This window comes from Pteropus medius, unplaced genomic scaffold (genome assembly GCF_902729225.1).
Source record: "Pteropus medius unplaced genomic scaffold, Ma_sr-lr_union100, whole genome shotgun sequence".
Classification (NCBI taxonomy): Eukaryota; Metazoa; Chordata; class Mammalia; order Chiroptera; family Pteropodidae; genus Pteropus; species Pteropus medius.
Genome location: NW_024342474.1, coordinates 11,907,370 through 12,039,008, shown reverse-complemented (window position 1 = coordinate 12,039,008; position 131,639 = coordinate 11,907,370). Strand labels below are relative to the sequence as shown.

General features: G+C 38.7%; 1 protein-coding gene and 1 pseudogene across 1 annotated transcript; one reads left to right on the top strand and one right to left on the bottom strand.

Moving 5' to 3' along the window:
- Positions 1-31,154: 31,154 nt before the first annotated feature.
- Positions 31,155-122,481, bottom strand: TPH2 (tryptophan hydroxylase 2). The gene is made up of 11 exons (XM_039866031.1): positions 121,425-122,481; positions 118,827-118,979; positions 116,081-116,264; positions 115,870-115,970; positions 111,060-111,127; positions 89,191-89,387; positions 85,607-85,742; positions 68,244-68,370; positions 43,035-43,130; positions 34,718-34,851; positions 31,155-34,589 (listed from the first exon to the last, which is right to left on the bottom strand). Exons 1-11 carry the CDS (start codon positions 121,527-121,529, stop codon positions 34,415-34,417), a joined length of 1,476 nt encoding a protein of 491 aa, XP_039721965.1. The 5' UTR covers positions 121,530-122,481; the 3' UTR covers positions 31,155-34,414.
- A 4,325-nt stretch (positions 122,482-126,806) lies between these two features.
- LOC120605078 (60S ribosomal protein L7-like) lies at positions 126,807-127,560 on the top strand (annotated as a pseudogene).
- Positions 127,561-131,639: the final 4,079 nt, after the last annotated feature.

The window sequence follows — 131,639 nt, the reverse complement described above, 5'->3', positions numbered from 1 at the left end:
GAAGGAAGGAGAAGGAAGGAAGGAAAAAAGGGAGGGAGGCAGGAGCATAGACAGAAAGGGGAAAGGGGACAAAGTATATATATAGCATGACAGAGATAACAAGAAAACTCATATGACTAATGCAAGAGTGCTTAACACAATATAACAATACAATGACATCTCTAGATAGCATATACATATTGATATGTATTCATTTGCATTTCTATCCGTAGGTGCTGAGGAGAAAATGGTCTTCCCTCTACAGATTTCAACCTCCTGGAGGGTGAGGAATGTATTATCCTGGACCCACCCAATCCATTGTAGCATCTTTCAAAAGCTCCCTAGACACAAAGCAGAAAGAAATGATAATAACAATACATTGTCTTTAGATAGGATTCTTTGTAAAGAACCTTACAAGAAAAATTACACATATTCTTATGTCACTATAGGGTAGGTAGATTAAAAGCAAGCTTTTATCAGCAATTCAGACAGGATGAATTAAGGTGTTAGGTGACTTGTCCATGCTATGTTTCTGGCTAAATTTCAGATGACTCTCTATAATTATTTCGCTTTTCAGGTGGCTTTGGAAATTTTTTCTCCTCTATCCCAGCAGAGTGCTTCCATTGTCTTCCCCACTCCTGCCACAGGGCTAATAGGTCTGTGATAGTAGGCTGTAAGGATGTCATTAGCCTCTCCCCAGTCCATCAGCTCACCTCTCATCCAAAAAGAGCTTCAGAACAGTTGGCTAGAAGTTTCCTATTTAATTTTTTTCCTTATTTTTTTTTGGGGGGGGGGGGTTGGTTTACTTTGCATGCTCTGGTTTTTCTGAACTAAGGCTGTACATAGGAAAATTCGACTGGAACCCAAAGATACAATTTGATCCATTTAAGTATCCCTTTGTATTTGAGGCCATTTCAAGCACAAATCAGATTTTCAACAACCCTCAAATACAGGAAGCCAATGCTTCCAGTGAAAATTATCAGTCAATTCATGTTTTCAGCTCAAGTGAGAGAAGAGAAGTACTAAATTTTATGTCATCTCCTTTTCAGTCAATCCATGTAAATAAAATTACAGTTTTTTTCTGTCATATTGAAAATAGAATAAACCTAGAAGTCAAAAGGGCTGAATTTTAGACTCAGTTCTGCCATAAATTGCTATTTGATGAAGTGGAAATAGCACTGTCAGTATTGTCTGAAACAGAGGAAGTTACTTAATTTCTCTGACCCATCTGTAAAATAAAGATCATATCATTTAAGTCACAGGGTGGTTACAAGGATCAGATGGGTTTTTTTATAAAGAGCAATTAACAGGTGGTATTTAATATTATTAGTCAACTTCCCTAAAAAATGAAGGCGTTGAGATCCCTTCTGGTGCTAACATTTTCTGTGCTAACATTACCAGTGATGCAGGACAAGGCAAATTTCCCCAAGTTACGGGGAGCTCAAGCCCTGTACCGAAAGAGAGAGAGAGAGAAAGAAATTGAAAGAGGATTCTTGACTGCACCTAGGAAAAAATTTAAGCGCATGCCAAAGTTAGAGTCAAAAGGAAAGTTTATTAGAGAAGGGGTAATGCTCCATAGACAGAGCGTGGTCTCCTCTCAGAGATAAAGAATGAGAGAGCCAAAAGGAACAGAGAAACAGAAAGGACAATGAGAGGGACAGAAACAAAGACAATGAGAGGAACCCTAGGGAATTTGGTTTATATATTTCTTAGTTTTTGTGAGTTACAGTTTAAAGAATTTGTTTACCTATAATCCTTTGATAGTATTGATATACAGTGTGAAAGATAAGAGTAAGTAGCAAGAAGGCCTGCCAGCAATTCCTAGCCTTTGATCCGTAAGACCCCCATGGTTTTAGCCACAGGGAATAAAAGATTGTTTATTTTGTGTAGCCCCTCCCACCCTCACCTCCCCAGTTTAAAGACTCTCTTTTCCTGTTTTCTCTGTAAAAGGTTTGTTTGTAATCCTAGCAGAAACCTTCCTTTGTTCTGTGTAGGGCTGATTAGCACATTGCAGTCTCAGAATATAGCTTGATTTAACATTTAGTTCTCTTGCCCCTTCCCTGCATTACTAGAAATTGTTTACCAGTCTGGTTCCTTCTCCTAGCCTTCAACCTTTATAGCTGCAAATATTGAACTCCCACCTGTAGCCTCAAAAGAGCTCCAGGCTCTGACATTTTATGACCAAACCTCATCATTGTATCCTATTTTCATGAACTAAGTTTCTGCCTAATTTTCTGCCTTATATCATGTTCATCTGGGATTCGAATCCCATCTTTTTCCGCCCGTTTCTTTTAAGACATTGAGGCCAGTTCCTGAGCCCTATTGCATGCATGGTCGATACTACCTTCTGTAAGTTCTCCCTGCACCCACCGCCTGCCTGCCTGGACACTGGCTGCCTGCTGCCAGTTTGAAAGCCCTAACCCATCAGCCAGGACATCTGCCTGCAGACCACTGCCAGGCCTCCCAGACATCAGCTCTTCACTTTTCAGCCTGCCTTACAGTGTTTGTTGTGTGGAAGCCAGCTCTGGACTCTCTTACCCAGCTGAGTTAACCCATTTGTGGGTCCTGCACTATCAGCCAAAACCTGGATCTAACATGGACATGGACACTGACATTAATGTAAGAATATAATATTGTTTCTTATTTCTGAAAAGAATGCACGTTCCTTGCACATTTAAGATGAACTATCTTAATCTCTATATTTCATTTATTTTGCAGGCTACTTTTTATCATCTAACTTGTTCTTTTTGTTAATTTGCATTTTTATGGAAGTAAAATACATATTCAGAAAAATGCACAAAATATAAATGCATAGTTCAAAGTATTAGAAAAAGCAAACATACTCCTGCAACCAACAACTAGGTCAAGAAACAAAACCCTTGAAGGCTCCCTCATGCCTCCTTTCAATCACTACTCTTCATCCATCAACCAAGACAACTACTATGCCAAGTTCTAAACCCACAGTTCAGTTTTGCCTGTTTTTAAAATATTTTATAAATGAAATAAGACATTATCTATTATTTTCAGTCTGCCTTCTTTTGTGCAACTTTTTAAAATTAGTCCATGTTTATTTGTGTGGCTATAATTCACTTATTTTCATTATTATAAAAAAAATTTCATTCTAAAAAAAATTCCATTATATTAACCTACTATAATTCATACATTTATTCTAGTCATGATGGTTATTTGAGTTTTTTCTTGGTTTGGGCTATAACTAATAATAACTGCTATGAGTACTCTTAGGCATATTATCTAGAGCACATGTCCTTGTGTTTCTGTCTGGAAAATACTTATTGAGTTATAGAGTATAAAGGTCTCAACTTTAGGAGACAGTACCAAACTGTTTTTTCAAAGTGGTTGAGCTAACTTACATGCTTACTATCAAGGTGTGAAAATTCCTGTTGCTCCACATTATTATCAACCCTTGGTATTCTTTGAGTGTTTTGAATTTTAATACTCTGAAAAAGGAGTTTTAATTTGCATTTATCTGATTGTTAATCATGTTGAGCAGCTTTCCACATGTTCATTGGTTATTTATATGCTCTCCTTTTAAAATGCCAATGCGAGTCTCTTGCAAGTCTCTTGCAAATATTTCTAATATTTTCTCCTTTTTTCTTACCTTCCTCTTCTTTATATATTTTGAAAAGGAGTTCTTTATATATTTTGAAAAGGAGTTCTTTATATATTTTGAAAAGACTGTCAATTTTTTTTTAAAAAAAAACCTTCTCCCACTTTGTGTCTTAACTTTTGGTAAACAGAAATTATTAATTTTAACGTAATCCAGTTTATTATCTTTTCCTTTTTAGTTGCTAATTTTGCTGTCCTGTTTAAAAATTTTTTTCTTACCTCAAAGTTATAAAGGCAGTCTCTTATAATACACTTAAGAACTGCACTATGCATTACTAGAGCCACTAGCTACAAATAGCTATTTAAATTTAAATTTATAGCAACTAAAATTTTTAAGAAATAAAAATTTAGTTTCTCTTTCATGTTAAAAAACATTTCAAGGCTCAATAAGCACATGGTCTAGTGGCTACCATAATTAATAAAACAGTTATATTTCTGTCACCAGAAAAAGCTCTAATGAATAGCCCTCTTTTAGAAACTTTACTATTTATTATTTTGTTTTTTCATATATAGGCCTATAACTCATCCGGAATGGATTTCTGTGAGATACAAGATATGGTTTTCCATATAGACAAACAATTGACTCGGCTTTACACTTTCCACTAAATAATAAAATTAAAGCTTAATTGATATTCTATTGAATCTATAAATCAATTTAGAAAGAGTTTTCATATTTATTATATTGACTATTCTAATCCATGACTATGGCACATCCATCAAAATATTTAGATCTTCTTTAATTTCTCTCAATAATTTTATAGTTAGCAAAAAATCTTTTGTGAAGAGTTTTCACACATTTGTTAGATTTACTCTAGGGTCCTTAATACTATTTGATGCTACTGTATTTTTCAATACTCTGTTGCTATTATAATGAAACATAGTCAATTTGAAAAAATGTGATGCCATACCTAGCAACATTACTAAACTTATTTTTAAATTCTACATACATGATCATGTCATATGCAAATAATCCTTATGCCTTTTATTACTTTTTCATGACATATTGAATTAGTTAATACCTACAGTCATGAGTCTGTTGTGGTCCCCAAGACCACCTCTAGGTTTTATGACTCATTAGAAGGATACAGGATTCAGCATTTAGTCGTACTGAATTATTACAGCAAAAGGATACAAAGCAAATTCTGCAAAGGGAAAAGGCACAAAAAGGGAAGTATGGAGGAAACCAGGAGCAAGTTTCCAAGAGTCCTCTCCCAGGAGAGTCAGACAAGACATGCTGATTCATTTAGCATTGAATTGTGACAATACATGTGAAGTACTGTCTACCAAGGAAGCTCACTAGATACTCAGTGTCAAGTTTTTGTTGGGGGCTGGACACATAGGCACTCTGCCTGGCACATACTAAAGTTCCATATTTCTAGAAGGAAAGGAGGTGATCAGCATAAACCATGTTGTTTATACAAACAACTTGGGTTCAGTGAGCCACTCTTATCAGTTAAAGAATGGTGGAAATATTCCTGGAATTTAAGTTTCCAGATGCTGACAAGGACCAACCTTGCAAGCAAGCCTTTCTTTTAAAGGATAGCAGTCTCAGGCCTGCCATGTTAACTCTTTTGCATAATGGCTAAGACTGAACAATAATATCTCTTTGTTTGTTATATCCTAATCAGGATCTATTATTGTTATGCTAGCTTGATAAAACAATAGAAAGTATTCTCTCCATTTCTTTTATTTGAGTTTGTGTAAGATTGACCGTATTTCTTATTTTCTGGAATAAACTAGTGAAGTCATCTGAGCTAGAATTTTATTTGTGGTGCAGTTTTTAATTACGGATTCAATTTATTTAATAGTTATAAGACTAGTCAGATTTCGTATTCCATTTTATGTTGGTTTTAGTAAGATCTGTTCTAGGATTTGGGGCATTATCATCATCTCATTTATAGATAAGTAAAATGAGGTAAATATTTTGCCCAAAACTGCACAGCTTGTAAGTAGTGTCACTGGGATTTCAGTCTACAAATTCTAAGTTCAGAGCACATATGCAAAACCATCATACCGCATAGCTTCTTAAAAGGATGTTGTATATAGAGGAACTTCATTGAAAACTTATAAACTTTAAATAATCAGAATCTCCTAGGGCCTGGTATTCTCCAGATAAAAGTCTGATGTATTTGAACATCATTATCACATCATTTCAGGTCACTAGGAAATATTCTAAAACCAGTACATTCCAAACTTGGCAGAGCATTTGAAGTATTTTGCCAAAAATAGATTGCAGGGCTCCATCACTGAACTACTAAATCAAAATATCTGAAGGTTAAATCCAGGAATCTATAAATTTTAAAATTCTCCCAGTTGTTATTATATGCAGCCAGACTTGTAAATCATTACTCCAGAATTAATGAACCTAGAAGTCATGACTGCTTAGTTCATGTGCTCGGAGTATTAACTAAAATAAACTTTGTTCCTGTTTCATGTTGATGGGCAATATGTTTATCGCTGGCCAGCATGTCTCCTCAAATGCTTGCTGCTCCTCACAAAGAAACCATATGAGAGTAGAGATTACTCCATCCAAACTCAACACCACTACAGGTCTGTGTCTCTTCCTATTCTTACAGAGGCATCAGCTCTATCAGATCAAAGTTCCACCTATAACCTCCTTTAAACTTAATTATCTCTTAAAGCCCTTTTCTACAATACAGTCACTATGAGAGTCAGGGCTTCGATCTATAAATGGAGTGGAGGGTGGGCATGACTCAGTCCAAAGCAGCTGTAATAAAAACATCAGTTACACAAAAATAATAAAAGCTATTGTTTATTTTGTGATTATATATGCCAGTGCCAAGTGCTTTATTTGCAATATTTCAGTTAGTCCTCTGGCACCCAACAAGTAACCACCATTATTGTTCACTTTTTACATGTAAGAAACAGATCCTCCAAAACGGTAAATGATAAAAATCAGAACATGTCTTTCTACCGATTAGAATTTTCCAATGGCTCCCCATTATTCTTAAAATTGTATCCAAACCCTTTACCATCATGTACAAGACCTTTCTCAACAGGCGCCTGCCGCTCTCCCTTTGCTCACTGTACCTCATCCATACTAGGCCTCTTTCTGTCCCTCAACCCCACCAAGAGTCCCTCCTCAAGGATTTTACACCTACAGGTCTCACTACCTAGGCCGATCTTCTCACAGATTCCTGCATGTTTGGCTGCTTCGTGATTTAAGTCTTAAATGAAACACATCTTTTCAGATTTGGCCGTGCCCTCCAGTGCTGCCCCTCCCAATTACCCACCAACACAATGACCTGTTTTTATTTTCTTTATAAAAACCATTTCAAGTTATTTTCTTATTTTATTTTCTTATTTATTTTGCTATATTTTTGGTTGTCCAACATGTCTTATTAGGATGTAAGCAATATATGGATAAAGACCTTGTCTTTCTTCATCTCTTTATCCCCACTGCCTAGAACCTGGCACATAGTGACACCAACTACATTGAATAAATGCATGAGTAGATGAATGTATGAATGAATAAACAACTTGTCCAAGATCATACAGCTAAGTAAATGGCAAAACTTGGAATAGAGTCTAAACTATTCATTCTCATTTTAAACGCTTTCAAATAATATCTCAAAGAATTTATTCCAAAATTATACATCAAACTTAAAAACAAGAAATAGATTAATTCCTAGAAGAACTTGATTCAATGATAATTATACCTACCATTTGTTAAGGGCTGATCCTGTGCCATGCACTCCACTAAATACTTTCCAAGCACTGTATGTTCAATCACCAAAAACACTCTATAAAGGTGCTGTTATTATCCTCATTTTGCACTGAGGAAATTGAGGGTCATGGAGGTTAAATAATTTACCCAAGTCACAACTAATAGATGAACCCAGGTCCATCTGTCTCTAGAATTTAAACTATCTCCATGCCATAAAATTTGAGTTGTTTTAAAATAATGTGACACCTTAAATATATTTCCTGATCTAAATATATATTTGCTTGATACTTTAAAAATGAATTTAAAACAATTTGTATCAAAAAATAATGTGTAAATTTTATTATTACTCCTGATATTGTTCTTATATTCAATTCTTTCCCGTGCTGGAGAAATAAGATGTTACTTGATGAAGAAATTTTCCCAGCAATAAAATCTAATATGCTATATAGAAGGGCAGTGGCACTAGATAGAAATTATAGATGGCAGATGTCCGGGGCTAATTCATCGCCTTTTAAATGAAATAGCAAGAATGTCTTTGAAGGGACATTTATATCACCTGATAAGTAATATTCCAAAGTGTAGTGTGTTGGACATTATTAACCAGCACAAACTGCTGAGGTTAATGAATAATGCTAATCTAAATCCATCTGCATAAACTCCTAGTCAAGACTTTTTTTCTAGTTTTCTCTTGAGATGGTTATTTACAAACTGAAATAGGAATTAGAGACTTGCAAAAAGATATCAGACACCAACATTCTTTAAACAACTCCGGATATAGACTGCTGGCCCAAACATGGGAAAAACAGATCATAGAACAATCTCTTTACTATTTCTTATACAAGAGCCTATCGCTAGCAAGCCTGGAAAAACAGCTTTCAACAGAAGCAGACGAGTTATGATCTGTTAGATAAAAGATTCTACAGGGGAAAGAAAAAAATTTAAACATACATAGCTAAAACGACCTGCCTAGGCAACTCAGAAATGATGACAAAATAAGTAGATATAAGTTGCTAAACTGAATAATATTATGAAGCAAGTGAATAAAGCAAAGACTAATTATTGCCACTAAAAAGGAGGGAAGGGAGTTTAAGAGTTTCCATCAATAGCCTAGAATAATTAATAGATGATAGATTAGATAGATAGATAGATAGATAGATAGATAGATAGATAGATAGATAGTTGATAGATGATAGATAGATAGATAGATAGATAGATAGATATAGATAGATAGACAGACAGATAGATAGACAGACAACTTAGAATAGCATGTCATTGCAGAGCCAGCACATAAATCCAACACGCCCATTTTCAAGAACATCAGAACATCAAGTGGTACCACCGAAATGGATTTTTCTTCACGTAGTTAAATTTTTCTAAATAAAAACTAATGTTTATCATTCCGTCCAGAGCTTTCACTTTTCTCCTCTAAATGGCTGGTGACAGAAGAATCAAATTCAGTAATGCAAAAGTCCTTCAGCTTCTTTGACAGAAATCTACATCTAGATCCAAATATCTCATTATTTTTCTTTAATATACAAGCAACATAAAATGCACCTTTATTAAAAACAGGAGAAAGATTATGGAAACCTTTTCTCAACCTTACCCTTCATTTGCATTTGTCGGGTATCTTCTTAGACAAGCAAACCAGCTTCCCAGCCTCAGTTCACGTCCTCAGAGCTATCCTTCATGCCCACCACTGTTACGGGAGTTTTTTTTCTCTCCTTAAACTCAAATATAAGCATATCTCTTGCCTCTGATGACACTTATTTCCTACAGAATCAAGTTCAAATTCTCCAGCATGGCTCATCAGGCCCTCTCCAATTTGGCAATATCCTTCCTCTTCAAACGTGTGTCCAGTCAACCCAATTATGTTTCAGTCACACAGTTATACTCAGTTCTCTAAATGAACACTAGAGCTACATATTTCTAGGCCAACATTTCTCAATGCCAGTGCTCCCAGAAACATTTAAGAAATGATACTTTGGCCTTTGCCCAGGCAGTTTCTTCTGCCCAAGAGGCCGTCATCCACATCTCCAAAGCCCCAGCCTTCTGTGAAGGTCCACACCAAAGTCTATCTTTGCCAAGAGAATAAGACTCTCTCTTTTCTCAACACTTACCGAGAATATTGAAGCTTTTTTTTTTATCGCTTTACAAACAAATATCTATATCATGCATTATAGTTTACAAAAGAAAAAAAACCTTTTGCAAATATTCTTTTTAAATTTTCAGGACTATTTTCTTAGGGAAAGAGAACACTTTTCAGAATCTCAGACAAGTTACTTCTGTCTGAACCTCATTCTTATCTGTAAAATAGGAATAATAAAAACATAATTAAAGACATTATTATTATTATTATTATTATTATTATTACAATAAAGTACTTATTCTCAAGTACCTTACACAGTTCTCACACAGAGAACACAAACTGATAGACTATAAACAAACCTTGACTGGCATATATATTGAGAGTAGTCTGTAACAAATTTTTTTAGTTGAGCCATCATTTAAAGATTAGGAGTCCGCAGAAAATCCACATCAGCTATCCAGCTTCTCTCCTTCAAAGAAGGAGGAGGAAGAGGGAAGGTTAGCATTCCTGTATGACAATAATGCCCTGGAGTTAAGTGGCAGGTATTTTCTTCAAAGGAGGTATTCATCTCCAGTGTGTCACAGTCTTCATCAGTCCCTACTGCCTCTCTGACACGGAAGCCAAATGTTAGTCCTTGTTTATCACCATACACTGTGGCTTCTCTCATAGCAGAGAAATATATCTCAAATGTGTCTCTATCAAAATTGGAAAAGTGAAGGATAATCCAAGAGGAACTTATGTTTCAAGAAAACCAGGAAACAGCACAACTCTGTAGAAGTGAAAACTATTTTTACACAACAAATAGTCAAAGAAAGTGAGTCTGTGTCTTAACCTGGTGTGATGGTCTGAATGTTTGTGTATCCCCAAAATTCATATGTTGAAATCCTAACCCCAAAGGTGATGATACTAGGAAGTGGGGCCTTTGGGAGGTGATTAGGTCATGAAGGCGGAGGCTTCACGCAGGGGAATTAATGCCTTTAGAAGTGGCCTCAGAGAGCCTACTTGCCCCTTCTACCATGTGAGGTTACAGTGAAAAGATGGTTGTAAATGAGGAAGCTGGCGCTCACCAGACACCGAATCTGCCAGCACCATGATCTTGGACTTTCTGGCCTCCAGAACTGTGAGAAATAAATGTTTTTGGTTTATAAGCCACCCTGATTATGATATTTTGTTATAGCATCCTAAACGGACTAAGACACCTGAGTTACTTTACTCATTTATGTTATCAGCCTGGTCCCTGAAGTCATTTGGGTTTGCAATCCCAGATCTAGATTGTAAACTCCATGGGGAGAGACAGAGAGAGACAGAGAGACAGAGAGACAGAGAGAGAAACATTTTGTTATTGTTATTGTTTAGTGTCCTATCTTCCATGCCTAGAACAATGCCTGGCACAATGTAGATCCTCAATATGTGTTTGTTGAACAAACAGTAACAGTCAGGGAGACAGCTATTTAAAAAAAATAGCTGCAATTACACAGTGACAAGTGCTATAAAAATGGTATATACAGGATACAGTGGAAACACAATAGGCTTTGCCTCTTCATCCAGCATAACACATAACAAAGGTGAGCCAAAAGGGGCAGATGCCTCCTTGTCTGCTCTCCACACCGTTTCCCATATTAAATGTTAGCTTTGATAGTAGGAGTCAGTAAACATTTTCAACAAAGGGCCAGATAGTAAATATTTTAGGCTTTTCAAACCACGCTGTCTCTGTAACAGCTATCAAACCCTGCCATTGTAGCACGAAAGCAGCCATAGGCAATGTGGACACCAACGAGCAGGGCTGTGTCCCAAGAGAACTTTATTTACAGGCAGTGAGCCATATTGAGCCCACGGGACAGAGTTTGCTGAATCTTGATTTAGAGGATAGGAACTATTTTTATCATCTTTGTAGTCTGTTGGATTAAACTGAACTATTTGGATGACTTTACTCTTTTGATTTTGGACTCTGATCTTTGCTGATAAATATATATATATTCACTTGAAGCAATGGTAACTTATACTAACCACCTCCAGAAAAATGCTGCTACACAAATGGAAACAAAATGAGACTTTTTTTTTTTTATGGCTTCTCAATGTAAACAAAAATCTCTGGACTTCATCAATTAAAGTCCTGACCTCAATACTACTGCTTGGTCTTAGAGAGATCCAAGAGAGTAGCAGTTTAAAACCCTAAATACTTGTTCTGGTGTAGAGAAAGCTGATCTTATTTTCTCTGATGAGAACTCTGGGAATGATATTTACTGAGGTTATATTGCTTCCCTAAATTATAGTTTAGATTTCTAGGATAGAAAAAAAGGATAACAAATGGACACCGTATTATACATATGTGATAGTCTCATAGTGTGAGAAAATAAAGCATCTCTTCAGATTAAAAGAAAGAAAACACCTCCATGTAGAAATTAATAGTCTTTTTAGTGCTGACTGTCCTCAGTAGGGCTGGAGAATAACTATTCCGTAATAGAAAATTAGAGAAAGCACAGAGAAAGAGAACAGAGAAAATGGAGAGATAGAGTAAATAGTGAGGAAGAGAATAGAATAGGAGAGAAAGAAATAGTAAGAAAAAAGGGAAGGGAAGGGAAAGGAAGGGAAGGGAAGAGATCAATGAGCCTGTGGTAGGGAATGGCAGGTTGTCAAGGATTCCTTCAAGGTCACATAAATATTTCAGGGTCATGGATGACCAAAGACTAGTTCGCTGTATTTTTTTTAAATCTAGTACATAGTATATAATAATTGGCTTAATTCAATTCTCCGTGTTGGCTTGCAAACAGGCCCCCAGACCAGAGAGCAAGAAGAGACCAAAGGAAAGAGGCAGACCACTCCAGATCGGTAAGTGCCAGTTTTAATAAGCAAAGAAATTTACTTACAAGGCTTATATTGGGTGGCCGCAAGGCAAGTAGATCTTCTGCATTTGCCTGTCAGAATCTTAGAAATTTATAGAGAGACCGTAACTGGGTTCAGTCCTGTATTCGGTCCAGATAGTATTAACAACACCTTACTCTCTAAAGGCTATGTTGTTAAACTGGCTCCTGCTATGGGAACGGTGGATTAAGACATACATCCCAAGGACAGGGGACTGGGCGAGGAGCAGCCAATTGTCCAGGTCCAACTTGTGGGTCAACCAGCAGTCACCAGTCATGTCTCTCAAGGACTTCCTCCAACTATATAAAACAAAACATCTATTTTAAAATTCAGACTAAGTATAACTGATTCAGTGTTACTTTGGTGTGTTCGAGTCCCTCAGATCTGCTCTGGTATGCATTGCCCTTCCACCATTTGAGATCTCTGTTGTGTGATGAATCATGCTGCATTTTCCAAGGAAAGAAAATATATGGGCCATATGATAGATAGACCAGGAATTACTAAAATTGCATTGACTGCCATTTAACTTGACTGTTGATTTCAGTGAGTGACTGAGAAGATGACTCTTACAAGTATATAAAGAACTCTAGAGAAAATTAACTCCCATGTCCCACACTCTGAAAATAATGTTAAAACCAAAATGGTGAGATTAATATGTGTCTTCTTTTTCCTATAAGTTTACCTCCTTGTTCCAAATGGCCACCAAGTCTTTGTGTTTTTTTCTTAGGGGAGTTCACATTGCCAACCCTAAGTACAAGTTGCCTAAAGATTATGCATTCTTCTGGATTTATTTATTTATTTATTTATTTTATTTTTTGTCTCTAAAAGTCTAAACTTCTTTAGGAGGGAGAGTTTCTCCCAAGACTAGAGAAGGGATTGAGATCTGCCAGTTCTACAATGAGGAGGTGCCACAAAGTGAAGAAATGGCAGGCCCCCTGAAAGGAATGGCTGCTGGGTGCATGTAGGGTGCCTGGACAGTAGATGCCTAGGCCACCAGCCTCACAAAGACCCAGGCTCAGCTCGTAACAAAGTCAGCAGACAGAGAAGATCAATAACTGTATGGTATCACTTTTTGTGAACTCTGAAAAAAAAAAAAAAGTTAAGTTGTAGAAACAGAGAGTAGAATGGTGGTTGCCAAAGGCTGGGGGTAGGAAAAATGGAAAGATGTTAGTCAAAGGGTACAAACTTCTAGTTATAAGACGAATGAGTTCTGAAGATCTAATGTACAGCATCGTGACTGTTGTTAAGAATACTGTATTATGTACTTGAAATTTGTTAAGAGAGTAGATCCTAAGTTTCTTACCACAGGGGAAAAAAAAGTAACTATGTGAGGTGATGAATGTGTTAATTTACTTGATAGTGGTACTCATTTCACGACATATATGTATATTAAATCATCATGTTGTACACTTTAAATACATACAATTTTATTTGCCAGTTATACCTCAATAAAACTCAGGGGTGGGGAGAGAGGGGGAGGGGAGCATCAGAGCCTCTCCCCATCCAAGATAGATGTGAGCGTGGGCAGAGATCCATTTGAACCAAAGGCATGAGAATCATCCCCAAATATGCTCACTACAGGATTCACATTCTTCCCTCCCACCCCCAATTCATTCTCGCCTTTGCCCAATTTGGAGACACAGGAAACTCCAATAATTCCTGAGATTGAATTTCCAGGCAACATAATGAGGTGAAGGCTTAGATCAGATTAAATTTGATTTAGAGAAGTAAAAGAAGTGTCTCACACCTAAATGTTGGGGCGGAATAAAATGTATTGCTGTTGTCACACTTTTTAATGAGTCATTTTAATTTTGTAGAATTCAATCACATTTCACATTCAATGCAAAGTAGAATCATTCTTATTCTCAGCCTCCTCCGTTCCCAGCTCATGATACAGTGTGTCAGACACTGTTCTCAGTAATTTACTGCCCCATATTATAGATGAGAAAACTGATCACAGAGAGATTAGATAAATTACTAAGGTCCCACACCTTGTGAGTATAAGAACTGGGACTCCAAGGCAGGCAATCTGGCTATAGAGACCAGGGTCTCCATCAGCCAGCTGCTATCCTGGCCCTTCAGGCTGTGGGGGGCCTCATGCCTACAGACGAGAGCAGTCTAAATCATGTGGAACAAGAAATACCATGTGCCCTCAATGTCCTGGCATAGACATATGATAGCAGATGTGAAACTCTGAACACTAAAACAAAATAAGCCTCAGTGAATAGCTGTTGATGAACTGAGTGTTTTCTTTGACAATCTCCAAAAGCAGGAACTTAGTCTTCTTCCACAATAGTGCCTATTATAGTGCTTTTAAGTTTCAAAAACAGTGTCCTGAGGTCCAACCAGTACCTTTTTTGAGTTTTCCGTAGAAATAGAGAAAGCCTTATCAATCCCTCTCTCATTAAAGCCTTCACACAAGGAAAATGCCATTTCCTTCCAGCGCCTGTGGGCCTGGATCCAACAAGAAGTAAAGCTTATGGGGAGTAGCTGGGCCAGGAGACTGTGACAAGGTGGGAAATAGGAAGGGGAAGCAGGTAATCACTACCTCTCTGAAGGTTCACCCTCCCGCCACTCCAGACCCAACAGGAAGACCAGAGCTTGACTGATATTTGGGGGAGGAGGGTGGAAGAGAGTGAATATAAAGGAGTGAAGATCTGATTAAAATCCAACAGCGTGTTCTCAGTCTAATCTCCTTTTTTTTTCCAACACGATTTCGGCAATTATGTTTACCACTTAAATGCCTCCTCTTGTTCATAACTTTGATGATTCTCACATGGGCTGTAGATTGTTTACTCTAATTGTGTTCTTATTAACATTCCCATTTTAAATGGCTAAAAATAAGACTTTGACCTTCTAAAGTGAATGCATGTTTATCGCCCTTCCTTGGGGAGGAATTAACTTTGGAAATATCTGCAAAGTATGTCCAGGGTGATATGTCCATTCATTTTTCTTCTTATTTGTTTCTTTAAAGCAGAGTCTCACATATTTTTTTTTTTTTCTGGAAGAGACATGGGGGCTCAGGATCACTGGGCCACAATGAAAATATTACAAGATACTAATGACAAATGGAAAAGGTTTCTGTAAGAGAATGCTAAAGAGACTACCCTTTCTCACAGACCCATTTATCTGTTGTTCTTGGTTTTAGGAAAGAGATCAAATAATGACCATAAAGTATTTTTCTTAATATATGCCAGGCATTAAAAATGATGCCATTTAAATTCAATTTTTTCCCGTAAAGAAAAGCTAGCTTTTGATCATTTGGCAGGGGAGGGGGGGTGGATAAGATTATACATTCCTACCAAAAAAAAAACTTCCTTTGAAATATGAAACTCAAAGAAGCTAGATAGTGAGAATTTTATTTTCCCTATACAAAATTAAAATATAAGTATAAAAAATTAAATACGAATTAAGCTATCAAAGATCAAAAGATTTATTTGTAAAAACTTAGAAAACCTAACCCAACATATCGCCTGTGCCTTTGTAAGTGTGTGTGATAAGTGGTGAGTGTCAGTGCCAAATAATAATTCTATACATTTTATTGATAATTGTCTTCAGCCTGACATATGGAAGGAAACATAATAGTTGCAGGGAATTGCAGCAATATATTTAGTTCCTTTAAACCTCTACTTCAATCACCTTTCATAAAGTAAAAGAAATGAAAGAAACTTTTTAAGATATACAAAGGAAACTAAACTTATTGATATATGCTAGGAGACCCAAACCAATTTCCTTTATCCAGATACACATAATTCTTACTGAAGATCAAGCTTTTTTGGATGAGCAGTCACTCCCCCACCATTAGAGCAGGGGAAGAAAGACTATCTCTGATCATGTATCACTATCATTAAAACTAAGGAAATATCCCCACCCTCCCCCTTGCATATGAAAGGGAAGAAAAGTAAAAAATAATCATCATCTGCTTCCAAGCACTGACTTTTTATGTCTTTTACAGGCATCCATGAATTTTCCAAAATTAATGACAATGGATAAGCTTCATCAAAGATTTTGCAGGATGCTGCTGGCACGTTTCTGCAAGGTAAAGCTATTTACTTTGCCCTCAGAGGAGGGGGGAAAAGGGAGGGCTTAGAAAAATAAACTAGCTTGAACATAAAATTTAAAGCTGAAGAAATAACATGTGAAAGAAACATCTCACCTATTCTCAATTTTAATCATCTCAAAACCTAAAGGAGAATTAAACTTATTTATTTCCCCAACTGAGGCCATTTTGCTGAGATTGCAAAGCCAGTCATTCCGCAAAATAAAAGGAACAAATAACAAAGATTTGTTTGCTGTCCAGAGTAAGTACTATGGATTAAAAAAGGAAGAAAGATGAAAATGAAGCTCAGTTGAGAAGAGGTAATTTCAATGACTATATTCTCTACTATATACTTTAATAAGTAATCAACATCGAAATTATAAAAATTTTCCGATGAAACAATCCTAAATCCATAGCCAGCTTCAGAGAACTAGATTAATAAACAATATTTAGAAAGTTAAACATTTCTAAGGTAATTATTTTTAACTACCATGAAATAAATACTGGCAAAATAGTAAAATTCACTCAATTATTCTTCCATTCAAAAAAATAGTTATTGAAGGTTCTCTATTTGTTAAATGTTTATTGAAGGTCTAGACTATTTTTCTAGACACTGGAGGTATAGCCGTGAACAAGAGAGGGGAAAATCTCAGGGAGAAGGATTGAGAAGAGAGCTTTCATTTTAGTTAAGAAAGATGAAAAATAAATAAAATATATGTCTGATAGTTATAAGTACTATGGGAAAACAAAGCAGGAAATGATGATGGGGAATGCTGGGAGTGGCAAGATTTGGGGGAGAAAACTGAATAATGAAGGCCTTTCTGAGAAGGTAGAATTTGTGCAAAGACCTGAAGGAAGTAAAGAGAGCAAGACATGTTGATATCTAGGGCAAAAACATTTTGGGAAAAGGGAATAGTGAGTGCAAAGGCCCTGAGACAGAGGTATGGTTGACATTTTCAAGAAACATCAAGGAGTGCAGTATTTCTGTGAGGCAGAAGAAAGTAAAAATGATATCACAGAGGTAAGGGGATGGACTAAGATTATGTGCATTCTTTTAGGCCATTGTGAAGAATTTGGCTTCTTCTCTAAGTTGAGAGGCTTTTAGAAGAATTTGAAAACTATGACATGATCTGACCTGTATTTTAACAGGATCACTCTGGTTGCCGTGTTAAGGAAGACCATCAAGAGAAAGGGGCAACATCCAGGAAACTGGACAGAAGCCTTTATGGTTATCCAAATAAGACGTGGTGGTAGGTGGGGCCTGAGTAAAGGTGGTACGACGTGATCATATTTTGCATGTACTTTGAAGGTAGAGTCAATAGGATTTATTAATTAGATGTTGAGGGCTAGTAGGAGAAAGAGGAGTCAAGTATGACACTGAGGATTTGGGCTGAGTATGGTCAATTGAATTATTGACCCGGAGTCTTCATGTTTCACAGCATGGGTGTCCTTCTCATGTGCTCAATGTGAGCATTGTCTGTCTTCCCTCTCAACTGTGAGATTCAACCCACACTTAACTTTGGCCAATGACATGTGTGTGAAAGTGACTGCTGAAGATTCTGAGCCTAAGCCTTACGAGATCTTGTACATTGCTTCTTTCTCTCTTAGACCTCTGCCATCAGCCTGAGAAGACTATGTCCTAACCAGCCTGCTTTTTCCAGGAAGATAAAAAACAAGGAGAGTAGAGCAGCTCAGGTGACCAACAGACCTGCAGTGGGAAGCAGAACCTTAAGCTTTGAAGCCTGAGCGAAAGTGCCTAGCCAAGGCCAGTCTATATTAGCCAACTCCAAATCAATCTTTAGACATGCGACTAATAATAAATGAGTGTTGTTTTAAGCCTTTGAGAGTGGGTGGTTTGTTTGAAGCAATAGCTAACTGATACACTGAACAACTTAATGGATAGAGTTGTAGTCACTAAGGAAACCTGCAGGAGAAGTGAGTTTGAGAAAGAAAATCAGAATCTTGGACATCTTAAGTTTGAATTTCCCATTAGACTTCAAAGTGGAGATTGAATAGGAATTGTACATACCAAGGATGAGGTCTAAGCTAAAATGTAAATGTAAGAGTCATAGGAGTTTGGATGGCATTTAAACCCATAAGATTAGTTAGGATCTCCAAGAAGTGAGTGTAGGTAAAGAATGGAACAAATATAAGCTTTGGGACATTTCAATGTGAAGAAGTTGAGGAAATGAGGAAGAACCAGCAAAGGATACTAAGTAGAAGCAGACAGAGGTATAGGCGAAGGCCCAAAAGGGGATGGTGCCTGGAAGCCTAGTGAATGAAGTGCCATGCAGAGTACGTGGTCTGTTGGCCCACATGTTATACTGATACATGAAGTAAGGATGAAGCCTGAAACATTGGGTCCTGCAATGTGAAGGTCCAGTGGTTTTACTAAGTTTTAGTAGAGTGGTAGAAGTAGAAGCTTGATTGAAATAAGTTTGAGAGTAGGAAGAGAAGAACAGGATCGGTATGTACAGATTGCTTTATTATTATTATTATTAATTATTATTATTTATGCCTACGGCACCTAGGTGGTCTCCCATCCAAGTACTAACCAGGTCCGACCCTGCTTAGCTTCCAAGATCAGACACAGACATCAGGCTTGTTCAGGGTGGCATGGTGGTGGACCGTGGACCATGGCTCCACTGGTGCACGAACCCAGGACCTTCAGTGTGTAAAGCAGACGTGCTAACCACTACACTATGGAATCACGTCCCAGACTACTCTTTAAAAGGTTTTGCTCTATAGAGAGGAGCAGAGAAAGGGGGAAGTAGCTAGAGGGATAAATGAGAATTTTAAAAGGAGTTTGTTTTTTCAATGGGAAAGAGAATGGCATCTTTATTTTCAGATACCGATGGGAATGATCCAGCAGAAGAGGAAAACTTGATGAGAGAGGTGGACAATTGATATGCAGGAGAAAAGATAGAATACATGGGAACCAATGCCAAAGGGCAAATCGTTTTGGATGGGAACTTTCGTAAAGTCTTTTTTGATTGCTTATATTTTCTCAACAGAATAGAAAGCGAGATTAGCTGAGAGAAGGGATGGGACAGGAGATAGGAGAGTTCAAAGGGAGAGGAGAAAGTATGAAATAATTGTCTAGAAGAATGGGAAACTCAATGGACTACGTAAGGCCAGGCTGTGTTAGGTCCACCTGAGGTGAGTGATCATGAATTTAAAGTGAGACCGATCACACGGTCGTGTGTTTGTTTACAAACAACCACTTTCTGTTACACTCATAGAGTAGGAAGATAATTAGATGTTTCCAAGATTGGGATTTTCTCAAACAAAACTTAGAAAGCAAAAGAGTGCATCAAGGGAATTGAGGATATATGCGGGGAAATGATAATGTTTGACCATGGAATTTAAGCAGGGTAAAAAGAGAAATGAGTTTGAGCAGGGGTGAAAGAAAGTGAAAAAATTGGGTCCAAGGACTTTGAGAGTGAGGTTACTGAAAGGAGCTGCAAAGTTGGAGTGGAGGTGGCAGGAAGTAGTGTTTTGAACAGAACTTATGGAGAGGTTGCATTATTGACTACAACAAAGTTAGGACATGCCTGAGAATGAAGAGCTGCAGGAGGGTGAAGGACAAGATGTGTGGAAGAGAGGAGGTGAAGGAAATGAAAAGTCAAAGTATCGGAAGATTCATCGAGGCTCAGATATTGAAACTGCCAAGAATTATATCAAGACGAGTGTTCGAGCATTAGAGTGAACTAAAAGATAAAATCTTTCAGAATTTCAAATTTGGATTTTTGCGCAAGACTTACTTCACACCTTAACTGAAATCAAAGTAAGTAGCATTCAAATTTCCCTATAAAACATTTAGTAGGAATCTCAGAAGTACAGTAGAATGTGCTTGACCAACCCTACTTAACCGACTTGCCAGACTTCCCATAGCTCCTATCTCCCTGTAAAGCTTTTCTGTGAAACCCAGAGCAATGAGAAAACCACTAGCAGAGACCACTCTCTAGTTCTGCTCCCATCAGTTGAGTTGGGTGCTTGCCAAAAGTCAGCTATGTTTGTTCCCAACCCTGTTTATGCCTCTTAAACTTGTTTTTGTAATTGCATAATTGCATAATTTAATGAAATAACATGTATCAATGAAACACGAATGCAAAAGATTTTCTTCTTTGAAAACCATATTGAATGCTTCAGAAAGATTTTTTAAAGACGACTCACTGAAAATTATGTTGTCAGATTAGATGTGAGTGAGATGATCGTGTTTTTTAAAGAATCATAAAAATATAGAAGGCATCAGCACTCAGGTTGCCATGCTCGTGTCCTTAGGTTATTGCTCCACTTGAAGAAGCCAAACCAGAACTCACAGACAATGTGAGTTGTGGTTGATGCAAGAAAGATGACACTGAACTCCGATCAGGGGACACGTCCTCATAATGAAGAAAGTGGGTCTACAACGATATATTGGTGAATGAATATAAATTTATATGTTAAGGTAAGTAAAATCTTTAAGATGTCTTTTAAAAATAACTTTCTGCTTTAACCAACTTCTTCAGTTAACCCTTTTAACTATTGCCCTGATTGCATTAGATTAAAGGGCTTCTGAAGTTACTTTAAACTAGACCGGAATGTAGACAAGCAAATCACAAAGATCAAATGATTCAATCCTGAAGTTAGTCCTTTATAAATGTGGAAAAACATTAGCTGGTTGAACTGGGCAGTGACTTTGATTTTCACTGTTATTTGTGTAAAGTCTTGCCATTACTGGGATGGAGACTATGCTGTAAGTACATCAAGGCAGCAGCTGCCTTGAAGAAAGGCTGTTCCCGAATTCCTAAATAAATGAGAATTTCTGCATTGAAGTTTCCCTTTGATTCCTTTTATATCAGAATAAGAGTTTTGATGTAAAATTGTTGTAACTTTTCATTCATCATTCACTAGTGTAGGCTGCATGAATGTGGTTGTGAAGTAGGTTAAATAATTAAACTCACCTGCTCTAATCCAAAAGGATATGTAACAGTGTGACACAGGAAATATAACAGCGATTATGCTATGGTACAATGTGACCCAAATCCAGAATATTAGTTTGAAACCACCACAACCGGGCGGTGCATCAAACAAAGAGAGAACCTGCAGGACTCTAAAAACAGGGCGAACATTGCTGCTAGTGTAGTAAGGAACAGATGAGAAGCAATTTAGCATCATAGAAGGGGAAAGCAGTCTTTTTTGAACACTGTGATGAACTCTGTATTTTAAGAAGCAAAAGGAAAATAATAGTAAGCTAATTGCTGCAAATAGTAAGAAATGTCCTGTTCAAAGGAAGTAACTTTCTAAAGTGGAACAAGAACACCATAGATACACAGAAAAGGATAAAAAAACTTGGACGGTACAAGAGAGAAAATTGGAACCAGTTTGCTAAGCCACATTTAGCTAAGGTTTATATTCATTCTTTAGTGAGGATGAATTGAAATTCTGGTCTCATGATCCTCACTTAAAGTTTTTCATATATGATTAGACTTAGGTTAACCAAATGCTAAACTCTATATATTTTCATCTCACAGTGTGAGATGAAAGTTCAAAGTTAAAGACCCGGTTCCAGGTATTGTAGAAGCTGTGATTCAAGACTGAGCTGTAACTCTATTAACTACTGCAGGCAAAATTCTGGTGCTGATATCATCTCTTTCAGAAAAATTTCATGATATGTTTCGGGTACTATAAATTCTTCACACCTATTCACCAAGTGATACTACAGCTAGGAATTTGGTCTATAGAATAAAGTGAACAGACATTTATACACAAAGACTTAGAGAAATGGTTAAATTAATGGTACATTTATATGTCACTACTGGGACCAAAGAAGTCACTAATGGACAATGTGTATGTGTACAGGATAGAGTATTTGTCATTTGGAGAGTTGGATACTGAGTTCTTACCAAGATAGAAATTGTTTTTCATTTGGGAGAGAAGTAGTAGCAAGCTCAGATACCTAGTGTTATCCCCATTTTACACACAAGAATACTGAGGCAAAGGAAGGTTAAGCAACTTGTCAAAAGTCACTCAGCTACTAAGTTGTAGAGCTAGAATCTGAACCAAGAATGTCTGATTCCAGAGCTAGGCTACGGCCAGATTTTGCCTTAGCTCTGTTTAGACAATAAACCTCAGGGGCAAGAATCAGGCCTGAATCTATGCATTTCCTGTGCCTGGCATAGTTTCAGCACAAATAAGGCTGTATAGCACTGAAGTTCAGAGACTGGGCGATAGGGTCAAACATTATGGGTTTTTTAAAAATGATGCCAGGCCTCAGCATGAACTTAGGTAAGTTATTTACTTTCTCTGAATTTCAGATTATTTGTCTGAAAGAAAAAAAAAGTATAATAAAGATATCTACCTCATAAGGTTGTTGTGAAGATTAATGAGATAACACATTTAAAGGGCTTCGCACAGCACCGGTCTTTGATAAATAATAAACAAAACTCTACACAACTGGGAGTCATTTTTATCTTTCTTTGCCTTTCGAATTATCTTTAAATGTTCCAAAAAACTGAATGTCTTCCAAATCTTCTCCCAAGTATGGTGAAAAGTTCATTTAAAGAAGAATGGAAAAAAAAAAGAAGAAGAAGAACCTTATTTATTTATTCATTAAGTCAAAAAAACCACCATTTCAAGAAGTCTGACTCCCTTAAAGCTCAGCAGGGGAGCCAGGCCAGGCTATAATTTGGCAAAGCTGGCAGTGGCAGTAGAAAAGAACTCACAAAATACAGGTTTCTTGAATGCACGTAGGAGTGTAGTAAGGTCAGCAATCCAGAGGAATCACTCAGGTGGCTGAAAGCAGTTCTCCTACCCACCAGTAGGTATTCTTTCCCATAAATCAGGTACTTCTCAGATGACACTAGTTTCCAGAAACTGCTTTATCCTGGCCTTCCGTCAGAAAATATTACAGAGCTCCAAGTTGTGTTTGCTTGGAACTTTGCATAGTTAGAAAGTGTCACTGTCAAAATATGGTGTGGGACAACTGATAGAGATTATGAGAGGACCAAAATCTCCCTAAACCAAAAGTTTACAATTGAGTTTGTGGAGGGCAGTGGTGGGGGTGGAGAATAAAGGAGAATGTTCATGTTTTGTTCTCCTCTCTTTTGAATTCTTGACTCTTGCTCAATTGAAAAAAAGAAATGTACAAATATATTAATTGCATAATAAAAGCTGGGAAGATAGAACCGTATGATTAACAAAGAACAATGGGTAGAATAAAAATAGCCTATATTTACTGCATGTTTGCAAGTGTCGTGTGGGCAGGCATTGGGCCAAACGCTTTTCACATATTTTTCTATTCATAAGAAATTTTGTGAGCTAGGTGATATATGCTATTCTGGGTGTTTTAAATATATCATCTCATTTAATGTTCACAGCCATGCTGTGAGATCACTATTATTAGTTCCCATTTCACGGGTAAAATAGAGTGATTAAGCCAATTATCCTAGTTAGTAGCAGAAATGGGTACTCAACTAGGTTATCTAATCCCAGCATCTGACTTCGTAGCCACTGCAACGTAGAGGAAAGAAAAACTACACATCTGCTAGGCCTAAGAAAACCCATTTTTTCATCCACACTTGAAGAACACTGACTGCTTATAATCTTTGAACCTGACTCAGAAAGAAGAACCAGAAAAATTACTCTACAAGATAAAAGAGACATTTTTAATGGTGTATACCTCTAAAAAATAGGGCAATGTGATGTCGTGTGCAGACAAATCCACCATTATGTTCTCTTTGACTTCATTTTATGTATAACAATCATACTAAAAATAATGGATATTAAACTAATCCTGACAAAACAAGCTAATTAATATTAGCACACAGCTATCTAATTTTCCCTGAACTGAGATAGGTAATTCTAAATGAGAAACTATGATTAGCTAGTGAAACGCTTCATTTTTAAGAAATAGTACACATCTCAAAAAGAAAAAGGAAAGCTATAAATATCTTTAAAAATCAAGTGTGTTCATTCAAAGATGATGTTTTTAGCATATGTAGAGACTTCCACTGTGAAGCTAATAAACAACTTCTTTCTAAGATTAAAGGAAGCATTTGACACTACACAGACCTCTTAGGTTTGAGCTTCTGCCTTTATTTTTCTAGGTTATACAGCCCAAATCATCACAGCCCCAAGGTCACAGTATACCAATGGGAAAAAATCCTGGAAAAATTTGAGACAGAAAAAAAGGAAGCAGAACCAAATTTTCCCACAGTAGGTACCACAAAGCTCTTACATACATCGCATTTCGGTAGTCAAGTGGGAGTCAATCTGCTGTGTCATCCTGCCTTTCAGGTACCGCCTGGATTGAAACTCGGCCACAATAAAATTAACCTCACTTTCTAAAGAAAGGGAAATACCACTCTCAAAATGAGACAAGAATCCCAGTAGGACCATACAGTCCATATGCATGAAATGTGCCTGGCCGAGTTCGCAATTATGTCCAGCGCACAGGTGCCCTATCGATACCCTTGGGGGCTAGAGGCTCAGTTCTGTGGAGTCCATAGCTCCTTAACCCTTAAAGCTCTTCTCCTTCAGCTTCCAGGACCACACATTCCTGACTCTCTTACCTTTCTTGATGCTCTTCCTCTTTTTGCACTTTCTCTCCTCTCTGTCCATCACTGTGAAAGCCCCCCAAGCCAGCTTTCCTGCCTGTATGTGAGATGACATCAGATACAAAGCTAGTAGGGAGTGGAGAGAGGTGAGAATGGACTGGCCAGAGTTGGTGTTTACCACTGATATGAGCTCACTTCACCCACTTCAAAAACTAGGACATTTGAATGAGAAGCCAGCAAGTCCAGAATGGAGTGATAAATATGAAAAAAATGGGAGGTAAAGTCCCACCCTAAATCTGATCATTTGGGACATAAGGTCAATCTCCATTAAGCATGATGATTTTCAAAATGGGACAATAGTTGTAGTCTGGACTGTAAAAACCTATTCGGGTTTTTGCCCCACTGTCTTCTCCCAGAACTGCCTCTCGACCTGCAGAAAAGGGTCTCTGCAGTCCTATTTAAACCCTCTCACTTTTCCACTCTGACCACAGCCAACTGGACCAGGAATGGACAGCTGACCCATACTGGATCAATCAGATTCTCTTTCCCAAGAATTTGAAATTTGAAATCAGAGGTGACAAAACTGTCTTTGGCTAAAACTATAACATGTAAAACTCAGAAGTTTTAGAGTCATCATATTCCAGCATGCAGATGGGTAAGTAGAAAAATTCCATCTACAGAGAAAAAAAAAAGAAAAGAGTTCTAGAAAGTGGAATGAAACAGATGTGCCGAGAAGGCAAAGGTAAAGGCGGGGGAAAAGTTTGAGGGCTTTCCATTTGCCAGCTCTAGTCCCTTTTAGAGGCCCACTATGTCCCTGCTCTTGGATTCCATGAGTTTTATGTAATAAACCTCCCACTGCTTGCCAAGCTAACCCAAATTGTACAAATAATACAAAAATAAAAGTCGACAAAGTAAATGCTTAGGAATGGAAAATAAAGCTAACAGTTGATCTATCTGATTATAATTCTTACTGAAATGAGGATTCAATTCAGTTCACATGTCAAATGTCAGTTCTCTTCATACCTAACCTAGGTCCTCATGTAAATGCAAGCCACGAGGATAATTGCTCTGTGTCTGGCCTGGGGGTTAGAACGAGCACCCCATTCAAAATTGTTTCATTTACAACCAAGATAAAAAGGAGGTAAGAATAAAGCTCAAAGTAAAATTGAATCCAGCTCCTATTTCTCTTCTCATATTAGAACATTTTTCTAAAAGTGAGTTCTTCAAAGAGGACATCACAATGGAAACAGATGGTTATTTTAGTAGGAGCAAGTAGGAGACACTCTATATTGCTTTTAACAGGAAGGATTTAAGCATCTCTGGTTATTCCTCACATACATTTCAGCCATCCTGTTTATGCAATGCAATAGATAGACAGATAATTGTACTATTTCACTACAAAACAAGCAGCCAAATGTGGAACAGGATTCAGAAATGGAAACCTTGTTAGTTAGCGTTAGTGAATCATCACATGAAACAAATTGTTCACTTTCTGTTTGGTCCATTAGCTGCAAGGATGAAAGGAATTGCTCTCCCAACACATAATATTCCAATTTCCTATTTTCACTTAGCACTTCCCTTTTCTGCTTTGCAAATAAAATGCATTTATATTCTGGCCTTAATTTGTTCCTTTTGACCAGGACTTTATTTTCCCAGAGACAACTCTAAGCAATTGCCTTCTGAATTGGAGCCTTGGGAACACAGTACCTCCGACTTAGAGGCTGGTTGGGTCTATGTTTTGGTAGAGGGACTGTTGACTGGAACATATACCCGCCAACCACTCTGCTCTCTATTTCAGTTTTTCTGAGATAGACAGTTATGGAATGGCTCAGCGCCATCTTGCCACAATTCAATGAACTATGAATAATAGTTTGATTTGCTTATTGTTCTTTCTTCCAGAAAGTTCCAACCTTTATATTGTTTCATTAATTAGAATAGGTTTTTATTCCCATTTCATAGATATAAATTTTGATGTCCAGAGAAAAATGCAAAACATCTCTGAGGTCACTGAATCGGTGAGTATCCACTGCTTTTGAATTTCTAGGTAGTGATTTAAGGCCATCATGCAAATGACCACAAGCCTACAGATTTACATCTGAATGAGATTCAGTCAGTTCTATCAAAATTGTCAAATAAAAGTATGAAAGGTCACAGAAATAAAAACAATGACCCATGACACTGCTTTAGTACTTCTTTGGGCCATTAAATTACAATGATTTCATCATCTAAGAGTGTGGGGAAAGCTGGAGATATGTAAGAGCTGATAGATTTAAAAACAAGAGAAGGGAAAAGTAAAAATAAAAAAATAAAAACAAGAGAAGGAAATTAATATTTGTTAACTAATTTTTAAAGTTAGACATATATATAAAATTTTCATGATAATTCTGTAGATGAGGTATTCTTACCATTTATAGAAAACAAAACTGAAGCTCAGAAAGTATCAATAAGACTGTAGAGCTCTTTGTACCAATAAGATCTAGCAAGTAAAAAACAAGAATTTGTACCTCTGTTAACTGATTCCAAAGTCCATGGTCTTTATTAAACTCTGGAGGAGGATTTTTCCTCAAAGGTGCCCAATCCTAATGAAAACCAGATCCTCCTAAGAATTACAGTAGAAGAAGAAGAAGAAGAAGAAGAAGAAGAAGAAGAAGAAGAAGAAGAAGAGGAGGAGGAGGAGGAGGAGGAGGAGGAGGAGGAGGAGGAGGAGGAGGAGGAGAGGAGGAGGAGAAAGATTGAAAGAGAAAAAATTCTTATTCAGTTATCTAAAGTTTAATTTCCCTTAATATTTTTTCCATGAATCAAATTGGTGGCCTACAGATTGAATCTCAAATAGCCACCTTGAATCCAATTAAACACCTCTATTGAACAATTTTGCAAGCCACATCTCACCAGAAGTCATCAGTTCCCAGCATTAGAGGAAGCTAAACAGATTAGGCATCCCATATTTCATATATGGTACAGACTATGCCAAAAAAAAACACAAATAGTACTTCTTCAGGAAGTCGTGATTTCCTAAACCAAAAAAGAAAAATGTGAAGAAAGCAAATGGAAAAATCCCCTGCCTTTCCACTTCTGCTTTCGTTCTGGATATTAGCACACTTTTGGTGTCACTGACAGCAGCAGGAAAATGAGAGTGGGGAAGAGGGGCCATTTATTAGCTCACAAGTCCAAAACTATATCTAGCTTCAGGCAAAGCTAAATCCATGGGCTTGACAATGTCACTAAGACGTTGCCCCTGCCTCTTACTCTAGGCCCTGCATTCCCTACGTTGTGGCCCCCAGAAACTCCAGACTCACACACCACCACCCACTAGTCAAAAAAGAAGCAGCACACCTCTCGCCCAATGGTTCCAGAAAAGTCCAGGGTTTGCCCTTAATTGGCCCTCCGTGGGGCATGGCCCACCCCTGTACCAGTCGTTGTGGACAGGGGCATATAATATCTCATTGACCAAGCCTCGGTCACAAGCCCACCCCTGCCACTGGCAAGTGGAGTCAGCCTCAGCCAAAGTATGAACATAGAACGGGGCTGATCCACAAAGAGAAAAGTATGGTGCAGTTACTGGACAAAGTGGATATGGTTGCTGGGTAAACAACAGCTACGAATTTAAGCGGAGCGACAACCAACCTCAAAGGAAAAAAAAAAAACAAAAACACCTCTGTCCAGGTTAGGTAGGAGTCATGGGGATTTTTCCCCTCTTCCCATCTTCCCAAGCAGAAGCTCAAGAGGCAGACTTGGTCTGGCAATTAGCTGTCAGCTGATCACCAATTCAAATGTGCTGGAGTGGGCCGTGCTGATGATCTGTACTCGCAGTAATCATTTGGCTGGGTGAATCAAATTATACTTTCCAATGCCACTTCAAATCAGGATTGCTATGTCTGCACTCATGTTCAGCAGTATTACCCTGCAAGTTATTTTCTTTGATATTGACTACATGTAGGCTAGGGAGAAATTTAGGCTTTTTTTTTTTTTTTTTAAATAGGTTTCTTTTAAGTTCTGCTTAACGGGAAAGACCAAAAAGTTTTAGAGATTTGTGAAGAGGCTAATTAGGATCCATTCCAACTTAATGGCTAGGCTTTCACACTGAAATGGATAAGGGAACATGTTCCGCCCTTGCAAGGTGAAGATTTTTCATCCAAGTAACAGTCTGATTTGGGAACCTCATTCTTTCATAATGCCATGTGCAGTGATCAATCAGATGTAATGATCAAAAGGAAGTTTGCCTCAGTCAATCCTGATAAACAAATAACTGCTGTAGTGGCAAACCTAATGTGTTCTTGACTTCAAATTCACTTGCCAATAATTGGCCTCATTAACGTCTGTGAAGTTAGCTGTTCACTAAAATTGGACAAGCTGTACATTAGATGTGTTCAGTGGTTTGCAAACCTTTGGGAATAATAGACCTACTGAATCAGCATCTTGCTAGCTCCATGGAAATAAACAAGCAAGGGATCTGGAAGGAGTGAAGGAAGAATCAGCAAAGTCCTACCATCTTCTCGTGATTAATATTATCTTTCTCTACCTATAAAAATGAGAGCTAGCTTTGAGTCTTTTTTTAAAGATCTGATTTTGACAGAAAATGAACTTGATTTCTTTGTGCCATCTAGCTTTCAAATTACCCTCCCGCATCTGTCAGATGTTTTTGTTGTTCAATTATAAAAACTGTATCCAGAATGGATTATGAGAATGCTGTTCACAGGCACCATAACCACAGATGCCCTTGGGTTGAACATCAGGCTCACGCTGATCTTCCCAAAGAAGGAAATATACTTCCAGCTGCTGTACCAGACCTACCTTTATTGGAGAGAAGAAGAAATCACAGCAAGTGAACCTTTCTGGGTATCTGAAATTTCTATTTGGGTAGATGAGAGGCAGGGAGAAGAGTAGAAATAGACTTAACTAATTCACTTACATTTCCATGGGCTATTCCTACAGAAATAGCCAGAGTGGACAGTGAATACAACTATTTAGTTTGCCTAGAGGTAAAGGAGTTTTTTTGTCCTGAATTACCCTATATGTCAGCACCACCAATAGTCACAAAGAACGCCTATTCTCTACTTCATTTTTGTTTACGGTGTCATTATCTGTGAGTCATGAAAAAAAATTGCATTTGCTTTCTAGTCTGGCTTTTTGTCCTTAAAAGCTTGCCAGAACAGTTTTAATGTGATATTGTTTTGTCAAAGGAAGCTTTAAGTATTTGAAAAAGACACCGGATATCATTGGATATCTGCTTCTCTATCAAAATAACCAACCTAGGTACCAGTTATTTCGGTTTCCCCCGTTTCATCTGAGAGTTCTGACCCACTCGTTTAACTTTGTGACCTATTTCATTACAACTATTCCTAATAATGGCCACCATAATCCAGCAAGATATTGACTTTGCAAATTCCCCCGACATTATAATAGCCTCCTAATCGGTTTAACCATTTCTACTCTCATCTTCAACTCGCCCTCCAACCCCCCTATAATTCGTTTCCACACAGCAGCCTGACTAACCTCTTAAAAATGTAAATCAGATCTTGTCACTGTCTTGCTTCCAGCCCTCCAGGACTTTCTGCTTTTAGAATATACCTGACGCCTTCTAGATCCCCATATTATTCATCCTTGTCCCCTTCCCCCACACCCATCACACCTCATGCTATTCTTTTACTGCTCTTCTCCAGCCCTGGCAATTTAGCTCTTCCTCAAACATGTCAACTTCATTTCTGCCTTAGAGCCTTTGATCTTGTCATCCCCTCTTCCAAGAACACACTCTCCACACCTCCCTTCATACCTGGCTTCTTCTCATCCCACGGTTCTTCAGCAAATGTCATCTGTTCAAAATGCCTTCCCTGGCCGCCTTACTGCCTCCTCCATTTTCTTTAACATATTACCTTGGTTATTTTTCTTCATAAAATGTGCCATGATCTCAATCAAATAATCTAGTTTGTTGCCCGAATGTAACTTCGAAGTAGTCATAAACTTCTTCTGTCTAATTCACCACTATATCCTCAGTGTCTAGAACAGTGCCTGATACAGTCCCTAATATTGTCTAAACTATTGAATGAATGTTTGTGACCCCCAAATCACATTATATAAAAAAAAAAATCACCATTTCATGTTCCAGAACGAGTTTATTTTGAACACATGCAAATCTACTAATAGAAGAAGCAGTAACCACTATCGATTCTCTTGACCCTTCCCAGAATATGGCAATCTGCATAAGAATCATTTCTCAAAATAAGAGAATGTCTTTGGAAACTGAAGAAGGGAAAAAAACTCAGACATGCGAAAACTCTGGACCGCCTTCTTTTTCATTATAAGTAAGACAAGGTTCACGAGAGTAAACATCAGCGCTTGATTCTATAGACGTTGAAAATTAGATCAAACGAATTGGAGGCCAACTGCATCTTGTGTTAATGTTTTCCTCCTCGAAGGAAGAAAATGAGATGATGTGAGCCATGACTCCATTTGAAAATGAAACTTTGTATTTCTATTTGCTTCCACTTTAAAGCACACTGTTTTTCATTTTACACTTTCATGTTAGTAAATGTTGTAATGGTTTACATTCATTAGGTTCTGGCCTATTTACTATGTGCAAGTGAGACAAGCACAGATATATCATCCCCATAAAGAATCATTTCTAAATTCACAGTAAATAAATACTAAGCCAGAAACCCAAGTTCACAACCCTTACCACTAAACAAAAACAAAAAACAAATTAAACCAACTTGGGTCAAAGTTTACCACTCCGAAAAGATAAACTTATAAACAATCTATTATGCTCTTATTATGCCAAATAAACTGATCATCCAAGAAGACACTGGATGTATGATCCTGACTCATAACAGACAAAAATGCTTCGAGAAGGAAACAACTAATCAGATTCTGGCTGTCTTTTGCAAAGCATGATGCATAAGAAACTTGGTCTTGTTGGGAACCTTGGGTTGACTTCTGATTAGCTGATTACTGAAGTCAGCAGCAAAGCAAAAATCAGGTAGCGATTTACAGTGCGATGACAGTGAGCAAGTGTCTTCAAATTTATAATTGCCCTTGGATCTATTTAATTTAGTTTTAAATCATGAGTCATAATTAAGATAAATGGTTATACTGAGCAGGTATCAGAGATGACAAGAAACTGGCTATGATTATTTTGTTGTACTGTTTTCATTTGGGGACTTTTTCTGCCAACACTTTTCCTATGATGGCTATTAAATTTTATAGGGTTTTTCCCACCATTAGCTGTAATGGCATTTGCATGTTAAATGCTCACAACAAATGAAAACCATGATCTCATTGCTTTACACAGTGAAAACCATGGTAACTGCTATTCCAAATGGAGAACAAATCTAAAAAGAATCAAGTACAGTAATTCCTCCTCCTTCTATGATACCTATATAAGCTCTGTGGGAAAGTCTATTTACTTTCCGACTCTTCTATTTTTGAAACAACACAGATTTTGTACATGTAAGAAAACTGAAGATTCCACTATAAGCCAATCAGAAGACAGCTCGAATGTTATTTTTATTGAGGGAATTTATTTACAATTAAACATAATTGTTCCTTCAATACATTTAAGAGGCTCCCTTTTATGGGCTAGAAGGGAAAAGCTTAATGATTACTTATGGGTCTCTTTTTAATGGTCTCTAAAGCAACACCAAGTGATGGAAACAACACGGACGACCAGACATTAAGAGTTTCTTAGCCAATTTTTTCCTCTGAGAAAATTCAGCAAGTAGTTCTAGAAATTTCTGGATTAGTATTTATAAGTAAATAATTATTCAAGATATCTAGATTTAGCAAAGCAAAATATAAGAAACTATGTATTTATGGATCTATAAACTACCGAAACTATCCTTTAATTTGTTTCAGCTTGCTCATAATTTCTCTTCCGCCAATAATTTTTCAAGCTACCATCTCTTTCACCTAGAATAGCATTTAAATTGCATGACTTTCATATTCTATCCACCAAATCCTTTTTCAAAAATTCAGTTGTTCTGAGAATCCTGCAGGAATGAAAGATCTACAGTTAAGGTAAACAAATAGTTAAGATAAACAATATTCAAAACTCTGATTTTTCATTTTAATTTTCCTTTTCTCTGATGTATGTTTTAACTCTTTCTCATGTTCTTCCTGAATATATTTAGTCCAAATATTTCTGACTAATCGTGTGCCCTTATAAGAGTATGAATTAGTTTGAAATTATATGTAATTTCTTATTAAAAGAACATCCTAGAAAATTTCTTTAGTAAATATTTTAGAATAGCTAACTTAAAAGTCATTTCAACATCTCTCCCTCCTCTACTTTTTCTCATCTCCTCTTTCATGCCCCCCAGGATTCCGTGCCTTCAAAGCAGAATTAGGGAAACAGTGTTATGTTTGTTAAGAAAATCCGAAGATGAAATTCACTCTCTTGTTCAGCAGGTTTTTTTTGTTTTTTTTTCACTTAATCACCCAATTATACCTCTTATGGCAAGCATAACCAGAGATTTGAGATGTATTACTATTGATTGCCCAAATTTGCCCAAATTTTGGGCAAACAGACAGACTCCCAGAGATCTGGCTTGGTTTGGGCCTATAAGAGAAAAAGTCCGTACTCTTGGCAAGCCTTAATCACAAACCAAATCATGTTTACTGATAAACATTAGTTTTGATAAGCATTAGTTTCCCTTCTCTGACTATACATAAAAACATGCATTTACTAAGTTCTTAGCAATCCAAAAGCAATATACAATGGGCTATAAATGTCATTGCACATCTAACCGTGCTACTTTGGAAAAATCACTTAACATCTCTGAGACTCAATTTTCACATCTTTGAAAGCAAAGCTCTATGATTTTTAGTGTCCTCTAAGAGAAATGGGTTAAACACCTGAACATGATAATTCGCTTTATTCCAGCATAAAATTAATAGTCCCGAAATTTATTCCCCACTGTCTAGTCTTTCCTAATGTCCTTTCTGGAAGTAGTTTCTTCCAAAATACCTTGGGAAGCATGTCACAACTCAGTTTCTACAAGGTCAGCCCACCCTATATATTCCATTTATAAGAAGCTCTCTTGTCTTACATTGTATAAATCTTCAACCTAAAAATCATTCCAACTAGTGTGTCACCTCAACAATTTTTGAAACAGAATATTGAATCTTTGTTAATGTGATGGGAAGTTTCACACAATTCTGGGCTTATCTCAAATAATGCTATGAAAGCACTGATACTATAGAAAATAGAAACAGGTTCACTGCTATTTTCATTTTATCTAATGAATACAGAGGAAAGGCTCAGATCTGAGAAGAAAAAGGTCATAGGCTAGAATCATAAGAGGGCTATTTGTCACAAATTTTACATAGATGCAGCTTGGTTAGAGACACTAAGCAGGAATGTTAAATCGATTTAAGACATTTAAACATATTACACTCTTTCATACAATGATTGGTTACCTGTTACTGGGTTCTTTCTGGTATTTCACATATTAACACGGTAAGTTACATGTAGATAGAGATATACAGAATTGCATGCTTACTAGCCAAGCCATGAGACAGATGGTCATTAGTGTTATATGATGACATTGACTGCCTAAACCCCAAAAAGATTATTCTGGCAACAACACTGGTCTCAGGCATCAAATCCCTAGATATTGGTTCATTTTGTTCAAGGCGTCACACACTGTGTTCAAATCGCTGCGGAGATCCTGCACCACGTTTTCAATACTTCTGGTGTCTTTCAGAATTTCAATGCTCTGTGTGTAGGGATTGAAGTACACTGAGAAGGGACGGGTAATTGACTTTGCAAAGTCCCTGCAAAATAAACAGAAATAGAAGGATATGCGATCGACCTTCACTGGTACAAGAGATAGACAGAAGGAAGGAACAGAGCCAAGAAAATAAGAAGTTATTTTCTCTAGGTGCGAGAAAAACAAATTTACCTCATCTTTTCCTTGGCTTCTTCAAAACTTTCTGAAACAAAATAGGCTTCCTGGAAGGTGGTGATAAGGCATTCCTGTAAGCAAGTTGTCTTTGGGTCAAAGGCTTTCACACATGCCTTGTCAGAAAGAGCATGCTGCAAAACATACCACAAAACCCATTAAACTCCGTAATGAGACTTCTGAAGTGCTATGACGTCACACTTCCACAACATAGCTCAGTGATTTCATAGAACTGCTCAGTTACTAGTCAGCCATGAAATATGAAACTCTCTCATATGTGGGCTAAACTGAGTGTTAGGGGGGTTGTTGTTGTTGTTTTGTTGTTGTTGTTTTAAGTCTGTTCAGTACTGAGATTATGGTATTTTTTTACTTATTATCAGCCACATTCACACTGAAGAACTATTCAAAGCTGTATCTCAACAGAAATGGAATTTTCAATCTATGCTATGAATAGAAGAAGCAGGGAGAGCATAAATATGGTCCTAAATTTATTGCTATAAGCAATGTACCAAAATTTCACTTAAATGGCAGAAGTAATAATTACCTGCCTGGAGAGGTAATTGGGACTCTGACTAAACTATTTGCAGACTCATTGAGAGACATTTTGAGGCCAGGTACTATGTAGCAACAGAGTCTGGAGCGGGTCTGTATATTTGAGGATATTTGCGAAGTATTCATTTACCTTGTACCAAGTACAGCAGAGCAAAATATAGCAGATAAATATTTCCAGGTGGGAAAAAAAGAGCTAGTATTAATAGTTATAGTTATGCCCAGAGCAGGCATTAGGAAAACAGGAAAGCCAGTGTAATTACTCTTCAAACCATCATTAGCTCCATTCAGCTCATTACATGACTGGCCCAAAGAATAGCAAGGAACAACGAAGGACTGGATTCTCAATATAAACTCAGTGATGTGAAAATTTAGTGGTCATTTTCTGCCATGTGCCACCTGCCTATTTATAGACTGTGAATCCATGATTCTCAAATGGAATGTCCAGAAGAATCACTAAGGAGCTTGTGAAGAATACAGATACCCAGGCCTCGATTTTATTCGGTAGGTCTGCATGAACCCTAGAAATCTGCATTTTAAAGGCATCTAAGATGACTCAGACTTAAGTGGTTGTGAACCATATTTTGATAAATATTCCACTAGAGTCTATCTCTTTCTTAATTGAAAGGGTAAATTCGTTGGGAGAGGGAAAAGGGATAGCAGCAACTTTTGAACTGAGAGTTCAAAACCTTGGGCTCTATTCCAGATGTTGCTGCCATCTAACCAGGCAACCTTGGCAAATTACTTCACCTCTCTGTGCCTGCACTTCCTCAGAGAAGTTTGGGCTAGGTGATTTCTGAAGACACATTCTATTCCAGCCTCTGGATTCCACCCAAAGCACTTTTCTACTTTCTCAATCTCTGTTAAGGTTTCCCAGAGAAATGTTGAAAAACCTCTGCTGTTCAGTATTCTTGGTGCATTCCCCCCAACAATTTCAAAACACATGGAATGATTTGCAGCCGTCCATGAAGAAGGCTGTGGTTCCCAAAGTTTGAAAATATAATTGTGAACCAAAAGACTGACATGCAAAAGAAAAGGCACGTGGCCCTACGCTGCATGAGATAAACTCATTTTTCTGGCCCACAAACAACTTCATTATAAGCAGAAGGTCACTACACCTCCAAATGCATTTGTGCTAGATTCAGGGCAGTGCACTGAACATCAGGGGATTTGGGTTTCACATGACTAATAATTCTGTCCACATTTTTAAAATAACTTTGGTTTCAAGAAACAAACTGTCCTTTCATGAGAGCTGTTGCTCCTCTACAAAGAAAAGGCCTCCTATAAGCTTGCCATGTGTTTGCAGCCATATTTTCTGGTAGCATTTTACTTCAGTATGTTGCTCTTATTGTTCATCCATCCATCAGTACCTATTAAAGGAAGGAATATGACTGACTCAGTGTCCCTGATCTTTCTATTCTCTCAGCCCCACATTCAAGAGCGTGGGCAGAGTCAAAGCAGAACAGGCTGTAAGAACATTTAAGCCACAGCTACCCTAGGGCATCCCTGCTGAGCCCAAGACTTTTGACTGGGTCGAGGACAAGCACGAGAAAGAAGTAAAATTCATCCGCTAAGGCCTGCAATGCATTGATAGGAAATTAGCCACCTTAGCAGACCCTATGTGTAGAGGATGCCTCCAGAATGTGTGCATGCAATAACAGAGACTGGAATAAGCATAGATTTAAAAGCATATATCATGTAACAACTCCACTGGAAATTCAGATGATCTCGTTTAGTCATTTTAAATGGTAAAGAGGATGAGAGCAGATCAAGAAAACTTCCAGAGGACAGGATGCTCTGTCCAAGACTTGAAGAAAATTCACTGAATTCACGACTTATAATTTGAGGCAAAAACCATTAGACAATACAAATCATACTTGCCTCATGTAATATTCAGAGGAAAAACTGGAAGTTGATTGTTCTAAGCTCTCGAAAATGCAGTCTATCCTCAGGAACCTGACATGTCCAATATCTTGGTTATCTATTGAGGACCTCTCTATTCATGGAATATGGGACCACTGCTGCTCTGTGGCTGTTTCAAATATAGGGACGATAATGGTACCCAAAGATTGGCCTGGAGAATGACAAGAGCCTGAAGCTAAAGGAGCAGCCAGTGAGCGAGACTAATAAATGAAGTAGTGATCACACCTATAAATGGTCTCCTGTGTGATGACTGCCAGGAACATCCATGCAGCCCAGGAGGCCCCCTGTTTCTGAATACTAGAGTGTAACATAAGGGCTATAAAAAGCATCCATGCCTTTGTTAATTCCAAAATCCTCTGCACTCTGGAGTGAAGTCCTACAGAGTTTGTGCCTCAACTACTATCCATGTCTCTCTCTAAGCCTCAGGGTTTTGGAGAGCAACTATCATGCTCTCTCTTCTATGTCCAGAGTGGATTCTCTGTAAACATCAAGCCAAACTGCGGATGTTCTCAGGGAACTCTGTGGTGAATCCTTCCTGAAGTGTTCTTCAGGTACGCTGAAGTCTGTAAGACTTAATCCAACTTTCTGCAGAGAGAGGCTTTATAATGCTGAGAGAATTTGGCTGACAGTCTGTTACTCTCAAGTCATTTAAAAAGTGCAGGAATGCTTGAGAATCACATCCTCTCATCTAAAGGGGTTGTTTTGGATTTACCCGTAATGCTAAAGGGCAAGGGACTGGGAGCTGGGAGACCTGGGTTCTAAAACTAGCTGTCCCAGAGGCATCATATTACATGAGTAAAAATTCCTCTGGTTAGGACCATTTCCCCTTTGATAAATGGAAAAGACTGACCTCTATGAATTGTAAAGCTCTTCTTGCAATACTGTTTTAGCAGGGCCTTCACAGACATGGCACTCATACCCCCATCCTGTCCCTCCACCCCAGTCAGCATTAATTGACCACAGCAGTCTTTGCTACTGATTCTGGGTACGGCCTTCCCACCCTCCTCAACAAAGATGGTCATTACTAACTAATTGGTTTCAGAGCACAAATTAATACTTATTTGCCATTCTAGCTTTTTAAATTAAAAAATCTCTTTTCAACATCAAATATTTCCCTGAATCCAATTGTGTTAGGGGAAAGCTCCTACATGACTTTGGGCAAATTATTCTACCTCTATAAACCTATTCCAGTATTCATCTGGAAAATGGGAATATTAATAGTATCTGTAACGCAGGGTTGTGGTAAGAATTAAACGAGGTAATACATGCAAAGTACCTGGCCCATAGGAAGCACTCAATATATTTATCATTGCTAATTTAGTCTCAAGATGGTGCTTGGTGTACATATGTATTCAGCCACAGCTGTCACTCCTGGTGCGGCTACTCTTCCTCAAGAGTCTAGAGCCCACAGGTAAATAAACATGGCCATAGCTATGAGACCTCCAGGTCCTACACTGCAACAGTGCCTGCCCTTGATTCACCAATTTAAAATCTTCCTTCTCCTTGCCTTGCAATGACAAAGTTATCACCTCAAACAGTCTAGATATAAACCCTGTGAACCTCACCCTCTATATTAGGACTGGTTAAAGTTGGAGAAAAACTCAAGTGCGAAGTCAGGTTTATAGGTAGTTTGGACCCTAGCTTCTGAATAAAAGTTTGCAAACACCCTTACACTCACACTAAAATCATCTTTTTCCTACATCAGGACAACAAATATATACTTTTGTATATGCACGTATGTATGTATGTATGTATGTAGTAGGTAAAATTTTTTGAACCTCCCTCAAATGTCCCTGCTGCTAATTAAGCACAACATGGCACTGGCATCCATATTGCCAAATTAGGTGACAATGGCATTGTGCTTTTTTTTAACCAGGATCCTGAAATTTTCATTGGTTTAAAGAAGCTGCAGGGGCAAGGGAACCAACTCCCACTACAAGCAATCCTTTCGTGAAGGCTAAAGTCCCATTTCCAGGTCCCAATGTTCCAGCACTTGCTCAGTCACTACTAACAGTGCTGTCAGGAGAGGAAAACAGGACAAGGATGGGAGGCATGAGCCAGCTGAGCAGGGTAAGTGTGCGGGAGCTCAGAAGCACTGAGTCCTAACTCTAGGCATGCCGCTGACAATACCAGGTGTCCTTAGAGAACCCAAGGTGTCTCAAGTGTCTTTGCTACAGCCTGGCAGTAATTCTGAACACCTCACAGAGTTGCTGCAAATGGTAGTAAATACAGATGACTGTAATAAATATAAACCTGTTCTGTGAACGCTGATTAATAGCTATAAAACAGCAGTACAATAAATTCACTGTGCAGGGATATCTTCAAACTGAAGCCAAAAGATAATAATAATTAAATTTTTTAAAACCATTAGCTTCATCAAAACCTGAAAAGCAGAACAGATCTATTTCTATGTAATAGTCCCATGACTATCGTGGGGTTAATGCTAAGGCTATTTACCAAAAAAAAATCTAATCTTTGCCCTTAAGGAAATAAAGAACCAGACTTTACAATTACCCATGGGGGGAAAAAAGGAGAAATTGCCTTTTGCTTTTGAGATAGATTAACTTTTTGAGATGACTCAGCCAGTTCATTGATTAGCAACCACTTCTTTGCTACCTAATATGAAATGAACATCACTTACTTCTCCAAGAGAACTGGATTCAACAGACCCATATAAGTCACTTTCTTAGACCCTCACTACTAGAGACTCCAACTTCCTTGAAATCTGAGAACTTCAAATTTTTTTTAATAAAATGAATAATTGAATGAAAGAGTAAATAATACAAATTTTAAATGAGAGACCTATAATTAAGTCAACTCTGGGTCAGAGAGAAAAAGAGTGTGAAAGGAAAGACATGCTAGACTGTGGGTGAATTGCGGTCAGTTATATTTTCAATCTTTTTTAAGTCGGTTTTCCAGATGACTTAGCTCATTATTAGCTGCTCTCCACAGTGATGAAGGTATGGAAAAGCCCTACCCAAACACACTTTCAGAATTCCTGAAAGTTCATGACAGAACAGATAATTGGGACAAAAGAGAGGGCAACCATTGCTGATTTTTTTTTTAAATCGTCTTCATGGTTATCAGATTGTTAGCTTTTACAAGCTTTTCTGTATTTTTTTGTTTCTATATCCAAAGATAAAAATATTTTGACATTTCTATTGCCAAATTGGGTTGTAAAAATTGTCAAAATTCTGTCAAAAAATTGTTTTAGAGGAAGCATTGTTATCGTAAAAAGGAAAAATGAAAGTTATCCTACAAACTCTAGATATACTACTTGGAAGTACTTGGCCAGCTCTGAAATGCAACATTTATGCCCAGGAAAACCTAGCCTCAACGAAATTTTTGTTAAAAATTTAACAAATTTTAAAATATGTTCTGTTCAAGGAGAGAAAGGGAATTGTGGATATTTATGTAAAGGTTATCAAGACTACACCAAAAGCTCCAATAACTTAGCTGACTACATTCAAAATTGTAAATGCGTTTATACTAGAATTATTATAATGCTATTAATAAAGTTATCCGTACCTGGGTCCAGGACTATCATTCGTTCATTTGAATAAAAATTAGAAGTGTTCAGAAGTGTTGTGAGAGGGCTCTGGATGCCTACACAGAGCTGGCCAGGGGCAGGGGGATGGCGGTGAGGGAATGGGTGCTATGGAAAAGCATCTGCATCATGTTATGTATTCTCTGTGAACAATCAGAAGTTATTTCTTATAGAAAGAATTTCTGAATTGTAAAAACGGTCCAAAGTTGCAATCATAGGGATGTTGGAGTGTTGAAATTTGAGAATGGAAGAATGCTAATGACCAGAGGTGATGGACCAGAACAAGAAGATCCACGGCAGACAATGCCCTTCGGTGTACATATTTCGGGCTGATTTCCATTTCCAGATGATTCTGTCCGCACTGATAGGAACAAAAACAACAGATTCACCCCAATGCTGCCTACACATGCCTCATTAACCAGACCAGAGGACCCTGTCGAAAGTTGGGGCAATGAGAGAGATTTGTTTCTTTTGTTTCTGGTGTAATTTATAAACCCTCTGAGGAGAATGTAAATAGATGTAGCTCAAGAGCTACATCGTTTTCTGGCTAATTCCTTTTTCAAGGAAATCGAGAGGCACTCTATAGAAGGCATGGGGTTTTCAGGGATATGACATCATGCTATTGATGTGGACTCTGGATACTACACTGAGATTAACCCCAAATGGATATTTTTGGTGAGAATTTAGTAACAAAAAAAAAAAAAATCATCACATTACATCAGGCTTTGATTATGTTAAATATTCATCTATTCCAGCCATGCCTAACCTTAGGCAGCTCCCTAAATGGGCCAGGCTTTGACAAGAGCATATACACTGCTACCCAATGACTAATCTGTGCATTTCATCCTCTCCTTATTCACCCTTTCTATTCCACTAGAATCAGCTTGGACAGCAAGCTCTCACCAGGATGCTGTCCCGGGCATGGCCTAATATGTGCCAGGTACATTGCCACACTGTTTATCTCTTGCACTAGAATGTAAACCCCTTAATAACAGGGATCCTAGGCAGTGTAGCCTAGTGGTTAAAGGCTCGGAATCTCGAGCCTAGACTGCCTGGACTTGAGTCCAGCTCCAGCACTTCTTAGCTGTGTGACATTGGGCAAGCTCTTTAATGTCCTTATGCCTCAGTTTTCTCATCTGTGATAATAATATTACTTATCTCATTGGGTTGTTATGAGAATTAAGTGGGTTTATGTGTCTAAAGAGCCTAAAATATTAAGGTTTATTTAAGTGTCCATTGAAGTAGTTGTTATTTTCTTCTTGTTCTTATTCTTCATCATTATTATTTTTATTTGTATCCCCTCGTGCCTGGAACAGTATATCATGTAGTAGGTGCTCAACCAGATGTTTGGAGAATGAATGGATGGAGTCATAAAGTGAGAGGATTTGATAAAACTACAGTTAAATTGTATCTTTCAAGAATAGAAACAACCAAAAAATTCCAATTATCATATATTTCCCAATTATATTATGTAAAGATAAGCAATACTCAAAATAAAGCCTCAGGATAGTCCATAATCCTGATCTTGGTCTGAATAATCAAAGCAAGATTAAATTTTCAGTACCATTTCCAGATCATATACCACATCGCAGTCTAAATTCATTAAAACTTACCATACAAAACATGATATAGATAGTAATTCTTAAATAACCAGAATATTTAGATTATCAGATGCCCTAGGCACCAACACTTATAGATAAACAATCATTTTACTGTATTTTAAGGCAAAAAAATATATAGCATTTCTTAGGCATCACTACACATAATAGATACTTCTCAGACCATGTTTATTTAGGTGCTTTTTCTAAATTATGTATGTCTACAAATGTTTTAATACACATTAATTTTTAAAAAGCTAAAATAATCTCAAATTCTCCTTTGGGAAATAAATATTGGGGAGTCCATGGAAGCCACAGGGGTGACGGAAATGAGAGCACCCAAGCCACCCTAACAAGGAAATTCTAATCAGTAGAATCACTGCTAGTTCACTGCCCACTTTTCAGCACTAAATTTAGGCAAGTCATTTGTTAGCCAACATTTGAGCATACATTTGTCATTCGTGTTGATTGTGCACATGGTTGCTCATTCCTTTGAGTCACACCACAAACCCAGAAAGGCATGACCCATTTTCAGAAGTGCAAAAAGTTAGGTCAGCACCCATATCTGAGGTGCCAAATCCTCTGTGTTAAATATTTATGGAATATCTGCAAGAAGAAATGTGTAGACAAACAAATCAATATTTTCCATGACCTTGAACCAGTTTGCTTAGGAAGGATACTTTCATTCACAGCTTCATACCTTTAATTCTCCAATGGAGGAAAGTAGTCCAGCTCCATATGCCCGCAGTTGCCCTTCTTGCTTGCAAAGGCCAAACTCGATTGTGAAGAAATAGCACTTAAAAAAAAAATCAACACATATCCAGAGAACTGGTCAACAAGTTCTTGTATAGAATAAAATGGCACCCAAAATAAAATGGTGAACTGTACATAATTTCTTCAACAATGTCGATTTAAATATATTTGAATAAAAAACATACATTGAAATCTATTCTCTTGCTTAATAATCCCTCCCTAGGCTAAATATATACAGAAAAGGTATTAACTACTAAAAGTCTTATGCTTACTAGATTCAGAAACCCCATGAGTCACATCATAACCTCTGCAATAATTTTAAAAATAGAAAAACATTTAGAAATGAATGAATATGTCACGGTGATAATGCCATAAGAATATGCTGCAATATTTAACAAGTTGTATTTCAGTGATATAACGTGATGCAAATGTGAAAAAATAACTTGGAATCCAACAATCCCAAACTAATTTTTGCAGTTTGTTTATTCATTTAATAAATATTTGTTGAGTACCTACTAGGTGCCAATGCTTGGTAAAGAATTGTGGTAAACAAACAGGAGAGAGACCAAGAAAGCAAGTACATGCCTACCATACTACCAAAACCACAATTTTCACATGATTTTTTTAGCGAGACTTTAAATGTACATTTATGTATGCACGCACACACATACATATATAATGTATGTGTGACACACACACATACATATATAAGTATGTGTGTGTGCATAGATAAATATATAAATATATACAATAACCATTTCATTGACCTGAGTTTTACCAGCATCAACTACTACAGCTTTCCCAAGATATTTAAAACCTACAATTGTTTCTATAGAGTTCAGGAAATCAAACTAGACAGACAGAAACCTCTGTACAACCAAAAGCTCACAATGCGCTTGAGAGGGGCTGAAATCACACTATTTTTACTCTGAGAGAAAAGTGAGAAGCTGACAATGAGCAATAAAACTTGCATCAAATTAACACTGTCCTATATTAGTGATGCAAGAGCACTGAAGGTGTCGAGAAAGGGGACAGTTTGAACACTCCGAAAAGGGGCAGAAAAATAATTATTATCTCTAGCCCACGGCAGTTTTCTCTCTATTTTTATTTAGAGACTAAGATGCCCTTGGTTCAGGAGGGTTTTATATTTTTTCAGTGTGAGAATAATCTGAAGTCGATTGGGTCAATGACAGGCAGCGCTGGGCTGGACCCGAAGGACTGGTCAATTCAGGTCATGGAGCTGAACCTCCAGAGGCAAAGCTTCCTTTCCTAGTTCGCCTCCCGAGGTAACTAAAATTATAGCCCTTCCTACCCCCATCACCCACAGTGCCCACCAGCACTCCTTACTCTGTTCTGACTTTTCTTTCTTTTCCATCACACCACTTCTTTGACATGGCCTTCAATTTCTTTATGGATAATATGTACTATTTGTCATGTCTCCTCACTCTCCACTGTAAACTTCATGAGAGCAGGTATCTGTCTGTTCATCTAGAACAGGGTTTCCCAAGCTCAGCACTATTGACATTACAGGCTGAGTAATTGTCCACAAGGGAGAGGGGGAAACTGTCCTGCATGTTGTGGAATGTTTAGCAGCATCCCTGGCCTCTACCCACTAGAAGCCAGTAGAATGCCCCACCCCAGTTGTAACAACCAAAAATGTCACCAGATATTGAAAAATGTTCCCAGGGGAGCAAACATCATTCCTGGTTGAAAACCATTGATATAGAATAGTGTCTGAAACATAATAAGAGCTCCATAAATATTTAGTGAATAAATAAACAAAGAGTGAATAAAAGAATTATGTGTCAGTTAGGCTTGTTGTGTGACAGCATGACCTGGAGGATAGAAACACATGATGAGACCTGAGTTATAGTCTTGGCCTGCTTTTAATTAGCTATGTGACCACAACCTCTCTAGCATGTAGGTTTCATGCCCATGACATCCATTCATTCATTCCTTTATTCTACAAACACTCCTTGAGCAGCTACTATCTGCCAAACTCTGCTTTAGCTGCTAAGGATATGCAGTGAACACAGCAATAAAGTCTCCAATCCCAGGAAGCACATGTGCTGTACTGAGATGAGACAAGCAATAATAACTACAAAAATCAATATATGGAATAATCTCAGGTAGAATATGCTAAATAAATTTTAAAAAACAGGTTAATGCATCAGATATCAAGCAGAAGACATGGCTGTTTTAGAGGTCAGGGAAGGCCTCTCTGAGAGTGTAATATTTAAGCTGCAACCTGCTTGAAAAGCAGCCTTTTGTGCAAAGATCTAAGGGAAAAAGTGTTCCCAGCAGAGGATGTTCAAAGGCACTGAGGCAGGAATGTATTTGTATTTCTAAGGGCCATGGGAAGTCATCAAAAGGTTTTAGGCAAAGACAAACATGTTATAATTAAGTTTTCAAAAGATCATGCTCGTGCTGGTTAAAGAATAGATCTCAGCAGGGCAAGAGTGAAAGCAGAGAGACCAGGTAGAAGGAAGTGTAGCCAAGAGACAAGAGAGTTGAGAGGCTCTTTGAATATGACTTTGAAGCAGGGGTAGCAGGGGATTGGGAGAAGTCAATATCACAAAGGCCTCATGGAAAGAACCAAAACAGGAGACACGAATATGTTTTGAAAAGTTAAAATATAGCCCTCAAGTCTGTCCTCCAAAAATTTTTGCACTATGCTGAGCACAACAAAGAGAAGTGATCACACAGTCATAGAACAAGAAGACTGGAAGTTCAGCCTCTTATTTTACCGAAAGGAAAACTCAAGTTTAAAGAGATGAAGTGATTTACCCAGGACCAGTCTAGATGGTGACATTTAAGAGATCTAGAGCTCAGTATTTTAAAGAGCTCGATATCTATCACACTTTAAAGTTTCTAAGGAAAAGATGAATAGATGCATGATTTTCCCTTACAAGCAAAAAATGGAGAAATAAAGGTCTAAAACAGGAAAACTAGAATCTCATAGCCTCTTCTTAATGTATCTTTAGCTGATTTCTCTAATTTATATTATATTTATGGCATGTGATATAAAATCCTTGGAGCCTTAACATTGCATTAAAAAAAGTGCTGTCACGTTCTAAAGCCTCTAAAACACACATATGGAGCCAGTTACAGGAGCCTTTGTGTAAGCCTATTAAGAGCATCTTTGATTTTCCTTATGCTACATCAATGAATACATGGTTATGACCCAAGTAAAAGAGGCTGAGGGTGCCCTGAGAAATTCTGGCATTCCATATACACAGTCTGCACATAGGAAAGCTCCTTGGCCCCATACCTTGTCTGGGAACCCTTCCAGAAACTCTGACCTTACACAGGTCCATCTGCTCTTTCCCTATCTACCTTTCCCTTTGGTTTCCTGTTGTCCTCAATCAAGGAAGGCACCTAGATGCTGCTTCTACCGTCCGCTCTCCCCAGAGAACTAGACCATTTGCTCTGAGACAGTTTTCCATTTGCAGCTCCATGTGTGGCAAACAGATCAAAAGAAATGGTAAAATGTACCTGAAACTCAGGTGTTGGCACAATTTGAATTACAGACTTTCCCAGAATAATTATTCTCTTTCTGTTTTCAATACCGGTAGAGACCCCGGAATGTAGGGTGCCCTGGTCGTGATCACTGATGTGGAGGAGGGGACAAATGCACACATCTTCTGTCTGGTTTTAACTGTAAAGCCTGCTTAGAGCTCCACTGGACAACCCCTTGAAGACTTTTCAGAATTCAAAAAGAACTAATCGCTTCCAAAAATTGCAAGAAAATATCATTTGTTTTCCTCACAGGATTCTCCAGACGTGGCTCTATAATAAATTCCCTTGAGATTTGTCAAATAAATATTCTACCTTTTATTAAAAAATAAATAACAGAAAACAAACAAACGAACAAAAACTCTGAACCTGAGAAGAACACTGGTAAGAGAATTGCAGATTCTTGGCCACTAATGTCTTTTAAACAGAAACAAATAATAATACTAAGACTAACACCTCCCAAATTATAGGGTATCTTTCATCAAATCTGACGTTTATGAATTCCAAATATTACATACCACTAATTACATGTAATTATTTATAAATATTTTATTTGAATATAATTACGTATAATCATTAACTGAAAACCAAAGCAAGAATGATAGATCAGACCTCTTACACAGAAGAAAAGCAGTCATTTACATATATACAGTCATTCAGCAGAAGAAAGTCTGAGTGACAATGTGAAATCCAAACACTGCTGTGGGAACAAGCTATAGGACACCTAACTCAGAGCATGTGCGGAGGAAAACGAGATAGGTCGCCCAATGCTGCCATCTTCAGATCACTATTGGTAGTACACCTCTCATGCTACAGGTCTAGCCTAACCAAACGGGCACTAGGTGACAGCTTGAGGGAAAAACGTCCAGAGACTGAACACACCAGCAAAATATATACCGGTTACACATGGTGGTTTACAGAAGCACACGATGCAAAATCCTTCTTATGTTTGGTGTTAGGTAACTGATGCTCTTGCGAAGGCACATATTCCATTAAAGAGATGAACAATTTTTTAAAAAGATTCTTGATGGAAAAGAAATGCACTGTTCCAAATTTCCTCTTAAAAGGGTCCTTTCGCCTCCCACTTATCTCATGCCCTGCATCCCAGGAAATAGTTATATAACCTCTTTCTGAGAGTCATGCTAAATACTTAAACTGGATTAAAATGGTACACACAAACCTCTAAAGAAGCCTGGTGTCCTTTCTCCAAGAACGTGGCTACATAAGTCATTTAATAAATGCCTGAGTGAGAGAGTGAGAGAGTGAGTGATATATTTTCTCTACTACCTTCATTAAAAATTTAGTCTTTACATATTGGTAGGTATATTCTTAAATATTCTCACACATCACTCTACATCTAGAATTCCATTATCCACATATCCAGGACACAGGCAGAAAGCAAGAAGCTAGCAAAGAGAGTTTGAAAAAGCCCAAACTGAGATGTACTAAACATAACAAAAGCTCATGGGCTAAATTTGATTTACTTTACATATAAAGGAATCCCTCAGGCCCTCACTCAGGTCTTATTTATCCTTACCTTATACATAGCTCAAACAAAGTTTACTTATGTAACTTCCAAGCCCAAACCCTAACATAAGAGGCAAACAAGAAAAACACACAAAAGCAAACCCAATAAATCAAAAAGTACAGAAATATATTTGAGTAAAAAACCATAAACACTTTCATATTTGAAGTTATCGCTAAACAACAGAATTCGACAATGATGCTCAAACATCAAGATGACAAAGAAACTTAGCCAGAAGCCTTCCCAGTTTAGTAAAGTATTTCATTTATGTTATCTTACTACAGAATTATCTTACTACTAACTTGAGACAGAGCAGTTATTATTATTTCCATTTTATGGATGGGAAAATAGAGGCTCAATGTCCGAGTGATTCCACAACTCATAGTTGGCAGAGCTAGGAGTCAAATTCAAGTTTCCTAACTTCAAATCTAACATTCTTTCCTCATTAATACGTGCACTTATGGATGCAGGGACCCTATCAGCCAGTCATACTGTCACAGCAGTTCTTGTCATTGAAATACTGAAACACTTCCAGAATGGATATTAATAGCTATTATCTCAACTCCCCAAATACCTCCAGCTACTCACACTACCCCAGCACCCTTTCAGGCTCTGTGCCCACTGCCCTCCCCACCACTACCACTTCAGTATCTAGCAAATAAAAGCTCAACGGCTCTAAAGCCAACACCTCCAGAACACTGCCCCCACACAATCTAATAAGCATCTGTTCTGTTCTATTTGGTGTCCATGTAACAAGAGGATTAATTCCATAAGGGAAAAATGCCACTTGAAGATGTTCTAACATCAGGTGTCTGCACCTCTACTAAGTGCAGATAAAAACACATGAAAGAGACTCTGTGTCTCATAGTCTTGTTTCCACAGTGTTTTCTCTAACATTTTTCCATCTTAGTTCGAACAGCTGATATGTCAAAGAATACACTTAATTGTTTAAAAAGGTGGAGACCACTCAGGGTCCCCTTTTCACTCACTCGCCCTCTACCACTCATCCCCAGATACTAGAGTTTGAATTTTAGCTACATCAAAATTTAGTTTACAAGCAGCAGTATCCTCTCACTTTTGCCCCAAATTCCCTTAATGTTGATTAAATTATAAATGATACTAGGGTTGGAACAGGAGCAAAGTTTGATAGATAGCTAAGCAGGAAGTTTCAGGATAGAAATATTAAAGCAATACAAATCAACAAAAATTGGGAAACGAAAGTGAAAATGGAAGCTGCCTTGTTTAAGCCATCACTCAAACGGCACAAGAAAGGAAATTTCGCATCCGATATCAATTTTTGTTGTTTCTTTGACCATTTAGCAAATACTCTTAAGAGTATACATAAATACACATAAAGCCAGATCACATTAGCTGCAATGACAACCCCAATGCTATGTTTGCAGAGCAAGGGGTCCTGACTGGGAAAGCTCTCTGGGCCTGGGCTTTAAGACATAGCAGAAAGGGAACTTTTTCATGCTTCATTATTTTTCCCTGAGCTAGTCCTTTGTAAAATAAGAGTGTAAGAAATGCTAGAAACTAAGAACTCGAAGACACTGGTCATTTGCAGTCCCGGAGCTATAGCTGCTCTGTAACCACAGACCACTCATACCATATCTTGAAGTCTCCCGTTGGCAAAAGGAAGTCACCGCCCCTGTGTTCACAGGTTTGGAGTCTAGTCACTGCAGTCCAACTACCACTGTCCAAATGCCTTATGCAATTGTAGCTACACAGCTACCTTGACTCATATTTTACCATCCGCCTCTGAATGAAAATCACTGCAGCTCTTGGCAAGTCACACGTAATTGAAACATTTTTTTTAAATTTATGTTTATTAAATTTTAGGTCTACTTGAGATTTCAAAAGTAGCTAAAGATACGGTTCTATGCTCAAGAAAGGTGCCAAAAAGATGGGGAGATCCGACTAGTATAAAAATAATAATAATAAACTGCAGTTTTTATCCCACGACAAACCTCTCTGTGTCTTGAAATTGCAGTGTGCGTACTGTCTCGGAACGCAAAGAATGTGAAGCTTGTGTCAGAATTTTGACAGAGCTTCTTGGGCAAGGAAACAATAACCTCGAGGTTGGGGGTGAGGGTGACTTAAGGGAGCCCAAAATGTACATCACAGGAAGATGAAGATAAGACGAATTAAGGAATGTGCCAGATCACCGGCTCCACTTGAAACGGTAGAGACTGCCTCTTTTGCCAGTGATCCTCTTCAAACCAAGACAGACAAAAGCAAGCAGAGAAAAAGAGGAGGGTTGAGATTTGAGCAACATCTTGTCAGCTAGAAATCAGTGGCCTGAACTGCGAAAACAGCATATATTGTCTTAGGTGAAGAACAGCCATCAAATGAATTAATGTAAAAACCTAAGCTCTGAGGAAACATTGTGACAAAGCTTGTGGAAAATCGACCATCAAATCTAAGAGGACCTTCCACAGGAGAAAAAAGCGTCAGCAGGAAACAACATTTTTTGAAGAATGTATCAACACAGGCCATTTTCAGCAGCCCTGTTTCAGGCGGGATTTTTCTGTGTGTTTCTTAAAACTGTTACCTATATTTTTTAGGTTGCTTTCAAGAGCAAATAGATGATTTTGTTTAAGTGCCTTCTGGCCATTTCCGTTTTATTGCCCCTTCTTCAGCTTATCTGAGAGCCTTTTGAACTTCAAAGGAGGCCACCTGACTTATTATCATTTAACATTTACTAGTTTTTACATCAGGCTTTAATGGTATTCCTTTATTTAAACAGAAAAAGGAAAAGAAAAAAGAAACATCTCTCATTCTCTTTAACAGGAGTGACAAGCATTCATTTGCTGTCAATGCCACTCAAGCAACTGGTCCACCCCTAAAACTCTGATGAGACCTACTATAAGACACTCCGTCCCCAAGGCGCAATGGCGGGTCACGATGGCCATATAGTAACCCAGTTATAAAGCTTCACTGTCCCCACGGCCCTAGAGTAAAGGTCCAAACTTCTTCACACGGCAGAAAGGGCCCTCCTCCATGACCCAACCCCTTCCTCCTCCAGATTCATTTCTCAGCCTTCTTCCTTCTGTATTACCTGCCCCTCAGGGAACTATTCGCAATCCCGCAGATTCCCCGTGCTCTCTTCAGCTTCCCATCTAAGCCTTTGCACACCGATTTCCCTCTGTCTGGAATGCTCTTGTCACAGCCCATCGCCCTTCCCGAACTCCAGCTTGTCTGCCAGGTTAGGCGGTCCCCTTCTCACCTTCAGTGTAGCGCTCACATGTCCATACTGAAACTGCCAGCCTTCTTGCCTCTCCCCTCCACCAGACTCTGAACTCCCTGCGGCCAGGGATAGGGTCTGACTTGGGTTTTTGTTATTGTCGTTTACTGTCTGGTCACTACCATTCTGCCTGACATATAGCAGGTACTCAGCAAATGTTGAAGGAAAGAAGGAAATGGTTAAGTAAGAAGAGTTTCCCAGTTGGCCAAGCCAGCAAGGTCAGTGCCAATCTTCCAGACCAGTAATTACTATCATCAGCAAATTTTCCAATATTACGGGCTTTGAAAAAGATGACAACCCCTCCGCTACTGTAGCTATCAAATCAGTTTTCACTTATGGCTTCAGAAATAGATCTGTTCCTTGATCTCTTTCTTTGCCTCCCTCAAAAACAGCCAGTGTCCTCCAAGCCAGGGAGGAAGGGAGGAGCTGGCCTCCTCCCAGGCCTTCGGGAGTAAAAAGGAAGGTTGATTGGCAGGTGTCTCCTGCAGACGCTCAGCCATCTTGTGCTTAAGTGGCTTCTGGCTTCCTTCCTTACAACAAGCAGCAACTCTGAAAACCCACTGATTCCGACATCTGGATCCTCATCAGAAAATGTCGGGGGGAAGTTTTTCAGTTTGCTGTTTCTGCAGATTGGAGCCAACTGGAGACTAGCCAGAGAAAGCACTAACTGTGCTTGGTCAGGGTATGGAGGAGTCTGACTGTGATGGATCCAACCCTGAAATGCCTCACGGCCCAGACTGCTCAGAATTAGCAGCTACGAGGAGTTTCTCTTGGCATCACTGCCCAGACGTTCATTTAGCAGATGATGACACAACATCAGACAGACACTATTTTCTCCTAGAGATGAATTTGTGAGATGACCATCCATCCAATTCTTTTTTCCACATAATTCTGTGGCTCTTCTAAAAGCGTATTATGAATACAAATAGGCCTCTTTTTAATGCCTTCTGGACCTTCAGGTATTTTGAGTTTCATAAATCATAAGCTGGTTTTATATTCATCAGTATTACTCCTTGGACCCCAGATGTAGTACATGAGCCTCAATGCAACGTCTCATAACAAAGCCATTCGTACAGTTTGCCTCTTCTTTTAAAGCAATTTCATCTTTTTCTAAACGACCCTTTGCTGAACTTAGCAACTAGCTACCTTGAAATGACTAAACTTCACTCTGAGAAGACACACACATACACCCCCACACACACCCCCATCATTTTCATACCAGGCGCATGGATAAGCATTCCATTTATATATGTGCTTAATCTACTTTGCACAGAAGACTTACTTAAGCAAATGCTATAGGTCCAGAAGTGCCCAAGAACCAACTTTTAAAACCTAAGCAATTCTGAGCTCCTTGAAGGAGAAGAAAACTGATGAGCACATTCTCAGCCATTCATCCTTTGGCATGCCCTCAAATGTTCTGCATGAAATCACACATTCTCCCCAGATGTGGTGATTTTAAAGGTCAGCACTCGAATGCTAGTATGAAAAACGAGGTTTTTACTGACTCCCAAGTAAGCTGTGGGCAGTTGCCACTGCCTTTAGAGAGTCGTTTCATTGTCATCCCTGCATCACAAAAAGCAACACCCTCCTAGACATTAGGGCTACAGAGCTTGCACTTTCTCACCTGTTTCTTTCCAGGCAAGAACAGGAATCCTGCGAGAGGATTATATGTCTGGAAACTGACAAGAAAGGCATGTTTAGTGGGGAGAGCCATTCTCACCGCTCCACTGCACTGAGCTGTCTTCGATTTTGTTTTTATTAATGAAGTCATGTTTCTTTTCTAGTCACTAACCATCACCACTACCATCATCGTCTCTCACATTCAGAGCTGACACTAACATCTATATGTGTAAATGGGGCTGAAAAGATTTACCTGTGAATTGGGGTCCCTGTCACAATAAGGGTCCATAGGTAACTGAACCTCTGGATAGCATTTCGGCTCAGTTGAGCTCTTTTATCTCTAATAGCAATCACTGCCAGTAACTGAAACCTACACTCTCGCACAGTGCTAAGCACTTTACATCATGCTAACAGCCCCAAGAGGCAAATACCGTGAAATAATTCACTATGGTGGTTTAAGTGCATTGACTTTGGAGTGAAAGACCAAGGTTCAAGGGCAGGCTCTGCCATGTATTCTACCTTAGAAAAGTTATTTAGCCTTTCTCAGTCTTAGATTCCTTGTCTGTAAAATGGAAAACATAAAACGAATAACTAACATTTATGGAATCTTAATATGTGCCAGTGCTAAATCTCCCATTTTATAGATGAAAAAACTGAGACTTAGTTTGACTAACTCGAGCAAGTTTAGGGCAGATGGAGGTAAATTGGAATTGGTGGTACCTGACTCCCTACGTCTATGTTGTTTGTACTATTCCATACTGTTCGCAGTTACTGAACACTGCAGGCCATTAGCATTGATGTCATGTTCTTGACAGCTGAGCTTTATGTGTGTCAGATCTGTCTAACTGGCTTGCAGTCCTCCCTCTATGCCTTGCACTGGGGTAGGTGGCTTCATCTCCTTGGTGGCCCTGGATCAGCCAAGTAACACAGCACAGGCCTGTCGGGAGCCAGTGAGGAGCACACACTAGGAGCCAGTCATAAAAGGAAGCCAAGTCTTCTAAGTCTTACTGGTGGGAAACAGCCCCACTCGGGAGAATTGAGACTACGCTAAATGAGGCCAGGTTGGAAATAAAATTCACCATGTTTATGTTAAAAAGTCATATTACAAAGCACAAAACTAAATACTCCGTAGTACTGCTGTAAACTACAACAATCTACTTATGTTTGATATAGATGCATTATTTGATGGGCACAAAATAGATCTGGTAAGGGGTAGTGAGAATTCATGCCACAGTAAAGAATGGCAAACTTTTGCCAAACTTAGTCACCAGTTCTGGCTAACAAGAGAATGAGGTGTGTTTGCTGCTGCCTTGAATGTTAATCCCTCTATCTTTTCTCCCTTCTCCTAATTGGTAGAGTCCCCTACTCGGTAAAAGGGGGACAGGCAGGTAACCAAAGAAATTTCACTTCCCAACTCAGGATCATGTACCCCATTGAATGGGGACACCAGTTCAACTCTAGCCAATTGTCTCCTTGGGTAAAGTTAGTCTGACTGCCAGAGCAGCTGGTTTTTTTAAGAGAAGCAGGAATCTGGATGTTCATATGGCTAAACACAGGCCATTTTTTAAATTTAAGCACTGTGTAGACTAAGTATATATGTTAATATCTTTTAGTCTAATTAATATATTTTAGTCTAAATTATATATATATGTGTGTGTGTGTATGTGTGTGTGTGTGTGTGTGTGTATAAAATTTCCCCCACAGACATTCCTTTCCTTGCCAAATTTTTCCTGAGCACCAATTGTGTGTACAGCACCCCATGGATACCAGGGACTGTGTTAGGGGATAATGATATAAGTCCCGCCTATCTTGAAGTGCCAGTATGAGACTCAAGTGCTAACTCAGTGTATGAGCAGTAACTTAGGTGAACGTTCCATGTTCTGAGACTAAGAAGACCATAGTTATCTTCATGGCTGACTCATTTATGATTCTACACAGAAATTCCTTCTGGATAGGTGTCTGTGGACTTAATTATAGGTCAACAGTTTCTAAAACCCAACCTAAGGAACTTCCCAATTTGCAGACAAACCATGAGGTGCAAAAGTTTTCTAAAGTGTTAATACCTATTCTGTCAGTAAGCATATAACAGCAAGTTAAAAATAACCAATTTGAGCCAGATGGATACTAGACTTGTCGGGGTGATCACTTCATAAGTTATATAAATGTCTAATCACAATGTTGTACACTTGAAACTAATATAATATTGCATGGAAACTGTAACCAGTTTGAAGGCTGAGAAAGTCTTCCCCCAGGAAACCACCTTCGACTATCTATCCCACTCCCTGAACCTGACCTAAGAGCCCCCCTTCCCCTATCTTTGCACTTATCAAGTTACATTTAATACCCTGCTCGCTTATCAGTATCCCTCACTAGACTATGAGTCTCCAAGAAGCAGGACTATGTCTATCTGTTTCACAGTTGAATTCCCAGTGCCTGATACATAAGTGAATACTCAGTAGATGTTACCAAATGAGTAAATAAATGGGCCATAATTGATTTTATCAGAGTCATAGAAAAGATATTTAGTAGGAATCCAGCAAGGTCACGCCTTTGCTAGATCACCTTGGCAAAGAAGCAGAACTCAATGCCCCTTTGCTTACCAATCATAGCCTTGACTTTTATCTTGGAAGAACTGTCTTCTTAATTATATTCGAGGGAAGAAAAGGTGAACATCCCCAAAAAAAGTTTTTGTGAGAGCTAAACATTTAAGTGTTTCTAAAGTATGCCATTTTACGGTATCTTCCCTTGTTTTAGTATAGAGAACTTTTAAACCTTGCTAATTAGACACCATCATAGGACCCCTGTGCACAAACATGAAGACACATCCAAAATGCATCAAAACTAGGGCAAACAACATCCTTTGGAAGTCTTCCAATAGCTTCTTTGCATACTTTTATGTTAATCTTACAGCCAAACTGCAAACACCTGGCTTGAATTCTCAGAAACCTGAACTCATGAGGAGGAGCAGCCAAGATGTGAAACCCCAAATTTATTACTTTCTTTAGTTATTAAGGGAGTGCTGCATATATCAATGAACAGCATCACTCCTAACCTGCTTGAAAAGTTTAGGGTTTCATATTTTATGTGCTCTCACTGGCACGAACTATATTTATTCATTTGTTTTCCCAAGTTGTTTCCTGTGACAGTTTTTTTCTATGTTCACTCAAGGGAGGGTGCTATTAACTCAGAGGAGGCCTCCTCCATCTTCGGGAGAACTTGACATCTTTTAGGGGAGGCCTTACCTCTATTATTGATGGTCAAAACACTTCACATTGCACAGTTGCATGTGTCTCTGTCTAAAAGCCCTTTGTAATGTAAACTGCATAGTCTGCATTTCAGAAGGGAAAACTTGACCCAAGGTCACATGGAAAAGTAAAAGTTCTCTCCAGAGGCCTTTCCTGCCCTTGAGTCTTACTGATGTGGTCACCTCGATATCTAAGCAGACAATCATGTCAAATACACTAGCTAGCATTTATTAAACACTTAGCACTGTGCTAAGCAGCCTTACAATGCATTATCTCATTAATCCTCAATAGTTCTCGGTACAGTGTTATTACTCTCATTTTAAAGATGAAAGACTCGGTACCGTGTTATTACTACAAGACTCGGTACCATGTTATTACTCTCATTTTAAAGATGAGACTCGGTACCATGTTATTACTCCCATTTTAAAGATGAAAAAACTAGGGCACGGAGAGGTTAGTTAACATATCCAAGGTTACCCAACATATCCAAGGTTACCTAGCCAATAAGTGAGAGCCTGGATGTGAACCCAGGTCTTTTGACCCAAAAGCCTGCACTCTGAATCACCCACTACACTATACTGCCTCCCTAACAGTTTCCTAAGGTGCACAGGCTAAAGGAAAACCAGTAGTGTTGTATACAGTATACTCTATTTTATTTGAGCTTTCCTTTTTACTCCCTACCGATATGATTTTCAGAGATCAAGTGCTATGGGGAAGGATGTTTATGATCTTACTCAAAAAGAAAACAATAGAAAGGGTGAATGTTGATTAGATAAAAGTAACATTCACTAACAGGGACGATACTAATGTAAAATTTGAAGGTTGAAGATAAAAAACATATGGAACCAATTTTTTAATTTAAAAAGTTGTATCTGCACTTTCCTCAAAATAAAAGGCGGGGCAGGGGGGCAGGGGTTAAGCAGCAAAACACATAGCTACATATCATGTTCACTAAAACACTTTGTAACTTCCTTGAGTGAAAAGTCATAAACCCCATATTTCTAGTGTCCTTCCAATTTACTCTTTCGTCTGTTGATGTAAAAGATAAAGTCTCTTCTGACAGCACAAGTCTTTGATAAATGGATGAACACCTCATTGCTCCTTTTCCCAAAGCCAGGACTCCCTTTTACTTAGTTCTTACTTGACTTGACAAAATGACTTTTCAGAAAAACTAGAAGGCTATATACCAAAATGTTAGTAGTTATCGCTGCCATGATGTTACAAATGATCTTTATATTCTTTTCCTTATTTATCTATTTTTAAATTTTTCTCTAAAATGAATATGTGTCACTTTTATAATAAAGAAGAGAAATGAAGTTTTCGTAAAGACTTTTTAGTCAAGGAGTCCCTAAGTTCCCCTGCATTGGCCTTTCCTCCAGTGCTCAGAGGATGATTTTTTATGGACACTGTAGACAGATGTGCAGACCCTGGAAAGCATGATGAAGCCCCCCAGGTGATTTATTCCTCCCAATCCTCCCAGTCTTCTTACTTGCACCTACTCTGGATGTAAGCCCTTAAATGACAGCATTTCCATTTTTTAGGAAACCTTTCCCCAGTATGAAATCCACCCACAAAAAATATTCCAGAAATGCCATCCTTAAAGTGACAAGCATATAAAACTCTAAGCAAATTACAATATTTCTAAGAGAATGAAGAGATTTTTTAATCACTGTGTGTTCAATCTCATGTCGTGTTTCTTATTGTGCTTCTATTCATCGTGGTGGCTCATAATGTACAGCAATACATTTTACATCTATTAAATGCGTTCTGGGTTTTTATAACACAGTTCAGAAGAATAGCTTTGGAAATCCTTTTGACTCCTTTATATGAAAACTACACTTGTGGAATGGGGTAATTAAATTCCTATGGTTCAATATAATATTACCTCTTCTATCTTAGCTCATAAAAAAAAAAAAAAAATCCCAACCATCTTCTCTCTGCTTTTGCTAGAAATGGAATTATACTATAGATATTTCTAATACAAGTCTAAGATTTTTAGAGACTACTCCATTATAGTTAAACCAGAAAACTTCTTTTATACATCTTCATGAAAATTAAAATGACTGCGAAAATCTTCTGTGCTCGATGAATGTATTCTGGCTTACTCTGGGAAGAAAAAGTAAGAAAGGTTCAATGTCAGGGCTTTCGAATCACATGAAGTTAGCTCTGGGTGAAATACTAGAGAATTTCAGATTCTGAAATGACTTTAAAATGATTTAATCTAAAATACAGCTCCTTTGGTGCAGCTAAGATTTCTTGGGTAATGGTGAGATTGAGTACTATCATACCTGGGTATAATGTAGATAATGGCATGACATACATTACAAAAGTATTTCACTGTATTTGCTCCTCATTCAGTGTTGGGTAGAAGAATATCACCATTTTGAAGAAGACATGTGAGTCACAAAGAGGTAATGTAATTTGTCCCTGAGTACATTATGAGGTTAGGAAGTATCAAAGCCGACACTTATATCACCAAAAAGACAAGAGATAAATGTTGGTGACGATGTAGAGAAAAGGGAACCCTTTTGCACTGTTGGTAGGAATATATAGTACAGCCACAATGGAAAATAGCATGGAGATTTCTCAAAAAAATAAAAATAGAACTACTATATGATACAGCAATTCCACTTTTAGGTATTTATCCAAAGGAAATAAAAACAGGATTTTGAAGAGATATCTGCACTCCCGTGTTTACTGCAGCATTATTTAAACTAACCAAAATATAGAAACAACCTAAGTGTCCATCAGTGGATTAAGATGTGAGTGTGTATATATATATGTGTGTGTGTGTGTGTGTGTGTGTGTGTGTGTGTTATTTAGTCATGAGAAAGAAGGAAATTCTGCCATTTGCAATAACACAGATGGACCTAGAGAGCATTATACTAAGTGAAATAAGTCAGACAGAGAAACACAAATATTGCATGATATTACTTATATGTGGAATCTAAAATGCCAAACTCATAAAAACAGAGACTAGGTCTTTATGGTTACCAGGGACTGGAGCAATTGGGAGGGGAGGGGATGGCAAGAAGTGGTCGGTACAAACCTCCAGTTATAAGATGAATAAGTTTTAGGCATCTAATGCACAGCATAGTCGTTATAGTTAACAATATCATATTATACACTTGAAAGTTGCTAAGACAGTAGATCTTAAATGTCTCACCACAAAAAAAGAAATGGTAATTTTGTGTGTGATATGAGTGTTGGCTAACTAATCATTTTGCAATATATAAGTGTATTATTATATTGACAGGTTATATACCTTAAACTTAACTTATTGTTACGTGTCAATTATATCTCAATAAAGCTGGGGTGGGAGGGCCGGAGAGCTAGCTCTCAAAGTCCGTTGGGCTAACTTCAGGTTCAGATCCTTTCCACCACATCACATCACACCACACCACATACTACCCATCAGAAGTCCTGAATAGCAGCTTCATTAACTGCTGAGAGACCCAGCAGTTGACTTGTGGTGCTGCTGCAGGGATACAGAGCTCACTCAGCACACGATCAGAGAATGAATGGTTATCAAGGTAGCTCATCTTTATGAGTTTCCAAATACCTAAAATAGGAGGTTGTTGGGGTTTTTTTCTCACCTGCAATCATATGATAGCTCTCGAAAGCCCCTGAGATATAGCTATAAACGACGAGGAAAGATTTGAGTTGCTAGAATGTCCAACCATTCCGGATTGCAAATGGATTTGTTTCTAAACATAGTGGGTAATCTAGGGCTCACTTTTTCATACCAAAGAATGGCTGTGTTCTCACCGTGATGTAAATAGATGGCAAACACCTCATAATGGCAATGATGAATATCACACGTGAAACACACACAAGCAGGGCAAAATAGCCTTAGCTCCTCTATCAAAGTTCGCAGAAGAGAATGATAGTTATGAGAAAGCATGACCTAGGAGCACCCCAGTAGAAAAAGGCCAAGAGAAGATAGTGATGAAAACACTGAAAAAGAACAGAAGTTAAGCTCTATGGGGCTAGTTAAAGAAATATAGTGTCTCTTGCCAGGCACTACTACTACCCTATATGCGTAGAAGACATAAAAGCGAAAGCAATGAGTTGGAATAGATATTATTAACTTTTAATTTAGTTACCCATAGAAATAACACATAAATTGATCATCCACCCAAACACCTCAATTAAAAATGTATAAAAGTACATTCCTTCCAGCCTTTTGTCAGCTTTGTATCAAATGATCCAAATAGTTGAACTAGTTCAAAGATGCTACATGGAATAGATAAGCCTGGAGCTTATTAATTCAAGTTTTCTGTAGATACTAAAATGGTTACTTTTAATGTCATCCATCTTCAGAAAGAACTAGAGCTGGGCATAAGTCTTTTAAAAACACTTAAAAGTTCCCCACCCTCAGCCAAGTAGGCAAAGACATGAGAGACTGGGAAATAAAATAATGTCCTTAGCAGACATGAAAATATTAATTGCCAATTCATAAACTACAATTATACTTCTAATGTGAATTATAGTCGATTATTAGTTTAAGACTGACTATACTTCTTATTACCATTCTCAGCATGAGAAAGTACTGGTTATACCTGGAAAATCAAACACACTTGATTCATGGCCATCAAAAGCCCCAATCAATGCAAACTCTTTTACTTGGAACCAATAAATTATTGTTTTGATAAAGTATAAACAGAACCCTACATTATTAATTTCCTGATAATTTTTTCCCACCACAAAAAAAAATTAGCTGATGACCAGGTCTCTGCTCACAATGAATTGCACTCTTTCAAAAAATATTCTAGACTTGTATATCCTAAACTGCTCTTGGGAATATTAATAGCCTGGGATGCTAATATACATTCCATAAAAATAGACTTCTGCAGCCATGTAATGTATTTTCTCAATTCTCAAGTTCACTTTTTTCACGTTTTAGCATTTCTAAAATGGAGCTTCATCTTACAAACAATGTAAAAAAAATTTGGTAGCTGAATCTTTTTTCCTCTAAAAACTTAACTATTAAATTAAGGGTGTGTTTTACAACCAATGGCATCTTATAATGGAGAAAACACGGTAATTTTGGAAAAATAATTTTTTTATCAATTGTGGAGATTTACTCTGCACATTATGTTATTAAAGGCTCTGAAAAGTCCTATACTTTAAAAATGAAACTGTTCACTTTATTTAATCCAGTATTTCCCAAACATATTTGTCCATGGATCCCTCCTTGTACAGAACTCATAATAACATTTCACGAGATTAACACTCTGGGAACACATTCCAGGAAAGACTGATTATTCCTTCATTACCCTTGGCCATGACTCCTCTCTTGCTAGCATCACCAAGACCCAGTGACAGAACCCATTCCATCAGAAAGTGAAACAGAAAAGGAAACACATTTCAGGGTTGACAGGATTGAATGGAGGACCTGAAACTCTCAGTATAGGGAAAATTCCAACTGGGCCAGAGGCTGATGTATTCTGCTTGGGAAATATCTGTGGTATATTCACACTGATTGCTTTCTCCTAGAAGTGATGCACAGCTTTGTCTGTTCAAACGCCTTCATGATGTGAGAAATGAATAGACTGAATTGAAGCCATCTGCATCACAGGATGGGATTCACCATTTGGTGGGAGGAGCCCCTTCACATTTCCTAATGTTCAGAGGAAGAGAAATCAATATTTTTCTAGCACTAGTTCCTAAATTTACCTTATCAGCAAGTTTCTGTTTGTACATTCCTATAAAATTGAATAATGTGGCAAAATAGCAGGTGACATGAGAGTGTGAGAGCAGACACGCAAAACAGAACCACTGGCATGGCACTCAGGGATGCAAGGGTCCATTTTCAGGCCCAGAATAAGTCCTAAATAAACTCATCTCACACTACATAATATTTATCTTCTGATACTCTATTAATCGAGTTCTTAGAAAAAGTATCAAATATTAAAATAAGACTAAAAGATTACCATGTACCTTTTCAAAGACATATTCAAGCATTGTCTAACAGGCCCACCTGTGTAACAGATTACCTGCCTGCTTCTCCTGGACCAGCAGCATCAGTATTACCTGGGATCTTGTCAAAAATGCCGAATCTCAGGCCCCATTCCAGATCTGCACAATCAGAATCTGCATTTTCATAAGATCCCTAGGTTATTTTATATTACAGTTCAAAAAGCACTGATCTAGGAGCTATAACCTTTGTCTGACATCCTATTTACTAATGACTAGGGCCCAGATGTTTTGTTAGATGTTACCTTGTGAAGATTGATAAGTTGCAAGTTATTTTTGTTCACTATACATGTAAATAATTTCTGCCTGGCAGAAAAGATAACTTCAAGGTTATGGTTTCTTGCCCTGTAGAACAGAAACCATTTTGCACTTTATTCCAGGAATCTTTCTTTCAGTGACTATATAGTCTCAGTTGCTCAAATTCTTCTTTGAACTAGACATACCACCCTGCTTTTTATTAATGAGTTAAATAAATCTTTGACACATGTTCAGCACCCATGTATGACAGTCATACTTATAACTGTTTAAAATTACAATTCAAACCAGTCACCTCTCAACAACGAGATACTTATTTCTAGTGAACACTGTAATAGCCATCTTTTCTTAGGGAAAAATATTAGCCAGTTGCCCAGCAAACAGTCATTGAAGATGTTCAAAATGATACAAAGATGAATGTAGGACAGGCTGGTCTCTCAAGGATGGCAGAGTCTAACGTATAGTCTAACTTTAGATGCAAGGGCTGGCAACTTAGAGCCTATAGTTCTTACAGACATAATTTTTAGCCAAAGAATATTTTGTTTTAATTTTTGAATTTGAAGGTCTTTAGGTGCAATGGGTATTCTCCAGTTCTCCACAGACTCCAATACTCTTTATTATCTTATATCAGGCTGTTTCACACATGTTTGCTACCTATCTGGACCCTGAAGGCATTTAAGTTTATAACCCTTAAAGAAGACACTGATCTATTAAATCCACTTAAGCTAGCACGACAGTGGGAAACGGCTGGTCTCAAAATTATAGCGCACTCTAAGCAGCCTTTATTGGGAATATTTTTACATATCTATCATGCTCAGACCCTGGATGGTTATGATGAGTATTAAAAGAGTACAGCTGCCAAACCAGTGGCCTTATTCATTATCCACCAGAGGGCAAATTATTTACATGTATAACAATGCATTTGAAATACATTTACCAAGCAGCAGCATCAATTTCTTCAGATACAAAAGAGTTTCATTTAAATGGTTCTTAGGGCATAGAAACCATTGCCCACATAAAACAGAAGAAATAGCTTCATTCTCAAAACTGAGCATTATTAAAATGCCAAAATAAATATGAGGCAGAAATACAGCAAGGGGAGGCAGTAGCTACAGGCGATAGCCTGATCCTTCTGATATCAGACTCAGAAGTTCGAAAGCAGCTTGGGACAAGACAGAGTTTGGCAGCGCCAGTTAGTCCTAGCAGAGGTTGTTTTGTTCCTTAGATGGACCTGTTGACAGCACGTCACAGAAAGTTATGAAGTGTCTGCTTTCACTAGGCGTGACTCTCTTTTTCATCAGTGCTTAAATTCACTAAATGAGGAAAGGCAGGCACTATATAAACAGAGTCATTAATAATATAAATCTCACCTAGAGTGAAAGAGTAATATGGCCTGTCTCATTGTTCTGCATAAATAGTGATTTCTGTGGTTTTCCATTTGTTCTCGCTATGGATTTTTCTACTTTGGTAAGTCTCATCTCTCATTTTATTCTAGTACTTCTTCAGGGGAGATAATGGGAACAACTTTGAGGAAATCAGTTAAAACTACCTCCATTTCTCATCTGGACAGCTAGCAGCCCTTGCTAACCACCACTATCCTCCCACCAGTGGACTTTTTACTCCTCTTCATGAGACCTGAGCTCTAATCTCTTAGTCTGGGTCATTAAGTTGGGCTTCTAGCTTCGACATTATGGCTTGAGGGTCATTAATATGCATATCATCCAATAGGTTATTTATTTCAGGGTTTTCTTTCAAGACCATTTTCTAGCAGTTTTCCATTCACTTTGTTTTTAACTGAGGGATGGAACATTGTTCTAGAAGTCAACAGCAGTTTTAGTCTCAGTTCAGGAAAACTCACCCTAGCCCCTCACACTGAGTTTATTCTCCTTCATATTCTCCACATTACAGAGGAAAAACCTTTCCAAGTTTCCCTTTGGTCTCCAAACACTGTTCAAAGTAAGTAGCCAGTATATAAAATTGGGAAAAATTGGAACTGCAAGGCTTGTGAGAGACAGACAATCAAAGAGAGTTGGAGTGGTAGTTCATGTGATATTGGGAAAGGAGAAATGAGTAGATCAAGCAAAACCATGGTGAGACACCACCTCTTCACTCCAAACCTCCACTGCATTTAGACTTTTGCTTTAAGTCTTTTGCATTAAGCTTTTTGCAAGTTTACACTCTCTGGTTCTTTTTAGCTATCAAAGCCACCGCAAGATCCCAAGCAGGCTGGCTCCCTTGGGGGACATTTGATCCTCTCTAACCTGTCACCAGTCACTTCCTCTATAAAGACCCTTTCTGCTGGCCTCTGCCCCCATTCTGAATCCCAGTTTCCAACGGCGAACTCAGAACTCACGCACAACTTAGCTGATTCACCTTAAATCCACTTCTACATATCTGCTCATGTATATCAATAAAAGCTGACACTGATTCTGTATTTTTGTGCACTAGATGGGGAGTTCCTTGAAGCAAGTATAACCTTTCTCATGGTACCTATCTCGTGGCACCTAAGATTCTTTAGCCACTTAAAGAATATCTGTTGAATTGGCTTTTGCAGAAAAGCAGGTACATTCTAGGGAAAGGACAATGGGAAAAGAGGGAGGGAGGGAGAGAGAAATATGATTAATGACCTAATGCTCTCTAACAGATGGAAGTGTCTTTAGCTGTTCAAGCTCAGGCAACCCACAGCCAAGGGTATTAAAATCATGCTAAGAAATGTAAATTCCAAAAGAAAACTTATTCATCCTGCAGATTTACTGGCCCTAGTAAAAACAGTTGTCAAGGTACATGTATTAGTTTTTTTATTGCAAATATATAGAAACAAAAAATAATGCCCCCCAAAGATGTTGATGCCTTAATCCCCAGAATGTGTAAATCTGTTTCCTTCTCTGATATGATTAAGGATATGAATCCTTGAGATAGGCAAATATCCAGTCACATCCTTAAAAGCAAAGACCTTTCCCAGCTACAGTCAGTGAGAAAGAGGTGTGACAATGGAAGAAGTGTCAGGGAGATGCAACATTGCTGATTTGGAAGATGGAAGAAGGGGCCATGAGCCAAGAAACGTGGGCAGACCTAGAAGCTGGAAAAGGCAAGAAAACAGATTCTCCCCTAAAGCCTCCACAGAGGAACACAGCCCTGCCAATACCTTAATTTTAGCCCAGTGAGAACTGTGTTGGACTTCTAACACAGTTAGAAGGTAACTCTAAGGTAACACATGTGTTGTTTTAAGCCATGTATAATTTGTTACAGCAGCTACAGAAAACTAATACAAAAGGCAACCATGGGCTTCAGCATGGCCCTCAAAACTGGTGAGCAGGCAATTCCCTGCTGAACCCCCAAACCAGAGAGATTTCTTATTTCTGCTGAAACTGTCCCTCTATTTCCCTTTCCCCTCTTCACCACTTGGCTGACTTTTCCTCATCTTTCAAGATTCAGCACAAACTTCCTCTCCTCTAAAAAAATCTATATAGGCTTTATCTATATAGGCTATATAAACGTCTGAAAAGTGAGGACCATAACGTTCTTTGTACATGTTACTTTGAATGATAGAATTAATGGATCATTATTTAATGGAATGTAAAAACAAGGGACAGTAAAACTGCTTTCTTTCACTGCTTTTAAGAAAGGAGTAAGATCACTCACTCACTAAGACCCACCTTTATTCACATTCGTCAAGTCCTACCTTACTCCTTCCTCTCCTCTCTTTGGACACACATATACATATGCACGCACAACCTGGCAGAGTTAAGTCCCAGTTTGTGGCTGTTCAGAGTCAGACAAGTAAGCAAAACTTCCATCCCTGATCAAAAGTATGACCTGTTGGGGATCAAAGACTGAAACCAGAAAATTTCAGGGAACTTTGAAAGTCATGGAAAAGTTTCCGAAATGTTGAGTTTAAACCCAGACCCAAGATTCGAGAATTAAATAACAGGATTCATGTGTGGTAGTTTTAAAATGAATCTATAAACACTTTGACACTTTCTCCAAAAAGTGAAGCCTAATTCTCCTCCCCTTGAGTGTGTGCTGGAGTGAGTCTCTTCTAATGAATAGAATATGGCTGACACGAACCAGAACATGAAGTCGCAAAAGGCATTACAACTTCCTCCCTTCCTCTCTCTCTCTCTCTCTTTCTCTCTCTCCCCGCCTTCTTCCTCCACTCTCTCCCATCACTTGCTCTGCATTTGTTATGCCAATAGCCACATGAGTGATCTATCTTGGGAGAAGATTCCCAAACCTTCAGACAGCTGCAGGCCCACATCTTGACAGCAACCCCACGAGAGGTCCTGAGGCAGAACCACTCAGCTAAGTTGTTCCCGAATTCCAAACCACAGAAACTATGAGATAATAAATGTTCATTGTTTGAAGCCACTAAGTTTTAGAATTGTTTGTTACCCAATAATAGACAGTCATTATAAATAAGATATATTCCCTAGACAAAGGTTACAAATTGGAAAGTCAATTTCCTGATTCAATCTACAAATATATTTTCTTCAGCTCATAGTGGTAGATTATTTTATGAGCCAAAATTTTTTAATCATTCAATTTTGTTTAGAAATCTAGACTGCCGGCCTCTCTCAAAAATTTGGAGATCTGGCAACACAAAGCTCTGCATTTCCATCTGGCAGACATGAGCAGGAAGTGAGGACCAGCCCTGTGCTGTAGAAGAGGCAGCTCTCCTGAAAGTTCACCGGAGTCTCCACTAAACCCTATTCATCTCCACACTGACACCAACAGCTTGGCTTTACCTGCTGTTTCTCTTTTAGTAAAGAAATATTTTCCAGTTCCCACATCTCCATCAGAAGTAGGAAACAAAAGATACACTGAAAGGGCCCATATGTCTTAAGAAATCTATGAGGAAACTTATTTCTTGATGGGAGTAAAAAATATTCCTGCATGTCTACTATACCATCAGTGTGTACCTGTGACAAATACACACGAATTAAGGTACCATTACTTCTTCTGGTAGCTTTGCTCATTTAGGCGAACAGACTCGTCCCTGTAGCTAAATGAGTTTGCTAAGCCTGCTCTATCTTACCCTGGGCTCTTTAAATGGGGCTAAGGTAAGGCCCATGAGCTTACTAGATCTAGCTCTTTGGCATCTTAAAAGTAACCACCAACATTACACATTTCCTCCCATATTGCTTATTTTGAGAAGAACCTTCCTGAGATTATAGCATCTACTAAATCTTTTTCTGGTTTTGTATTTATCATAATTGTTTAGCCTGAGCTGTTTATTGCTGACTCAAATTGTGTCTGACCACAACCATAGCAACTTGAGATGGTCTCAAATACAACCCCTATTTTACAATAAACGTTTTACTATTACTAATAGTTATAGGAAACAAACACTGAAATAAAATGAGAGTCAGCAAACTACAGCACACAGGCAAAATCTGGCCCACCACCAGCTTTTGTAAATAAAGTTTTATTAGAACGCAGCTATACTCATTAATTTATATATTGCCGTGGCTGCTTCTGCACCACGGTGGCTGAGCTGAGTAGTTGTGACAGAGACCTTATGACCAGCAAGACTAAAATATTTTCTATCTAGCCAACCCCTGAATGAGAAGGATAAAATACAAGTATTTTGGTGATTAAAAATTCAAGAATGCACTGTGCTTCAAAAGAACACAACACAGGAAAAGGTAAAGTCACCATGTCCTCTCCAGAATGTTTGCCTTAAAATTCATAGTTGATAACTCTAAAGCTTTCTGTACATTACCAATAGACATAAACAGAACAGTTTTTTTAAGTTGAAAATGGACTCACTGTGGCCAGTTTCTGAACATCTTCATCTGATGCTCCCAGAGATGCCAGGCCTATTTCCTGTGAAAACTGAGCAAACTTTGGATCCGCAAGTAGTGGAACATGTCCCAGGAGTTCATGACATGTATCTCTGACAAGAAAACCGTCACAAAGAAATGTCATATGAGAAGTTTTAAACTACCACTGGCAGAAAAATACTTAAAATCCTAAATGTAACCTTGTTACTCTAATTAATTACCATTTCCAAATTTCATCAGTTCTGAGACTTTTATCGCATTTTAATATCTCTGAAATCAAGATGTACTTTATAATCAATGGCATCTTAAATTATATTATATATAACATTTTTAACAAAATAATAGTGACTACTATTTTCAAGTGCGTACTGTATGCCAAGAATGTGATAAGCGTTTTATTATATCTATTATCTCTTTTAATCCTCAAGAGAAATTTAAAGGAATTTATTAGTGCAAGATCAGAGGTGGGCAAACTACAGCCACAGACCAAATCTGGCCTACTGCCTGTTTCTGTAAATAAAGTTTTATTGGGACACAGCCATGGCCATTCATTTATATATAATCTGTGGCCCCTCTTGACTAAAATGGCAGACTTGAGCGGTTGTGACTGAGACCATATGGCCTGCAAAGACTAAAATATTTACTAGCTGGCCCTTTGCAGAAAACGTTTGCTGACTCTTGTTATACATACTAATAAGGCCGAAATTTGAATCCAGTTTGTTATGATTTTGATCTCTTGTTCTTAACCCTTCAGTCGCACTGCATCTCATGTGACACTTTGCCAGGCACTAGGAAACAGCAGAGCATCATATTATCATCATCAAAGTGGCTTCTCCCACAGATAATTTATCTGCCTATAACACAAGCAACTTACTTGAGCCTGCACATTGGATGACCCTCCCAGTCCTCTGCTTTGCTTAGCCTGAACTAGGTAATAATAGAAGCTCAGAATCTCTCTCATTTGGCTGAGCTTCCGTTTGGAGCCAGATGACCAGGCGAAGGCCAGTATGTGTCACAAAGAAGCAAAGCAGATGACTTACTGAGTCATTGCCATGAATTACAAACTGTTCCCTGATGCCAGGCTATGTTGGAATGAAGTCCCTGTGACTCTCTGGGACTGGATCCAGAGGCAGCAATATTTAATTTTCTTGACAAAAACAAATTAGTCAGGTAGTCATTAAAAGGTATTTTCTGAATTCACTTGGGCTTCTTTGAAGTGTATCACTTTAAACAGGTGCTATAATATAAATGCCAGGTGCTACCACCATTATTACAAGTAAAAAGTAGGTTGGATGGTCATGTGGTCGAAGCAAGTAAATTGTGCTCACAGGAACAAGATCGATGCCCACATGAAACAGATGGCATTACTCAATCAAAAAATCTTGTTCCCACAACTTAAACCACATCCCCAACCTTGGCCAGCCACTTTATAGACATGTCAGGTTGAAAGGGCAGCCAAATGAGATATGTGAACATGATACTAAAAGAAATTCCAAATTCATTCTTTGTCAACTGAGTGCCAATAGCTTGCTTGTACATAACCTGAACTTGTGGAAAATAATATATATTGTTTTTCTCCAATCATAATGCTTAAGGCTGTTAATCAGACTCATTGAATTTTAGAGGAAAGGGGAATTTAAATGTTATCAAAGCCTCTCATTTTACCTAGAAAGAAATTAAGGACAAAAGGAAAAAAATAAGAAAGCTAACATATTGAGCTTTTACTGTATGCTGGGCACTGTACTAAATGATTTCATATCACATTAGTAATTTAATCTTCACTTACAAAGAAATCATGTTTTTTTCCATCTGACAAATGGGGAAGCTAAAATTCAGTAAATTTAAGCGTCTTTTCCAAAGTCACTCTGTTAATAAGAGAGATAAGATTTGAAATCAGATTCCTCTGCCTCAAAGCTATGCTCTTTCTGCTCTCTTGTTTTAACTTGTATTTGTGGAGTAAATGAGAAGGTGGGGGTGGGGGGTGCACCACTGCTTATCTTGTGAGGAGAATTCAACCAAGTTGGTTAGCACAAGTAAAAATGTAGTCAGTGTGTCAGTAAGTCGCTTTTCTGGCCAATCAGTGGTCCTTAATCCTCCAAATTACTTGAGGAGCCTTTTTAAAAGTACCAATGACTGGGCCCTACCTAACACCAATTCAGGCAGACTCTCTGGGATATACCTGAGCAACTGTATTTTTAAAAAATCTCTGCAGGTGATAATAAGACACAGCCAGGGTGGAGACCCAATGTTATAATTTATGATGCTAGGAGCTCTGTTAGCAGGCTTCAAGTAACTAGTACTTAAAACTAAAGCTGCGTGTGGTTATGTAATTTTGAGCTGCCCAAGTTTAATTCCGCTAGAATTACATTATTAATACTGGAGAATCATGAAAGGAGGTAACATAAAGTTAACTAGGTAGCTAATTATTCTTCCATGTGCATCTGATTCACTTAAAAGTCTAATAACTTCCATGCTAGGACTGGGCCCTATAGACTCACTCGTGTGATCAACTTTTTAAAAGCTCATGCAGTCTGCGCCAATGTTGGAATTAGGATCAAATGGCTCCCTATGGATAGATCTGAATACCCCCATTATAGCCTATGATGTAAATACTAAAGGACCCCTACTGATCCAGGCAGAAAATATGACAACAATAATTTCAAAATTAGACAAGATGTCAAACTCTAGGGAAATACTGAAGATGGTATTAGCTCATGATATGAATAAACAAGGTGAGCGGAAACTAAAATAATTATGGCCAACCCATACTAAATGCTTACTGTGGGTCAGGCTCTGGCTAAGTGCTTCTTAACATGAGAATCAGAAAGGCCATGGCTCCCACAGTGGTGGGGTTTTGGTGCAAAACTAGATTTACTTTTGAGAATGTTCAATACTTGTGGAAGGCTCCTGCAGAAGACTGTCTTTATCTACCTAGGTCCTGATGGAGTCCAGAAGGTAGAAGGGGAAGTGAAAAACCAGCAATTTCAAAGGAAAGAGAAAGGGAAATACAAGAGATCAAAAGATATTAAGGAGTCACTGCTCTGTGGTAGAAAAGCTGTCTCCTGGATTTTAAATTGATGGGTCATTATCAGAAACCTATAAGTCACAGCCAGCTTAAGAACCTTTAATAGCATTGCAATGAGAACATAATCCTACTATACAAAGAAGAGGAAAAAAGAAATTATAAATGTGAAAGGAAAACAATTATACGGTACAGCAACATAAGTCGCATTGTCTCATGAAGAATGAAAACCCAAAGCAAGATGTCTAGCAGAAGCATTAACAACACGTTAGGGGTGCCCTTTGCCCCATTATACATAGAAATATCTCTCTGTATTTCACTAGTTTGCGCCCTCGTCTCAGCTCCATCTCCATGCAGAGACCCTGAGGAAGAACTGCTGCTCATATTCCCGAGCAAGTGGAGATGTACGGGAACCCCACTTCTCCTCGAGCCAAGGCTTTAGGCACCTATATTTCAGGACCAGAAAGAAAGTTATTACCCTTTATGGCTTTAGCAGAACAGTCTCAGAAATAAACACCAGATTCTTCTCTATCCCAGTGTCTCCAGCTAACACTCAAGGTATATACAAAAGAAACTGAAGTAGAAAGATCTTTAACGTTACAAATGAAAGCAATTAATTAACTTCGAAAAGTTGACATTGCTTCAGTTTCTTTGAGATTGAAGGACTTAGAAGCTGGGTTGACTAAAACTCTTCAAGGCTGAAAGAGGTTCCAGACTATTGGGAGCCTGAGGGAGAAGGCTGAGCCTTCTCTCCAACCTTTGGATCAATTAAGTTCTGTTGAGCTAAAATCATGCGTTTCCACTCTATTTACAAAGTGCAATAGCTATTAAGTCCTGCAGGTAAAGTAGTTCCCTACGTTGGTTATGTCATCCACAGCTGGACCCCTGAGTATCTAATTACGAGCAGGTTTCTGATGTGAGTCCACGGCTACACCTTATCTCACCAGACCTCTCTTAAAAGAGTCAATTATTTAACTATAATTGCACCTGTCAGCACATGCTGCCTCCAATCTCTACATCAGCAAACTTTCCTCTTTTTAACTCACATCCCTTTGATGCATTTTCGCCTGAATAATGCTTTTCAGAGCCCTTTGCACAATAGCGCTCTGTTCCCTGGAAATGTAGGACCTTTCAGAACTGTTAACACTGTAAAACATCATGTCTCCTTTTGAAAAAAAGAAAGAAAAAACGAAAAACTAGAGCTGATATCAGACACTAAACTTTGGCTGCTCTAAATTGGAATCTCCTCTGATAAGCCCTGTTAGAAGGACTCTAAAGCCTGCCAAAATGCGCCTGCAAAGGGGTCTGGGCAAAATGCCTTCAGGGAATTCTTAAATCATTCTAAGACAGTTGCCATCATTTTGCTATGTGGAGAAATAAGAGTCCTTGGTTGTTAAATTCAAATTCAAAACGAGTCTGGCATTTTTTTCCTCTTATCAGTTCTCAAAGCTGATTCCCCACACTATGTGTTGAACAACTTTTTATTTCTGCTGTAAATTAAAGCCTTTAAGAAGCAGTGAGTGAGCATCCAGCATTTGCTTCCCATCCCAAATCAGTGCATCTGTCTTTTAAACCATATCTCTATAGGTCTTGTTGTTCTAAATGACACAGATGCCAAGACTTCAGCTAAATCATGAAGAGAAGGAAAAGAAGATGAGTGGGAGGGGTGGAGCATTTGCATTGATGAAAAGAAGCAGGAGGATGAGCTGGAGCCAAAATGGCGGGGGCAGGGTGGTGTTTCAGCTTTCACACCACATTTGGTGAGTAAGTGCATGTCATCTGGGACAACACACTGGAATGCATTGAAAAGGGGGTGACTTGGTTTGTTTTCACTTCACTAAGGAGATACAAGAGGAATTAATTTGTATAGAGGCGATTTTTTTTTTCAATGCTTGCTTTGGAGCCATATAGAGAATTTCTTTCATTTAGATTTTAAATTCCACACTGTATAATCTGGCCCAGATTTTAGCAGCTCTTATGATCATCCCTCTTATGTCCTTATCACAGTGTAGAAAAACACATATGTAGCCCTCTTTCTATGACACCAAGCACCAAGATATTGCCCTGGAAAACATCTGCTTTACTTATTTCCCCCTAGGAATCATAAGGAAGGCCACCGATGTTATTCTTCAGCACTACAATTCTTTTGAGACAGGCAGAAGATACTATAGCTATATATTTTGAAATTCAGTTCAAGAAGCATTTACTATGTGCCTATTATGGACCAGGTACTATGTTAGGAACTGAGGCTTAAAAGCAAATAAGGCATAATCCTAATACAACTCTTAGCAAAGTCACATTACGGTTCCATAAAAGCACAGTCACACAGCAAGTCCTAACTTCCCTACCCAGTGAAAGAAAGTTTCCAGTTCTTATAAGTACCACCAAAAAAAAAAAAAAAAAACCTTGCAAGGGAAAACTGTCAATGTCTCTAGCTTCCCACCATCTCAGATATTTCTTACTTCTTAAAGAAATAAGAGATTTTAATCTTTCCCTGCCCCCAACACCAAATTTCACTAAATATTAAAAAGGCAATATAACAGAATGGTTAAAAGCATATACTCTGCAGTCAGACCTAAGTCCATTCCTACATTCCTCCATAGGCAAATTACTTAGAGCAGCACTATGCAATGGGATGTTCCATGATGATGGGAATAGTCTATATCTGCATCGTCCAATATGGCAGCCACTTGGCAAAGGTGGCTGTTTAACACTTAAAATGTGGCTAGAGCTACTGAGAAACTATAGTTTTATTAATTTTAATTAATAAATTTAAATAGCCATATCTCTACCACATTGGACAGTATAGATGTATTGTTTTCTCAGCTATAAAATGGAGATTATAAGGGTGCCTATCTCATGTAGTATTTTAAACAATGGAGTAAGATAATGCATTAAACATAAGCTTCCAACATGTATTATTAGTCATATTATCTTAAATTATAATTACACCTAAGTCTATTGTATTTCAGTAAGTTTTGCCTTTTTGGAAGATATTTTATCACTTAAATAAGAAGCAGTAAGCTTCTTTGGGACAGAAGTCATGCCATGTTTATCTTTGGGCTCCCAGTGCTTAGAAAAGCCTGGCACTTAATAGATGCTCAATGACTGCTTGTTTTAACTCCACTGAATAGAGCAGTGATGATGGGACTCTACTGCTCCAGATAGAGGTAACCCAAGTGAATCCCAAGTATAGTTTTTCTAATTTCCAATGCAGTATAAGGGCCTTGGACTAGATCTTGGTTTTGCTATTTTCTAGTTGTGTGACTGTAGGGAAACTACCTGACTTCTTTGAGCCTTGGAACTGCCATCTGTAAAATAATGATGACCTGGCCTACTTCACAGAGATGAATGGAATGATGCCAGATGAACAGAACATGTGTGGGTAATGTCAGATCTATTTTCCCTTCTCTCTTGCGGTGGCTCTATGCCTGTCAATAGATGTAATTCTCTACATAGCAGGGAAGGGTATGAACAGTGGTTACCTCTTTCCTGCCTAAAAATATTCAATCATTGTGAATTTTTCTTCTGAACTTGCAATTTAAAAATGCAAATATTCCTGAAAAAGATTTCTCCTAGGTTATCTCAGTCTTCCACATCCGAAGGTACATAAATGAGCTTCTCCCTGACTACATGGCACTGAGGGAATATGAATTATGATGCAGTTATGGGTGCCGATGAGTGCTAATTTTGGATTACAGGCGCCATGCAAGGAAGGCAAATGTTTGGGGGTGGAACAGTGGAAAACATGAATTCTGCTTTGAATCTGCTAAAAAATAAAAATTTTTAAAGTTAAACATATATTTAATTAAATTATATATTTTTATAAAAATTAATTTACAAAAATTACATATATATATGCAGCTGAAAGCTTTATCCCAAGCCACCATGAATAACAGACTAAAAGAACAAAAATAGGTATTCAGCAGACACTTAGGCACAAATTTGGTTTCAAAATGCACAGGTTTAAAAAATGTATAGGGTTGTTTTGTTTTTATTGAATGTCTATTGTTAAAGTGCTTGGAGCTCTTGAGACAAAAATCTCTGAAAAAGTCTTTGGAGTTATTTTTGCTTTTAGGTACGTCACAAAACTAGATACAATATTATGATTGAAAACTTGGGAGTCCAGGCCTAGGAACGTGGCCTTGTAACTAAGGACACACTGCAATTTTACGAGATGCATCAGCCTCCACATAAATTTAAGCAGTGCCAAGTAAGAGTGGACCTTCTTGGTATTTATATAAAGCTTTTTTCTCTTTAAAGATCAAAGCATTATTTCATTATCCCTCACATAGGGAGGTTAAGTGGTTTGCCACCAGTCACACTGAGAACTGATGGTGGGGCCTGGATTTCGGGGCATGGAGTCCATAGGTCCTTTGGCCTGAGGACGTGGACATGGCAGCCTTCTCTTGCATTACTACTATAGTCATGCACTTTTCCCTTCTTTTTCCAGTGAAATAGGAGATGCTTCCTCTTGATAAATGGGGCAGGCTAATGGGGGCCCTGCAAAGATCAAAGGAGAGGGCGAGCTTCTAACAAGCCTCATAGTTGTACCAGAGACTGAACGGAACAACGCAGCAGTGGAGCATCCAATAGGCACATATAGTACTTAGGGTTCTGTCAAGGCAGGGCCACCAAATTAAAGTAAGAAAGTGTCACTTTACTATCTTATACAAAATTACTAATTAGAAAACCAAAAAAGAAGCTATTCAGTTTTAGCACATGTGTTCTGAGTTTTTCTATTTAGTACTGTTGTTTAACATAAAATAGTAGTTAATCTCACAGATGCTGGCACTACTCCCTGAGTTCAAATTCTGACTCTCTCACTTACCAGCTGTGTGACCTTAAGCAAGTTACTTAACCTTTCTGTGCCTTGGTTTCCTTTTCCATAACTTCCATAAACTCAGAATAATAATAGTAACAACTCAAATGGTTGTTGTATTAAATGAGTTCATCCACATACAAACTGGAAATAGTGCCTGGCACATAATAGTTGATATATACATGTTTGCTATTAATAGTAAAAAAAAAAAAAAGAAAGATTAGAAGAAAAAGAAAAACATTGCTGGCACTGTTTTTGTTGTTATTGAAATTATCTATGTTGAAGGATGGAAGAGACGACAATATTCTCAGGTATCTCTAACATCTTAACTGGCCCTGGCTGTAGCCCCAACCAAATTTCTCCTGGGGGAGAAGATGACTGCTATGTTTGGAGTGGGGGGAGGGGCAGGAGGTTAGTGAGCTCTGGGTTAAAACACACTAAAGTGAGGCCAGATGGGATGGGCTTTGAGAGAACATGCCCATTTTCTGAGAATCACTAGTAGAAATGCTGCTTTGCAATCCTGAACAGCAAAAATGAAAATAGCACTGTGGAGGAAGCCAGTTGGCTGGGAGGAAGGTTGGCACTGGGCTCGGGTGTCCTGTGGGAAAGAGCAAGTTTAAGTTGAACAGAGATTGTAAGAGTGAAGGTTAAAGTCTGTGAAGCTCTGGCTCGTCTTCCTGGCTCAGCAGTAAGACCTTGCTCGGACTTGACTTCAGCCAGGCCAAAACTAAAAACACGCCCCACGGGCAGTGCTTAAGTCAGACCCACAATCTCTCAGATGGCAGCAAGGCGGGAAAACTAGGAAAGAAAAGATCCTATTTTTCTTCTCATTACAGACCTAGTCAGAGGCATCTGTTCGATCAAGAGAGGGGCAGCCAACCTTTCTTAGAAATGTGAAAGCCTGCGTCTTTACTTGCTGATACTATCACTTAACAAGTGAGGACTGTCTGAGCCACAAGAAAAGGAAATAAATGACATCTTCTGCCAGTTTTAGAGAGGGTTCTGTTCTAATAAGCAAGAGCTCAGCATAAAGCAGTTACTTTACATAGAAAAGAGATGTAAATATAGTCAGTAATAATTCACTTTCATTTTTCTTGTAAAATTGAAACACCGTGGCAATAATAAGAAAATTCACCTGACTGTAAAACCTTTTTTAAACTTTAAAACAGTTATATTTAAAAATAACATTAATCGCCCCTAAAATACTCAACTGCAGCAAGAAAGATTTTCCTTAATGCAAAGGCATTTAGGTGTGTTATGGCAATAAACGTTCCAATATTAGTCACTGGTGTCATGAATTATTTCCTAATGGTGAAAGTTTGCTCTTTGATTTGAAAAGTGACACCACGCCAGAAATGCTCAGAAGAAGATACACCCACATCACTGTGGGCTGAATAATCAGTCATCCCAATGCAACCCTGAATATAGAACAACTCCTCGATGGAATAAGCTTAAATTGTGTTGTGCCAAGTATAGTTTTGCTACTAGTATGTTAAGCACAACATCTGAGAAATAAAATGAAATGAACATTTTTAAATGTTTTCATTAAAGCGTTTTTAAAGGAGATTTCTGATGCAAAATTGCATTCTTACTTTGGCAATAGCTCTCCTAGAAAGATATTGTACTGGCTCAACCTCAAAGAATTGATGTCAAAGAATACAGGTTTATATTTTAAATTCCCAGTTGCTTCTCCCTGAGGAAAGGAGTTGGGGGCTTGTGCTATGGATATGTATTTCAACACTGCCTTAGGCAATATTTTATGTTCCAAAGGGCATCTGGTACAGAATCATGAGGTATCGGGCCACCCATAGCCTCCAACCAGAAATCTAGATCAGGGTGGATTTGGCCTTCGCTGAAGAGAACAAGACTGGATTTTCCTATATAAATAAGAGGAATGCCTTGGAAAATAGAGTCGTATTGCCCTGCCTCCGTCATTTCTGAGACTTCAGTCCGTGCATACAGCTTCTGAAGGAAAATGTGAAATTTGGCCCCAAGGGGATATGGCTTCATTAAACTGTGTTCCTTATTAAAGAGCTCTGCATTTCTAAGACATCACTGGCCAGCAGGACTACAGATATAATTATAAATAAAATACCCAAGTACACGTGCACACGCACATTCAGTTACCAACTATTCATCAACATCCACCTTGCACAGTACACAAGTTTGTAGGAACTACAAAGACCAGAGACCACAGATCCCATATGACAAAGTGCCCAGAAAAGAAAAGCCCAATGAACTAAAGCAGAGCCAGGAGGAATAAGATAAATGCAATATCTGAAATCGAAAGCAACCTCTGAAAACCAGAAGCCTGATGCCAGAAACCAGACCAGCCAGGGAGTGAGGGAAAAATTCCTCCCTCCCACTCTCATTTCTCTTCCCAGTAGTTACAAGACTTTCCTAAAGTGGACTGCCACCACCTTCCAGCCAGAAGCTTTTACAGACAAATTCAGAAGGTCTTATCCCAGGGCCAGTTAATATGTTAGAGACCCTAATACCTGAAAATATCATCATCCCTTCCATCCTTTCTGATCCATTCTCCTCCCTGGGGGAGGAGCGCCCACCCACTTCAGACACAGGCGACACATCCACCCACATGACAGTCGTGGCACCACTGTTCATGCCTTCCGCTCACTTTGGACTCAATTTTCACTTTATATGCCAGGTGTGGGAATCCACTCCGACCTCAGTTTGGATCTTCTTTTTCCTGTTATTGCCTTTGTTAACTAGCCTTGAGTTAATTACAGTCTTATAAAGGAGTCTGACACATGAACAAATAATTACCTTGCAGTATCGTAAGTGCTAAAATAGAAATAAGGCAAAGTGCTACAGGAACATCTAAATCTGCCCTAGAAAAGTCTTCACAGAGAAGGTTGTGACTGAGCTTTAATCTTAGAGAATTAAAGGATTTTACGAGCGTCGTTCCAGGCAGGATGAACCATCTGTGCAAAGAAATGGAGGCACGAACCAGCAGGCTCATGGGGATGGTGAGAAGTCCAGTGTGGCTGGAGCATAAGGTTTTACAGGGGGCAGAAAGAAAAGCAGAAGATATGCCTAGATGAGATCAAACTTTCTTTTCTATACGTAACAGGGAATCAACAGAAGTTAAACAAGGGAATATTATACTCAGATTTGTGTTTTAAAAAGGAAACAAAGACTATAGATTGCTTCTAAGAGTAAGGAGTATAATAATTAGCAGATAGAGCAGCAAGTTAACATGACCTGTCAAATTTTGTCTTCTAGAACATTGTTTCTCTCTGAGAGCAATGTTGCCCCAGTCGAAGGACATTTGGCAATATCTGGAGTCATCTTTGGTTTTCACATCCTGCAGGAGGGGAAGGATGCTCTTGACATCTAGTGAGTAGAGGCCAGGGATGCTACCAAATATTCTACAATGCACAGGACAGCTCCGCATAACAAAGAATTACCTGGCCCAAAATATCGATAGCTCCAGGTTGAGAAACCTTGTCCTAAAAGATGAGGTGGCCAGAAGATGCAATATGGACACAGCCCACAATAGACTTCCCAGAGAGGCAAAGAGGAAACCTGGAGATTATGGGGCTTCTCGATTTTTTGTTCTTCCACTATCCACATGCTGGGTGATGCTCACAGACCCATGCAACCTGGAACTCTGCATCTTTCCCTTTCATTCCACTGAGTGAGAAGGATGTTATTATTGGAATAACCTTGAATTTGACCAATTGATTTTTAATGGAAATCATTTATCAACTTCAATACTCAATTAGTGACAAAGTCACTCGCTATCACAACTGATCAAAGCATGTAGAGCTATGCAACAACAAAGTGCAAAATCACCGTCTCAGGCACAGTTCGTAGAGAGAAAGAAAGAGAATCACACTCCACTCCTAGCAGCATCGGCACTTTTCAATCCAGGTAGGAGCCCATGGAAAAGGAATGCCTCCTACCAAGAAAACCAAGACTCTGATTCTCCAGGACTTTCTCTATCGTCCTCCAGGCCAAAAAACTTCCCCCAGGGAGCCAATCCAATTCGCTATCGTTTTTTAAATGCAAGTCCCATTATCAGGCCATGGTTAGAGAACGCAGAATCTTTAAAATATAACATGCAAAAGCAAGCCATACATGCTTAAAACCCCATGTGTGCTGAAAGCTATGATATTAAAATACATTCTACCCAGACCAAAGAATAAAATAAAATTCTTTTTTCATGTCATGCCTTTTTGCTGCTTTTACTCTCATTTCTACCTGCATCTTCAGGGACCAACTTTGTCTCATTAGTGCCGCCTCCACTGCAATAGTTCAGCAATTGAAGGCAGTTATTTGAGAGCAGAGTACAAGCAGCAAACACAGTAGCCAAGTTGAACTTCACAAATTGGAGAATCTGCCCTCTTGTTGGTTTTTAACTGAAGAAATGGGGTTTTATTACAAAAACAATGCCTGTGAAAGTTCTTGGGCAGGAAACAGCACTCCCAGTAGAGTGTCCCTTAGATTCAAACTATGTGGCTGGAAAGAGACTTAGGAGTTTGCAACACATAAGGATTAAGGGGATTTTTACAAAGAATCTTGTCTGCATCGCATGTTTCTGGAAGGATGCAATGGAAACTGGTAGCAGTGGTTACCTCTGGGGAAGATGGAGTGGGTGTCAAAGGAGCAGAGGAGGAAAGGAAGTCAGCGCTCACAGTATACCCTTTCATAGCTTGGAATTCTGAACCACGTGCATGTATTACCTATTCATAAAACAATACTAATAATTTTTCAAAGAATAGCATAAAACCCACCAATAAAAAGAGCCTGTAAAAACAGCCGCAAAGTGGCGAATCCCAAGTTTCTATCTTCTGACTTAGCCTTCTCTTGCCAGTGTCATCATGGGAGCCAAGGAAGGAGAAAACAGATTTGTCGTGGGAGCTTTAAATTTACTTCTGAATGTCAGCCCTCATTTCCAACTACCAGCGGCTTCTCCTGGAGGTCCCATCCGTGGGCATCTCAAAGACAACATACCCCAAACCCAGATTCTCCTCTCTCCCCTTTCCTTCCCTCTTCCCTCCAAGCCAGATCCTCCACCAACATTCTCAATCATTATTAGAAATAACTACCCATTCAGCTTCCCAATCTAAAAACCTCAGCATTACCTTAGGGACCCTCTCCTCTCCTCAGCCCCATTATAGTCACCAAATATTGTTAATTCCATCTTAATAGCGTTTCTCACACAGGTGCCCTCTTGTCCTGTCCCACTGAACTTTTCTGGTTCAACACCTTACAAACAACATTCCTTCACTGGAAGATGACTCCTCTGTCTGGTTTTCCAGCTAGTTCATTCTCCACACTTCCCCAGCCCTCACCCCCATCATCTTTCTCAAACAAGATTATCTGACCACGCCTAAGCACATTGGATAGATAGCTCCCTATTGCCTACAGAATTAAGCCCAAGGGTCCTAGTTGACAAATGACAATTTACACGGAGAAGTGAACATTTCATCCCTGATACGTAACCTGTGCTCCTGTGCTCTGCCCACTCTGCTGTAACAAGCCTTGCTCTTGTGTGTCTCCACGACTTTGTACTTGCTGTTTCTTGACTTGAAAGCCTCCCCTTCCCTCCATGCCCACCTGCCTTGTCCAGAAAAGAAATTCCCATCCCCCCTTCTAGATTCCCCAGTTTATACCCTCTCTGAAAAGCCTTTTGGGACTGCTCCCTCCTCTGTGCTCTTCTAAGACTTTGTGCACAGCCCGTTTATCACCCTAACACACTCTTTCATAATTATTTATGTTTCTATCTCCCCTGCCAGAATATGAACTACTTTAAAAAAACAGCTGCTATATCTTATTCATCTTTGAATCCACTGCACCTCCCTGCTAGCATTGCACATAAATGTTTGCCGAATGAATTGGCTGAAAGTACTTTGGTAAAAATGTAACACATTATCCCAAAATTTTATAGACCACTGTGGCTAAAATCTCATTTCTTTACCCTCTCTCTGCATACCTATTGGCACGCTATCACAGGTCTCGGGAGGGCCAGTTATTCAAAGAGAACTAACAAAGTGCTTGCTATTTGTAAACAGGGCCATTTGTAAACCCTCTGGGCTAGATTTAGAGATTGCCTTTCTAACTCTGACAAGCTCCTTTGAGCCCTCACTCCACTCTAAGAAGCATTTCTTTTCCAAATGTCTTGAGTCATAAGTAACCTTTGTTTACCCTGAAAACACTTTCAGGGAAGCTGAAAGGAGCTAAAAAATAGTATAGTGACTCTGCAGGGACCCACCTGGTCAGTGAGCCTCAAGCTCACCTAGGAGGAGAAGGGGGGCTACGAGGCTCAGCTCCAGTCTCTGCCCATTCGCGGGCCATCAGCCACTCAACTACTTGAACCTCCAAGAACTCCCTGCTCCCCAGTGAAGACCACGGCAGCCCATCAATCACAACATTATTCAAGTAAAACAGCATCATAAGCAAAGTGATAACCCCAGTGGCCAGAAGAACTGATCTTTTGGGATTCCTATACCCAATTCCAGGTGTGCGGGTGGGGCGGCGGGGAAGAACAGGGGAGGCGAGGGGCGGGGTGGTAGTTCCCCCACACACAAAAAGCAATTCTCAACACCCGCTGGGAGTCCTACAATTTAACTCAATTCTGACACTATCTACCCAGAGATAGCATCTGATTCCACAGGTTAAGGGCTCGGTCATATAAGACTGCCCTCCCTGCCCACTTCAGATCCCAGGTTGTCACCTGTGCTTCAGACCAACCAGCAATAATAGATTGGAGGTTCCAAAGATCCCTGCCTTGGGTTTCAGACTCCAGTCATAAGTCCATTTTGTTACCTATGCTTCTGACTGACTATAAGCCAGAAGTCTCCACAACCCCTGGGGGCTTTCCAAAAGTCACCTCATTAATATAACAAAAGACAACTTTATCCCTGTCACCAGGGAAATTTCAAAGGTTTTAGAAGCTGTGTTCTAGAAATGGGAATGAAGAGCAAATATGTATTTCTTATTATAAATCACAGTATTATAAGTGGGTAACACATTAGAGTAAGATTAAGGCTATAGGCACTCATGTGAATGGAGCCCAAGGGGACAGAGACCCAGTGACTGCCTCCAGCCTCGGGGTTTTTGTTTTTGCTCCTCTCTTTCTATCTGGAATGTTCCCCACCAGATATAGTCACATTCTGGCTCTGCTAAAATGTCACCTTCCAAGAGGTTGTCCTAATGATTCAATCCAGAAAAGCAGTGCCCATCACTCTTTATCTTCTCATCTGCTTTGCTTATCTTCACAGCACTTTTAGCACATCACAGCACTTGTACTTGATACCATATTACCATCTATGGTAATATGCTGACCATTGTCTCCGTCTCCCTGCATCCCCCGGCCCCCCATCTCCACCACTTCTTCCCAGAGGCCAGGGACCTTGTCTTGTTCTCAGATAATCCAAGCACATTAAGTAGTCTCCCAATAAATGTTTGTTCGCTTTAAAAGCATACAAAGAAATATAATTCAGAGCACTGTTCTCAAGCAGTTTACAATTTCAGGGAAAATTAAAATGTTAGAAGCTAGCATGGTTAAATACATGTAACAGATGGATAATACATGTAAATGACAGATTTTCTGAGGAGGGAGAGATTACGCTAAGGACGGCAAAAGCGTTTCCCAGAGAAGAGGGAACTTGGGTCCACCTTGAAGGCAGCAGAAAATTCAGTAAGTTCAGGAAAGGGACCCAGGCATTTCACACTGAGAGATTGTACAATGCTGCGTGTCATGAGGCCAAATCATTAAGACGTGGGTGTTCACAGCTTACCCTCTACTGCCCACCCATGACAGAGTAGTAAAACACCACTGTGCTTTTGTCTGCATTCTTAGCCCACCCATTATCCAAGAGAGATAAAAGTTTTCAAAGAAGAATTCTCTAGAGAAAAGCTGACAGAGCCAAAGAAGAATCACAAACCCCACATAAATCTAGAGGTGGTGGGTAAGACTGAAGGAGTGTCCAAGAAACTTAAGACAATGGGGAGAGCATAGCACAGAGTTCTGAGTTTGGGGTGAAAGAAAGACTAAAGGAGAGGGGGTTAGTAATGAGAGTTGTCATTGCGTGTGTAACCTCCTTGAATGAGAGAAGCCTCTCCATGGGAGAGCCACATGTGTTCTGGCTGTGTGTCACTGTTTATTTTGCCCCTCTGTGCCTGCATCTCCTCATCATCTCCTCATCAGTAAAAATGGAGATAATAACAGTACTTATGCCATAGGGTTGCTGTGGTAATTAAATGAGTTGATGAGAGTAGTGCCTGGCAGGTAGGAATTATCATTATTATTAAAATTTCAGTATGAACATTGCTTCTTTCAATGAAAAATTGTCCTAACAGTCTACATGGATCATGGCTTTATAAAAATCACACATGGCTTAAGGAGCAGTGTCATGAATGGCCTAGCCAAACAAAAGGTTCAGGGTTGAATATGAAAGGATGCTCAACATCACTAGCTTAGGGAAATGCACATCAAAACCACAATGAGATACCATCTCACACCTGGTAGAATAGCTGTTATCAAGAGGTCGAGTAATAACAAGCATTGGAGAGGATGTAGAGAAAAAGGAACCCTCGTACACTGCTGGTAGGACTGCAAATTGGTACAGCCACTATGGAAATCAATATGGAGGTTTCTCAAAAAACTAAGAATTGAACTACCAAATGATCCAGCCATCCTTCTACTGGGTATTTACCCAAAAAAAACTTTAAAATATCTGTCTAAATAAATATATGCACGCCAATGTTCATAGCAGCATTATTCATGGTGGCCAGGACATGGAAGCAACTGGAGTATCTTACAATAGATGATTGGCTAAAGAAGCTGTGGTACATACATACAATGGAATATTACTCAGCCATAAGAAGAGATGAAATACTGCCATTTGTGACAACATGGATGGACCTCATGATAATCATGCTAAGTGAAATAAGCCAGACAGAAAAAGTTGAAAACCACATGATATCATTCATATGTGGGATATAAACCTAAAAGCAACAAATGAACAGGACAAACAAGCAGAGACTCATGGACATGGACAGTGGACTAGTGATTTACCAGAGGGAGGAGGTAGATAGGGTAAAAGGGGTCAAATATATGGCAACAGAAAGAAATCTAACTATGGGCATATCTAACTATGGGCACAATGACATACTGTTGAATTGTACACTTGAAACTTATTGGATTTTGTTGATCAATGTCACCCTAATAATTTTTAATAATAAAAATAAAATAAAATAAAAATAAAATAAAAACACTAACAAAAAACAACAACAACAACAAAATGTTCGGTGTTGGGGTAAAGTTAGAGAGATGAGCTAGAGGCCCCCATGTGCCCAGCTGAGTGGTCTGATCCCTCAGTGAGCCTTTCCTTCCCTACGTGAGTGCCAAGCCTCTCCCTGGGTAGAAGGATGAAATTAGGAGAAAAAAAGGGCCTAAGTTACTTTCAAGTGAGCATTGACCACTTTGCAGTGTGGTAGTCTCTGTCCAACCCAGATGTCCAGGGTGGGTACTCACGGTTCTGGGGTGTAGAGGGGGTCCGAGCCATGCCGGACATACTGGGTGCAGTGGAACACTCTGTAGGCCAGTCCTGCCAGAAAATCTCGTGGACTCAGATATCCCGCCACCGGCCTCACTGTAAAGCCGGACCTTTCTGAAGAGGCAACAGAAAGAGTCAACTAAACATCAACCCGACAGAACCTGAGGGCCCAAGCAGGGCTATCTGTTTTTTATAAGGATGTTCTAGAAACAAAGTAATCAAGGTCCTAAAATTCTTGACAATTGAATGACATATACAGTTGACATGGGTTTGAAGTGCCCAGGTCCGCTTATACGTGGAATTTTTTCAATAAATACAGTCAGCCCTTCTTATCCACGTTTCATACCCACAGATTCAACCAACTATGAATCAAAGAAGAAATTTTTCACAGTCCTAACCACGTTTTTCCAACCATGGATAGAAATTACTGGTTGAATCTAGGGATGGGAAGGGCCAACTGTACAGTCAAGTTATATGCAAATTTTCCCCTGCACTAGGGGCCCCTGCGTTATTCAATGGTCAACAGTACTGTTAACAGCTATCAAGTTGTGGCTTTTCATTACTAAAATATACTGTTAAATGATGGTTCCCAGAGGAACAAGACATTCATTAAAAATGGAAAGAAAGGTGAAAGAAATATTTAAAGATTTAAATCCAGAAGCCAAATTAGGATAAGAAAGCTCAAATATACAGGAGAAGATTATAATCTATAAGTGATGCTTTCCACAGATCGCCTGGTGTCTTTCTAAAACACACACCTAGGGAGGGGTGTGTTTTTCACGTATGTGGTCAGTTAACACACAGCTGACTCACTCCTTTCACTAGCATCGTAGAATCAGTTCACACTACAGCTTTCTATTGTCAGTACTACTTAACTCCTTCATTCTATATTGTTGTTTTCTGTGATATTATGGAAACAATCACATCAATTACTGCAATTTGAAGAGGTACACGAAAGCTCTATATGCTTTACTGGTTTATGGTAAGAGGAAACAAAATAAGTAGAATATAATAAAATCTATAAAATTTACAGCAGGAGGGCTACTCTTCTCTTGGACATCGGTATTGTAAAGGCTGCCATTCTGAAAACTCAGATCAAAAGGAGAGCGCCTCAGAATGGTCATAAATGGTTTTTAAAGACAATAACCAATTAAGCTTATAAATAAGTCCTCCTGGAGTTTCTGGTGTCTACATAGAAATAACCCTGTTCTCGGACTCCTTAGACCTGTAATTCTAACAGTATCATGTTCATTCCAAAGCTTTCGTGTAGGATTGTTCCCCAGTGAATATTAAAAAGATAAGTGTATTATCTTCTTTTTTTATGTTATCTCAATTAAGCCAGTGTATCCCACATATGGGACTTGAGTGGTGGTACACAGAGGAATATTCTTCATTTTAATAATTATGTCTTTCATTTTTATATAAATTTTTTAAATATATGTCTGTCACATCAAAAACTCTGTGGATACTGTTGTTTAATACGTTTCCTTTTTAAATAAATTAGATATTTTTTAAGTGATTCAATTAAATGAAATAAAAACACATACACAGACATTGTGCTAGCTATATGCCAATGAATGCTGCAAACCACACTTTCAGTACCTGGTTTGCCGAGGGTCGTAAAAACAACAATAAAAACAACAACAATAACAATATTAGTAATAATAACTAAGACTGCTATACTTAATGTGTGTCAAGCAATAATGTTAGGGCTTTCGGGTAAATCAATTAGTTTCCCCTCCCAACTCCTTGTGTGATAGATAAAGTTATCTTCATCCATGGGGAAGAAATTGAGGCACAGAAAGGTAAAGGTAACTCATCTAAGGTCACACAGCTAGTAACTGGCAGCGTAGAGACTCAATTCCAGGTATTCTGTATCCAGAATCCATGTTATACCATACCACCGCTCATAAAAATGTTAAGTTGGGAGACAGATATTCTAATTACTAGGGTTTGAGAAACAATGCAGTAAAAAGCAATCCCCATATATGAGCAATCAAGCCCATGGCAAATATATAATATGCAGATAACTCTATGGGAAATGAAGAGGGACATGTCAGAGGCAGGGCCAATAGAGAAAATATAATCTAGTTAAACAACAACATAAGGCATTATGTAGATAGGTGCAGATTAAGTGATACTAATCAGTGGTTCTCGATCTCTTTCCGTCAGTAACAAATATCGTGGATGATATTCACCCATGGGCCCTCCCATCGTGCTAGGTGTGGTTTTCAGTGTAACAGCTGTCAGACCATGCCTATCCCTCTCCTGATTCACACGTTGTCTAGAACAAAATCAGAGCAGGAGAGGTCATGTTCAGGATTCATAGAGGAGGCACTGCTCTGAGTCTTGAAGAGTAGGTAGAATTTGAGTAGGTGGAGACAAGATGATTTTCCTAGCAAGGGGCAAAGCCTAAACAAAGGTATGGAGAGCCCACAGCTAGAACAGAGGGCTTGTGCAGCGCAGTCATAGCAGGAGGCAAACTTGCAAATCTGGGTCAGGGCTTTGAACTGAGGCTGAGCAGTTCAGAACTTGATTGTATAAACCAGAGACAAAAATAATTATGACCTGTAGTTCAAATCCAGCTTGCCACTCTCTTTGTACACCCCATGAGCTAAGAATAGTTTTTACATTCTTTAATGGTCGCATTATAATGGTTACATAAATACCTACATAATAGCCTCAATTTTGCCTCTTGGCCCACAAAGCCTAAAATATTTACTATCTGGCCTTTTACAGAAAAAAAAAAGTTTGCTAACCCCAATAAAAACAAAATAGCTTCTGAGATGTAATGCCTAGGGAGCTTTACCTGGAAGCACTGGACAGGAGAGTAGAGGGAAGAAGATGTAGATGTCAAAACTGTAAAATAATGTCAATTTGCGTGGTGGCAGTGGAATGGGAAGAAAAGGACGGGTTCACAATGGGTCACAAAGCTAGAGGTGGCAATTCTTGGAGAACAGGGTAAGCTGAATGATATCCCTCAAAAGATATCCACATCACTAATCCCCAACGCTGTGAATGTGTCCCCTAACGTGGAAAAACAAACTGTACAGATATGATTAAGTTATGCATCTTAAGATGGGGAGATGATCCTGGATTATTCAGGTGGGGCTGATATAATCACAAGGAGGCAGGAAGGTCAGAGTCATAGAAGGAGATTTGAAAATGGAAGCAAGAGGCTAGAGTTGATGTAGGGAAAGGGCCGTGAGCCAAGGAATGCAGATAGACTCTAGAAGCTGAAAAAGACAAGGAAACAGAAGCCTTTGGAAGGAACGCAGCCCTGCAAATCCTTGATTTTAGACTTTTGATCTCCAGAACTATAAGCTAATACATTTGTGTTGTCTTAAGTCACTAAGTTTATGTCATTAAGATGATCTGTCATCCTGCCCAAAGTCCCTGCTCTGCTTCCTGCAGGTGGCCCCAAGTAATCATTGGTTCAATGCTTCCATTTTTAAAGAAAAGTTTTTTTTCTTTTTGGAAAAAGGGCCATTGCTGCAATATGTGTCCTTGAAAGGCAAAAGAGGATGTTGGCCAGGAAAAGACAGCCTGTAAGAAGCCTTACCTTTCAGAAACAAGGAGACGTCTTCAAGTTGAGGCACATTGTCCTCCCTGTAGCCACAGTATTTAGTCAGCAGAGGGAAGTTTTTCAAATATTCCCGGCAAGCATGAGTGGGATAGAGTTTGGAGAGCTCCCGGAATACAACACCCCAAGTTTTAGTTTCTTCCTCCGTGTACTCCACCCTGGGGATGGGCTGACCGCTGGGCAGGAGAGAAGACAAATGAATGAATGAACCTAGCTCTGGGTCACTAAGTTATCAGTATTCTCACCTTCATACCCACCACAAGTTGGATTCTTACAAAGTGGAACGCCTGAGTGTCTAAGAGGACCCCATTAAGTATTATTTTTTAAAGTAAGTGCTAATTTTCTAAAATTGCATGTGTATTCAGACTTCCAAATAAATGATTTGATTAAGTTATATCTTCACACATCCTTATGGAAATTTGATGATTTATGTTCCTACACTGAGATCAGTAACAAGTAAGAGTTCTGGGTTGGAAGGAACTGGTTTAGGTACAAAGCTATGTTCTGAGAGCCTTATCTGCAATCATCTGACAACAGTAATAAACGGATATTGTCTCATGAAAATAAAATTACTGGTAGATTTTCTTTGTCCCTTGTGGGGAACTCACCCCTATCTCCAAGTGTAATTTCGAGACTATTTGTTCAGTGAGCAAAATGTCTGGGAAATACAAAAGGACTATTCTAAATTTAAAACTGAGAGTTTTGCAAATGTCAGAATAGGAGCATTTATTACACATCATGCTGAGAGGTGCACACATTAAGCGCTCTCAGTTTAGAAGAGGAGTCAGCAAACTTTTTCTGCAAAGGGCCAAAAAGTAAATATTTTAGGCTCATGTGCCATATACTCTCTGTCACAACTGTTCTGACATTGTATCTTGAAGGAAGCCATAGATAATATGTAAACAAATAAATGTAACTATGTCCTAATAAAACTTTCTTTACAAAAACAAGCAGTGGGCTGAATTTGGCCCGTGAGCAATACTGTACAGACACCTGGACTGGAGTGGTTAAGGGAGAGACTCTTGGAGGAAGCACAGCTTAAGCTGAGCCTCATTGGCCAAGTATGATCTGGAAGCTCTCAAACAGAAAGAAATGTGAGAAAGAAATGCCATTCTAAAAGCAGCCAGTAATCATGAGCAGGGAGCATAGCTCCTGTTACAAGCTGGGAGCCGTAGATGGAGGGGAACACAGACATGTGCTTTGGCTTGAGGGACCCAGAATCTGAATTTAGCCTCTGATTAAAATACCTATTTGGAAAGTGAAATTGGGTTTGAGAAAACCTCTCAAGACATTCTCAACAGCCACCTGCAGCACACCGCACCGCCTACCGTGCCACTCATCAGAAACTCTGTCACTGCAGTCAGCAAATAAACACACACCACAGATGGAAATCCAAATTTATACACCTAAAACTAGGATTTCTGCCCCACCGATCTACATAATTCACCACGGGAACCCATGCACAGGCAGGATGCCTCTTGGGGTTGCTGCACCTTCCACAAGTGGGGTAATCCCGGAACACCCCGAGGCAGTAAAACCAGGAAGCGGAACAACAGCAAAAGTAGGCTGGCAAACATTCCCCACCCCCAACCCTCCTCATACTTCTGTGTTCTTGCCAAAATGCTCTCTGTTTAAAGTTTGGGTCCAAATGTGGTTCTCACTGCCCCAAATTATTATTATTTTTTTAATTAATTGCAGTACATAAGGGATGAAGAAATAATACAGAGAGAAGAAAGAACCAGAAATTAACATTTGCTTTCTCTAAGTATCAAGACTGAGGGTTTATACAAATCAAATTAGACTGAGATTAGCGTGGTTTAAATTTGGCTGTTGATAACAAATAAAAAAATTACAACCCGACGAATATCTGCTGAGAAGATCAAGACTGCTAAGACTTAGCATCTGTGATGAATTTAGAACGAAAGCTTGAAATGCAAAGATAAAAATAGAAAGGACGTCAGGAAATAAAAATATAAACGGTCCACCTCCAGTCCCAGAAAATTCAACGAAATCAATTTGAGTCAAGTAAGCCAATAAAGCTAATGAGGGCTGTGCACAGTTAGAAGGTAGGAAAGCAATGAGGCTGAAACAATAAATGAAATATTGAGAAGCCATTCTGAAAAGAATCATTAGGTCAAACTTTCCCCTTTGATATCAATCTGCAAACGTGCAGCATTTGAAAAGAGAGCTGAATAAAGCCAACAGGAAGCAGCAGAAGGAAAACAAGTGTGAGCTGGGGTAGAAAGAGAGAGGCATACAGATCTATTCCTTAGTAATGAATGTCCAGTGTCACAATCTTAGGAATACGGATGGCCATGTACATTCTCATTCATTTCCACTTGTCTGTCCCGCCCAAGTAACTAACTGGCCTCTCTTTGAGTTCCCGGCTGGTGCAGTATAGTACTGCTACCCGATCAATGGTGAGTAAGTCTGACTCCGACCACATCAAGAGATTTCTCATGCCGCTCTAACTCCCAGCCTCCAGGTAACTCTTTAAGGTAATTGTTTTTTAAGAAGGCTAAAAAAATGTTTTTAAAATGTTTTTTTTAAAAAAAAAAAAGTAAAGGCTAGTTTTATCCATTTAATTTCTATTTAAAATATCCAAATACAGAAAAAAAAGAAAGAAATTTTCCATTTTTCTATGTAGTTCATACAGGTATATAATAATAGCTCATCTTTGAGAATTATGGTACCAGACACTTTTCTAAGGTTGTTTTTATATGAATTAACTCATTTGATTCTCACAACTCCATGAGGTAGACACTACCATTATCCTCATTCTACAGATGAGGACATTGAGGCTCAGAGAGATTAAGCTGTTTGCCTAAAATCCTGGTGCCCATCTTAAAACCCAGTTGGTCTGGCTCAAGACTGTCTGTAGTCTTAGTTAATTGATATATACCAATGAAATAAAAAATTTATTCTAGCCATGAACTTATTTTCACATACCAAACTAAAATAAGATTTATAGATGTGTGTATTCATACATAGAAAATCTCATACACAATCATGTGCAAGCATGGTGTTAGCACATATTCATAGTTCACATACTTTTGTAGATGCTTTCATATTTATTTACTCATTAACACTTCTCAGTAAGACTGAGATGTAGTTCTGTGTTCCCCAACAGCATAAACATGTGCTTGAGAAACAAGAAATTCAGGGGCATCTGTGTATTTTTTTTGAAACTGAAATTTGACATTCAGAAAAATAAAAATTATAGTCATGGGAAAAATCAGAATGTGTTGCTCTCCTTTGCACTTGATATGGGTTGGTGCATTTTTCGTGAAGTGTTTATGAGAAGGATGACAGAAAGGTGTCCTGATCTCCTCAGGGCCGAGGACATATACCCATATATCGTTATACATCTACCTATGGGTACACGTTAATAACGTGTATGGAACAGGCATCTTATTCCAACATCCTAAAACCTTCTTCTGGCCCAAAACTAGTCACTTAAGTACTCCGCATTCTAGAGAAAGCCCCCAGCAGTTGAAGCCAGCCACCACCCTACAGGTCATGTTAAAAGGCAGCAGAAATGGCCCTCTTGGACACCACTCTGCCTACCCCAGACCCCATCCACCAGTCTCACAGGGAACCGGGATGCACAGGACTGTGGTGAGGCCAGGGTTTAGGGAAAGGGCATTTTCTTTCCCCTTCACTAATTGAGGAGGCCAGGCTGAGCCATGAGAATCATTTGTAAGGACTTTGGATGCCCACGAGAAATGGGGTCTGGCATCTTGCTTCCCAACCAGACCCCTGCTGAGCAGCAGGCGCCCAGGCTCTCCCCGGTGCTGCTGCCAGGAGAAAGGAGAAGTAGGGAAACAGTCCTGGGAGTGTTTCTGGAAGCCTAGGAGGATGGTGTGCTGTGGTAGAGAAGAAGGGATCATTGCCATGTGTCCTCCAAAATTTGAGGTCGATGTGAACGCAGAGCCTAATGTCCAGCAAAATCTAGAGATTTCCATGGTACACAATGCAGTATGCCTGGAAGATGGGGAAGCCCCACCCTCCAGTTCAGCTTGGTCCTTAGGAGGCAGAAGAATGCTCCAGTGGTTCCCATCAGCCCTGGTAAAGAAGCATTGACATGCAGGTGGGTGAGGGGAACACAAGCTATGGTGTGCCCAACCTGGAGAAGGGGTTGGTGGCATGACCACTGACAAGGCCAAAGGGAGGCGGGGTGCATATCTGCAGGGGTGAGGTGAAGGCAATGGTCCCGCCTCAAGAAAAATATATATGACACTAGCAGATACCATTGCAGCAGAGACTGCCTCATCAGAAAGAATCTGTCTGAACCAAGGTGAGTGAGGCCTGCCTACCTTGACATTGTAACGATCCTGTAAAAAGCCCTCAGCCTCCTCCCTCCCTCCCCTCAGGCCCAACTCCAGAGGAACTAGAAGAGGGAAGGAAGTGTCTCATAACTAGAGTGCGTACACCCGCAAGCATTCACACCCACAAGTACACACACACACACACACATACACACACGCATACTACAAATAACTGAAGGAAGGAGAGGATATACTTTGAATCAAATTTGAGATTACTCTTTTTTCAAATGAACTGGACTAGGTCTTAAATACCCAAATGAGACTATACTAATAATTGAAAATGACAGGAAATTAGATGTTGCTAAGGAACGAGCTTCCCAACAGAAAAGCAGTATTCGACACAATATAATTGAACGCAGTGAGTGAGGAAAATAAAAACATTTTACGTAGGTATAAACCCCAACGAGATGAGACTCCTCAACAAACTAAATCACATGTAAACATTATCATGAGATATCTAGGCCGTTCCTCTGTTTATACGAAATTAGTTGGGATCCGGAATTCCCAACAACCACCAAAATTATTATTCACATATTACTAAATCACTGGAGAAAAACAGATGTCACTTTCAGCAGTTTCCATTCACTGCAGATTCTGCCCTCTTGCTAAAGAATGCTAAGGATTACAAACACAATAGGGAACCAGTGCTCAGGGAAGACATACTAGGAAAAGGACTAAAATAGTCACCCCGGAGATTTAAGCTTGACAATGGGAGAAGTTCCCTGGTGCACTATGTTACTCAGAGATGACTAAGAACTTTCTTTGAAAATACTGAAGGCTGTAGGAGGCATCTCTCTGTGTAAGAGGTTAAATCCCACTCTTCCTAGAGGCAGGGGGGTGACTCTGAAACACTTGCCTTGTCCCTGCAGAGAGGAGAGAGTGGAAAGTGCATAGACAAATCTAAGTGGAGGCAGGTACAGATAGTTATTCTATGTAAGTCCTGAGCTTGTTAGAGCAAAGTTGTTTAACAAATACATTTTTGACACTGAAATCCTGGGACGTGTACCCCGCTGAGGCTGAAATGGTAGGAGTTCTTTGTATAGCCAGATGAATAAACAACAATGCTTTCTTTTTATTTAACTATCTGTCTGATCTTCTCCTCTAGTAAGTCCAACAGCAAGCTATTTTCCTTATACATATTTTTCTTTAATTTGGGGGACTGAAAAATATTTGATTATAGTAGTATATCTTGGCTGCTTCCGGGAGACCTTGCTGCTAGAAATCCTAATGTGAGATGCAGTCTCTCTGCTTGTGTCCTCTTTAGAGGAGCTGCAATTCAGGCAGCAATTCACTTATTCAGTGGAGGAATATGTGACAGGCTGCAATTGATAGTATTTACATCGAGATGGCAAGACTGGGTGAAACACAATGTAGATTGTGTTCTTTGAAAACAGTTGGATTTCCTCAGTGGCAAGGACTAAACAGAGCAAAAGGCAAACACAGAATTGATTGAGAAGACTGGTGAATCTGATAGAAATAGTTAGGAATGAACTCATTTTCTATTTTATTTTGTTACATACTCCTTGGGGCAAGAGATGCCTCACTTATTCAAGAGCTGTTTATCTGCTAGGAATAGACAGTCTCTCTCATTTCTGCCTCATCTTTTCTCTCCTTCCCCATCTTAGACAGTTCTCTCTTGATTGACACTTCCACCTAAGGGTTGCAAAAGAGAAATGAGACGAGAGAAATTCCATCAACTTTGCAACTCATTAGCAATTAGCAGCTCCTCTCTGGGTTTGGATAGGGCCTTTGGAGAAAGAGTACCTGAATATGTGGGCAAGAGGTCTCTATCTTTGTTCTTCTTGACTTATGAGATGCATGTGTTACCCTCCTCAATGACCATATCCTGAATTCTGCATCATTCCCAGGGAGCTATCCATAATTCATCCTCTTTCCTTCCCATCCAAGAAAGCACATAAGAATACAGAAGAATGAGATTGACATGATTCTAACATTATCATAGAATAATCTTGATTTTGATATACTGTAATTTTTAAAAAAGAAACATTCGGCATATGTGAAATTTGCTATTGTGACTGAGCATTTGTTATACTTTGCACAACTGAAGTGACACAGCAGCGTGCAGAAATTTCAATAAGTACGATGACTCACCATAATATCGCCTAGTACATGCTGGATGGTACCTTCATGAAATAGTGCCCCCTGTAGCCAGGCGTCTCCAGAGTGGAGCCTTAGAGTCAGTGAGTTTTCAAAAAGAAAATGGCTTGTGTCACTGAGACTGGACAAAATGTGGCCACAAACAAGGGGGAAAAAATATCCTAAATGGAGTGGATGGGTTCCATTATAGCTATACCAGAAAGCAAATGCCATTATTTTCTACTGATTTCCAAGAGTCCATAAGAAAATTCTAAGGCTCCCAGATTTGATAAAATTACACTTCAGATTTCAGTTATTACACTCAATAACTTTATAATAAAATACTATCAGTAACATCCAGGGGGGGAAAAAAACAAGAAGTAACATTTTCAAATATATTATTCTGCTAAATCTATAACCCCATAACAATGTACACTCCTTGAAGTCAGGAATTTTTTGTTGGCATTATTCATTTCTCTGCCACCCAGAGTGGAGCCTGGAATATATAGGTGTTTAATAAATAATATTTGTTGAATAAGTAATCAGGCTAACCAATTAAGTTAAAACAAGCCACAAATTTAGAGGTTCAGAAAAATTGTAGTTGTGTATCAGAAAGTCTGACAGAGATGTATTTGTCTTACCTCATCCCTGTCTCATATATTTTAATTGCTATGGAAAAAGCAACTCCAAAGACTGTGAGATTTTAGTAAGTTTTCTGGTAGCTTCAGTTATCCCTATGTACTACTTAATTTCCACGTAAGAGTTTCTTTTTCTAATTTTCTCAATTCGAGTTTCCTAGGAATTGTCACCCATTCCACTTATAGCCAAAATTTTTACCAGGAAACAAAGCAGCATATACAAATCCAAAGGGACATAAAAGCCAAACTTAACACAGACATGTTTCCTGGGCTGGACATCTTAATGAATTAACTTTCCAAGATACTTTCAAAGCCAACAGGGCATGATAATTGAATGTTACTTTTTTAAAAAGGAAACACGAATCACTATAGTGACTTAATAACCATCTGAGTTACACCAAGATCTCAAATCATTCAAGTTGTCTGACTAACGTGGCTCAAAGAGGGTTCATCTGGTGAGGAGACTGGGCGACCGCAGTCTACTAAGCTATACCATAGAGTGTATGTCAAGGCACAAACTCATTTTTAGCTAGTCCCCTAGGCCAGTCAAGTAAAGAGCATTTGCAATCACATATTTTATTTGCTTTTGCAAATGAGTTTTGTGCACATAAATTTTCGTCAATGAGTCTATGGGCCCTAAGGAACTTTCAGACGGTAGCACACAAAAAACGTGAATTTGTTTTGTTCCCACTGTTAATATCAGTGCTGCCTTTATAAGAGACATAATGAAAATAAACTACCGTACCCAGGGAGCCGCAGGGAGAGAGGAGATTCAACTCCCAGAAGCCATTTGTTTTTATTTGTCCTGTGCCCCAGGTTAGGGCTTCCCACCATTTCCTCACCTTGCAGAAAGCCCTTCACATTCTAGAGGATGATTTTCTTCTGCCAAAACTACCATGAAACTAAATATCAACAACAATGGGTCTACTATTCATTGATATGCGCATGCTCAACATACACAAGGAAGTGGAACTCAAAGAAGGTAATTCAAAAAAACAGCAGCCAACAATCTCAGGCCACTGGAATGAAGAGACCCAGGCTAGTGTCTTCTAGAGCTCCACTTTCAACCCCATACATCTTGCATCTTGACCAACAGGGACCAAATGTTGGTAACTACTGGGCCTCACCTCTTTCAGTGGTGGATGAGGTAATGCGGTTACCCTACAACTCGTGGCCCTAATAATAGCATCCATTCATTCCTTTATCCATCTAACTGTAACAATAACAATAATATAATAGCACACGCCGTGGATTTTGACATATGACGCTCACCTTATAGGGTGATTAAATGACTTAGTATCCCTATTTTATACTTGAGGAAATGGAGGCTTAAGGGCAGAATAATCCATCCTAGATCTATCAGCTGGAAAGTGGCATAGCGAGGACTGGTTCAGGAAGGCCAGCTCTAGAGATCTCACTCTTAATCAGTACACATCACTGCAATGTATCGAGTACATAATATGTATCCTGCATTGAGTTTGGCCTCTCTTTCCTCATTTGAAACTTATTTCCCTCATTTGAAACTAAGAGAAATAAGACAACTGCACAACACCAAGAGGGTCGAATGACACGTCATCTGTTGAGCGTCTCAGCCAATGCCTAGTACCTAATAGGTACTCAATATTGGTTGGCTCCCTTCCTCCAGGTGTATAGAAATGAATAAAATTTCATCACTTCCCTGCTGGGCTGGAAATAGGTCTGGAGATGACAAAAACAGCACCTTTTCATATAAATCTATTCACTTCTTGGACAGGATTTGTGGAAGTAATTTTAATTCTTCGTGTTCGTGGAAATCATTTTAAAGTAAAAATACTCATATCTCATTCCTTGTGAAACACATCAGAATTTGGTGCAACTTTTAGCCTTGTCAGTAATACTGGGCCATACTGTGTTAATGTTTAACACAGCTGTGGGAGCCAATGCTATAATCAGACAACATCCTACCAAGGCATTCGTGTACATCTAAAAAACCCACCAAGCCCAAAAAGTGAAAAGGAGAAACCTTTCCAAATCAATTTTCCCTTTTCTTGTTCTTTGCAGCTCTCAGGCTCCCTTCCTTTTAGCCACTGAGCTGAACTTCAGGTAGTGAGAAACATTTGGCATGAAAATGAAAATGATTCTCCCATGAAGCCTGATGTCTTTTAAATTCTTATGAGAACTGCATCGTTCATATATCCTGAGAACTATGTATAGAGCAGAATAACTTCTTAAAAACCCAAATCATTTAACTCTGTTGCTCTTGTTTTAAACTTGTGTTTGATGCCACCTATGTCAAATGAAAGTTGCTATGCAGATTTTTTTAAAAGAAAGAAAGGGTGTGGCCTCTTGGGCAGAGAAAGTTAATTAGATTCTACAGGAAAGGCACTCTTAAAACCCCTAATGTAACCTTCCCCAGAAACTATTCTAATCATCTGGGAAATGACCCCAGTACTACAAATATTTGCTTTTGCTCTACTTTTCAATTTACCGCTCCATTTCAGAGAAATTAAAGCATCAACAACTGGTGTTTATGCAGGAGTCACAAAGTACCCAAACAGCCACATATATCTCAGTTTCATTCAAAATCTGGGAAAGCAAATCAATGAAGGATAATGAAATAGGATAAAATTAGCTCAGTTGAGAAGAAAACATATTTGCCTTCTCAGGTACCTGTTCTCAAAAAGGCAGAGAAGATTAAAAAAAATAAAAATTAAAAAAGCCTGGTCTCACATTACAAGAGTCCACAATTCATCAAAGTGACCATCTGCCAATAAAACTGATGAGGAGAATGTCATTAAAGATAAAACCTTGCAACACCCCCGTTAAGTTTTATTTCCTGTTAAGAAAGCATAACATTTCTCTTTAATTCTTCCTTCACCTTTTATTTGTTTTGTTTCCAATTAAGATTTGTCTATCTAAAAATAGATAATGTAGCACTCACGACTCCTGTTAGTAATGCATTTCTTTAAGCTACATTCTGAAACCAAGCGGGATCCATAAATCATGCCTCTTCTCACATGAAATGAGGAATGCTAAGGTCAACAGAAATTTCTGGAAAGGTAGAGAGGTGGCGCCACCCCAGTTATTTTTCTGCACACTGCAATAATTGCAAATCCCTCCTGGGAAAAACTCAGCATTGGCAATCCTCCAGCTCAAACAAAAGCTGAATGGTCACAGCTTCCTGGGAGTAGGGAAACCCCAATATGCCCAGGAATGGTAACAAGAGAAAAACTCTGAGATGTCCCACATAAAGTTACGGCAGGTCAGAGAGTAAGAGAAAGAAACAAGAATGATTAACCAATTAATAGCTGTGGGCCAACTAACAAAAGACTGTTCACGTTCCTGAATGTATGTGGGAGCTTTGAATCAACCCGCAGGAGTCTATTAGCCAACCGACCGCTAGGTGCCATGGCTTCCTGCACATGCATTAACATTCAGTACTATGCCTGTCACCAACCAACAGCAGTAAATGAAGAAATGAAATATTACCATTTGCAACAACGCAGATGGACCTCGGGATAATCATGCTAAGCAAAATAAGCCAGACAGAAAAAGTTGAAAATCACATGATATCACTTATATGTGGGATATAAACCTAAAAGCAACAAATGAACAAGACAAACTGACTCGTGGACATGGACTATAGACTAGTGGTTACCAGATAATAGGGGACAGCGGGGAGAGGAGAGGGAGGAGGTAGATGGGGTAAAGGGAGTCAAATATATGGTGACAGAAAGAAATCTACCTATGGGAGGTGAACACAGCGTAAATATATCTATGCCTTACTGTTAAAATGTACAGCTGAAACTTACCAGATTTCGTTAACCAATGTCATCATAAAAATAAATTAATTAAAAAAAATAGTAAATGTTTCTTTCTTGCAGACTGTGCACCTATCCTAGAACTGCCTCACTCCACCTTTTTTTTTTTTTGCTTTTTATTCATAATCATAAATTATTTCAAACAACTTACATCTTTCTTCCCCAAAACACAATGTATAAAATTGCCCATCAACTCTACGATAATGGGTATGTTGCCCGTTCCATCTAGCCATGCTGCTCCTGGTTTTGATTTCATGCCCCAGGACCTGGTCCTTTTCTGGCTAGCACAAGGCTCAATAAAACTTTCTTTCAGAAAAGCTTTCTGCCATGAGTTTTTGTTTGTTTGGTTAACATTGGGCATTGGGAAGTAAGAGGCGAAGCAGCCAACATTCTATCCAGTATTTGCCAAGCACTTCTACTCAAGGGAGCCTACCTTTGTCTCTGATCATCTATCACCTTCCTTTTCTTTGTAAACCTATGACTGACTCTTGCCAAGTCATCCAGCAAAAGAGAAAACTGAGAAGACCTCCTGAAAAGTAAGATGCTGGCTTGAAAGCCCAATATGTTTATTCCAAAATACATCCATTCCCTAATTATATATCTATTTAACATCTTAAAATGCATAGCATATTACTGGATCTCAATCCCAGAAGGCTTCATTTTAACAGCATGTGGTATTTGAGGCTGTGGTCAGGGGAAGGAAGGTGGCAAAGAAATGCCCTTCTCTTCTTTGATGGGGTGAGGAGGTTACAATCATCACCACTCCATGCTGAATGAGAGAATTGTCTCTCTCTCTGATGGAGCTGAGCAGAATATTCACGAGCTCACCCAAATTGAATGTGCCTGCTGGGCTGGTGATTGCCTTTTCAAATATGCTAGTCTCCATTTGGGGCCGTTTTGTTTTAGAGTCTCTGTTTAGCTGTGTACCTACCCTCAGAGCAAATGAATCACAAAGGGTGCAATTTTGTAAATCAAAAAATCAAGAAGTAAATAGATTAGCAACTAGAAAAAGCCAGAGAGAGAGAGACAATTCCCTGCCAATTTTTTTTCAAGCCTCAACCCAGCTGTGTTTATTTCGATCCGTTATATATCCCACAAGGGTTAGGCTTCCTGCAGGGGGAGAAGAGCACAGGGCCAGAGGGAGGAGAGCATAATCACTGCATAGGGCAAGGACATGGTGCCACTAGGCCAGGGCTGGGCAGATGTCCCAAGACCCCGTGAGAGATAATATGGAGCCTTGAAGTCAGACAGGGCTGGTTTGAGTCCTGGCTCCATAAAATATTAAGTGTATTAAACAAATACAAGAACTATGCATTTTGAATATGCTGAGAATTCTATAATGAGAATGATTTTTATAAATTCCAAGTCACTTAGTTCTGTCACAGTTATTTTCCACTTGTGTATGAAAACATCTATGGCAAGGCCACTTCTAAAAAAAAAAAAAAGATGTGGCTTCTTGAGCAAAGGAAGACATTTGGATCTATAAGAGAAGCATACTTGAAACCCTTGAAAATGACATTCAGAAACTATTCTGGTCATCTTGGAAATAAACCTAGGACTACAAAAATTTGCTTTTGCTCTACTCTTCAATTTACTGCTCAACTTTAGAGAAATTAAAGCATTAACAACTGGTATTTATGCTGGTGACAGGATCAGCTGTGTCACCTTTAATAAGTTTCTTAATGTCTCTGAACCTCAGTTTCCTCATCTTTAAAAAGAGTGCAATAATGGCACCTATCTCAAAGGCTTATTGTGAGGTTAAATGAGAGAACATAAGCAATGTGTTTAACATGGTGTCCAGCACATGACTGGAATTTAACAAAAGGAAACTAAAATTACCCGAATATGCCAGCCGAGAGGTCCACTTAGGTAAACATTTCTACCACCATCAGCCATTCGGGGATGAGTTCAACACAGCCCAACCCAACCTGTACTCTCTAACCTTAGCTGAGACTCACTGGACTAGCAAGCCTTGGAGAGGGTCACTTTTTCAGATTAAAGAAATAAGCTGTGTGCATGAATTACATGAAACTGAAAGGTGTACACACACACACACATACTTTTTTGAAAAGCTCCTTTAACCCAGCCCACCATGGAGCCTGAAATTCCTTAATTCATTCAATCCTTAAAGTCCTGTACTTATTTTAAATGAGCTTAACAAATGATTATATGGAATCAAGGAACCATTGGTTACTGGACACATGATGATAATAATCACATTATCATAGATTTAACACTAGCTGTACCGGTCAGCATCTGGGCCCTATAATCATTGCTAGTTCTCCCAACTGTACAAGGTAGATATTGTGCCCCTTTTAAGATGAGGATGACACTGAGACTCAGAGAGGTTAGATCAGTGCTCATGGCCACAGAGTTTGTAAGTGGAGCAGGAATCCAGACCCAGTTCTGTCTAGCTTTAATGCCTATACGTTCTGCCACATGTTCTGCTGCACCAAGCTACCTCGGCTTTCTGTAGATTAGTTCTACAGTTAATGCATGAGCACCATTGTGGTAGAGAAGTTGGGGAGGGTCTTGAAGAAATAATATTAAACACAAGTTAAATATGTGTGTCAGACCATCTCCAAGACAGTCCCCAGTGAACCCCACTTCCTGGTACTCATGCCCATGTGTGATGTATCAAGGTTTGGTGAATTCTGCCTTGCTCTCTTTTGGATCACTTGATTCAGGGGAACCAGTTGCCATATTTTGAGGACACTCAGGCAGCGCAGTGAAGAGGTCATCACTGCAAGATACTGTGGCCTCTCGCCAACAGCCCTGTGAGTGACCATACTGGAAACAAATTTTCAGCCCCAGTCAAGCCTTCAGATGACTGCTTGCATGGTCAACAGTTTGACTCCAGCCTCATAAGAAATCCTGACCCAGAAACACCCATCTGAGCCACTCCCTAATTCCTAACCCGGAGAAATTTTGTGAGATAATAAGTGTTTGCTGTTTTAAGCTGCTTGATTTGGGGGTAACTTGTTATGCAGCAATAAATAACTAATACAGTGTAAAAATCAGACGGAATTCAGGGCTTAAAGAAAGTCTTGGCCAAGGGGTTTGGAGAAGCATGTTAACCAGCAGGTAATAAAAAGATTTGGAGCAGGAGGGTAGACAAAAGGAGAGATCAATCAAAAGTGAGAAAAATTATGTTACCAGGTATACATAGCAAGTATTATACAGCACTTCCTATGTAGTGTCCTAAGTCTTGACAGTATATTAGCTCATTTAATCCTTATAACAATCCTATAAAGCAGTAGTAGATAAGGAAACTGAGGCACAGAAGACAAATAAGTTGCAGGGGGCCCTCAGCTGTCTACGGTAAAGCTGGAATTCACCCTGGGCAGTCCAGCTCTAACTTCTACTCTCTTAACCACTCCACACACTGCTTCTGAGCTCAAAAGAGAAACTAGAAAAAGCAACCGAGGCCCTCCAAGTGGGTCAGGGGTCTGAGCAAACCCCAGACTTTTGATCTAGAGTTGTCGATTATTGTTTTGATAGAGATAATAGTAACGTACATTTGTGGCAATATTCCATTGATTTCATTTAATCCTTAAAATACTCCCGGGGAGAGTCGGAGAGATACAATTATCTCCTCATTTTATAGAGGAGAAAACTGAGGCTGATAGATGTTAGGAAACCACTTGGACCTCTGGTTTTCTTGGCAAATCAGGAAAATTTTCAACTTTAAGTAAATACCGACATGTCGAAACTCCCTTGCTTACCTTACCCACTGACATTTGCTTTTACCTATTTACATTCCAGATTCCATGGACTAAAAAATAAATAAATAAAGCGAAGAGGAAGCAGCCCATGAGAAGAACATGAGGTTCATGTACCAAATTGATTTCAACCTAGAGAAGGTACATTCATAACAAAACACAATCACAGTAATATTCAAAATCAATTTAAGCAAACAAGAGTGGCATAATTAAAGTCAGAACTCAGGGCCTCTTTCCAAGAGAGTAAGATGGGTTGAAATAACTACCACCACCCCCACCATATGTATAATTAAATTAAATATGCATGCATATTGTTAAGGAATGATCATTATAACAACCCCCAAAGAAAAATTTGTTTATTTCTAGTCAATTGACAAATGTATTGCTGATTTTTTTCCCCAACAATATAGCAATTGTGAAACCCACAGAAATGCAGCAAAGCTAATGCCAAGGTTAAAATATGGAGGTGCCAATGACAGAAAACTGCAGCGTTTCAGACAAACCTTACAGCTACAACATCACAGTCATAATTTTCTCTTCCTCCGCATGCCATCTGCCCCCCACGCACTTCCATTTCCTCTGAGCTACAAGTCTATGTGCACTTCACATTACCTAATCATGGGGTACTTCTTTTTCTGTTTATACTAGAATTTCTTCTATTTAGGCTGGGGAGGATGGGCTGTGATCTACATCTTTCACACATGAATTTAGAAACAGTGCCCTGTCAATCAGGGCGTTCGTCCTCAGGTCTTCCATGGAGAATATTTGCACTAATGAGTGTTTCCTCTGCTATTATTGGTGAGACAATTAGGTCTTCCTGACATGAGTGACCACATAGCTCAGGCATGTCTGCAGGCAGCAGCAGGCCTCTGGGCAATCAATCATGTTTCTTGGCAGCACTGTCAATCAGAAACTCACCTGATTGGCACCTATCGACTGTTCTCAGCATGCTGACATGGTCCCCGATCTCTCTTCTCCTTCAGGTTCATGGTAATACAGACTTTGAGCCTGCTGTTTTTCATCATAGAGTGGGATTGTTTCATTTTTCTCTGCATGTGTTGAGTCTTCCCCCTTGCTTTATCCTTTCAAGACTATCACAGAAAATATAGTATTCAACACGAATTCCCCAGAGGGGCTTCCTGGCCGTGGTTTCAATAGCTATTATTCTATATTTCATTTCTTACTCTTTCTCTTACCTTTAGACACCTCAACTACATCTTGCCAATCTCTACGACAACCCCAAGACATCTACACTCCATCTTCATCTGTATTTCTGACCACATATTGACTTCTCCTCAGTGTCCTGAAAGCCTTAGCCAACTATCGACAGGGAATTGAATTATGCTCCCCATGTCAGAATGGTCCCCAATTTTATCACCAAACTATGTTTGCAGGGACCACACACTCTGGGTTTTTCAAGACCACCTCAATTTCAAATAATCTGCTTCCCAAACAAGTGGTTCCAAGCTTTGGTTTGGAAAATCAGATCATAGCACACTGCCTTAGCTTAAGTAATTATTGTATTGACATCATTTTCCTTTGCTCACTCAGAAAGCCATCAGCACTAGAAAAAAACTTATTTCAATTAGAAACTGCACTTTTATTTTCTGTAAAATAAAAGGAAAACTGACTTACTGCATTGGCAAACTGGAGGCAATGGCCCAGCCCACTTGGAGTTTGTTCGCACCTGTGGCCACCCCGACCAGCACCAGATCTTGAGCCCCACCCTCCTCAGCGTGTTTGCAAACTCACATGCATTTACACACACACATGGCTAGCCCTTATCCAGCTTCAAATCCATACTCATCAAACCTTCAGCAGTCATGGTATGAGGGTAATTAAGGAATGAACCTTTTCTCTATACTTTCCACAAATCCTAGGTTCCTGTTTTTCAGATTTAGCTACTCCTGGTAGGCACCTTTCTCACTCCAACCTCTTACAAGAAGCACTTAAGGCAACTGGCAATCTGTTATCAGTATTTTGGCAGCTTCCTCACACACACAAATGGGAATATGATTGCTTCCTATGAAATCTCTCCATAAAAAAGGATGTTGGGAGGAGAGAAAAATATGGCGTAGATGATAGAGGCTCTGTTCATCCCTCTGGCAACCAAATCAAAGTTGTGATGGAAACAAGAAGCAGCGGCAAGGAAAAATCACCTGGGATCTAGATGAATAAGCCATACAACTACGGAAAAATCCAAGAAATCCCCCTGCAACAGCAGAAGGTAGGACGGGGTGAGGACGCGGGGCTGCCCAGTCCCGAGCAGCTGAGTGAGACAGAGGCTGCAGCAGCGGCAGTGGCAGAAGCCTCTTAAAGGGGTCGCCTCGGCAAATGGATTTTCGTGGTGACAGACCTGCTCGCTCTGAGCACCAGTGCCCATTCAGCTGTGTGCAGGGAGCACGAGGGACTTACAAGGAAATATTGTCGGAGTGAAGACTAAAGCAAGACTCAATTGGTAAAGAAGTGCTGGTGGTATCCATTGTTCCCTGTTGAGCCCTCCCTCCTACCAGTGCGTCGAACACAGGGCCACCATAGCTGTGACACCATCAAACTGGATAACAGAGGTCACTCCACCTAGAGGATTCCCTGAAACCCCGCCACGGGCCCTACCCAAGCCACATCCGGGTGTATCCTCAGCGAGTCAGGTGCTCCTTGCTGAGACTCACACTGGTGGAGGCAGCTGGCCTTGGTTTCTGGTGTGGCCTTTTGAGGCAACTATAAGCACAGCATCTGTGGATTGCTTGCTGAATCTTAACAGGCGGCCCTGGAGGGGCAGAGGCTTGGACTAAGTTTGGCCTGCATCTGAACCCATTTCAGGACTGTGCCACTGGACACCTACTTCACAAATCCACACTAATAAGACTGGGAGACTTAGGAGCTTTACTTAGTACATAGAAACAGACATGGAAAGGCAGTCAAAATGGGAAGACAAAGTAGCAGAAACCATATGAGAGAAGAGAACAGAGATCCAGATATAATGGAGTCAAGTAATCTAACAGATGCAGAGTTCAAAATACAGGTTATAAAGATGCTCAGTGAACTTTTGGGAAATGTGGAGAACTCCAACAAAGAGATAAAAATGGAGATGAGATTATAAGAGGAAACCAGTCTGAAACGGAGAACACAGTATCTGAGATGAGAAGTGTAATAAGTGGAATAAACAAAGGAATAAACAAAGTGAATAAAGAACAGGATCATGTGCCCTATTTAGAGGACAGGAAAGCCAATCGGGATGCTCAAACAGAATGGCAAGAAAAAAAATGCCAAGACTAAAAAGATGATTTAAGGAGGATATGGGATACCATTAAGGCTCCAAATATTCGTCTGATCGGCATAAGCGAAGAAAATCAAGATGTTGAACAGATGTTTGAAGAAATAATGATGGAAAACTTCCCTAACCTGGTGAAGAAAATGGACATAAAACCCCAGGAAGCTCAGAGGATTCCAAAAATCAGGGATCCAAAGAGGCCCACACCAAGATACATCATAATTAAAATGCCAAAGGTTAAATACAAGGAAAGAATTTTAAAAGCTGCAAGAGAAAAACAAATAATTACATATAAGGGAACACTCAAACGACTGGCAGCTGATTTCTCAAGAGAGACTATGCAGGACAGGAGGGCTTGGCAAAAAATATTCGAACAGGAGGAAGGCCCATGATATACAACCAAGAATAATTTATCCAGCAAAGCTATCATTTAGAGTTGAAGGACAGATAAAGAGCTTCCCAGACAAAAATAAACTAAAGGAATTTATCACCACAAAGCAGAATTACAGGAAATGTTGGAAGGACATTTTTATGAAGAAAAAACACGTATCAAAAACAGGAATAAAGAATGGTAACAACTACATTCCTATCAATAAGTACCTTAAATTGAAAAGAATTAAATGCTCCAACCAAGGGATAGAGTGGCTGAAAGGATAAGAAAACAAGACCACTACGTATGAAAAGGAAGGGGATGGAAAAAGATATTGCTGTGATGAACCTAGAAGGAATTTAAGTCAGAGAAAGATAAAATTATATGATTTCACTTATATGCAGAATTTAAGGAATAAAAAGAACAAACTAATCAAAAACAAACTCACAAATATAGTAGACAATTTGTTGATGGACAGAGGGGAGGAGAGCTTGTGGGGCTGGGAGAATGGGGTAAAGGGTTAAAGAAGTACAAATTAGTAGCTGATGGATGGTCACGGGGATGGGAAGCACGGCATAGGGAATGCAATTATCATTAATACATTGGCTAGGTGGAGAGTCAGGGGAGGGAGGGAGCAATTGGGGGGATCATTTTACTAACTATATAGATGTCTAACTAACGTACTGTATACTTGAAACTAAAATTTAAAAAATAAAAAGACATGTAAAAAATAGAAAGGATGTTGGTCAGCACAAAAAAGCATCAGTATATACAACAGTCTTTACATGAGTTTTCTTCCAAAGGAGTTTTCTTCCAAGGATTACTTCCAAAGACATTTGAGCTACAGTATTTGTTAAGGTGGCAGCAAAAAACAATAGTGTTAACAGAGCTACAGAATTAAACAATAAGTCAACTAGAAATTGAAGACAGCCTGTGAGAAAGAGAGGCGGGGAGGATATGATAACAACTGACACTTTAGATCTCAAATCACGTGCCAGGCACTGTGCTAAGCCCAGCCATGCATTTTCTCTTGTAACCCTTACTACAACCCTCTGAGATGGGTCCTGTTATTAGACACACTTTCCAGATGAAGAACCAGGCAGAGTGATGCTGATCACTCAGCTGGGAAGCAGTGGAGTCAGGACTCAAACCCCAGATTGTCTGAATCCAGTGCCCCAGTTTTTAATCACTTCATTATTCTGTGTAGTCAGGCTGAACTCAGCACTCCAGGGGAGAGGGTTATAGTGGCCCTGGAACCCAAACTCTCCTAGTTAAACACGTTCGCTTTGACTCTATATCCACCAAATAACTTTCAGGTTATAATTTGGCCTCTCTGGTATCACGACAGCAGGGAGAGTTTCGTGAGTCATATGAGAGTAATTTCTCCCTGTTAAATGATGAATTGGTGGTTTCCTCCCTACCTCAGGCTCCTGAATGGTCAGTTACCAAGAGTCAGGCCCTTAAGCCTGAGCATACTCCAGCTCCATAAATGGAGGCCAGATCCCAGAAGGCTCCAACTCCAACCAGCCCTCCTTTGTATAAAATCTCCACCATTTCCGAACTCCAATCTTCACTTTTGTTTTCCATGAACACCACAACTCAGTGTCTCTCTTTAGCAAAGGGAAAATGGCAAATGAAAACTCGTTAACATTTTGAGAGCCTCACCCTCCATCATTTCAACTATATGCTCTTCTCTTCTCTGTATAAATATGTTTTCTTTAAAATCAAAAAAAACTCCCCATTATCAATGCTTCTTAGAACTGGTTGACTCATATATGTCAAATCTATTAGTGTCATCACAATATCGGCTTGCCTTTTTGTCCAGTTTCTGGACTCTATAAAGAAATAAGTAACATTTGAACTGGTGCTTTGATTGCTATGCTGACAAAATCCTTTATATATGATAAAAATATATATATATTGTTCTTATATGTATAATAGATTACATATAGCATCTATATATAAAATACCTTTTTATCTATCTTTTTTCTAAAGGAAAATGCTCTGCCAGGCACTGAGCATTTAGCATATCCTGACAGATAATACCCCAAAGGCATGGCCTGCCCAAACTTCTTCTAAGGGTCCATCTATGCAGACATGGTCTGATTCTATGGGGAGGGTCTGTAAACCAAGGCGAGCTAATCTTAACACACACAACTACTTCTCAGGGCCTGATGTTAAAAAGGTAGCTCAGGTCATCAGGGTGCTGTCTTGGTAACTTGACTGGGAAACACTGAAAGACAGGGCTGGTGGCAATGGTGCTGAGGGTCAAAGAGGGCATGAGGTTGGGCTTGGGCTACAACAAGCTAACAGAGCACTGAGATTGTGAGAAGGTAGAAAGTCACAGTAGTCTGAAGAGGATCAGAAGTTGTGTGGAACAGAGGAGATGAGAAAGGAGTAGACACATGTAGAAAAGCATGTGCCAAGTAGTCCTTGTTTTCAGGATGATAAACATAGCTAAGAAAGAATGAAGGATGCCTGGAGCTGGGAAGGAAGAGGGGATGAGAACCAAAGCATCAAGGGAAATTAGAAATGAGCAATGACTGGCACCATCAGAGGTGCAATGTAGAATCCTCTCACTTTACTTTAACCACCTGTGTGTCATATTTCTCAAAGGAAGGAAGGAGAGAAGAAAAGATGGAAGGAAGGAAGGAAGGAAGGAAGGAAGGAAGGAAGGAAGGAAGGAAGGGAAAGGAGGAAGGAAGGAAGGAAGGAAGGAAGGAAGGAATGAAGGAAGGAAAGCATACCTTTTATAAAACATATAATGTCCTAAATTCTCACCAAGGACAAACTTGCCCCACAAGACAGCCCCGTTTCTCACCTAGTCTCAGTAAAGAAAGAATCTTTACTACCACTTATGAATTTACATTTTGTTCTTATGACAAGATTTATGTGGCTGATCACATACTAGATAAAGACAGCACTATGATAGTCTATAAGTTTTATTAGTGTGAGCAGAATAGACAGAGGCCCAACGCCCACTCCACTTTTCTAGACATGGCCTGCAGTCAACACACTACATTATTGCCTGTCGCAAACATCCTGTCATTGCTACTTAACGCCATGCACTATGCATGGTCCTCACCCCAATCCTGAGGTTCTTCAATGTCATCCCAACCCTAGTCCAGGACTGGGTATGAAACTCTTCCATAAACCCTCCAATTTACAGGAAGTTTCCCTGTCCACGTAAAACAAACACATTTCTTTTCTATTATGGCTGCTTATATGAGCCATTGCTTGCCGAATTCTCTACTTTCATTGGGGAAACTAAACATTGAAGGAGGTTACTGAAAAGTGAAGTCAAAAATAAAATCAAAATACATTTCCTGGGCCCTGCGCAGTGTACAAAAATGGCTCCTTGCTTTAGTAGAACTACAAACACAATGGTGAAAATGTAGCACTTGGCATGGGGCCCGCAGGTCTCATTCTTTTACAATTATACCCAGATGTCAAACATCAGTGTTAGCCTTTAAAGCCTACAGAGTTGGTGAGTATTTAAAATGCTTCATGTCTGCCTTGTGGAAAAGTTAAAGTGAAGAGAAGACAGGTCTGTTTAACACAGCATGTGTTTTTCCTAACTAGCCAGTGACAAGTTGCAGAAAAGAGTTATTCAGGTACTTACTATTTATAACCCATGGCCACATCCACAAAATACTTTCTTCTCTGTCGATAGACATTGTCCTTAAATCCCTTAAAGAAAAAAGAGATTAAGTTATTTTAAAAAGTGCCAAAAAATTAGCTGCAGAAGGCCTAAAAGAAAATTGCTCTGGCATTGACTGAGCGTTCAATTCAAATGTAAATTTTTATCCTTGTATGGCCATCTTGATGACACAGGCAGAAGCAAATTGTTCCAACAGTAAAACCTCATTAAATTTGGTCTGTACTAATTTGCGATGTGTGAGAATTCAGCTAAAGTTTACCTTTCCACTAAGTAGGTAGACTGGATTAGCTAAGCAAATTGATATTGAGAACAGTATCCTTTGGTTTTCAAGTATCATTTACATGTAATTGATCTTAATCACAAATTAATCTTATCTTAGTCATTAAAACGATCCCTTTAACATGGTTGTTTGGTAAGTTAAACTAAATTTAATCGCCTTATATAAATGACCAATAAATGTGCATTCATTAAAAGTTCTAGCATTCACGATAATTATCGAATCCCCCAAATTAACATGAATTAAAGAGGTTTTGCTGTATTTTATGAGCATAGCCACACAATGCAAAATCGATTTTAAGGGATTCATGCACAGGATAGCAGGTTAGCTCCATTCTACTCTGAGTTCCTACGATTCTGATTAATCTTTAGCAACTGGAAGACTTTTTTTATCCACATTTATCCCAAGTCATAACACTTGGGAAATTAAACATCCTGACTGTCATTCTTCAGTCAACTGGAATCCTTCCAAGAAGATTTCTGGGTTTACTCAAGAATCTCTCCTCTTCTCAACAGACTTTCCATTTTCCTTCCCTTCCGGTACTTTCAGATAATCAATTATTTCCAGGGTTGTTTCTTCAAACTGCTGGAAGCCCAGAAGGAATTGTTTCAACTTAACTTTTTACCACTGCAACCCCAAAAGACAACCAGGAAACAGCGGTTACTAGGAGAATGGAGGCAAGGCAAGGAAATGGGCCACTGGCATCCTGAGCTCTGAGAGGAGAGCTGCCACAGGCCCACAAGTGCCTAGCCTACCTCTGCCGCAGCTCAGACACTTCTGCAAGGTTAGCCGTTCAAGAGAAACCCTGAACTCATAGGAAATCCTTCTAATCTCTCTTCTGCCTAAAGGACAACTGGCCAGATTTCAGGCCAGAAATCTTCGCAGGACTGTCTGCTGGATGGAAATGAAGAACTTCCGTTGCAAACAACCTTTCTCGTAGCAATGACAAGGGAGTTAATTATAGAGGGAGGGATAGTGAAGGCACTGTGATCAACCGAATTCCCTGCAGAAATAAAGTATCCCGCCCTAGAAGCTAGCAGTGTTTTCCTTTTGCGATAAATTGGTTTTTTTTTAACTGGGGCTCCTGGGCAAGCTTGTGAAGCCTTAAAATATGTATATGCAAAATTCTGTGACCATAGCTACCACATTCACAAATGGGTCTGCGACCTAAAAAGGGGTATCTTGGTGGAGAGGCTATGTATGGTCATGCTAGAGAGTACAAGTTTCGACACTCACTAGTAATACCAGGCAACCCAGGCTGGTTAAACTGAAGAGCTCCATGCACCTTTATCACTCAAAAAGAAAGCAGGCCATGACAAAAGGAAGAGTCATGTGAAAAGCACAGCATCTGTTCCTCAGTTCCTGCCAAACCGGACACCATGGTAACAGCATCATAATCTGCTGGGCTTCCTGAAGAATCTCAATTGTCTCTCCTCAGCAAACACCTGCACCTTTTCCAGGCATTGGAGAGAGTAATTTACTCAACATGCCTCATTAGCCTAGTGTGGCAGTGATTATGCAAATGTGTGGGCGATACATGGCCTCCAGGATTGAACCATGGACTGGCAAAATAAAACAGGGATGCTGGCTACATTGGTGATTACAGAGACACGGCATTCCTTGGCCATCTACTTTGGCCTAAAGCCAGGAATAAGGTTACCAGATAAAATACATGACACTCATGCAATATTGGGGCATACTGTAAGAAAAAATTGTTTGTTGTTTATCTGAAATTGAAATTTAACTGAACATCCTATATGTTTATTTACTAAATCTGGCAGCCCTAGGGCCCAGAAAGTGTCTTCCGCACACCCACCCTTCCTCTCTCGATTTAAATCAAGAGAAACTGAAGACCAGCCAGCACCCTGAAGGGCTCAACTAAATGCATGCTGGCATCCAAGCAGCTATCCCAAGTAAGTAACCCTGATAGAATATTAGGATCAACATTCTCAGAGGTTCTGATTTAAGCACCCTGAGGTGAGATTCTGGCCTCAATATATTTTTAAATCCCCCAGATCATTTGAATGGAAAAGCTAGGGCTGAGAATCATGGAGCTAGGACATTAGTTCTACTACTTTAGAGCTCATCAGAATCTCTTGCAAATCCTTTTAAATGCAGATTTCAGGGTCCATCCCTGAAAGTTCTGATTAATTTGGCTTCACATGAGCCTCAAGGTATTGCACTTTGAGCAAGCACCTCATAGGTGGACTACACTTTGAAAGATCCTCCCAGTCTGGATCCTTGCTACTCAAAGTGTGGTCCCCAGACCTCCAGCATAGGCCTCAACTGGGAGCTCACTAGAACCTCAGGACCTCCATCTGCATTTTTAAAAAAACCTCCAGATGATTTATTTGTCCATTGAAGTTTGAGAGGCATCAAACTGGAGAGAGATTTAATCCTTTCTAAGAAGCCTTGGCAACCTCTTGTATTCCAATCCCCTTCTGAACCATCCCAGCACAGGGGCCATCCTCTCACAATCACCCCTGTCTCAGCCCAGGGATTACTCCTAAGCACAGAAAGTCCTTACACAACTTTTTCCATCCTCATCAAATAATAACTTATAGAAAACACCAGCTTACCAACATCAAGTTTTGCATAATAAACATTTGGTGTGCTTGTAAAAGAAATATGTATGGTTAAAAAAAATGAGTGAAGTAGAAGATTGCTAAGTACTTGCCATTATTTTAGGTGGCTGCACAGAAAATAAGAGAAGGTTTCATAAGGTCGGTGCAATTAGGAGTAATGGAACAAAATAAAGCACTGGACAATGCACGCTGCATATTGGAATAAATTTTTTCACAGCAAGGTCAGTGGTTCCTGTAGCTGTTCCATTAAAATGGTTGATCCCCTTTCTGCAGATGAGTAATTTTCAAATTAGACTAAGGGGAGGATTTGGAAATACGAGATTAGCAAGAAATTCTTTACTGTTCAGGCATCGATCTGGATGATTTAACACAGCATTTCCATTCCTGGAATTAAGTATTTACTCTTGCCAAAATGCTCTCCAGTTGTTTTATTAACTAGGCTTTACGAACACCCCTTTGAGGTCAATAAGAATTTTACTTCCACTTTTTACACAAGGCATTTGAAGAGCAAAGGTAGGGAGACTTGCCCAAGGTCATCCTGTAGGATAACGGCTTGTGTCTGGGAAGTCCTAATACTGCTATCTCTTAAATTATACTTTCGTGCTCATTCTGACTCCTCTGGAGATGAACAAGGGGAAGATGACAAATGGATGATTATTAAAGGCACTTTGGGGTGTTTTACTAATGTTCTGGAGCTTTACATGTGAATTGCTGTGAATTATTCTGAAATGTTAGGCTATGATGGCAAATATAATATACTGTCTTTGAATTCAGCTTTTTGGAAATAATACAATTTAATTAGATCTGTCTGAACATTTGTTTGAATGATATGTTATGAATTAGTTTGAACTGGTTTATTGTTCCAAATGACTGGTTTGATTGAAAATTTCCCTCTTGTTGAAGCAGTCATATTTAAATCAGAGTTCTCAAACTAAAGTGTGGGCTTGTTAAAACAAGCTCCCAGGTGCTGCTGATGCCGCTGGTCCTGGGACCACACTTAGAGAACCACTGCATAGCATATAGTCCCACTATCAGATTTCTAGATTTCCTCCATTTAAATAAAACGAATATCATAAGCCATTACCCTCAGACCACAAAGCCCTCCTGTAATCATAACCAATCTGCTTGAGTTTCATCCTTTTATCTGCCTGTTTTTAGACAACGGGCGTGGAGGAAAAAGATGTTTGTAACGAATGAGTACATTGCTTATTTCTCCCAGCCTATTAACCTATTAACTGCCCATAAAGAAGTTCCGGGTCTCTTGTGTTAAATAAAAACTAATGTGAGGGGAGAGGAAGGGAATAATGGGAAATGCCAACCTACGTATCGTATTTCTTTAAAGGTGGTCGTTTTTATTAGAGTAGATGAGAGATGATGGTAAATAGATTCCTGTAGATGTGGGAAGAGATTTGTCTTCCATCACGACTTTATTCTAAACCTTCTGCCTTTCCATTGAGACTGAAGTCCACTACATTACTCCTAACTACCTCCAGTCAAGGAAAATAGCAAAGATAATTTTATTCTCTCACTGAGCCCCATAATGCCAAGTCCTCCCTAGTTCCCCAAAGGAATGATCCATTTCAGTTTATCATTTTTCCAAGGGCCACCATCTGCAAGTATATTTCAAGCTATCTAATTCTACAGGAATATTCTCCAAGGTTTAGAATCTCCTTCTCTATCCAACTTTTTAAAAAATAAATGCTGTATGAAAATGCTATCTTTCTAACCTGCTTGCAGCCAATGCATATTTACAGGGAAGTTTTATCATTTAAAAGTCTGCTCTCGATTATAGGGAATAAATAATAAATTGCTCTACAATAAAGCATTACGGCACAGAACATGGCACACAGCCTGGCACATGGGCAGAGCTGAAAGAGCATGTATGTAATGGGTTTCACTGGACACTTACTGGGTGATCAGCATCAAGCTCAGAACCATACATGAGAACTCTGTGAGAGCATTTGTCTAATTCAGAGATCTTCCGGGGGAACCAGGGCACATCCTCTAGCTCTGTTGAAAACACAGTGCAGTTTCAAAAATATTAGCTCACAGATTGTGTTTTCCCCTTTACAACATTTGTCAGATTGCAAGATCACCCGACAAGCAAAAACTGGCCTTGCCTTCTTCCTCTGTCCAAATGTTCTCTGGCGGATTCAGCGTCACAATTGTAGTTTGAAATTTCAGCAACTGAATGAGCTCATTGAATTCTGTTTTGCCACACTCACAGTCCACAAAGATCTCAACCTCTGAACTTCTTCGCCGGGATTTCCTGGACTCGATATGAACCATGTTGACATGTTTTTCCTGTGGAAATATAAGCAACATTTCTACATCACCTCCAGGGCACAATAAAAGAGATGCCACCAGCTGTTCTCGTTGTGCTCTTAAGAAAAAAGGTGCCAGGTGTCCTAGAAGAAGAAAAGACAATCACCTGGCTCCTTGCTTGATGAAAACATGGATGTGTTTTCTACTAGTGTCTCTATTAATAGAAATAGAAACTGTATGTCAGTTTTCCTGTCTCATTAAAAAAAAAAAAAGAGTGGGGTATTAAGGTATGTAAAGAGCCCTATAAAATATATTATAATAGAGAACATCATCATTTCCCAGAGCAGTTCACATCTAATTGGTGGTATGCATGATTATTTAGGGGGAGAGGGAATTAACTTATCATATTATCATATAATCCCCAGATTTTTATATTTATTTTCATACATTTCCAAAAACATAACTAAAACTCAAACCTCTGATTTTATGGTGGTATAAAGTCTACTATAAAGTCCTCAAATAAACGATTTAAAGTTTAAAAATAAAATAATCTTCGAAAAAATAAGTAAATAGTACAAATGGTAGGCAGATGAGGCAGAAATTAGGAAGATGGTATAAAAATGACTGATGTTTGGGAAACATGGGCCCAGGCGTAGCCCACATCCTAGGAAAAGAAAAGGAAGAAAAGCAGCTAAGAAAAGATCTCCGAAAGCCGAGAAAAAACAAAAAACAAACATAAAAACCCTAAATGGGACCCCTTAGTAACTGTTCTCTTTCAGCCCCCCATAGGCTAGCTTCATACAAGGATGTTTTGTTAAAACTATCACCCCATAGTGGATTTCAGGGGTAAAAGTCTTCTTCCAATAAGATGTCCGAGGGATGGCAACAATTTAATACTTAAACCTCAGGTTTAAATTTCCTCAGAGATATAGTCTTCCCTTACCAAGAATTAGGTGCAGACTAAAATCTCCTCTCTACCCTAAATCATCCCCAAATGGCAGATACCTCCCCATCACTCCACATGATATATTCTGATCATCAGCACAATTCCTAATAAAATGCTGTATGGTCTCAGAATTTTCAGCATAGGAGCAAGATAGGGAGTTTCCAGTGCCAGAGTAAGATTAAATCAAACAGCATCCAGCATCTTCTGTATAAAGAAATGAATCCCGTGACAAGAAAACTACATGCTCTATTTGTTTTGATTAACCTTTACACTAACGCCATATTTAGACTATCATTAAGTTCAAAGTTCAAGAGTCTTCATACATATTCAGTCACTTTGGACTTATAATGTCCTTTGGTTGAAGCACAGTAGGTATTTTTAGACAAGGGGACTGAGTCCAGATGGATTAAGTGGTTTAGGTAAGGTCCCATGACTAGCTGATGACCAAATAAAAACCCAAGGGTGCTAACACCTTCTCCAGAGGTTTTTCCACTGCACCCAGCTGTCTAACTAAATTGGCCTGCCTTCGGGCACTGTATAGAGACAGCGCTGGATGATAGAATTATGCATAAAATATTTCCCCAGATTTCCATTACCGCTGTTTATGGTGCCTGACCTTTCTTCAAGGTCAAAAGAGAACAAGGAAATATTTGCCAAATGAGGCTGCTAATTCCCCTCTATAGTCATCAAAGAGGCATTACAATAATACCTCATATCTGTACACTTTACAAAGCACGTTCACTCATATTACTTCATCACAACAACCTTGTTAAGTAGGAAGTATTATTGCTATTTCACAAATGAAGAAATTGAACCTAAGAAGCAACTGTGATTAGCCACGCCAGAACACAAGTCTGAATCCTCTGACTATAACTCCAACCATCTTTCCACTGCACTAGCAGCCCAAGGCACCATGAAAAGCTGTGCTCCCTATCTTATCTAATCAGCAGCCATTGCCCCCAAACAAAATACATTTATTTGTAAGGGAGGGTGATTGCTGAAGAGAAGGGGAGCCAGCAGATATACTCTGCAAGAAGGCAATAGTTTTTCTAAGCTTTTCTAACCTCACTCTTAACTAGGCTCTTTCTTGAGTATTTAAACCACTGATGTGGGCCTGGGAAAAGGCCACTGTATTTCTCTAAGATAAAGAGAGCTAGTCCCAGTTTCTACATAAGGAGAATGACTCATCTTTATAAAATACATGCTAAGTTCATGAAACAATGAGGCTTAGTGGAATACCAAATGCCTATTCTCATATATCTCATTTTATGCAGCAAATGTTATCCTAGGACATGGGCGTACTTCAAACATTAAATCAAAAAAAAAAGGCTGCAGGCTCTTGATATTTAAAGATATCCTATTTGGCTCCTTTTGTGTCTGCATTTCATGTGTGAGGCTCACATGTTTTAATTACTGGCTTCCTTACCTGGCAACAGTCTGCAGAACAACTAGTTGGCTAACTCTGAATTAATAAAACATAGTCCACACAAATCTGCTTATTCCATTGTTTGTCAAACTCCCAATGAAGTTTTGGTTCTTTGAAACTTTCAACACACTATCTAGAAATTGATTCAACAATGTTTCAGAACAGATGACAGATTTGTAATCATGCACACAGTCACTTTTAAAGTTATGTAATAATATTTTATATTCACCTGAAAGAGTTTCAGCGCTTTCACCAATCCCCCAACTTCATTTTTCAAGGAGAATACAACTGCCGTCTTGCCACTTTCTGCGACAGTTTCACTTTTGCTGCTTCCCTTGTTGCCTTTTTTATCATCATGTTTGCTAGAGTTAGCTTTATTTAGCTTCAGGAAGGAAGAAATACACACAAAAATATTAATTAGGATTCCAGAGTTCTCTTTTACTACTAGATTTTTTTTTTCAGGTATTCCATTCATACACCGGAAACCCCAGCAATCACATAAACTCAAGGAGAAGTTGCCATGTCAACCCATATCTTTTGATCATAAATATTGGTCAAATTCACTCTGGGAAACTATTTCCTGATGCTCTAAGATATCATCCAGTGGTTGAAAGTAAAGGGAGATCAGATTTGATTCACTTCAACAGCAACAGAAATCTGACTGTCGTAAAGTAAAAAAGTCTCACATATGAATAATTCCTGCCTTTCTAGATTTATTTTACATCATAAAATTTGATCTGTGAGCCTAATTGAATCATGGAAACTACATTAATTATTAAATATAAAAAAAGACTAAATGTATTTTTTACAACACTCATTTTAGTTTCAATTAAGTCTTAAAAACAAAATATTCATTTTATTCTGAAATATGTGAGGCCATGCACTGAAATTGATAACCTTACTTTCTGCAATTAAATCCATATTGCCAATGTGAATAAATCTATCTACAGAAGTTCAGCACAAAGGGATATATTCAAATAAGGCCATCTGTGTCAGCAGATAATATCTGAAAAGTGGCTGTTAAAATTCAGCCACAAAGAAAAGAAAAAAGAAAGAAAAGAAATGGGGTGGGAGATGGAGGGGGGAATAGGGAAGAGGGAGGAAGGGATGTAGGGAAGGGGACTGAAGAGAGAGAGAGAGAGAACTAATCATTAGGAGCAAAGAGCAGAATCTGAGAAACTGAAAAAGATTAACACTTCATTAGCCATTCAAGATACTATAATGCATGAGTAAGTAATGACTATCAGTACTAAAGACAAAAATGACAGATTTCAGAAACTCATCACATTGTCAGAAATGCAGAATAAAAAGCTGGAAACTTTTGACAGACAAAGCAAAATTAGGGCATTTTTTTTTTACATGCAAATGAAGAATTCAGTAAACAGAGAAATTTCTCCCTGGCAAATAGTGATATAATACAATCACACCAATCTATTACTTTCTCATGAAACAGAAATGTGCATTAGAAATGGAACCCAGTGAATAGTGATTTGCCCTTGTCTTTCTCTGATTTCTCTACTGGCTTTATTTTCACATGTTAGGATTGCCTCACTAGATTTGCATATCATAAAAAATAATATTTTGTTATTTATGACTTAAAGGAAAGAAGTTTATGCCAATATTGGCATTTGACAGTATGTTCAGTCATTAAAAGCTGAAATTTACTCTCAACATCTGCCTCTTTCTCACTACATAACACATAGATCTTATATATTTAAGTAGCATTTTTATTATATGAAATGGTCATAGATTAACCATATCTCTGAGTTTTCTTTTCTTCCTTCTAGCAGTTCATTAAGACTTCAGATTTCCTCAGGTAATATCTCATCCAAATATTCATGATATTTAAATGTTAGAAAATTTTTAAGTTTTTGGTCTCATTTTTGCGAGTTGATTTAAATGAGTTCTACAAAACTTGCTCTGATTACTTTTCAACATTTTTAGCAGTAATAATATGCCAGTACAATACAATCCTCTGGCACATATTTGGAGCTACAATATTAAAACAGATTTTTCTGTGATACAGATGGAACTGTAATTGTTTGATAATGTCTAGTACAGTAATGAAATATCATTTAATATTTTTAATGACTATGAATCTGAATACATTTTTCTTTCACTGTCTTTTTTATTAAATCCCATGGCTATTACCTTAAATCAGAATCTAAAATCATACAAAATATTACTTTTTTATTCTGTTAATAATAAAATATAAAAACTGCCTTAAAGATTGAAACAAGTGGTATATTGCTTTCACTACTCCATCAATTAAACTGAAAAAAAATGAATTAAGGAAGAATGCAGGAAAACTTTTGAAAGGAATTCGATTTTTCTTTCATTCCAATAACCAGTACCTATAGACAAAAGTAGAAAAAAAGTACTTCTGTGTTTAAAGATCAGGCTTTGTGGATAGAATGGGGTATAAGATACACAACAATCTTGCAGGAACCGTAGAAATCTATTTATTTCTTCTCCTTGTTTCTACTCCATAACAAATGGCCTTTCAAAATTCTATACGCCTTTTTGGTTGTGGATGTAAGACACTGACTGGTTCATAACAACCTCTCATTCTTAATGTTCAGGACCTTTTTTGCTTTCTACTTATAAAATTTGAGGAAAGAAAGTTTAGCACTAGCAATCAGTACATCTGCTTTACTTTATGGGGAGAGAAGGAATACTGAAGGTAGACAGGAGGAAGGTAGGGTACACAGATCATAGAAGGTGTTGAGGTGTTTGTGCTTACTCTACGCCAGGTGTTCACATGGCAGGATAAGATGATTGCTACCCTAGAAAACTCTCTAGAGAGAGCCAGCTACTCAGTACTCACTGTTAAGCTGCCAATTAGCTGATGCTCTTCGGGGACCGCTGAATCCAAGGAAAACCCTCTCCTTGCCCAGTATTTACTGGAAAACATCATCATTGCCGGCTGCATGGATCCCGATGTAATTTTCTTTCTCTGCAGCAGGGGGGACTAGAGGGGCAGTAGCAGCGCTGGAGGAGTTTGAGAGAGGAAGGAGCGTGAGAACAGTAAGCCCACTCGGGGCGCTGTCCAGATCCCTGGTGCTGAAAAAAAGAGCAATGCGAATTCTCCCCTTCCCAGGCTCCTTTATATGAGTGACTGGGGACTGATGGAAGGCTGATTAGAAAGAAACTCATTTCTGGCTGCTGATGGCCACGATCAGATTACAGACCTGAAGCCTGGGGTTATCTGTGCTCATGGTGCAATTTGTTTCATAGGTCGAGTAGCCGTTTTGGTATGGGTGGTGGAGAACAATCCATAACGGGGTATTATTTGTAAAAGAAACATCTGTACCCTGACATTAGCTCTCATCTCTCAAACCTGCTACTGGCAAGTTAACCTCAGCCATTAGGTGCCTATGAATTCAGAGATTTTTTGTTTTCTTTCCAAAAGGAGGAAAATAATTTAAGAAAAATCAACACTGCTGAATCCCTAAGCCATTTGACTTTATGTTAATAAGCTTCTTCTGTTCTGATGTGTTATGATTGTGTGTATGCATGTGTATGTGATAGCTTTCATAAAAGGCACTGCATCCCAATTGTATGATGCCGCTTCGTGGTGATAATCAGGCAATTGTACTGTAAGAAAATATGAGGCTTTGATTTAGCCACGAATACATTAGCCATATATTTGATAAGCTACGTAGATATAGTTAAGACACTGACCCTAGAATCCTCCTAAGTGGGTAGGAAAAGGAATCTAAATGCCTATATATTAGTAATTCCTATGATGCTATTTATGGGTAGTGAATTTTCTCTCCACTTGTAACTAGATCAAATCCAACAAATTTTACATATATTAATTGATGTCGTTTTATTAAAACTTTAGTAAGTCATAAAATTCACCATCATAGGAAGATATTGCCAACTTCCTGAAAAATGGAAGACTCTTGACAAAATGTGCTTTAATGCAAAACTACACAAAACCGGGAGCTGACACTCCTTGTCTATAAAGAAAACAAGACGAAAAAATTCAAAACAGGAATAAACTAATATTAACTGAATTTTAATTGTTACTGAAGTCTTGAAGAGAAATAATTATTTGATCTAATTTTGGAAATATTATTTGGCTTGCATGTCCCCTAAAAATCAGCTCTGACCAACTAATAAGAAAGTCAAGTTTAAATACACTGACTGAAATAATGGTAATAATAGTAGCAAACATTACTGAGCGCTTAGCATTTGCCAATTTCTATTCTATGCACTTTTTTAGGTAAAAACAGGATTCACCATCACAACAGTTACAAGGCGGTAACTATCATTTGCATTTTATATATGGAAAAACTGAGGCACAAATAATTTAGATAACTTGCCAAAGGTTCACACAATTAAAAAGTGATTGAAGCAGTATTTAAATTTGGGCAGTCTGGCTCCAAACTCTATGCTCTCAACTACTATAGTATACAAACTCTTGAGAATTTCAAACAAGGAAAAATATCTTAACATGACTCAAGAGGTCATACATAGATTATTTCAGCTAGACCTGGGTTTTGGAAGATATGTAACTCAACAGAGATTTGTTCATTCACTTTGTGTTAGGCACTGAAACTTGGGATTACAATGAATGAGATACAGTGTCTACCCTCAAGGAGATCACAGACTAGCTGAAAGAAACATACATGCAAATAAATAAGTGAAACAAAATATATTGACCTCTCTACAGAAGACATTAGAAGCATGAAGAATGCAATGAAAAGAACAAGAGATGTTAAGGGGTAAAATCCACAGGACAACATCTCTACTCAGATGTGGGAGCAGAAAAAAAAAGTTCCAGTATAACTCCCAAATTTCTGACTTGAGAGATCAGGTGAATGATAATGTCATTCACTTACCTAAACCACACATGAATAATAGCAATTTAAGAGAAAATTTTTTTAAGTTTAATTTTATACATATTGCATGTGAATGGTTAAGTGACGACATCCATTAAGCATTTTAATATATGGGTTCAATACCTGAAATGAGACTTACTTAAATATAGCAATTAGGCATTCTCAAATAACTGGATCTATGTGAGTATAGCTTCACTTATGGAGAATATGTTGTTTGAGAAGCCAAGAACAGACCCTGGGGAATACCAAATTTAAGAAGCAATTTAAAATAAAAAATCAAGAAAAAGAAAATTTAAAAGTTCAGAAAGGTAGGAAAAGGAAAGCTATTTAGAGTAGTCAAACTCATAGAAACAGAAAGTAGAATGGTGGTTGCCAGGGGCTGGAGGGAGGGGAAAATAGGGTACAGAGATAAAAAAAAAAAAAACTTCTGGAGATGATTGGTTGCACAACAATGTGAATGTATTATAATTAAAGGTAGAATGAAAAAGAGAAGTCATCAGGTAACAGAATGATTAAAGGAGGTGAAATATGAAAGCTTAAAAAGACATGACCTTGGGAGACCACCTAGGAAGACCAGGTGCTGTAGGAGTAAAAAATAAAAAAATAAGAGATTGTAAGCTGACAAGGTCATTGCAATCTGTGAAGTCAACCAAGGGTTGCCTCATCTAAAAAATAAAAATAAAAATATAAAATAAATAAAATAAAATAAAGATATGATTTGTGATCAACAGTTTCATAAACTACAGAGAAGAGAAAGGGAATGAAGACAAGAGGAAGACTACTAGATTTGGCTATGAAATTGTCATCGATGACCTTTAAGGGTACAGTTTTAGCAAAAGAGAGGAAATTAAACCCAGATTACAAGAGTTAAAGAGAATGTGGATGCTGAAGTCCAGAGGTCTAGATCATTTATATAAGATATTAAAGAACTCTTCCTAATTAAGAATATAGACTACTATTTTTGCTTCCTCCAGAAATCCTATTAAAGCAACAGTAAAGGATTTCCTTTCCTTTTTAAGGCACAAAATAATAGCATAAATTGAAGAAACAACAGCAACGAAAATATTGGAGGCTTGACAGGAGAATGAAAAGTAATCGAAGACTTTGCAGACATGAGGAAGCTGAACTTTAAGCTATCAATGAAGACGGAGAAGCAACTCAATTTATACTGTAGAATCCCCTAAAGACTCAAATATCTCTAGAAGTGTGTGTGTTGCCCTTCAAATAAAAGATATTGAAAAACTGTGGTTCAAAGTCTATTTAAGAAGCAATTAAACAATTTCAAAACTTAACAACAAAGTTACAATAATCAAAACAGTGTGATACTGCATAAGGAGAGACATATAGATAAATGAAATAGAATTTAGAGTCCAGAAATAAACCCTTACATTTCTGGTCAACTGATTTTGAACGAAAGTGCCAAGACAATTTAATGGAGAAAGAATAATCTCTTTAATGATTTTGCTGGGACAATTTTGGATATATCCACATGAAAAAAAAACAATAAAGTTGAACTCCTTCTACCTTACATCATACACAAAAATTTCTTCAAAATGGGTTATAGACCTAAATGTAGGAGCTAAAACTCTTAAAGAAAACATGGAAGTATACCTTTATGACCTTGAATTAAGCAATTGTTTCTGATATGATGCCAAAAGCATAATCAACCAAAGAAAAAAATAGATTTCATCAAAATTAAACACTTTCATGTTTCAAAGGACACCATCAAGAAAATGAAAATACAACCCATAGGATGGGAGAAAATATTTGTTAATCATGTATATCATAAGAGACAGTGTCTAGACTATATAAAGAGCTCTTACAACTCAACAATAAAAAAATGAATTTTTAAATGGGTAAAGTATTTGAACAGACATTTCTCCAAATATGGCCAAAAGCACATGAAAAGATGCTTAACATCATTAGTCACTAGAGAAATGCTAATCAAAAAATGTGAGCTATCACTTCACAAACCACAAGGGTGGCTAAAATAAAAAAGAGAAGTGTTGAGAGGAAGGGGAAAAATTGGAACCCTCATACATTATTGGTGGGACTGAAAAATGTACAGCCACTTGGTAGTTCCTCAAAACATAAAGTTACCATATGACCCAGCAATTCTATTCCTAGATATACATAAATAGGTATAATCACTTTGGAAAAATGTTTGGCAGCTCCTCAGAAAGTTAAACCTAGAGTTATCATATGACACAGTGATTTCACTCAGATATGTGCCTAAGAAAAATGAAAATGTGTATCCATACAAAAAGTTGAACATGAATGTTCATAGCAGCATTATTCATAGTAGCCAAAAGTAGAAACAACTCAATTATCAACTGATGAAAAGACAAAGTATGGTATATAAATAGCAATATAAAGGAATGAAGTATTGCTATGTATTACATGAATGAACTTTGAAAACATTATGCTAAGCGAAAATAAAACATTGTATGATTCCATTTATGTGAAATGTCTGGAGGTGGTAAAAAACACACACAAAGAGATGATAGAGAAGAGCGGGGGAGACAGGGAGACAGGGAGACAGGGAGAGGGAGAGAGAAAGAAATTGATAAGTGGTAACTAGGGGCTGAAGGGAGGTGGGAAGAGGATAACTTAATAGTTTGAGGGTGATGAAAATATTCTAAAATTAGATATTGATGCTAGTTGTGTAAGTCCTGGGAATATACTAAAAGCCACTGAGCTGTACACCTTAAAACGGTGAATTTCATGGCATATGAATTCTATCTTCAGATAGCTGTTATTTGGAGGGGGCAGTTAAAACCTCTTATTTCCTTCCCCTATTCTACATAGCCAAGCCAATTCCCTTCCTGTCCCCAGGTAATTGAATGGAGCTTATTTTCTGGAAAGGGTAGAGTGCCTCTGGACTGAAGGGTACCAGACATAGCTGAGATTAGAGATAGTATCTTGAAAAGAAGGTGATGAAATGTACCCATGCACTAAATACTGAGACTCCCAAACCTCAGGAAGCCCAGAGCCATGAATTTACCCTCCAGCCAGGTAAAGAGAGAAAATGTTCTCTGTCAAATAGACACTATAACTTCCCACGCTACTAAAATGCTTAATGTAGGCATGTTTTATGATTTTTTAAATTTTTTGATTATCTGCTATATTGACCAAGGAGGTTGACTTGAGAATGATCAGAATTCACTAATAAGCAAAATATATCTTATACTTGTGATCTTGTTTTTATAACAACTTTCAAAAAGACAAGCACATTTAAGCCCAAATTAAAGAGAATAAAACTGAAACACAAAGGAGAAAGTGATTTATTTTGAGGTCAGTGAGGCAATGGCTCAGATGAAACCAGAATACAGAGTTCAAATTTAAAATCACAATTACCTGAGTCAGCTCTTTTTCTGGCTGGAACCATGGAGGGTGCAGGGAAGATTGTTCCTTCTGTGCCAGAAACCCTTAAGAAAAAGCGAAGGAATTTTGCAGAGCTGAAGATCAAGCGCCTGAGAAAGAAGTTTGCCCAAAAGATACTTTGAAAGGCAAGGAGGAAACTTATGAAAAATCTAAGCACTATCACAAAGAATATAGGCAGATGTACAGAACATAGATCTGGATGACTAGGATGGCAAGAAAGGCTGGCAACTTCTATGTACCTGCAGAACCCAAACTGGCATTTGTTATCAGAGGCATTGATGGTGTGAGCTCCAAGGTCCGAAAGGTGCTGCAGCTTCTTTGCCTTCACCAGATCTTTAATGGCACCTTTGTTAAGCTCAACAAAGCTTCAATTAACATGCTGAGGACAGTGGAGCTGTACACTATGTGGGGGTACCCAAACCTGAAGTCAGTCAATGAATTGATCTACAAGCGTGGTTATGGCAAAATCAATAAAAAGCTAATTGCCCTGACAGATAACACATCGAATGCTCATTCTCTTGGTAAACATGGCATCATTACATAGAGCATCTGATCCATGAGATCTACTCTACTGGAAAACACTTCAAAGAAGCAAATATCCTCCTATGGCCCTTCAAGTTGTCTTCTCTATGAGGAAGAATGAAGAAAAAGGCCACCCATTTTGTAGAAGGTGGAGACACTAGCAACAGGGAAGACGAGATCAACAGGCTTATTAGCAGGATGAACTAAAGTATCTACCATGGTTATTTTTGTAATCTGGTCAATTATTAAACAGAGCCTGTTTTGAATTGAAAAAAAAAAAAATTACCTCGGTCAACGGGAAACCAACCAAATGGTGCCGTAAGGATATTCCTATAGGATAGTATGTTTGGGAAGGAAAAATAAACCACAGAGCTTTAAGATTACAAAAGATGGCCTGTGGCAATATCTATTTAGTTGCCGTGAGATGATAACATTTATTAAAGCTTAATCATGCTAGGAACTATATTAAATATATGTACTCCATTTACTCCTCACAAATGTGGTAGATATTATCTCCACCTACAGATGAGAAACCCAGGACTCAAGAGAAAATGGTTACAGCCCCAAATCTAAGAAGCAGCAGAGTCAGGTCTCAAATCCATGACTAGCTGACTCCAAAACCTGTGCCCATACCCAAATAGTTTAACCCTTCTGTTGCACATGTATAAGTACAGTGGACTTTTTATGAAATAAACAATTCCATCAGTTTGATTCAATTTTTCTAACATCTGTCTCCCGGGGCTTAGAGAATAAACTCTCCATCTGTGGCAAGAACATAAAGCATAAGGCGATACAAGCATCCACACAGCACTCACCTAAACCACCTCAAACTCCTTGAGGAAACGAATGCCTCAAGCAAGTTGTACTATTTGCCCAGAAGTACCACCAATATAACTCATATTGCGTTTAGGTAAGTATGGAACTCTAAATTGTAACCAAGAAACTTTGAGTCAGTGATAGCGGATAAATAAGAAAACAAAGAGAAACAGGCATGCAAAACTTCTAAGGTTTTTAAAAGCAAGTTTAACAAAGAAGATTGTGTATTTTATTTTTATTTATGGTGATGCTCTCAGACAACATAAGAGTCCTTAAGATAAACATATGAAAGAGAGTGAAATAAGAGAAACCTCCTATACCAAGGTGAGGCTTCTCATGGATTCTCTCCACACTGTGAAGGTATCCAAGGTATGCTAAAGAATGAAAATGGTCCACTGTCATATACAATACACAAAAATCAACTCAAAATGGATTAAAGACTTAAATGTAAAAAATGCTCACTATTACTTGAGCTCTCTCACAGAATAAACTCCCACTCTGATTTATTTACCTTATGTCTAATTCTGAACTAGAGTTGGAGATGTGAAAAACATTGCAAAATCAAATCTAGAGTGACCAAAAGAAATGAGAATTTCTGTGGGCAAGAATCTCCTTTTCTACAAGTGTTTAAAAGAGAGAATGTGCATTCTCACATTTGGAATGATTCAGTGGTCCTGTTAGTACCAAGGGACTAGATTAGGGAAAAGGATTCAGCTGAGCCTGAGTAATGGCTCCAGAAGTCTGCCTTCTAAATTTAATCTGCTGAACCACACTTGATACATTCTTTCTTAAATTTCCTCAAAATGTGCCTCTGCCAAGACTAACCCATTATGTAAGTTGTAGTTTATGAAGCTAGGGTTCATGACCCTTCTTATGTATGAAAAGTCAATGAAAGGGACTCTTTCCCCCTCTACCTTCGCCAGTCAATAGTATGTCAGCACAAGTCATACTAAACAAAAAAGGTTAAAGGCTAGTTTGGAAAAACACTGTTACTTAATAATATATGAAAGAAGCTAGTGAGAACCATAACACAGGATTTCCCCTCCTTCAGGAAGTCCATTAGTCTTTATATAGCCTCCTTAAAAGCTCTGTAAACCAAGAGAATAAATATTTGTCCCAAAGTTATTCAGAAGTTGAATTTAAAATGTGTACTTAAACAAAACTGTTTTTTGACTTACCTTCTTTACATCTTGACATGTGCAAAAGAATATCTTGCATTTTGTCTTTTTTGGGAAGGAAGACAGAAAGGAGGGTATAGAAGCATCTATATGTTTATAATAGCATTGCTTCTATTAAAGAGAACAAAAAGTAAAAGTACCTAATTGATTTCACTCAGAAAACTTAGCAATTTAAATCTTTACATCATCTATTTGGATTACTGTTAACGACTTCCTAGTCAGCAAATACTTCATTTCGCTCACTTAACACTTGACTCAGCTAACGAAAAACATGTGGCCCAAATTTTCTTTGGGTGTATCTTGATACTGTGCCCAACAGTGACAGCAGCTTGCAGTGTAATTGCTGAGCACTCAGAAGTACATTGATGGCTTCTCCATAGGAGAGCAATTTGCTTTCAAAGTGAGCCTGTGACCCACCATGGAAGAGATCCTTGCCCTTGTACAACCTGGCCATACAACTTCTAAAGCAATCTAAAAACAGCCCTATTTGTGCTTCTAAAGTAGTCTACGAACCCACAGGGTCTGACGCCTCCAATGAGACTAGTGTGGTGTTAGAAAACATCTATCACTGACTATAGCAGCAAAAGCCCATCTCTGTGGTTAATAAGTCCTTTTAATTAAAAAAGCTGAATCAGAACTGGACTGCTCATTGATCACAGCTAAGCTTACTGCAATTATTCTTTTCATTCTGTCTTCTTTTGCACATAGATATGTGAAGAGCAATATACTATATAGATATTTAACAAAGAAGCATATTTAATAGCCGGCCTATTATTTAACATTCCAATTTTAACTTTAGAGATTGAACTACATTAAGGAAATATGGTATTTCTGATTCCTGGTAGTTCTTAGAGAGACTTTGATTATAATTTTTCTTTAGTGAATTCGTAAACAGTGTTAATTTCCCATGGGCTTAAAGAGTGGCTATCCAAAGAGTTATACATGTATGTCCAGTCTAACTACCCTGACTGCTCGCCTCCTTTGCATCTAAGAGCAAGACACCGTTTTTTTTCCTACGTCAAGATGAATAGCCTGAAGAAGTCTTACAAAAAAGTGAGAAAAATATTTGTAACCAGAACAATGCTCAAAAATCTACAACTGAAAATCTCCATATTATAAAGACCCAGGGGGAAAACAGGCCAAATATATTGCATCATTCAAATGGCAATGTATTCACATTAAAAATACAAATAAGGACAGGTATTTAGTATCAGGTAATGACATTAGATACTGATGGAAACCTTTCAGATTCATTTCAAATTTAATCTTGTTTCATGTTTAGAAGTGACACTAAAAGCTTATTTTCAAAACGTAGAATGGAAGGGGGAAATCCACATAAAATAGGCTAAGATGATTGGCATCACTTTTTACTAAAAAAGGTGACCAGAACTAGGGCAAATTCACCTTAGAAAATCAAGGAACTACTTTTTAAAAAATGCAGGGACCTGTCTACCTGACCATAAACCAAAATGTCAACCAATGAAATACAATATATAATGGCAGTTCTCTAACTTCGGGGAGGCTCAAGAACTACTTGGATGTCTGATAAAAAGCAGATTCCTTGACTTAACTTCCAAAGATTGATTCCATAGGTCTGAATTAGAACCTGGACATGAATTTTGATAATATAAACCAAGGATTTGGAAATGAGCACTCTGAAAATATTTTCATTAATGGAGGTTTAACATATAAAATCATTAGCATGAGTCATAAATTATATTATTCTCACACTAAATAATTTATAGCAATGGTTCTCAACTTTGGGGTAAAATCAGAGAACCTTTTAAGAAACTATGTATGTAAACTCTTCCCCCAAATATGCATATATGCATACAGACTTCAAACAATAAGGGGTTAATATCCAAAACATATAGAGAACTCATACAATTCAACATTAAAAAAACGATGCGATTCAAAAATGGGCAGAGGATCTGAACAGACATTTTTCCAAAGAAGACATACAGATGGCCGGCCGACATATGAAAAGATGTTCGACATCATTAATCATCAGGGGAATGCAAATCAAAACCACAGTGAGGTATCACCTAACGTCCACCAAATTGGATATTATCAAAATCACAACAAATAACAAATGTTGTCAAGGATATGAAGAGAAGCCTTTTACAGTATTGTTGGGATTATAAACTGGTACAGTCACTATGGAAAACAGTATGGAAGTTCCTTCAAAAAATCAAATATAGAACTGCCATATGACTCAACAATTCCACTTTTGAGTGAGTATCCAAAGAATACAAAAACCCTAATTCAAAAAAGACATAGTACCTTTATGTT

Excerpts from the sequence above, each read along its gene's own strand:
- TPH2 (XM_039866031.1), bottom strand. The coding sequence starts at position 121,529 with ATGCAGCCGGCAATGATGATGTTTTCCAGTAAATACTGGGCAAGGAGA. Across the intron at positions 111,128-115,869 it reads AGCTTGATGCTGATCACCCA|GGATTTAAGGACAATGTCTA; the intron begins GTAAGTGTCCAG and ends TTTTTCTTTAAG. Across the intron at positions 68,371-85,606 it reads CCCCTCTACACCCCAGAACC|AGATACATGTCATGAACTCC; the intron begins GTGAGTACCCAC and ends TTTTCTTGTCAG.